The sequence below is a fragment of the Lynx canadensis genome, chromosome A2 (assembly GCF_007474595.2).
Source record: "Lynx canadensis isolate LIC74 chromosome A2, mLynCan4.pri.v2, whole genome shotgun sequence".
Taxonomy (NCBI): domain Eukaryota; kingdom Metazoa; phylum Chordata; class Mammalia; order Carnivora; family Felidae; genus Lynx; species Lynx canadensis.
The window spans coordinates 131,376,175-131,520,353 of record NC_044304.2 but is presented as its reverse complement, the minus strand read 5'-3'; the positions used below and the strand labels follow the sequence as shown (position 1 = coordinate 131,520,353).

The 144,179-nt window shown below is 37.0% G+C and overlaps 2 protein-coding genes and 1 long non-coding RNA gene across 7 annotated transcripts in view; 2 read left to right on the top strand and 1 right to left on the bottom strand.

The window, feature by feature from the left end:
- Window positions 1–59,694: 59,694 nt before the first annotated feature.
- LOC115509100 lies at window positions 59,695–117,290 on the bottom strand. The gene is made up of 3 exons (XR_003967231.1): window positions 117,226–117,290; window positions 100,030–100,164; window positions 59,695–59,751 (listed from the first exon to the last, which is right to left on the bottom strand). It is a non-coding gene; the product is annotated as an uncharacterized LOC115509100 (long non-coding RNA).
- A 63-nt stretch (window positions 117,291–117,353) lies between these two features.
- SMIM30 (small integral membrane protein 30) lies at window positions 117,354–119,257 on the top strand. Its single transcript, XM_030308265.1, has 3 exons — window positions 117,354–117,426; window positions 117,799–117,892; window positions 118,362–119,257. Exon 3 carries the CDS (start codon window positions 118,407–118,409, stop codon window positions 118,584–118,586), a length of 180 nt encoding a protein of 59 aa, XP_030164125.1. The 5' UTR covers window positions 117,354–117,426; window positions 117,799–117,892; window positions 118,362–118,406; the 3' UTR covers window positions 118,587–119,257.
- A 23,508-nt stretch (window positions 119,258–142,765) lies between these two features.
- Window positions 142,766–144,179, top strand: part of GPR85 (G protein-coupled receptor 85) — a 4,557-nt gene continuing 3,143 nt past the window's right edge. For 2 of the 5 annotated variants that reach the window (XR_003967230.1, XM_030308260.1), the window contains exons 1-2: window positions 142,766–142,897; window positions 143,035–143,176. The gene's annotated coding sequence lies outside the window, so the exon portion shown is untranslated. The other 3 variants (XM_030308263.1, XM_030308262.1, XM_032592430.1) reach the window with 3 other exon arrangements.

Here is a 144,179-nt window from a genome sequence, read left to right as displayed (position 1 = left end):
GCAATTAAATATATATTTGCACACGCATATACACAGATTTATAATATATAGATTATATATAATTCAATTCAAATATACAGGTATTATTATTTAAAAGTTCAATTCATTACTGTAAACATAAGAAACCATAATTTGTTAATACAACTTCCAGGAAAAGAGAACTTTTGAGTGTTTCAATTAAATTTATCCTTTACCATGTAGATTCAATCCCCTCTATGCATATTTAATATTTTTAATAAGAACATACACCTTGGATAAAGGATTTTGAAATCAAAAGAAATATATATACTAACACTGAAATACACACAGTAAAACCTCTTTTATAAAAGCCTCTTTAGAGAACCGAATCAGTATGCAGAGGGCAGATGTTCCTTTAATATAGCTCTGTGGTTCAGGACATCTCTAAAACCCTGGATCTATTTGTAAAAAAAAAAAAAAAAAAAAAACCGTGAAGTGTGTGTTTCCACATAATTCCCCAGTAACATGCATTTTTGTTGAGAGGAATGATGGCTTTGATGAGGTACCTAAAATCAGTAAGAGGAATCTACTCTGTTAAGGGCAGAATGTCATTCTGCAATTGCAGGTGTTACACATTATAGGATGGCATTTGACACACAGCATATCTCCCATCTCTGTGAAGACAGTTGAGCATAGTGGACTATATCTGGATTCTGACAACTTGGATTTGAGTTTCAGCTCTGCAATTTACTTGCTGAGTAAATGCAGCTTTTCAAGTTTCAGGTTTCTGGTCTATAAAGTGATGATAATAATGTGTCCTACCTATATAATAGAATTGTTAAAAAGTTTTAAATCAAACAATTATTTGTAAATTCTAATCCTCAAATAAAAGACAAGAAAAGATTCAGCATAAAAAGCAAGCTCTGCTTTGAGTAGACTGCTAGCTTCTAGGCCAACCTTCATGAACTCCTATGTAAGTAAAAAAAAAAAAAAAAAAAGATGCTCAAGCAAGATGCTGAAAAAATGTTTATGCATGATTTAAGTGAGTTTGGGGGAATAAAATTGACATGTCTGAGACTTTTGTGACAAGGAATGACACATAGATTTGTGTGCTTGGAGGTATCTTTCCCTCTTTAAAAGAAGAACTTCAGTTGAGTGAGATCCTGGTACAGTGGTGATTAACAGATAATAGTAGGAAACAAACCAAGAAGCAGGGAGAGACCAACACTCCTTCATGAATCTTCTTGGTGACATCTCCAAAAGAAACATGGACCAAAAGAAAAAGAAACATGTAGTCACTGAGAGCATCTATTTGGGAACACTCATAAGATTCTCTCTGGGGACTTCCAAAAACAGCTGAGGACATTTTAGGTGTATAATATGGAGTAGTGGTGAAGTTTATACTCTCTTATCAGGAAACATGAAGGGAGCAAGAAACCCTGCTACATCTAATATCATCACTGAAGAAACAACAATGTTATAATGCATTCTGCTCTTATTTTTCTTCTACTTCATATCATGGGTGCTTGTTTGTATGCAAAAATTCTAAATAAATTCAATTGTTTATATACTTCTGCTATTTATAGTTTAACCAATTAAATAATTACTGTATTTTCATATACAATGAAGCATATATCCCTGTGAAGATTATGCATGTTATATCTGCCTGATATGTCCTTCTTAAAAGAGTATTTCTAAAATCTCTCTTTCCCATTTCTCCCTCCCTGCCTTTCTCTCCCTTCCTCTTCCCCCCCCACCACACTTGAATAAATATTAAAAGTCTTAAAGATTGATTTTACACTTCCTAGATTAAAGAAGGATTTGTTAATTGCCATACTTTAGACAGTATCTTGTTCTACCATAGCATAAACGCCACAGGTTGAATGAGGTTTACCCCTTACTCCTTATTTTTAAAACTGATTTGTGCTTTTCTTTCAGGAAGAGATTTTATTTAACAGGATTATTATCAATGTTATAAGTACTTTTTTTCTAATGTCTGATGACAAAAGATTTCCTGTTTGTAGATACTTTTATAAGGTTTTCATCAAAACATTGTAGTATCCATGTATATAACAATCAAAAATGTTTTCAAGGACAAATGAATATGACTTGAAATCTTAGCATTGTCTTTAATACCATTTTCTCCTTCTTCCAAACTCTAATTTTTCATCAAGCATTTAGTTTTCTTCTTGATTTCTTCCCTGCCTCATCTCTGTGTGCACACAAACCACAATGCTCCACATTGCTGTGCCTCACACTTCCACTTCATCTTCCACGATTGATATCTCCCCTTTGCTCAGGGAACTGTCATGATTAAAGCAAGTTCAAGCATTATGTCTTTTATGAAGGTTTCTTGAATTTCCATCTTCACTATCAGGTAAAATTAACCACTCCTTCATCTATGCTTCTTTGTAACTGCCTGATCAGTCTTCTTCCCATGTATGGACAAAAACCTCATGAATTCCATAAAATGTCTGGTATCCAGACTGGAACATGTGCCAACCAGCAATTTGATACTTCATCAAACTCATATTGTTTAATATTTATTTTAATTTTTTTTTCAACGTTTATTTATTTTTGGGACAGAGAGAGACAGAGCGTGAACGGGGGAGGGGCAGAGAGAGAGGGAGACACAGAATCGGAAACAGGCTCCAGGCTCTGAGCCATCAGCCCAGAGCCTGACGCGGGGCTCGAACTCACGGACCGCGAGATCGTGACCTGGCTGAAGTCGGACGCTCAACCGACTGCGCCACCCAGGCGCCCCTATTTTAAAATAATAGGAAGAAATTTCCATTAATAAAACTGTATATACTTTATGTTCAAAATAATGACTTATGTCATATGCACATAACATTTTAACTCATACATAATTGGAATTGTTTAAGCCTTCTCATCACTTATAATTGAATAGCATCAGGCAACATGTTTACATGTTCAGCAAACTTCTGTATCTTCCTAATTCTTGCTTCCTTTTGTTCAATCATTTAATAACCAGATTTTAGCCAGGCATTATATTTCTTAAACTGGTATACATATAGATATATGGCTTAGACTGGCTACATATAGATATAACAAAAAGCCTTGTCTAAAATATCCTATTAAAGTTTTTGTTCTGGCTTTCTTATGTTTCATCAAAATACTTTCTAATGAGTCTATGCTTTTAATAGTTGCATGTCCAGATAACACCACCAAAGAATATAAATAATTATCAATAGGATAAATAGACACTCTTAATTTTAAATATGTAAAAAACTATATATGACATTATTTTCAAGATTCTCGATGACCATTTAGATATTCACAATAAAATATATTTCATACTTTATGTATTGTTAACTGTTTAGGTTTTTATTAAAGAAGTTTTTAGCATAAAATTCAAATGGTATAAGTTGGAAATAAAGTCATTCTAAGATAGCTAGTTCTTAAACATTGCCTTTGAGAGATGCGTTTTTCTAACTGAATTTAACCTGAAGTGTTGATAATCAACCTAACACAAATCTAACTGTAATCAGAAAGCTCCCTCTATTCTGATAAGTTTTTCACTTCACACTCCTTTGATGACCTTGGTCTGCTCCATCTCTAACATAAATCTTGCACTTAAATAACCTCGTGACCAGGTCATGAAGCTAAATGGCATACTGGAACAGGGGAGCGGGAGAGTTCAGCAAACTTGTTATCTTCCTAGTTCTTGCTTCCTTTTGTTCAATCACTTAATAACCAGATTTTAGCCAGGCAGTATATTTCTTAGACTGGTATTTTCAAACTTACTCCTATTGCTTTACTTTTCCCAATTTAAACAAAAATTAACGTAATGTTTAATAATGTTACATATTTAGTATCCATAGTCCTTCAAAATATAGATATCTCTCTCCACCTGTAAGTCCATCATTTTGATAGTTAACAGTTACAAGTCCTTAGTGGTACGGCTGGCCACACATTTGGCACAGATCCTGAAAATCCCAGAACTGATGCAATGGAAAACTACCTAAAGTTCAAAAGTACAAGTTATAGAATTCTCATATGTGCCTTAAAGCTTATCTAGTACAATTCTATAGGATATTTTGAGGGCATGTGGTGGGCAGTGTCTGTGTTGTTATGAGACTTTGACAAGGAAAAGAAGGGAGTGGTTGGAACGTACAGTTTTGGGAAAGGAGATTCTAAAATTACAAAGTATTTTTAGTCACATAGCATTTTTTGGTCACATAGCATTTCTTAAAATACCAAAATAACATTGGAGTAAGACATAAAACGTCTGTTTATTTTTAGAGATTTTTTAAATTGGTTTTAAAGTTCAGTTATTTCAGTGATCTGGTTTAGACTCAATAATTTTCATAGATCAAGAGACTAGACTAAGATCCTGACCCTCTTGAGTGATGTAAGAGTCACAAACAGAACAGCTAAGCACCTAGGCACCAAGAATTACTGAGAGATTTCTGAGGAATGAAATGCCTCTTCACCTCTCAAAAATTCTGATGAATAGTTAAAACAGATAAGATTTTACAGATTATACACTGTGGCTTGCAGAGCACATAGATTGTTGGTATACTCAGAAAACTGGAAACATGGCCAAAATTAGAACTGAGATATACTTTCTGCTATAGCATACTTTTCCAATATAAGAGTTAAAACCATATACTGTTTCAGCATTTATACTAGAGGAAGATTTTGAGGTAAAAATAATTTATTATTTCCCATTTTACAGATAACAAAATATAATCTCAATGGATGAATGCATAAACAAAATATGGTATATACACTCAATAGGATATTATTCAGCCTTAAAAAGGAAAAAATCCTGTCACATGCTACCACATGGTAAACCTTGAGGACATTACGCTAAGTGAAATAAGAAGCCAAATACTGAATGATTCCACTTATATGAAGTATCCAAACTAGTCAAATTTATATAAACAGGAAGTAGAATGGTGATTACTAGGGGCTCAGGAGATGGAGAAATGAAGACTCCACTTAACAACACTAAACTACACTTAAAAATGGTTAAGGTGGTAAATTTCATGTTTTTTGTCACATAAAAATAAATTCAACTTCAATGATATATAAAACTAGTTAGTAACTGACAGTTAAGACTTGGATTGTGATTGAAAATCTCGAATTTTTTTACCCTGGATTCCTCTGTGCCAATTATTTCTCCAACAATCTCTGTGTGGCTGACTATATTGCCTACATGATTGTAAACCTGTGTCAACCATGCATCAGCATTCCTATGCAGGACAATCAGAAATGGGCAAACGCCCTTGTAGAACAAAACCTGAGGAAGCAAAACCCCCATCTTGCCATACTTGGAACCCAACATTCCAAGGGAAAACATTAAAACTATCTTTTTTTAACAATGAAAACAAGTGAACAGTATGGTGTGATCACAAAAATAGGTCATTGGTCCACTGACTTGACCATTTCATTCCCTTTTATGATGGTTACTTTCTGTTATGGAGAAATAGCCATTGAAAGGTAATGCTTGGTAGGTACACAGCCATCTGCAGGAAATGAGGCCTGAGGACATGCTTTACTCATGTGGTGAGAAAAGTTAATTTTCACAGCCCTCCACTCAAACCAACATTTTATCTGTTGGCATGTTTACAAGGAAAGTTGGAAATCAAATAAAGGATAATTGCCCATTCTCAACAGGATGTGGCAACTTTCATCTATGATCCTTTATTTTCAGGCTTCAGCAAGGCTTCCCAAATGAGCTAAATGAGGAAGGATTCTGATGGAGGAATGATGTTAAGACCTTAGTCTGTGTTCCTCCCAGATGCCAGATTAATTGCTGTAATATAAACGCGCAGCACAATGTGTTCTCCACTGATTTCATCCACTTATCTAGGGCCTGTCTGTGATGATTTCCACTAATAGCCAAACAGTGCCCTGAATAACTCACTGAGTTGTACAAGATTGATCCAAATTTGAATAAAGCTTGTATCTGGTAAAGTTAAAAAACTATTAGGATCATTCCAATAAATGCTGATAATTTTCTCCATTAGATAGTAGAATATGCCATTGTTAAATCTTTCTTGAGTGCTTAGTAACATCACTTTTCTTACAAGGATTTGTCTTTGGGGTACACAGGTTTTCTAATAAGGGAGTAGGCATACCTTTCATGAGGACACAAGTATTGCTACATTGTGTGTTTTTGCTGTTGTTATTGTCATTACTGTTTTCTTTTAAATAATTTCTGTTTATGATATCCAACTTCCCTTGGAAATTTTGCCTCACTCCATGAGGTTGGGCTACAGGGAAACTTGTGTGGCATGCCTAAGCTACATCCAAAATCAGATTTCTTTTCCAATATTGACCAATATTGATCTTTGGATCAAGCCAGGGGGCTGAAGTTCTTTTTAAAACTGAATCTCTTCCTTTGAGAAACTCGATTCCTCAAATAAATATAACAATACTAGATCCACCCTGCCAGGCCACTGGGTACAAACACAAGAATTCTTTCAAAAGCCTTCTACATAGGGATGTAGGACCTAACTCTGGAACCATTGGGAGGCTGATGGCTTTTTAAGTCTAAGGAATCTAACAGCAGAAATTAGAATGGATCAGAAAGGGAAAAGTTTGGAGGCAGCGAGGCAACTTAGTAGGCCATAGTAATCGCTCAAGAAAATGAAGTCTTGAACTAAAATAGTGACAGTGGGAATGGAGAAGAATAGATAGAGGAAAGGGCAATCACAGAGATAAAACTGGCAGGTTGTGCCAAACTAGTGAATGTAAAATACAGAGTAGGAGGAATTTTATCAGAGTCATCTTCCTAAAGTGGAAGTAAGATCATATTCCTCATCTGCTACATCCCTGCAATAGCTTCCCAATACACTTGGAGTCTAAAAGTCTTAAAAGGCTTAATATAATCTGGCCCCAGCTCATTTATTCAACTTCACTGTTCCTCAACTTCATTGCTGTCCAATTTTTTTTTATATGAAGCTCTAACATCACTGGATTTTCTTTCCTATCTCAGTGCCTACGCACTTGCTAGTCCCTTCTGCTTGGAACTCTTCCCCTAGGCTTTTGCATGACCATCATTTTCTTTCCACTGAGATCCCAACTCAGATCTCTTTCCACCTCTTCAGAAAATTATTCACTGTTATACATCCACATCCCAATAGTCACTTTTTACATCACCAGCTTTGTCCTCTCTAGAGAACCTATGTACCTGAAACTATCTTGTTTTTGACATGATTATTGTCTGTCTCTCCATACTAGAATGTCAACTCCCTTGGGACAGGAATCCCCTTTATCACCAGTGCCTACCATGTGATAGGTTCCCAAAGAATACTTATTACTGATATACAGATATACATATAATACACATATACATATACACTTACATATGTGTAAATGTGCATGTGCATACATACCATATTTATAAATATACTTCACGGTAAAAAGTTATAACTTGATATTAAAACTATCAGACTCAGATAGCTTGTGAATTCTAAGTGTGATTCCTGTACTGAGGTAAGAAGTATTAATTTATAAGTCTAACAATATAATTGTTACATATTGAACTCTACAAGAGCTAAAAATACTTTTGATAGAGGAGAATCTGATTGGGATAAAATACTCATCTAGAAATAAATTTCTAACCCAAAGCATCTAAAAAGAAGCAAAATGAATCTCAATCTCAATTTTAGCCCAATAATTTGTAAATTAAAAATCATATTTTGGAGACATGAAAATAAGGGAGGTGGCACGTTCAAACCACCCATGACCATATTATTCTGCTGGATTATTAATAAAATTAATTTCTCTAGTAGCAGTAGTAGGTAAAATTCAGATAAAACTAATTTTTACAGAGGACCTTATTACTCCAACTAGATCTGATAGAGTCTATTTTATGAGGCAGAGGAAAGGACGTTCAGGTTCTATAGCCCAAGCCATGTTTCTTTATATACATCACAGGGCTATCAAAAGAGTTAAATGAGTTAATCATTTTTTTTTATTCTTAAAAATTTTTTTAATGTTTTTATTTATTTTTGAGACAGAGAGAAACACAGCATGAGCAGGGGAGGGGCAGAGAAAGAGGGAGACACAGAATCCAAAGCAGGTTCCAGGCTCTGAGAGGTCAGCACAGAGCCCGACGTGGGGCTCGAACTTAACTGCAAGATCATGACCTGATCTGAAGTCGGACGCTTAACTGACTGAGCCACCCAGGTGCCCCAATGAGTTAATCATTTTATATCAACTTTATACCTCATTTTCAAATCATTTTTGATTTGAAGTTTCACTGACGGTCCAACATGGATCATTCTGAGTTCCACCTATCATCAGCAAAGTTCCAGGGACCTCAATGATTACTTTGTGTTAAAAGCAGCATTGGATGTGCTGGGGACATGGGGTAATTGATCATGACTGAACAATGTGAGCGCTACACAGTACCCACATTTTCTTCCTAATTTAGAACTCAATCATTTGAAAACAATTATATTAGTTGGGGGAAAAAATGGCTCCTACTCAAAGAAAATGTATTCCATCAAAAATGGACTGGGGCGCTTGGGTGGCTCAGTCAGTTAAGTGTCCTACTCTTGATTTAAGCTCATGTCATGATCTCTCAGTCCTGAGTTTGATCCCTGCATCTGGTTCCTGCTGTCAGTGCAGAGCCTGCTTGAGATTCTCTCTCTCTCCCTCCGTTTCTCTGCCTCTCCCCTACTCTCTCTCTCTCTCTCTCTTTCTCTCTCAAAATAAAAAAAACTTAAAAAAAAAATTTTTAATGGACTCCAGACGGGGCACCTGGGTGGCTCAGTGGGTTAAGCTTCCGACTTCAGTCCAGGTAATGATCTCATGGTTCGTGAGTTTGAGCCCTGCATCAGGCTCCGTGCTTATAGTGCAGAGCCTGGAGACTGCTTCAGATTCTGTGTCTCCCTCTCTCTCTCTCTGCCCCTTCCCCGCTCACACTCTGTTGCTCTCTCTCTCTCAAAAAGAAAGTAAACATTAAAAAAATTTTTTTTTAAATGGACTCCGGGCAATAGAATAATTCCTCATCAGATCTATGGATCTCACTACTGGTTCGACACTTTCCAATGCTGCCAAAATTGGATGGGCGCGTGACAACGCCGACCAATCCTATTGCTTTTCTTTACCATGGTGCACCTCTGCCTGCAGGGCGTCTTCAATGATCTTTGACTTACCGAGGCTGTGGCAGCAATGGCATGAACATTAAGCAGAGGAATGGCACCTGTCCTCAGGGAGACTTCAATGAAAATAAGCCTCTTGAGCTCTGTTTAATGGTACTTTCTATTTCAGCTCCAGTAAACATACACTAAGACTATGAATTCTGAGAAATATAACTTACATTGAAGCAACTTGAAGATGAGGTAAATCATTCCAGTGATGTAGCATTAAGTTCAAATGAGGAAAATATACAAGGTTATTAAAGAAGTTTTTTTTTCAAAGAGTCACAGAAGTAACCACTTTGAGTATCTGATAATCATTTGAACCAAGATTCAATTCCATCATGGACTAGAAACACAGTTTCATTAAAATAATATTACAGTGATGCTTTTGTATAAAATGTTCGTTTATCACATATCAAAAGTAAAGCAGGAATGTCACAATTGTTTGCAAAAAAAAAATATTTTCTTTACAAAATCTTTGCAGAGGCTGGCATTTTATTCAAAAATGTATTATTTCAAGTCAGTCATTATAAAAGCAATTTACTCTTCAGGATAAAGAATTACAGGAATATTAAAATAACTCAATACTTCTAAAAATATTAGTGAACTATCCTCGTATGCTCATATTATCTTATATGTGAACATATGTTTACATAATTTATATAACTCACACATTTTTAGTATTATATATTTTACCTAACATTACTCATTTTCCATAGTTTTATGTAATCTTCATAATTTTAATAGCTCCATGCTATTTTATTCTTCAAGTTTTTCTTTTCATATATGTTGTCCTTTTCTAATATGGTTTTGAAATATAGATCATATTCTCTTTTGATGTTTTAGAATGAATTTAAATATTTAATATCATTCAGATTAATATAACATCTGATAGGCATTACTCATTATTTATTAACTCATAACCACATTATCAACCACAAACTTATTTTTGTTCTCTTTATTTAAATTAAAAAATTCAATTGGGGATTTTTGCATCTGAAACCCATTCCACTCCAAGCTTACTACTTTGTAGTAGGTAATAAAGTTTAGTATTTGCATAATAAATTTTTTTCTCTTATGTTCTGCTTTTGTTATAACAAATAAGTGAATCAGAAATAATTCCTTTCATTTACTAGGGCCATGTAAGTAAACATTAACTCACACATACATACACCTTTTATCATGTTATCTCTAAAATGAATGGTTGTTTTCTTTTGTAATCTTAAAACCACGTTCCGGCAACCTTCCTAATCAAAATTTTTCTTTCCCCTTCTCCACATACCCAACTACCTCAACCACACCTCAATTTCATTTTTCTTCTGGAATTCTAAGATTTCCTTTAAATAACAGCCACCAAAAAAAAAAAAAAAAAAAAGATATGTATATAGTAAGTATTCTGAAAGTTTTTAAGTCAGAGAATCTGTTTCACTAGTCCTCACCAGCTGAAGAGCTTTATTGGAATATGCTTTTTCCTTTAAAGGTTTTTTTTTCTAAAAAAATTGTTTTTAATATTTATTTTTATTTTTGAGAGAGAGAGAGAGCACAAGCTGGGTAGACGCAGAGAGAGAGGGAGACACAGAATCTGAAGCAGGCTCCAGGCTCTGAGCTGTCAGCACAGAGCCCAATGCAGGCTCAAACCCATGGACTGTGAGATCATGACCTGAGCCAAAGGTGGACGCTCAACCAATTGAGCCACCCAGGTGCCCCTTTCCTTAAAGGTTTTAAAGTTATTATTCCATTTTCACTTTTACTGATTGGTGAAGAGAAGAAATACAACATTTTCTTGACTTTGGTTCCTGTGATGGTCATTTGGTTTCTTCTGTACAAAAGCGTAAATGATGATTTTGTATTTTAAGTTTAGAGACATTTAAAGACTGCATTGCTGGTGAGATACTTATGTACTTATTTTCTTAAAGACCCATGTTTAGACAATGTCATAAACTTATCCCACCTGCTCAAAAGAAATTAACTGATGATCACAGATATCTACAAAATATGACAGGGTTTTTATTAGTAACTACCTTCACTGCATTATATATGCAAAGTTTTGGTTCTCTGTCAATGAAGGTATCTTCTCAAATACTTTGTATGGTTTGATAGTTTCTTTTATTCCCAATTTTTGCTCCATATCTTCCCAGCTTTTGTGAGATTGAGGAAATACCCTTACAACAAATACCTCTACAAGTAGAGGTCTACAGCTTTATTTCTCTTAATGAGTAATAAAGACAGACATAGAGAAACGAAGAGCATTGGGTTACATACCAAGGAGAAAAGACCCAGCTATTAAAAGGACCCATTGATTAAATCATCCACAAATGAAGAGATCAGTGGTCCAGGGTCAATGTTTTGTGTCCCAGACACATTATCATAGGCAGAAATGCCTTCTTCACTACCAATTTTGCTTCTGTTGATTTTCTCCTCCACTGGAGAAGCTAGAATAGAGGGGCTACTTTAAAGGTTGGTATGGTCAGAGGTGCCTGGGTGGCTCAGTCAGTTAAGCATCTAACTCTTGATTTCAGCTCAGAACATGATCTCACAGTTTGTGGGATTGAGCCCTGCACCCAGTTCCACATTGACAGCATGGAACCTGCTTGGGATTCTCTCCCTCTTTCTTCCCCACTCCCCTCCTCTCTCTCTCTCTCTCTCTCTCTCTCTCTGTCTCTCTCTGTCTCTCTCTGTCTCTGTCTCTCTCTAAAAATAAGTAAACTTAAAAAAAAAGGTTGGTAGGGTCATTAAAGCCATCTACAATAGCCTTAAAAACCTATATGCACATTATCTCTTTTCCTCACAAAGTCTAAGTCAAGCACAGAGAAACTCTTGAATAAGAAATTTTCAGTAGGATAAGAGATCATAGTACTGCCTACTTCTCTCATTAAACCAATTACAGGAAAAACTGAGCACAGAGGTCTGAAGAGGTAATTGAGGCATTTCTCTACAACTGAGATGAAAAATATTCAGTGTGACCTTCAATGCTCTTCTGGAAGACTTCTGAATTCCCTAAATACAAAACATATTACAATATAAATATAATGCACTTGCCCAAAGTTCCCAGAATTATAGGGGTTCAAGTAAAAACTGTAAGATTTCAGGTAGATTTCATTTTCAGTTCACCTAGTCTTCTCTAACTACCATCAAGTCTTGCAACAATAATGTGGATATGTCAAGCCAAAACATTTATTAGACCAAATCACTTAGATATGTATATTTCCCATGTACTCAGTAACAACTGAAGGTGTCGCTGAAGCAGAAAAAAAGATTTAAACATCATTCTAGTTTTGAATCCATTTTGGGGGAGAAAACTGTGATTGGACGAGAGGAGTAAAAGGAAGCTGGGGGTACCTGGACCTGAAGAAACTGGAGAGAGAAAGGAACTACCAATAAAGTTTCCAGTAAAGGAACAGGATCTTTGGCCACAAGACCCAAAGGGTGAGTGGAAGAAGCTCCGTACTTGGAGATGCTTGAGAGTGAACCACCCTAATTATTGTCTGAAAGCCACTCAGTGTCCAATAGTCCTGGATACTTGTAAGTGCCCCACCATGAAGACACAAATGCTTTGTATTAAGATGGGAGCTTGAAGAGAAAATCTTTCCCCTGTCCAAGGTAGGTAGAAGTTAATACCATTTAAGAAACTTCCTGATGGTAGAAGAAACCATGGACAAATCGCTACATTTTCAAACACATTCAAACATTTTTCATAGTTGGCACAAAAACAGACACACAGACCAATGGAATAGAATAGAAACCCCAGGGGCGCCTGGGTGGCGCAGTCGGTTAAGCGCCCGACTTCAGCCAGGTCACGATCTCGCGGTCCGTGAGTTCGAGCCCCGCGTCGGGCTCTGGGCTGATGGCTCAGAGCCTGGAGCCTGTTTCCGATTCTGTGTCTCCCTCTCTCTCTGCCCCTCCCCCGTTCATGCTCTGTCTCTCTCTGTCCCAAAAATAAATAAACATTGAAAAAAAAAAAAGAAAAAGAAACCCCAGAACTAGACCCACAAACGTATGGCCAACTCATCTTTGACAAAGCAGGAAAGAACATCCAATGGAAAAAAGACAGCCTCTTTAACAAATGGTGCTGGGAGAACTGGACAGCAACATGCAGAAGGTTGAAACTAGACCACTTTCTCACACCATTTACAAAAATAAACTCAAAATGGATAAAGGACCTAAATGTGAGACAGGAAACCATCAAAACCCTAGAGGAGAAAGCAGGAAAAGACCTCTCTGACCTCAGCCGTAGCAATCTCTTACTCGACACATCCCCAAAGGCAAGGGAATTAAAAGCAAAAGTGAATTACTGGGACCTTATGAAGATAAAAAGCTTCTGCACAGCAAAGGAAACAACCAACAAAACTAAAAGGCAACCAACGGAATGGGAAAAGATATTTGCAAATGACATATCGGACAAAGTGCTAGTATCTAAAATCTATAAAGAGCTCACCAAACTCCACACCCGAAAAACAAATAACCCAGTGAAGAAATGGGCAGAAAACATGAATAGACACTTCTCTAAAGAAGACATCCAGATGGCCAACAGGTACATGAAAAGATGTTCAGCGTCGCTCCTTATCAGGGAAATACAAATCAAAACCACACTCAGGTATCACCTCACGCCAGTCAGAGTGGCCAAAATGAACAAATCAGGAGACTATAGATGCTGGAGAGGATGTGGAGAAACGGGAACCCTCTTGCACTGTTGGTGGGAATGCAAATTGGTGCAGCCGCTCTGGAAAGCAGTGTGGAGGTTCCTCAGAAAATTAAAAATAGACCTACCCTATGACCCAGCAATAGCACTGCTAGGAATTTACCCAAGGGATACAGGAGTACTGATGCATAGGGGCACTTGTACCCCAATGTTCATAGCAGCACTCTCAACAATAGCCAAATTATGGAAAGAGCCTAAATGTCCATCAACTGATGAATGGAGAAAGAAATTGTGGTATATATACACAATGGAATACTATGTGGCAATGAGAAAAAATGAAATATGGCCTTTTGTAGCAACGTGGATGGAACTGGAGAGTGTAATGCTACGTGAAATAAGCCATACAGAGAAAGACAGATACCATATGGTTTCACTCTTATGTGGATCCTGAGAAACTTAACAGGAACCCATGGGGGAGGGGAAGGAAAAAAAAAAAAAAAAGAGGTTAGAGTGGGAGAGAGCCAAAGCATAAGAGACTATTAAAAACTGAGAACAAACTGAGGGTTGATGGGGGGTGGGAGGGAGGGGAGGGTGGGTGATGGGTATTGAGGAGGGCACCTTTTGGGATGAGCACTGGGTGTTGTATGGAAACCAATTTGTCAATAAATTTCATATATATAAAAAAAAAACATTTTTCATAGTTGAATCTTTATTGTATATATATATTTTGTGTACTTTTTAAAAAATAAACACCTTTTCTCACTATCAAAATTTCTTCCTATAGCATGCCTAGTGGCCATATAATGTTCTATTCCATCAGTTACTAAAAACTATTCCCTTATTTGGCTATTAACGAACATAAAAGCCTGAGATGAACACTTTATTTTTTTTTAACATTTATTTATTTTTGAGACAGAGAGAGACAGAGCATGAACAGGGGAGGGGCAGAGAGAGAGGGAGACACAGAATCCAAAACAGGCTCCAGGCTCTGAGCTGTCAGCACAGAGCCCGACGCGGGGCTTGAACTCACGGACCGTGAGATCATGACCTGAGCTGAAGTCGGACGCTTAACCGACCAAGCCACCCAGGCGCCCCTGAGATGAACACTTTAAAACATAAATACTGGAAGATTTCTCCAAGGTAGGTTTTGGAAATTTAATTACTGGTGAAAAAGGATGTACAACTTTATACTTGCCAAAATGTTTTCTAGAAGAGTCTTAAGAAATTCTTCTCCCATCAGGGCCTATGTGAATTACCTTATCCTATCAACATAAGCACTGAATACCAGTTTCTTTTAATATTTTTTATTAAGTCAAAATGGTATTTATAGTTTTAATTTATAATTATTCATGAGATTAAATATTTTTCATACATCCATTATATGTGTGTATATCTTTTCTGACATGTTTCTGCACAAAGAATCTCTTATTGATTTATGTGAGTATATCATATATTAAAGGATAGAAATTCTTTGCCTATTTTTTGTTATAACATTGCCCCATTTATTGTTCAAACTTTAATTTTATGACGGTTTGACATCAAAGAGTCCTTTATCCCTTGACATTTTCTCTTTTTGTTTCTTTCCATTATACTCAGAGACCAAGTAAATGCCTAAATAATTATTACCCATACAGAAATCAAATAAATAAATACCTAAATTAAATAACAGGCTTTGCTATTTTTTTCATGCTGTAACTTAATTTACCTGGATTTTTTAATGTATTAAATACTGTTGTATAACAAACCACACCAGGGTAACTCATCTCTGCTCCAAGTAGAACAGCAAGGCAGCTAAGGAGATGCACTACCAGGATCCTGTTTTCAAAGGATTGGCTACCCAGTTGTGGGTTATGCAGTCAGCAGACACCTCCAGCTGTCAGCTCCTTCAGAGTCTACCTCAGGTATAGAAAACTACTTTATGTGAGGTCACATCCTTTCCAGAACAGCTCAACCTGATGACTGAGCAAGGGAAGGACCTGAAGGTCTGGCCATTTTAGCTCTATCCTGAACAAATTTGATGGGCAAAACTCACTATAGAGTTTCACATTTCATTGGCAAAGGCTTCATCAGACCTTTACGGTAGTTTAGATTCTTCCTGTGCCCAAACCCCCCTCTCACACAGATGATGAACTCTACTAACTACCTGCAACATTAATTCTATTTTGGTGTATGCTTCCAGAAAACCTAACCAGCAGTAGGCAGCTCAACTGAGTGTGGAAGATCCTCTTTTAAGATGGCTCACTCCTGTGGCAGATAAAGTAAAGTGGCTGGTAAAAGAGAGCTCAGCTGGACCTGAGGACTGAGAGCTCTAATTTCTCTTGATGTGGTCTCTCCAAGGGCTGTTTGGGCTTCCTATGGCATGGTGGTTTGTTTTTATAAGACACAATATGAAAATGCATATTCTGTTTTTGTAAAGTACAAAGCTGAAGTATTTTTCATCACTGTATCAATTATATTGTCCAAAATCTCTATACATTTTTGGCTGCCCTATATAAAAGAGAGAATTTCTGCTTTTCAGCTTTAGAATGTATTTGATATGTATATTCCCTACGAATGATACCCATTTGATGACAAACTGAGCCCTTTGACACAATACTATAAAACTAAAGTAAAACTGTGTTTGTGGTAGTTATCTCCAGTTACATGCATAATTTTTATTTAAATTTTCACCTGTGTTAAACAATAATTTTAATGAGTTAATGGCAGAGAATGAATGTTTATTTCATATTTCATATTAAATATAAAATTTCCAAAATGGGCATATAGGTTTTTGTAATTGTCACAAATCTTTGAAATCCCCTAGCATGTGTAACTGAAATCAAATGAATATTCAGCAACACATCTACTACACACAGATTGATAGGATGGGAATACTGCTCTTAACACACTAGAGGTATTACAAGGACAAGAATGAAGTCCTTCTTCACATAGGAATGTCTCCCCAGTACAGTGACTGTCATATTATTATGATTAAAACATAAAGGATACTTTATCTGCATTGTAACCAATATTATAATTCAGAACTTGAGATCTCAGCTTATGTATGCTGTCATTATTCATGAAGAGTCTTAATGGGCACAATACCTTCAGGAATCTTTCAGGGAAGATTCATGAAATTGAAATATCAATGGAGTTTTACTTCTTTAGCTCATAACATAGTTTTCAAGTTATCTCATATAATTACATCATTTAGCATGAGGTAGACTATAACCATAAATGTTACTCACTACACTCCTTTTTAACATCTCCTGGGGAAAATACTCTGTTTTTAAAAGACACCATGTTGCTAACTAACGGTAGCTTATGCAATTCATTATGACTTTTAGATGTTTTTCGAAAAAACTCGGATCTAGCTCCTCATTATTCATTTTATATGATGTGGTTTTTGTTCTTTGAGTGTACTAGAATGTCCTTATATTTGTTTCTTGCTCATCAAGGTCTTTTAATTCTGTTCCCAGTCTCCAGGAGGCTGATGCTTCTGCCCACCACCACCCATGCATTCCATCCTACCTTATCATCAAGATGTTCTTTCATGTAAAACTTAATGAAGGTGCTGACTTACATGCAAGTCAGCCTAACAATGTCTTTGAAGTACCTGCTGGGTATACAGCACAGTACTGAAGTTAAAAGAAAATACAAAGGAAACAAAGGATATAGTTCAGCTCTTTAAAAAGACTGTACTTGAGATGAAGAAAATAACAGAAATTGAAGCATATTTTCCCAAGGCAACAACTTCATCCATTACGTCTAAGTGCAGATTCCAAGTGAAAACTGAGTATACATTAAATGCTTAGAAATTAATGGTATCATATGTGAGATCTGTCAGGGGAGGTCAAAATGCATATTACTGATGAGGGTGTTGAAACTAAGACAGGACTAATTCCTTCTTTAAAAGCTACTTATCATGCCCCGTTTCATTTTGACTCTGAACAATAAGTTGCGATCCTTTTTGTCTAAAGCCTACACAACTGTGCATCTATAAAACTGTTCTTCAAGATCCTCATGTGCTATAAAAAACATGCATATATTATATATATGTATATATAAAACTAAAGTGGATAAGTTAAGAGAAATAAAGAACTAATTGTGAAAATTTCCATACACTATCCTAATTCACTAGAATAGATTATATAATATTGATACATTCTATAACAATTAACTGTAATTTTAGGCATTTGGAATGTTAAAAAAATATCCTAACAGTGCTTGTCCTGCTGAGGTTTCTGAGATGCCTCCTCCAGCTCAGAATTCAATGATTGCATCTTCATGTGCCAAATTCTGTTAAAGATTCAATTCCTAACCTAGTAAACTCCCAGACTATACAGTTTAAATTTGGAACTGTTCTCACCTCTAAGACAGAGGCCAACCAGTTCTCACTGGATTATATGTTGTATATCAGTCTGTGAATGAAAGATTTTGTGCCCAGATAATTCTGGAAATGCTAAGTACAATATTTTTCTCTTAGAGAACTTTAGCATTTAAAGCTCTGACAAGCAACTCAGCTTTTCAAAAATGTATTTGACTCTGTTTAGCCCAGTATTTTCCAAACGTCTTCAGCCAAAGAACTCCATTTAGTATAATAACTGCTGACATCCTACAGAAACAGAGTTCCAAAGGATAGTCATAGGGAAATATTGATCTATCAAACCTCCACTTAATAAACACTTAGTAAGCATTTTCTTCATGAAGTTGGTGTTTTTTTTATCTATGCCATGGAGGCAATTAAGATGAGTTAGGCATCACCTGTGTCTTCAAGAAACTTTCAAAGAGATGAAGGAAATGGAAGATTAAAAGCTAACTGCATTCTCAAGAAGAAAAAGTTCAGTGCCATGGTAGAGGTCCAAAAGAGCATGCAGTTGGATTCCAAAGAAGGAAGTAAGTCCAATGAGATCAGAGAGAGCTTCAAAGACAATGTGGAATTATGAGGTCGGCCTCATAGGAAGATAATATTTTGCTATGTGGGAAGGTGATCCTACAAGGAGTTGATACCGCGGGGAAAAGCCAAGAGGTTTTGGAAGGGTCAAAGAACAGATGCACTGGAATGTGCATAGAAGGGAATGAAGTAAAAAGTGAAACTGAATTAAGGTCAGATTGTTTTGGCACCCAATTTTCATATTTAAGGAGCACCTACCATATAATAGTGACTTTTAGGAAAGCAATAGTTGAAATCAAGACTGACCATGTAAACATAGTAGGTCAATAATTAAATCAAGATTTACAACACATTTTGATAAGATTTTACAACAGGCAAAGACTAAAAATCCTTAAGAGCAGGGAACCTTTGTACCACACACAGTGTCAAGATATGCATCCTAGAAGAATTCATAGTTGAAAAATGGAATGCTGGGGGCACCTGGGTGGCGCAGTCGGTTAAGCGTCCGACTTCAGCCAGGTCACGATCTCGCGGTCCGTGAGTTCGAGCCCCGCATCAGGCTCTGGGCTGACGGCTCAGAGCCTGGAGCCTGTTTCCGATTCTGTGTCTCCCTCTCTCTCTGCCCCTCTCCCGTTCATGCTCTGTCTCTCTCTGTCCCAAAAATAAATAAACGTTAAAAAAAAAATTTAAAAAAAAAAAAAAAAGAAAAATGGAATGCTGAACTTTATTCTGTCAACCATGGAAAGCCATCTTAAGTTGTTTGTTTTTAAAGGGGGCAATTGGATTAGATCTCTCTTTTCAGAAGAACTCAGGGGCAATGTGAAAGACAGACTGGCAGAACAGACAGGAGGCAAAAGACCCAATTAGGAGTAAGCTATTGCATTACCTAGTAAAGTTTCTAAGGACCAAAGTTAGAGCAGGGTCAACAATTGAGAAGAGGAACAGATACATATAAAAGAAGCTCACCATGTTCTAATGACCAATTAGATGCAGAGTTACAGAAGAGAGGAAAAGAAACATTTTCCAATTTCCTATCTGTGATAATCAATTACAATTAATTTATTATTAGAAATGTATCTGATATATCAGAACAAAATATCAGTAGACATGGAATACAAAAGGTCTAAAGATGCATCAATCACTTAATTTCATTCAGAGACACATTTTTTCCCACACACACAGACATATTATTTTGTGTAAACAGTTACTATAATCCAGAAAGCCAGTCTGGTCATGATGAAGCAGAAGAAAACAATATAGTAGTTTCAATGAAATGCCCTAACAAGTTTTATTATCTCTGACCTTTTATTGAAAATCCATGAACCTCACTAGATACCTTTAGCTAAGAATATTTTCCTTTCAAATGCCATCAATTGATCACTGCCCAACAATTCCTAGGTATGTTTAATTTTGTGAGTGTCACAGCTTTGTAGAATATTTTATAATGTTTAATTTTCAGCTTCTCTATCTTCATCCAATTTTTTCTGTTAAATGTATATAAATTTAGATTCTTGTGATCTCTTACATGTACATCATTTCCTCTTTCTACTCAACTAACCATGAGCATTATTAACTCATTTAATGAATAATTTATTATGATTCACTAGAAATATAAAACCTATTTAACAACTTTATTTTGGAATCAGACTGGTTCAATTCACTTAATCACAATAGTGGTTTTAGGACATCAAGGGTCAAAAATCTGTCAAAATTAGAATTACATGAGTTAATGCTTATAAAGGCACAGCCTCTGACAAATAATAAACAGTCCTTAGGTGTTAGCTATCCTCTATTCAAGACTATACTAAGCAATTAAGCACTGCTTAAACCATCTGTGTAGGGTAGGGTTTCTTTCAACACTCAAATATCCAGGAAACCAGAGCTGGCATAGCTCATCTGAACAAAGGGGCATTCACAGCAGAGCTTGCCTAAAGCTGGTAGTTGAACTCCATGAACACAACTAAGCAACTTAGAGGGAGAGTGTCAAATGACCCTTTTTACTACCTTACCAAGACAGCAATAGAGACCTCAGGTGATATCTAATCAGAAGTCTCTTACTTCATTTAGAACATTAAGAGAGAATTCCCTCTCTTAAAAATTTTAATCATCAAGTAAGCATAATTCCTGAGTAAAGAAGGATTTCTTCTACAAATTTGGCAGGCATTACAGTTTTTCCTGTCTTACTACAGGAAGGGGCACACACAGCTTTGCAGTATCTTGCTTATGAATAATGGCCCCACTTCTATTATGACTTATGAGAAGCAAGAATTGCCATATGCCAATGCTGAAGAGCCCCTAGCCCCTTAGATTTTCTGAAAGATTTTTCTATCACATTTTTACTCCCTTGTGTCTTCCTATCAACTGGATCAAATGAATTCAGTAGTCTCTGAAAAGTCATAATCCTTCATGCAAAGTTAAATAGAAGTAAGGTGTGTGGGCTAGGCACTGTCTTCCTTGACAAGAGCTGGGAAAACAACCCACCCAGTAATCATGAAAAGGCATGAAAACCCAAAATTGTGAACAAGTGTAGATTTTCCTCAGTGGTACAGAAACCATCAATCACACATTTCACATTGGTCAAGAATGTGTATGATACATATGCCTTGTCTGTTTTTAATTTAAGCATCTCTACCTGATCTTTAATTAATTTTTTTGCCTAATGTCAAATAAGATGGAACCATTTTAGTTCAATCAAAATGACCAAGTTCACAAATTAAGGAAGATTCCAACCTATCTCACTGTCTTTCAAGTATGATAATTTGACCGTTCATAAGCTTTGTCCTCCCAAATTTATGTCCCTTTGTGAGAGGGCCTTTAAAAAGTAAACAAAGTTAGGGTCTTGGTGTTCTTGTGTGCTGGAGCCCTTATGAGTTAAGTTTCTTGACTTGTTTAATCATTCTTGGCGAACTAATTCAGTGATAGAACTCAATCTTGTTTTCCCCTCTTATATAGTTCTAAGACCATGTTTCAAATTATTTTTATGGTCATGTGTTCCAGTTTATAACTGCTGTCCTTTAAGACAGAATGACTTGTTTGACAGTTTGGCCCAATACAGTCACATGGTTTAATGAAGGTGCCTCACAGGCTGCTATGGAGGGAGAAAGAAAGAGAGGGAGAGAGGGGCAGAGGGACTGAAGGAAGGGTGGGAAGTGAGAGATGGACAGGTTCTCACCTTTTTTAGTAGTGGATTTTCAGGTAAAAATTTTTGTTGGAAAAGAAGATTCTAAGAATGAAACAGTATACAGGCCCATTTATAAGAAGAATATATTTCCTTGGCCCCTTCTAGTTCTAATGCTTGGTTATTCTGTGGTTCTGTGATACTCTCTCTAGTGTATGATTCTCAGTGTAGCATGGGAAAACACATGTTTCCAAGGTAATCTGTGTATATTTCTGTAGTCTGCTCCTTTAATCTGGGTATTTACCAACTGGTCTTTTCAGCTGATGGTTGTGTGTGTGTGTGTGTGTGTGTGTGTGTGTGTGTGTGTGTTAACATACATAAAGTATTCATATATCTATAAATATTAAGTTGTCTTTTTTATCGTGAAAGAAATATGGGTTCCTATCTGACGTCTTCACATCTTAGGGATTTGTCATTGTTCAGTTTCAATAAAGGGTAGCAGGATAACAGCGTCCCTGGAGTGATTTAAAGTGCTTTCTTAAGTAACCCTGGATATAGAGGATCCAGATATGCACATTTGAGTGGAACTAAGGTAATCAGAAAGTATTTATCCATTCTTCACTGTTGTAGCATGTTTGCCCGGAGGTGCAGAGCCATGTTCAGTCTAGTTTAGATGACAGATTTCAGCTCTCCCTGATAAAAATATTAAAGTCTTTTTAAACATTAAAAAATCCTTAATGCGTTGTTATTGGCTCTTTTCCCTTTGTTAAGAAGAAAATATATTCCCTTATTATTTTTCTTTATGGAGTGGCCTACTTACAAGTAGTAAGTTCCCCAGAGCTACAAAAGTTCAATTTGTGGGTGGATGATCAGTTTCAGCAATGTTATAAAAGGAATTCCTGTATTATATAATGAATTTTACCTAATAATCACTAAGATCCCATTTGTTTTATGATTCTATTATCCACCTTTTGTTTCTGGAAGTTCAAAAACTCCCACTTTCTCTCCATAGGTTGCATCTCTTCTCTCACTCAGATATTAAAACTCTGTAATTTTATACTTTATAGTCCTCAGTGAAGACAGAGCCTCACTCCTATTTTAACTACTTTTTTCAACTGTACTTGATTTTTACTGATTCTTTTTTTTAAGTCACCTTCTATACCGTAAGGTATAATATTAGATTTTTTCCAACATCCTTAATACTTTTTTCTTTGTTTTCTTGGATTTTTTTACCCTAATGTAATTCTATATCATGAGAACCATATGATAATGTGGGAAACCCCATGAGATGTGCTGGAAACTCTGCCAAAAAGACTGAAAGGAGTAACTTATTCTGAAAATAACTGACTAGCATAAAGGCCAAGCCCTTGTCCCAGACATGCAAAAAGTTACTTACACATCCCAACGTATTTCTCACAGCATCTGCAGGATATTATCTGGGTATATGGCTAGAGATACAAAACAATAAACAATGCTCAATATTGGATGAATGTCTTCATCCCAATTGTGAAAAATAAATTATTTCTGAACAAGTCCTCAGCCAACTGCAGAAGTACTAAAAATAGGATTCAATGGCAAACATCAAGAAGTGTGTTGAGACAACAGCTAAAAATGAAGGGCTCTCATCCTAGCTGGAAACCAAGGAAGGTAATCCAATGAAGACAGAGGCAATACAGGGAAACAGTGTGATCTGTTGGGCACAGACTACACCAGGGTCACCCCAGGTATCATGAGTATGGTCTATCCTAATTCCAACCAGGCATCCCATGCTCATCATGCATTCCCTGCCCTGGTAGAACTGACTCTGGGCACTGCTCATGTCTGAGCCTGGAATGAAAAACATCTGTGACTATAACTTTGCAAAATGTTTTTTAAAAAAAAAAAAAAAAGGATTGAAAGTCTGCCCTATAATTTCACATGTTTGCCAAAATCAGCTTTCTAAACACTCATTTTATTTTTCAGGATTTTTTTAGGCCTTCTCTCAGAATCTCTAATTCTGCCAATTCATGATTGCTTATCTGAAGGTTATGTTCCAATTTTAAATCCTTAAGCATTTCCCTGTTTGAGAAAATGAATTTAGGAATGACATCTGGACTAGTTGGCACTTCTATGTGGTCTTTGCTGCACTGAAGGAATTTACTGACAGGATTTGTGACCTGGGGCATCGATTTTTGACAAATGTTCATATGGTAAAAAAAAACTCTCATCAGCACCAAGTTCTATGCTGAAGAAGTCTCAACAAGCTTCTCTGAAAAGGCTGGCTCATTTTTTCTCCCTTTATAGTTTTCCGATTAATTATAAACTCCAACTACTAAGTTACCCATTCTCTCCTCTCTTTCCTACCCAGAGTGGAATTCTCTAAAGTTACTTCTCCAGTCTTGATATAAAAAATCATATTAATAAAGGTTTATATTCTTTTTTAACCAGACATTTCAGTAAATCTTCCATTTTTGTACAGGAATGAAACATCAGACTGTACATTGCTTATTAAATTCTTTATGTAAAAATTTATAACTATTTTCTTAAAATTATTGTTAGTATGATGTTTAACCTCTACAAGTCTCAGCTTTATGATCTGTAAAGTCAGAATTTTATAGTAGTACCTATCTCCAAGAGTTGTTGTGAGCATGAAATGAAATAATGTATGTAAAAAGGCTTAGCTGTCTATAATCTGTAGTATTACCATTACTACTGGTTCGTTTATCTCTAAAGTATGAACTAATTGGTTTCTCCTGCTATTGTCCCTCTTTCCAGATGAAGCATGAGAGTGGGTTACCAAAACAGTGTGATGCAGCTATCCTGCATAAAAAGAAAGTAGCACTTCATGGCTGATGTTGGGAGGCTCACATGCAGGGCCAAAAATCTGAGACTCTTCTTAAAGGGTCATAAACCCAGTCCTAAGTGGCACAAACTGAGAAGAGCAAACAAAAATGAGAAAGCAAGAAGGTCCAGCATCATGATGAGCTGATGGGTTTTGCTAAGCCAAGGAGAAAATATACAACGTTCTTATAGAGTCTCTGCTCACAAGTGAACATCCATCCTATATCATCCCTAACACTGAAAGATTAGAAAATTCCTAGGACTTCTTTATCATACAGAGAACAACAGTACAAACATGTATAACCTAGAATAGACAAGGCCAACTTTATGTTCTTAGCTAACCTTGACTCTTGGAGACATATACTCTTTTATCTTTAAACTTCTACTTTATTCAAGCAAAACTTGAGTTTTGAAAACTGGAGATTTCAGAAGCACTCAGCAGGCCTGAGGCTTGTTGATAGATTTCCAGATCTTGTTGAGTACTTTAAACTGCAATTAATTATAACTCACTGTTCAGAAATTGTTATAAAACACCATTTTGTAATTGAATTGTATAAACATATATCCAATTTGCATTACGTTTGTTTTTAATGGTCTATAAATACTTAAATTCCACACATTTTCAAAGGTTTTACCTAAAACCTTAGTATCAATTCATCCATACTAATGTTTATAATCTAAAAGTTGTTGTATATATACCATCTAATGGTATTTGATTGTGGTTATCCCCTACTTACCCATGACCAAACCTTAAACGTTGAAAGGTTACTTTACTAACTGGCTGGAGAATCAACATTAGAACCAGACAAAAATAGCCAGTCTTTTTCCTGAGTCCCATTTATTTTCTTTTCACGTTCAAATATTACTTATAATATGAAGAAATTTTAGGAATAAATGTAGTCAAGCAACTACCATACCATACTGTAAATGTCTATCTCTTGTCCACTGTCCCACTACCCTGTGGGATATTTGAAGTTAGACTTTTACTCCCTGGGCTTAGCATCATACCTGAAACTTAGTCATTATTCAACTAATTAATTAGTAAATTGAAAATACAGTAGGACAAAATTGCTTCTAAACTATTAAACATTTAAACATTTTGAAATTTAAAACCAATTTATAATATGAACTCTGGAATTGGCATGATATCAAATGACTTATCTTAAATTTGCGTTGCTTATATTATATACTCACATATGTAAATAGGAAAAAAAATATTTATTGGAAAATACATTTAAGGGGCGCCTGGGTGGCGCAGTCGGTTAAGCGTCCGACTTCAGCCAGGTCACGATCTCACGGTCCGGGAGTTCGAGCCCCGCGTCAGGCTCTGGGCTGATGGCTCAGAGCCTGGAGCCTGTTTCCGATTCTGTGTCTCCCTCTCTCTCTGCCCCTCCCCCGTTCATGCTCTGTCTCTCTCTGTCCCAAAAATAAATAAACGTTGAAAAAAAAAATTATAAAAAAAAAAAAGGAAAATACATTTAAAGGGAAAAGAGTTATAAATCTTTTAAACAACTCAAGAAGTTTTCATTTTTCACACCTTTCCTCCCATTTTTTTCCATAAAAAAAAAAAATCTCAAACAAGGTTAGACAGAAAGGCACAGATAATCCAAAGATAGCCTCACTATTCTCTGTACAGATAATGATAGCAAGGAAGAGAGAAGAAATAGAATCTCTCTGTTGATATACCAACCCAGTCTCAAGGATTTTTTTTAAAAAAGATATCACTAGGTAGAGAAATCAGTGCTTTTAAATTCAAAATCTGTTTTACCAGGATTGATTTAGATCAGAACAGAACTTGAAATGCCATAATATAGATTTCTAACATTTAGCACTATCTTGGCATAAAATGTGTCTTTTCACAGAGGAAACAAATAAGGGCCTTTTAAAAATTGTGTAAACAATTGTTAAGAAAACTGTCCCTGTGGGTATCTTCTGTGACTGTAAGTGGGAAAGCTGACTACAGTGTATCCACATGCTCATCAGGGCTGCCTTGATGGGGCTAGACAGAAACTTTTCCCCATGGGAAGCTGAGGAAGGCCTCTTGGGTCACTGCTCCCTGGAAGACTTACTGAGACCTCTATCACAACTACATAACAATCTTGGTCATTCCCTTTGCCCAACCTCCTTCCCTCTGTGACAGGTGCTATTCCCAGGGCCCTTCTCAGTAAACCCACTGTACACGGGTCTCCATCTCAAAGTCTGATGCAGGAATCCACCCTAGGCCACCTGGCAACCCATGTATTTCCTCCCACCGGTAATATTGTTCACTCAGCACTCTAGAAAGTAACAATTTGCCTTGTATGAGCCTGATAAGGCTCTGAAAAACTTCATTTTCTGGCATTAAAAGGCAGACATGAACAATTACCTAAGCATTTTGGCAAGAATCAACAAAAACATTTCATTAGTATTGACACTGCTGTCAGCATGTCAGGGATTTGCTTTTTAACATTTTGAAATTAAGCAACTTTGGAAAAACTTTTGAGTGTCTTTGAAGGAACTAATAAACACAGGGCAATATCATTCTCAGGAGATCACATGTAAACTTGCTGATAATAGTGTTCATCAAACTTAGGAATTACAGCAAGACAAGTTTAGAGATTCTTCCCATGGCATAAATGCTCTTTTATTTTCTGCATGGTTTATAAATGTCCTCCTGCAATGTGGCATACCATCTATAACATTAGGTAAAATGCTACACATTGGAGACTTAGTTCTCATTATGGATGCATTGCATTTACATACAAATGGAAATAATTTGGCTATGTCTTCCAGCTATTGCAGGACCCTATCAGCTCAGCACCAAATGATTATAGCATCACAGCTCTTTATCTAGACAGACTCCACAGGGTAAGATCCTCTGGAAATATTCTGGAAGGCAAAAGAACTAAAGGCTGTTTGTGGTCCCTGCGTCTTTGCCCTATGTCTTTGTTGGTTTAAAATAAAAAAAAAAAAAAAAAAAAAACAAACACTCTGGAATTATCCACTGCCTTGTGAGATGCCCCACTTATGGTTCAGCTTCCCTCTTCCCCAACCACATGACTCTACCACAGACACACTTTTACCTGTATTTATAACTTCTATGTAGCCTGTTCTTTTTTTCCCCCCATTTATCTCTTAGCTTTTAATATTATGGGACTTTGCTTTACTTAGTGGTATAATACTCTTAGATTTCATATTAACTGAGACTTTTTAATATTAAAATATCATCATATATGTAAAGGTTACCCACATTTTATTAAAATATTTTTTAATGTTTCTTTATTTTTGAAATAGAGCAAGAACACAACAGGGGTAGGGGCAGAGAGAGAGTAAGACACAGAATCTGAAGCAGGCTCCAAGCTCTGCGCTGTCAGCATAGAGCCCGACACAGGGTTCAAACTTACAAACTGCAATATCATGACCTGAGCCGAAGTCGGACAGTTAACTGACTGAGCCACCCAGGCACCCCTTATTAAAATATTTTACAAGTACATTTTCCCAATTTTCTAATTTCATCTTGCAGTTTTCTACTAACTTTAGCATTTATGTATCATTTTCAACCTCATTTAGTTTATTACGTTCTTTTCTTTTATACTTCTACTGTGTCTTACAATTTTCTTTCCTTTAATTCTCAATTTTCTTCTTAAGTGTTCTTCTTAAGTGTTAATTTTTAGTGTAAGTCCATCTTAACCTTTAACCTGGCAAATTTCCATTTGCTTTTCTGATAACCTACAAGGATTCAGACTGCAGGAGCACAAATACTGGAGGACTGGATCAATAAGAGCTGGAAGCCTCTGCTGCAACTATAGTATGACACAACAGGCCCACCCAGGCTGCCTCTGCCCCAGAATCTCTGGTCCCCCTAATCAATGGCCTTCTGAAGTCAAAGGAGGTGTTTCCAGAGACTCGTCTCTATACACTAACATTCCAGGCACCTATTCTGCTACCTTACTGGCTGAAAATGGCTGTAAGAAACAGGAGAAACACCCTATCAAAACATTTTTAAGAAAAAGGAAATAACAACTCTACAGTTCTACTTTCCCTTCAGAGTACTTAATTTAATCATAATCATATAGTTATGTGTGCCATTATTTACGTAAAAATTATATCTCTTATGTTTCTCTTCATCACTGCTGAATGCCTAACCCAAGGTTTTATGCAAAGTACAGTATCAAAAAATACTGTTTAATGTGTAAATGAACAAATGAATAAACTAAATGTCAAATATGCTAATTAGGCAGTAAATTAACTGATTATTTTCTTACCTTTGGATTTTTTTTTTTATTATTGCTGACTTTTACTTGGCACGGGGTCTTAAACCAAAATTTTGAAGTCAGTGACTATTTACATACAGTTGTAGTGCAATGGCTTAAAGAATAAATTTAAAAATAAAAATAAAAAGGAAGGAAGGAAGGAAGGAAGGAAGGAAGGAAGGAAGGAAGGAAGGAAAAAATAAATAAGGTGAATTTTGTTCTACAACTTTCTTTAAAACAATACTTTGTCCAGAATTGTATGAGCAATAAACTGAATACCTGTGCCCCCTCAAAATTTCTGTGTTGAAATATAATCTCTAGTGTGATGGTATCAAGAGGTAGGGCCTTTTGGAAGTAATTAGGTCATAAGAGTAGAGTCCTCATGAATGGGATTAGTGCTAGTGCCCTTTATAAAGGCAGCTGCAGTGAGCTCTCTAGTCCCTTTGCCATGCGAGGATACGATGAGAAGTTGGTAGTCTACAACCTAGAAAAGAGCTCTTACCAGAATCCAACCATACTGGCACCCTCGTCTCAGACTTCTGGCCTCCAGAGCTGTGAGAAATAAATCTCCTTTGTTCATAAGCCAGTCAGTCTATGGTATATTTGTTATAACTGTTCAAACTAAGACAGATTGTTGACAATGTTATCTTGGTTTGGTGTTTGCTTCTTAAGCTAAATTTGGAGTCTCTTTTTATTTCTCTTGTTATATTTTTTATCTCTGTGTTTTTATATCAAATGCTTAGACAGATAATCAGACTATTTCATAGTCCAAATGTTGGTTAATATTTTAAAATTGTTCTATTCACTTTCACATTTACCTCCTGCAAATGTACTGTTAGATAATTTGAGAATAGTATGTCATTTATCTTGACATAACTACAGATCAAACTTCTAATTAATGAAAAACAGAGAGCCTCATAATACAATGTAATTCATTTTAACTCAGAACAAATGTAGGATTTCTGCTTTTAGTACATCTTCAATTTAAACTCCTGAATGTCTCTTTATTAGGAATGAATGCCAACATGCTGTTACACAGTGTTTTTTTTTTTTACTTTAAGCCTTTATTATTAGATATAGGAGAATATTTATATTAACTCCATTTGGGGGAAATATAAATAAAGTGAGCTGCATTTTACCTTCTTGGAATCATGGTTGAATAAGATTGCAATATTTAATGAAAAAAAAGTTTCAAAAGAAACTTGCCCCACGAAGAAATGAGTGAAAAAATTTTAATGTTTGTTCATTTTTGACAGAGAGAGAGACAAAGAAAGAACATGAGAGAGGGAGGGGGAGGGGCAGAGAAAGAAGGGGACAGAGGATCCGAAGTGAGCTCTGTGCTGACAGCCCAATGCAGGGCTCAAACTCACAAACTGGAACCGTGAGATCATGACCTGAACTGAAGTCAGATGCTTAACCAACTGAGTCACCCAGGCGCCCCATGAGAGTTTCTTTTTACATGAGGTATTCAAAATAACAACCTATATATGCAAAATCCTAAGAACAGATCATTCTCAATATTTATTTTTTTTAATTGCAACATAATGCCCACAATAACTCACATTTAGTCCCTTGCTTTAGGAAGAAAGAGCTCTTAAATTTAAGATAAGCATATGGTAAAAGAAGCTCTTTATATGTTTGGAAAGCTTTGCCTCTAAAATAAAGGTTTGGGCCTGAGGTCCTACACACATTTCTTTCAATTATATTGATTACATAAACTCTGATTATACTGATCAGTGGTCACCTATTTGGTTAACTCAATAATCAATATTGGCCATCATCTAGAAAGCCCTGCGATTTCAGGGAAATGATTATATTCTGTGGATGCTGGAAGGAGATGGGGTATTCTTTTAGGAGTTTCTCAAACACAAAAAGTTCAAACAGCTCCATAGCTTTTTACAATCTCTACTTTAAGTTCTGTTTTCAAAAGCTGAAAAGCAACTTGACTTAGGTTAGAACTTTGCAATCAAATGTTTTCTGTTTGGAATAGCAACAAAAACTCTGTGTGTGGTCAGTCACAAAAATATTAGTAGCCACTATTTTCTTGCATTCTTAGTTTTCAGGGCAGGGCTTGAGGGGGAAGTGAAAAAGAAAGTGGGAGGCTAAAGAACCCAGAGGAAGATGATGGTGACAATTAGCAAGTCAATATCTACCTATATTATCATAGTAGTTATAGCATTATATAAACTACTTCTGGTCCTCATTAATTTAGAATAGGTATCTTATAACAATTTGTAGCATATATATATAATATTACATACAATTCCTAAAATATATTTTGATAAGTCAATATCTACATAATTATCAAGTCAATATCTACCCAAATTATCATAGTAGTTATAGCATTACATAACTACTTCTGGTCCTCATTAATTTAGAATAGGTATCTTATAACAAGATATATATATATATAACATATATAATGTATATATGTATATATATTATGTATGCATATTATATATGTGTATATCATATATATGTATATTATGTGTGTGTGTGTATATATATATATATGTATATATATATATATATATATGGGTTTATATATATAAAATACATAATATTACATACAATTCCTAAAATATATTTTGATAAGTAGGATATACTGTTAAAACATCAATATTTGTGCCAAAGTTAGTATCATCATAATATTATATGAAGGAATTCATACTTCCCCAAACTATCAAGTAACTGAAAAATGCAAGCTCTAACCTTATAATCCTATACAGTGTCAAAGAAAAATTGCACTGAGAGGAGTTAAACGGACAAGGAAGACTTTATTCAAGTACACTGCAATAGAGGTCAAAACTATCACAATAGAGGGAGAGATTAAAATCTACTCCTCTAAAACAAAAGTTGGGATGGTTTTTAAGCACTGGGGTGAGCTAGTGAAAAAGTACTGGAGGATGTTGTCAATGTGAGTAGGCCATCTATGTATGCTAATTGACTAAAGAAGTTAGGCTCCTATCCTCCCATAGGGGCTCTGTCTTCCTTGATGATTACTTTCAAAGGGATAGCTCCCTGAGATAGACATTTCTGAGTTCTAAAACCAGCAAGATTTTCTAGCCATTAATTTCAATAAAAAAAAAAACCTGGCAAATTAAAACCAGCAAGAGACTGGGAGAAGATTTATATCTCAAAAAACAAAATTTACAATTGTAAGTTTAAAATAAATGTTCTAAGAAAGGGAGATCAGGAGCTGGTGCGAAGAAACCTGGCCAAAGTTTAGTCAACCTGAGGGGAACATTAAAAGAGGCCATGTTGGTCAGTAGATAAAAAGAGGACTGTGGTAAAACAAGCTGCAAGGTGCAATGCCACAGGAAGCGGATGTTGGTGGAAGGCAAGGAAAATCTGTGGATACTTTATATTAAAACGATGGGGTTCCTATTGCAATTCTCTTAGCAACAACTCAGTAATTCTTTATACTGATTTCTAAAAGTGGTTCTGGTGGAACTATTGAAAGAAAGGCAGGTGAAGGTCAAACTTGACCACTTATAGGTTGTATCTGTCAGGGTTCAAACAGAGAAACAGAAAAAGATATACATTAAGGGATTTATTGCAAGAAATTGGTTTACAGGATGTGAGAGGCTGACTAGGCAACTATGAAATCTACAGAACAGACTGTTAGGGATGGCAGGCCAGAATGAGAATGAACTCAGTCTAAGGCATGAGCAGAATTTCTTCTTTCTCCAGAAAATCTCAGGTCTGTTCATAAGGCCTTTCAATTGATTGAAGCAGACCACCTTGATTATCTAGGATAATCTCCCCTACAATTGATTATGAAAGTTAATCACAGCTACAAAATACCTTCCACAACACCTAAATGACTGAATAATTGGGTACTACAGCCTAGCCAAGTTGATATAATAAGCAGATTATAAAGTCATAAGGTTGAATTCAGGCAATATCAGAAAGATGCAACCAAAAAAACATCACCAATTAAAATAAAGTAGTTGGTCATAGGGTCCAACTGGGTATATGTACTGAACTTAGAATATTTTAATCAGTTAATTTTAGAACATGAGGGCATATATGCCACATGGTTTTCATTGATCCCAGGGCTTTATTCCCTAGGGGGGAAAAAATGTGTGTGTGTGTGTGTGTGTGTGTGTGTGTGTGTGTGTGTATAAAATATTGTATATATGTTAATATTTTCTAAATAACAATTTTTAAAAATGTTTGTGCAAATCTATAAAATGTTGAGCATTTTGTTTATTTGTGCAAATCTATAGAGTAAAATGTTCAGCATTTTAGGTTCTAATCTACATCTTAAATACAAAAAACTATTTAAGTGTGATACTTAAATCAAAAGTTTGTTATAAAAATGATGATTAGCTACTAGGGCATCACAGAAGAAATGATACCCAACATTCACTTTACAACAGCAATCAAAATTACTGAACATTTTCTAAGTGAATTAAATATATATTTAAATATTTATTATCTCATAACAATAAATTACTTTAACACCATTTCTTAATCATATTGCAAATTTTTCATGAGTTTGACTAAAATTTTAATGACCATTTTCATGATTCTGTATTTTGTTTTGCATATGATTTCTGCAACCTAATTTTTAAGATTTTAAGATGTAAAAATATGATTGAATTGAGATTCTTAGTTTTATGTATTTTTTAATGTAAATAAGACTTCCTCTTCTCTCAGTCTCTATTACCTCAGTATAATCCCAAAGAATCATAAACATGTGAGTAGCACTGACACTAGTGACATGCTGTTAACAAGAAAACCACTAAGAGATGTTATTTAATCAAATGCGCTTAGCATATAAGAAGTGTTATCCTAGATCTCCTGGCCTTCACTGCCTGCTATAGCATTCTTATCTGACACATTCCAAAAATGAATATTTTATTATGAATTAGGTTTCAGTGAATACTATTTTCTCCTACTCTTGCCTAGATGTGAAAATTGTCATCTGCCATGAGCTAAGGTTAAAATAGTCACATTTCTGATAAATAGAATTGGCCCTTCTGTTAAGTGTTGCTTTCAGCAAGCTTCTTGGATTTCATATTTCATTTCTATTTTATATTCTTCAGTCCAAAGCATGGAAAACCTCCTAGATGTGTGTGAGGTATGAGGAGAAGGGTGTATAAAGCAATAATCCCACACACACACAGGCACACACACAGAATCCCACACACACTTAACAGAATAGGTTCCCGTGACTCTGGAGAAGGGTAAGGAAAAGAGTAGGTTTGCTTAAGATAGAAGCAAATAGTCACATGAAGGGGATGACAGCAATAGCTGTGAAGCTGAGGTAGCATTCATTCTGACACTCTAACTCATTGGAAAGTTGCCAGGGAAAACTAGGAATTCCATCTGAATCACTTTAAACCTCTCAGAGGAAATGTGCTATAAAAATTCAAGACAGTGTTGCCATTATTAAAGCTATTATTGCTAACATTTCTCATTATGAATACAAAGTCAGGAAGGGGGAAAAAGGCTGGTAAAGAAATCAGACAGATAATAGGGAGGAAGGCTGACAATTATCATTCACATAGGTAATGAATTTTGTAACGTCTAACCTATATAGTACAATGGATCTGTTACAATCTTTCCTAGATTGTGAGAAGTAACAATTTTTAATATAAATGTAGGTATTTAAAAGAAATTACTATCTCCAAGGCTTAAATATTAAGCCTAGGTCTCATATATGTGTGCTATACTACTGTATCAATCAGTTTGTGCTGCCATAACAGGCAACCATAGACTACATGGCTTAAACAACAGAAATTTATTTCTCACAGTTATGGAGACTGGTAAGTCCAAGATCAAGATGCCAGCAGGGCCCGTGTAATTCTGAGACATTTCCTCTTGGGTTATGGGTAGCCACCATCTCCTATGTGCTCACATGACCTTTCCTTTGTGAGTATTCAAGGAGAGAGAAAGCAAGCTCTCTAGTGTCTCTTCTTTTTTAGACGTTTACATATTTTTGAGAGAAAGAGAGAGAATGGAGGAGGGGCAAAAAGAGAGGGGGACAAGGGATCTGAAGTGGGATCTGTGCTGACAGCAGAGAGCCACATGCAGGGCTTGAACTCACGAACCATGAGACCATGACCTGGGCCCAAAGCCGGCAGTTAGCCGACTGAGTCACTCAGGCACCCCTAAAAATTAATTTTTTTTAATGAAGTATAGCTGACATACAACATCACATTACTTTCAGGTGTATAACCTAGTGATTCAACAACTCAAGTATGCTATGCTTAGAACTATAGGTACCATCTGTCACCACACAACTATTACAATACCAATGACTATATTCCCTATCCTATATCTTTCATCACATGACTTATTCATTCCATAACTGGAAGCCTGTATGTCCTATTCCCCTTTACCTCTTTTTGCCCATCTCCATCCCCCTCCTCTCTGGCAACCACCAATTTGTTCTCTGTATTTATGGGTATGTTTCTGATTTTTGTTTGTTCATTTGTTTTGTATTTTAAATTCTACATATAAGTGAAATTATATGGTATGTGTCTTTCTCCGATTTATTTCACTTAGCATAATACCCTCCAATTCTATCCACATTGTTGCAAATGTTAATATCTCATCCTTCTTTATGGCTGAGGAATATTTCAGTGTGTGTGTGTGTGTGTGTGTGTGTGTATGTGTGTGTGTGTGCGTGTATGTGTTTATACACACGTGTATACCACATCTTCTTTATCCATTCATCTATCAATGGAGACTTATGTTGCTTCCATATCTTGACTATTGTATTATAATGCTGCAATAAACATAGGAGTGCACATATCTTTTCAAATTAGTGTTTTTATTTTCTTTGGGTAAATACGCAGTAGTGGAATAACTAAAACATGTTTTATTTTTGTATTTTAAGAAACTTCTATACTGTTTCCATAGTGGTTATATTAATTTGCATTCCCACCAACAATGCATGAGGGTTCCCTTTCCTCTACATCCTCACCAAAACGTGTTACATCTTACCTTTTGGATACCAGCCAATCTGACTAGTGTGAGAGCCCACTGTGGTTTTGATTTGCATTTCTCAGATAACTAGTGATGTTGAGCATCTTTTCATGTGTCTATTGGTCATCTGTATGTCTTGTTTGGAAAAATGATTATTCAGGTCTTCTGCCCAGTTTTAGATTAGATTATTTGGGCTTTTTTGGTGTTGAGTTGTATAAGGTCTTTATATATTTTGCCTATTAATTCCTTAACAGATATATCATTTGCAAATATCTTCTCCCATGCAATAATTTGGCTTTTTGTTTTGTTGATAGTTTCCTTCACTGTGCAAAAACTTTTTTTTATTTTTCTGTAGTTCCAATACTTTATTATTGCTTTTGTTTCCTATCTCTGACAGAACATATCTAAAAAAATGTTGCAAAGGCCAATGTCAAATATATCACTTCCTATATTTTCTCCTGAAATGTTTTATACCTTCAGGTATCACATTTAACTTTGATCCATTTTGGGTTTATTTTTGTGTATGGTGTTAGAAAGTGATTCAGTTTCATTCTTTTGCAGGTAGAGGTCCAGACTATCTTTTCCCCATTACCTCCTTTGTCATATATTAACTGACCATATAATGTGGGTTTAATTCTGGGCTATCTATTGTGTTCCATTGATCAATGTGTCTATTTTTCTGCCAGTACCATACTGTTTTGATTACTACAGCTTTGTAGTATATCATGAAATCTGGGATTGCGATATTTATCAGTGTTGTTCCTCTTTCTCAAGATTGCTTTGGCTGCTGAGGGGCTTTGTGGTTTCATGCAAATTACAGGATTATTTGTTCTAGTTCTGTGAAAAAATGCTATTGATATTTTGGAAGAGATTGCACTGAATCTGTAGATTGCTTTGAGTAGTATGGACATTATAATAATATTAATTCTTCCAATCCGTAAGCATGGAATATTTTTCCATTTACCATGTCATCATCAATTTTTTTCATCAGTGTTTTATACTTTTCAGAGTAAAAAGCCTTTTACCTCATTGGTTAAGTTTTTTCCTTTGTATTTTATTCCTTTTGGTGCAACTGTAAATAGAATTGTTTTCTTAATTTATCATTCTCTACTACTTCATTATTAGCATATACAAACAGATTTCTGTATACTAGTTTTGTATCCTGCAATCTTACTGAATTCATTTATTATTTCTAATAGTTTCTGGTATCTCTTCTTATAAGGGCACTTAACCCATCAAAAAGGCCCCATATTCATAACCTGATCTAATTATTTCCCAAAGGTCACTTTTCTATCATAACACTAGGGCTTAGGGTTTTACCATATGAATCTGAGAAGGACACAAACATTCAATCCATAGTAAGTACTATATATACAGTTTCCAGGTTAAAAACATCACTTATTTGGGCGACTGGGTGGCTCAGTCGGTTGAGCATCCGACTTTCACCCAGGTCATGATCTCACAGTTCATGGGTTCGAGCCCTGCATCAGGCTTTGCACTGATGGCTCAGAGTCTGCAGCCTTCTTCAGATTCTGTGTTTCCCTCACTCTCTGCCCCTCCCTCGCTCACCCTCTGTCTCTCTCTCTCCTTCAAAAATAAACATTGGATGCTCGGAAGATAGCAGTGTAGGAGGACACTGGGCTCATCTTGTTCTGCTGATTGCTTATATTTCACCCACATCAGCCTTAATGACCCAGAAAACCACCAGAAGACTAGGAGAATGAACTCTCCAGAGCCAAGTCTAGACAAGAGGCCCACAGAAGAGGGTAGGAAAGGCAGAGAGGCAGCACATGCTACACAGACTGGCGGGAGGGAGCCAGGGCAGTGGAGGGGCAGCCCGCCGGGCAAGGCATAGCCCCCGAAGTCTGGCTTGCAAAAGCAGAGGTGCTGGACTCCAAGAGTTCTGATAGCCAGCAGGACTTAACATCTGGAACGTTAAAAGTCAACAGCTCTGCTCTCGGAGAGCTGGGAGAGTGAGAGGACACCAGGAGGGAGAATTATTGAGCCCCAGAAGGACAGAGCTCAGCAGGGGAACAAAGGCACTGGCAAGCACCATTTCCCTCTCCCATCCCCCAGCCAAAATTCCAAAAGGAGCCAATTCCCATCACCAAACTTGCTTGCACCACACAAACACCCAATGCTATGCTTCTGTGGATCCATCCCTCCAACTTGCCTGCCTCCCTCCCGGTGCTGCAGGCCACCCCCCACCCCACGATGCAGGGGACCACCAATGGCAAAGCTAGCTAAGCCTGCCCCTCCCACCCCTGTGCAGCTTGTAGATCCACCCTAGCTAATACGCCCTTGGCCAGATCGCATAGAAGCAGCAACACAAGCCTAGCAGTGTGCAAGCAGCCCAGACAGGGCGACACCACTCCACAGAGAGTCCTGCCCCTGGGAGAGTGGAAGATAAGGTACACACCAGACTGACTGTGGCCCCAGTGGTGGGCTGGGGGCAGACATCAGATCTGACTGTAGCTCGCCCACCAACACAAGTTTCTCTGGACAGCACAAGGGACGTGCCTTGCAGTTTGGAGCCACCACAGGGACTACCCAAAATGACGAAACGGAAGAACTCTCCTCAAAAGCAACTCCAGGAAGCAGCGACAGCTAAAGAATTGATTAAAAATGATTTAAGTAATATAAAGGAACAAGAATTTAGAGTAATAGTCATAAAATTAATCACTGGGCTTGAAAAAAAGCATAGAAGACAGCAGAGAATCTATTGCTACAGAGATTAAGGGACTAAAAAATAGTTATGAGGAGCTAAAAAATACTATAAATGAGGTGCAAAATAAAATGGAAGCAGCCATAGCACAGATTGAAGGGGCAGAGGAGAGAATAGGTGAATTAGAAGAAAAAATTATGGAAAAAGAGGAAACTGAGAAAAAGAGACATAAAAAAATCCAACGGTATAAGGGGAGAATTAGAGAACTAAGTGATGAAATCAAATGGAACAATATCCTTATCATAGGAATTCCAGAAGAAGAAGAGAAAGAGAAAGGGGCTGAAGGTGTACTTGAACAAATCATAGCTGAGAACTTCCCTGATCTGGGGAAGGAAAAAGGCACTGAAATCCAAGAGGCACAGAGAACTCCTTTCAGACGTAACTTGAATCAATCTTCTGCGTGACATTTCATAGTGAAATTGGCAAAATACAAGGATAAAGAGAAAATTTTGAAAGCAGCTAGGGATAAACATGCTCCAACATATAAAGGGAGACCAACAAGACTAGTGACGGATCTATCTACTGAAACTTGGCAGCACAGAAAGGAATGGCAGGAAATCTTCAATGTGATAAACAGAAAAAAATATGCAGCCGTGAATCTTTTATCCAGCAAGTCTGTCATTTAGAATAGAAGGAGAGATAAAGGTCTTCCCAAACAAACAAAAACTGAAGGAATTCATCACCACTAAACCAGCCTTACAAGAGATCCTAAGGGGGATCCTGTAAGACAAAGTACCAGAGACATGACTACAAGCATGAAACGTACAGACATCAAAGTGACTCTAAACCCATATCTTTCTATAATAACACTGAATGTAAATGGATTAAATGCGCCAACCAAAAGACATAGGGTATCAGAATGGATAAAAAAACAAGAACCATCTATTTGCTGTCTACAAGAGACTCATTTTAGACCTGAAGACACCTTCAGATTGAAAGTGAGGGGATGGAGAACTATCTATCATGCTACTGGAACTCAAAAGAAAGCTAGAGTAGCCATACTTATATCAGACAAACTAGACTTTAAATTAAAGGCTGTTACAAGAGATGAAGAAGGGCATTATATAATAATTACAGGGTCTATCCATCAGGAAGAGCTAACAATTATAAATGTCTATGCGTCAAATATGGAAGCCGCCAAACATATAAAACAATTACTCACAAACATAAGCAACCTTATTGATACGAATGTGGTAATTTCAGGGGACTTTAACAATCCACTTACAGAAATGGATAGGTCATCTAGACACACGGTCAATAAAGAAACAAGGGCCCTGAATGACACATTGGATCAGATGGCCTTGACAGATATATTTAGAACTCTGCATCCCAAAGCAACAGAATATACTTTCTTCTTGGGTGCACATGGAACATTCTCCAAGATACATCATATACTGGGTCACAAAACAGCCCTTCATAAGTATACAAGAATTGAAATTATACCATGCATACTTTCAGACCACAATGCCATGAAGCTTGAAATCAACCAAAGAAAAAGTCTGGAAAACCTCCAAAAGCATGGAGGTTAAAGAACACCCTACTAAAGAATGATTGGGTCAACAGGCAATTAGAGAAGAAATTAAAAAAATATATGGAAACAAACGAAAATGAAAATACAACAATCCAAACGCTTTGGGACGCAGCGAAGGCAGTCCTGAGAGGAAAATACATTGCAATCCAGGCCTATCTCAAGAAACAAGAAAAATCCCAAATACAAAATCTAACAGCACACCTAAAGGAAATAAAAGCAGAACAGCAAAGGCAGTCTAAACCCAGCAGAAGAAGAGAAATAATGAAGATCAGAGCAGAAATAAACAATATAGAATCTAAAAAAACTGTAGAGCAGATCAACGAAACCAAGAGTTGGTTTTTTGAAAAAATAAACAAAATTGACAAACCTCTAGCCAGGCTTCTCAAAAAGAAAAGGGAGATGACCCAAATAGATAAAATCATGAATGAAAATGGAATTATGACAACCAAAACCTCAGAGATACAAACAATTATCAGGGAATACTATCAAAAATTATATGCCCAACAAACTGGACAACCTGGAAGAAATGGACAAATTCCTAAACACCCACAGGCTTCCAAAACTCATTCAGAAGGAAATAGAAAGCTTGAAGAGACCCATAACCAGCGAAGAAATTGAATCGGTTATCAAAAATCTCCCAACAAATGAGTCCAGGACCAGATGGCTTCCCAGGGGAGTTCTACCAGACGTTTACAGCAGAGATAATACCTATCCTACTCAAGCTTTTCCAAGAAATAGAAAGGGAAGGAAAACTTCCAGACTCATTCTATGAAGCCAGTATTACTTTGATTCCTAAACCAGACAGAGACCCAGTAAAAAAAGAGAACTACAGGCCAATATCCCTGATGAATATGGATGCAAAAATTCTCAATAAGATACTAGCAAATCGAATTCAACAGCATATAAGAAGAATTATTCACCATGATCAAGTGGGATTCATTCATGGGCTAAAGGGCTGGTTCAACATTCACAAATCAATCAATGTGAACATCATATTAAAAAAAGAAAAGATGGGGCGCCTGGGTGGCGCAGTCGGTTAAGCGTCCGACTTCAGCCAGGTCACGATCTCGCGGTCCGTGAGTTCGAGCCCCGCGTCAGGCTCTGGGCTGATGGCTCAGAGCCTGGAGCCTGTTTCCGATTCTGTGTCTCCCTCTCTCTCTGCCCCTCCCCCGTTCATGCTCTGTCTCTCTCTGTCCCAAAAATAAATTAAAACGTTGAAAAAAAAAAAAATTAAAAAAAAAAAAAAAAGAAAAGAAAAGATAAGAACCATATGATCCTGTCAATCAATGCAGAAAAAGCATTTGACAAAATTCAGCATCCTTTCTTAACAAAAACCCTGAAGTATGTCGGGATAGAAGGAATATACTTAAACATCGTAAAAGCCATCTATGAGAAGCCCAAGCTAATATCATCCTCAATGGGAAAAAACTGAGAGCTTTCTCCCTGAGATCAGGAACATGACAGGGATGTCCACTCTCACCACTGTTTTTTAACACAGTGTTGGAAGTTCTAGCATCAGCAATCATAAAACAAAAGGAAATCAAAGGCATCAAATTTGGCAAAGATAAAGTCAAGTTTTCACTTTCTGCAGATGAGAGGTCCTATACATGGAAAACCCAATAGACTCCACCAAAAGTCTGCTAGAACTGATACATGAATTCAGCAAAGTTGCAGGATACAAAATCAATGTACAGAAATCAGTTGCATTCTTATACACTAATATGAAGCAACAGAAAGACAAATAAAGAAACTGATCCCATTCACAATTGCACCAAGAAGCATAAAATACCTAGGAATAAACCTAACCAAAGATGTAAAAGATCTGTATGCTGAAAACTATAGAAAGCTTATGAAGGAAATTGAAGAAGATATAAAGAAATGGAAAAACATTCCGTGCTCATGGATTGGAAGAATAAATATTGTTAAAATGTCAGTACTACCCAAAGATATCTACACATTCAATGCAATCCCAATCAAAATTGCACCAGCATTCTTCTCAAAGCTAGAACAAGAAATCCTAAAATATATATGGCACCACAAAAGACCCCCGAATAGCCAAAGTAATTTTGAAGAAGACGACGAAAGTGGGAGGCATCACAATTCCAGACTTTAGCCTCTACTACAAAGCTGTAATCATCAAGACAGCATGGTATTGGCACAAAAACAGACACATAGACCAATGGAATAAAATTGAGACTCCAGAATTGGACCCAAAAAAGTATGGCCAACTAATCTTTGACAACACAGGAAAGAATATCCAATGGAAAAAAGACAGTCTCTTTAACAAATGGTGCTGGGAGAACTGGACAGCAACATGCAGAAGGATGAAACTGGACCGCTTTCTTACACCATTCACAAACATAAACTCAAAATGGATAAAGGACCTGAATGTGAGACAGGAAACCATCAAACCCTAGAGGAGAAAGCAGGAAAAAATCTCTTTCACCTCAGCAGCAGCAATTTCTTACTTGACACATCTCCAAAGGCAAGGGAATTAAAAGGAAAAATGAACCATTGAGACCTCATGAAGATAAAAAGTTTCTGCACTGCAAAGGAAACAATCAACAAAACTAAAAGGCAACCGATGGAATGGGAAAAGATATTTGCAAATGACATATCAGACAAAGGGCTAGTATCTAAAATCTATAAAGAACTCACCAAACTACACACCTGAAAAACAAATAATCCAGTGAAGAAATGGGCAGAAAACATGAAGAGACACTTCTCTAAAGAAGACATCCAGATGGCCAACAGGCACATGAAAAGATGCTCAACGTCGCTCCTCATCAGGGAAATACGAATCAAAACCACACTCAGATATCACCTCACACCAGTCAGAGTGGCCAAAATGAATAAATCAGGAGACTATAGGTGCTGAAGAGGATGTGGAGAAAAGGGAACCCTCTGGCACTGTTGGTGGGAATGCAAACTGGTGCAGCCACTCTGGAAAACAGTGTGAAGGTTCCTCAAAAAATTAAAAATAGACCTACCCTATGACCCAGCAATAGCACTGCTAGGAATTTATCCAAGGGATACAGGAGTGCTGATGCACAGGGGCACTGGTACCCCAACATTTATAGCAGCACTTTCAACAATAGCCAAATTATGGAAAGAGCCTAAATGTCCATCAATTGATGAATGGATAAAGAAGTTATGATTTATATACAATGGAATATTACTTGGCAATGAGAAAGAATGAAATATGGCCTTTTGTAGCAACGTGGATGGAACTGGAGAGTGTTATGCTAAGTGAAATAAGTCATACCGGGGAAGACAGATACCATATGTTTTCACTCTTATGTGGATCCTGAGAAACCTAACAGAAGACCATGTGGCGGAGAAGGAAAAAAAAGAAAAAAAAGGTTAGAGAGGGAGGGAACCAAAACATAAGAGACTCTTAAAAACTGAGAAAAAACTGAGGGTTGATGGCCGGTGGGTGGGAGGGGATGGTGGATGATGGGTACTGAGGAGGGCGCCTGTTGGGATGAGCACTGGGTGTTGTATGGAAACCAATTTGACAATAAATTTCATATTAAAAAAAATAAAAAACAAAAAAAACAAAAATAAACGTTAAAAATTTTTAAAAACATCACTTATCATCAAAGAAATGCAAATCAAAATCACAAGATATCACCTCAACTCTGTCAGAATGGCTAGAATCAAAAACACATGAAACAAGTGTTGGCAAGGATATGGAAAAATGAACCCTTGTGCACTGTTAACGGGAATGTTAATTATAGCAGTCACTATGGAAACAGTATGGAGGTTCCTCAAAAAACTAAAAATAGAAATACCCTGTGATCCAACAATTCAACTAGTGGGTATTTACTCAAAACAAACAACAACATTAATTTGAAAAGATATATGCACTTTTATGTTTGTTGCAACATTATCTATAATAGCAAAGATATGAAAGCAACACAAGTGTCCAACAATAGATGAATGGATAAAGATATGGTATGTATATATACATACATATACCTACAATGGAATATTACTTGTCCATAAAAAAAGAATGAGACTTCGTCATTTGCAACAATATGCATGGACCTAGAGGGTATGATAATCAGTGAAATAAGTCAGACAGAGAAACAGAAACACCAGATGATTTCACTCATGTGGAATCTTAAAAACAAAACAAATGAACAAACAAAGAAAAAAAGAGACAAAAAAGATTCTTAAATACATAGAACAAACTGGTGGTTGCTGTGTGGGAAGGTAGGTGTGGAGGTAGGTGAAATATGTGAATGGGATTAAGAGTCCACTTATCATCATGAGCACTGAAAAATGTACAGAAGTGCTGAATCATAATGCTATACATCTTAAACTAATATAATACTAAATGCTAATTATACTCAAGAAAAATTAAAATAAAGAAAACTCTAAAAATAAAGAGAGCTTGAAAAGTGTACTTTACCCTGTGTATATATGCAAACACAGTATTTAAAAATAAAGAGACAATCCTATGTATCAGTCTACTGTACCTCACTGGAGTCACAGGATTTATTAGATACTCTTTTTATTATTAAAAAAACCTGTACATATATAAAAGAACTCAAATGTTTTATTAAAATATTTAATATTGAAGATGTATTTGAGGATACTTTAATAGCAAATAAAAATTTAGAGGGAAAAGGGGCGCCTGGGTGGCGCAGTCGGTTAAGCGTCCGACTTCAGCCAGGTCACGATCTCGCGGTCCGGGAGTTCGAGCCCCGCGTCAGGCTCTGGGCTGATGGCTCAGAGCCTGGAGCCTGTTTCCGATTCTGTGTCTCCCTCTGTCTCTGCCCCTCCCCCGTTCATGCTCTGTCTCTCTCTGTCCCAAAAATAAATAAACGTTGAAAAAAAAAATTTAGAGGAAAATAAAATATTTAAAGGGGAGGAAATAAAATATTTTATAAGTACAAATATATACATGATGACACTATGAAGACAAGGAAGACTGGGGGAAAAATCGTCACACTGGGGTAATTAAGTCACCAGGTTTAACCAGGTAAAAACCCCTGTTGAATAGCTGCCCAAACAGAGTTTATTTATCTGTTCATCAGGTCCAGTTTTTCCCAAACAATCAGATAGCAAACAAAAGAGGTATAAAGAGGATTGGAAAAAATATCACTGATAGCTGAGGACTCTGTTTTCTAGTTAACAATTTTGAAAATTTAAATCACCAACTTGCCCATTCACCTTTTTTCCCCTAACAAAACACTTTCTGGTTACAAAATTAATAAACCTACATTATCACTCATCCTCAATAAATCTCTATTTCTAGATCACTTTATATCTAAGAAGGATGTGCTTGCTCATCAAGGCACATCTTGAAGAGCCTTGTCATAAGTAGTAAGAGAGGCAATGAATCAAGTGCAAAGAGAACAGGCATTTCAATCATATGGAGCTAGATACAAATTCTACCTCAGCCACTTACTACACTGGAGATCTTGGGTAAATATATAATCTTTCTTTATTATGATAGAATACTCACAATGATTATTACTCCATTGTATTTTCTAACACCACAGAAATACAAAGGATCATGAGAGACTGCTATAGACAAGTATATGCCAACAAATTGGATAACCTAGAAGAAATTAATAAATTCCTAGAACCATACAACCTACAAAGACTGAACCAGGAAGAAACAGAAAATCTGAACAGGCCAATAATGAATATGGAGATTAAATCAATAATGAAAGACATCTCCACAAACTAAAGTGCAGTAGCAGATGGTTTCACTGGTGATTTTACTAAACATTTAACAAAGAATAATATGAATCTTTCCCAAACTCCTCTAAAAACCAAGAAGGAGAGAACACTTCTAAACTTAGTTTACAGGCTAACATTACCCTGATACCAAAGCCAAGCGGAACACTACAAAAAAAAAAAAAAAATAGTAATAAGAAAGAAATAAAGAAAGAAAAAGAAATATTGCAAACCAATATCCCTCATGAACACAAATGTAAAAATTCTCAACAAAATACCAGCAAACCAAATTCAAAGCACATTAAAAAGATCATACACCATGATCAAGTGGGATCTATTCCTGGGATGCAAGATGTTTCAACATATGCAATCAACCAATGTGATATACCACATTAACAAAATAAAAAATAATGATCTTATGATCATCTCAATAGATGCAGAAAAAGCATTTGACAAAATTGAACAACCTTTCATGATAAAGAATTCCCAAGAGTTTAAGTAAAGGCCATATATATGACAAGCCTACAGCTAATATAATACTCAATGCTAAAAAGCTGAGAGCTTTTCCAAGATCAGAAACAAGACAAGGGTGCCCACTCTAACTACTTCTATTTAGTCTAGTACTAGAAGTCCTAGCCAGGGCAATTAGAGAAGAAACAGAAATAAAGAGCATTCAAATCAGAAGACAGGGAGTAAAATTGTCTCTGCTCGCAAATGACATGCATACACACACACACAAACACACACACTAATTTATTTAAATTTATTCATGGGATTCATGAGATCAAGCCCTGCATCAGGCTCCATGCTGACAACCAAGGGTCTGTTTGGGATTCTCTCTCTCTCTCTCTCTCTCTCTCTCTCTGCCCTCCCCCAACTCATGCTCTGTAAATAAACAAACTTTAAAAAATAAATAAATACACACATACACCTCCCTAAAGACTCTACCAAAAAATGTTAAAACTAGTAAATGAATTCATTAAACTTGCAGAATAATCAACATAAAGAATCAGTTGTATTTTTGTACAAAAATAATAAACTATCCAAAAAATAAAACAATCCCATTTATAATAGCACCAAAAACAATAAAAATACTTAGGAATAAATTAAACCAAGGAGGTGAAAGATCTTTATAATGTTTTATCAACAAAACACTGATTAAAGAAGTTGAAAAGGACACAAATAATTGAAATACATCCTGTGTTCATGCACTGGAAGAATTAATATTGTCAAAATGTCCATACTATCCAAAGTGATCTACACGTTTAATGAAAAATGCCTATCAAAATTCCACTGGTATTTTTTTCACAAAAGTAAAAAATATAATACTAAAATGCATGTGGAGCCACAAAAGACCTCAAATAGCCAAAGCAATCTTGAGAAAGAAGAATAAAGCTGGGGCATCACACTTCCTCATTTCAAATTATACTACAAAGCTATGTTACCAGCATAAAAACAAATAAATAGACTAACAGAACAGAATTGAGAGCCCAGAAATAAACACACACATTATACAGTCAATCTTTGACAGAGGTGTCAAAAATACATAATGGGAAAAGGATAATCTCTTAAATAAATAATGTTAGGAAAACTGGATATCCACATGCAAAAAGAATGTAACTGAATCCCTACCTCATACCATATATAAAAACTCAAAATGGATTAGACTTACTGTAAGATCTGAAACTATTCCCTGTAAAGCATAGGAAAAAAGATCTTTGACGTTGGTCTTTGCAATGATTTATTGGCTATGACAACAAAAAATATAGGCAAAAAGACATAAATAAACACACGGGGTTACATCAAACATAAAACCTTCTACACAGCAAAGGAAACAACAAAATGAAAAGAGAATCTACAGAATGGGGGGAAATACTGGCAAATCATATATCTGATAAGGGGTTAATAACCAAACTACATAAAGAACTCATAAACCTCAACAGCAAACAAATAATCTGATTTTTTAACGTACAAAGAACCTAATAGACATTTTTCTGAAGAAGACATACAAATGGTCAACAGGCATTTGAGGCATCAATGTTACTAATCATCAAAAAAATTCAAAACAAAACCACAGTGAGAAATCACCTCACACTTGTTAGGATGGCTATTTATCAAAAAAACAAGTGTTGGTGAGGATATGGGGAGAAAGGAACTCTTGTGTACTGTTTTGTTAGTGGGAATATAAACTGGTGCAGCCATTATATAAAACAATATAGTGGGTTCTCAAAAAATTAAAAATAGAACTATCATATGATCCAGCAATCCTATTTCTGGATATTCAAGGGACATAAAATCACTATCACAAAGAGATATCTACACTCCCACACTCACTGCAGCATTATTCATAGTAACAAAGATGTGCAAACAACCTAAATGTCCACTGATAGATCAATGAATAAATAAAATGCAATATATATATGATGTATATAAAATATATGGCTGTATAAAATACACATATATACATATATTTACAATGGAATATTACTTAGCCATAAAAAAGAAAATCTTGATACTTGTGACAACATGGATGGATCTTCAGGGCATTATGATAAGTGAAATAAGTCAGATAGAGAAAGACAAATACTATATGATCTCATATGTGGAATCTTAAAAAAAAAAAATGAGATACAGAGAATAGACTGGTAGTTGCCAGAGCCAGTAGCAGGTGGGAGGTGGGTAAAATGAGTAAATAGGGTCAAAAGGTACAAACATCCAGGTATAAAATAAATAATTCATGAGATGTTACATACAGCATGGTTAGTAATACTGTACAGCATATTCAAAAGTTACTAAGAGAATGAATCTTGAAAGTTCTCATCACAAGAAAAAAGTCTTAAGTATGTGTGGTGATGGGTGTTAACTAGACTTATCATGGTCATTTTACAATATATACAAATATTTAATAATTACGTTGTACACCTCTAACTGATACATTGTTATATATCAATTATATCTGAAAAAAAAAGAGAAGTAAATCCTGTCATTTGTTACTACATGGATGAAAGTACAGAACATTATGCTAAGTGAAATAAACCAGACAGAGAAAAACAAATACTACATATGATCTCACTTATATGTGGAATCTTAAAAAAAAAAAAAAATCAACTCATAGTAACAGATAAAATAATGGGGTTGGAGGATGGGAAGAAAACGGACACAGGATACAAATTCCCTTTCCATTTCCCCCACCACTCTCTGTTGTAAACATCTCATTTTAGACATTGTGTCCTCTGGGATACCTGTATGGTCTACATGTCTGAGTTCAGTCACCCTCTTCTCTGCTTGTACTTTGTTATACTTCTCCTTCTTAACCAATTACAAGTACTTATTTATGCAACTACTTATTTATTTCTGCGTATCTCCACTAGAATGTAAACTCTATGTCTTGTTCAGCCTACTAGGCACTTAATGAATATTTGTTGATAAATAAAAAAAATTATTTCACATTTAAGGATGTCTCTTTGAAACCCTCAAAATATAGACTTTCTACCTATGCACTTAGTTTTTGCAACCTTCTCTCTCCTTTACTCTTTTGTGTAACTAGGCTATCTAATTTCTTGTTTATTATTTCATTGAATTGTCTTACTTTTTCCAATATGTCGTTTCAAAACATACTATGCTTTTTAAATCTTAACATTGACTATTAGGAGGCCAGGAAAAATTATGATAATCAATAATTTGATGATTTTCAGGGCGGTGGAACAATCACCTAGATTGTGAGTAGCAGTCCAACTCCTGTTGTTCATGACTAAAATAGCCTATCTGACCCAGGCTTCAAAAGACAGAAAATCAATCCCATGGAATTATTTTGGTGGTCAGTTCTAAAATAGATCCGTTGTTTGGACAAAGAACTGTTTGGCAATCAGTAGTCTGACAGATTTAAAATTTTAATAAAGTAACTGAAATGTTCCAGAAATACAGAACATAAAATGAAAGTTAGTCCTCATGTAACAGACTCAGGAAGATTAAGCCAGAGTAAACAAAACTAAGTAGACTAATGGCAAAAGTAGACTTCAGGACTTAATGACATTTGATTCTGTTTTCTTCCCATGACAATGTTATAGCAATAGTTAACATTAGTTCTTGTAGTGATGCAGTCTTTCCAATCTATCAAATCCATCATCTGCTCCTTTCATGTTTCTATTAACAGGTTTATATCAACACAAATTCCTCCGTGGCAGGAAACATACTTAATTTTGTCCTTCAGTCCCTAGCCATATAGGCACATAATAAACTCTCAGATAATGAAAGAATAAGACAACTCCATCAGTCAATCTCTCTTTTATCTATCTATTCCCCCATCCAACCAGGTACAGGCAAGCCTTCTTATCACAGAAGAGACACAAAAAAAAATTTACTCAGAAATCTGTTCTTAAAAGAAAACTGATCTTCCAGATAATCCTATTCACTCCATTCTCCAGCACCTATCTCTTACAACCCATGTGAACCAGTGCCCTCAACACCAGAACCACTTGCCAAATCAAGGAGCTGTTTTCATTTTCATTCACATCGAAACAAACTGGCACTTTTCTGGGTCGTTATTCCCTCGATCAAAATTTAGTTTATAATACACTAAAATTCATGTTAGATAGACAGATATTGCATTTGAGATTTAAGTTAGAAGGTTGTATACATGAAACTAATGTAACATTGTGTGTCAACTATACTCAAAACTATTTTTTTTTAATGTTTAAATGAGAGCCATGTGGGCATTTGTACAATTAGTTTTGTGTACCTACTTAAAACTCCCTATGTTAGTCTAGCAAATATTGGATGTTGTATTCAATCCTATTAAGTTCTTGGTCTTTTTGGATTTTGACATACTCACTATTATTCCCAGGTTTGTGTTATCTGCATATTTGATAGGCATGTCCTAAATGCCTGCATCAAAGTAACTGATGATAATGTTGAACAAAAATAAATTTATGTTTTATAAACTTTCAAGGATAGATGCTAGTCACCAAAGAGAAGAGGAAGAATTCATCCATATCACTGATCTAAGAAGACAGTGATTTTAAAAAAGCTTGCCTTTTCTACAGAGATATACTTTTTAACTTTAGGTTGATTAAAACTTTATTAGTCTACATTTTATAATACAATTTTTCATTATTCAATGAATTCAATATTTTTTCAATCATATCTTCAATAAAATATATCCCTCACATTTCCTTCAAAGATAGCACATGGCCATCCTGAAGAGCTGTCTGCAATCCTGAAGTTGAAGATTTCCACACCTTCTGAAACTGAGTGCTCAAAACTATCAAACTTCTTAGGGCAATCTCCCTGCGAAATCAGAGATTACCAGGAACAGGGCCCAATATGTACTAACCCAGAATATTATCAATAGTGTTTTCATGATTTTTTCCCCTCTGAACAAATATTTATTACATCCTTATTGCATACTAAGCACTGTTGGAATGTAAAATGTATATAAATATTAAAAACATGTCCACTATCTTCAAAGTTTTCTCAATGTACTTAGAAACACAGAAAGACATGTAGATAAACAAATGTAATAAATAATGTACATACAAGTATTCACATGGTACAGAAAGTGTACAAGGTGAAAAATTATCAATTGCCTCAGAAAATATCAGAAAAGGATATATAGAAACAGCAACACTTTAATCAAGTTTGAAATAATAATAGCAATAATAATACTGCCAAGATAAATGAAATATACATGCTTATCTCACTTAATCCTCTTTTGAAAGTTTTTATTTATTTTAAGAGAGGGAGAGAGAGAGCATGAGCATGGGGAAGAGGCAGAGAGAGGAAGAGAATCCTAAGCAGGCTCCACGCCCATTGCAGAGCCTGACACAGGGCTCAATCTCACAATCATGAGCTCATGGCCTGAGCTGAAACCAAGAGTCGGATGTTTAACCAATTGTGCCATCCAGGCACTCCTCACTTAATCCTAACACTATGTATGGTAGGTACTCTTATTATCCCAGCTTTGCACATTAAAAATTTAGTAACAGTACGAGCAATTAACATTAACCCGTTGCAAGTAAACAATGGAAATAAGATTTTAACCCAGGGTTTTCTGACTCCAGAGTTGACATTCTTAAGTATTGTACCATCAGTATTTCAGATGACACTTATATTCTAGGAGAGGGAAACTTAGGAAAGAAATCTAAAGAGAGAGCGTGGGGGGGGGGGGGGGGCACCTGGGTGGCTCAGTCAGTTGGGCATCTGACTTCAGCTCAGGTCATGATCTCACAGTTGGTAAGTTTGGGCCCTGTGTCAGGCTCTGTGCTTAAAGCTCAGAACCTGGAGCCTACTTCAGATTCTGTGTTTCCCTCTCTCTCTCTCTCTCCCTACCCCTCCCCAGCTTGTGCTCTCTCTAACAAATAAAAACTTTGAAATTAAAAAAAATAAAATAAAAATTAAAAAATAAAAAGAGAGAGAAACATTTAAGAAACTGCAAGAGGTTAGAAGCACCTGGGGGGCTCAGTTGGTTAAGCATCTGACTTTGGCCTAGGTCATGATCTTGCAGTTCGTGAGTTTGAGCCCCGCATCAGGCTCTCTTCTGATAGCTCAGAGCCTGAAGCCTGTTTCAGATTCTGTGCCTCCCTCTCTCTCTCTCTGCCCCTCCCCCACTCATGCTCTTCTCTCTCTCTCTCTCTCTCTCTCTCTCTCTCTCTCTCAAAAATAAACATTAAAAAAAAGAAACTACAAGAGGTTAGAATAGCTATAATAATTTCTAGAGCAAAATGAGAGCAATGAGAAATGAGACCACAGAACTGGACAGAAACTTCAACATGATAGGGTTTTTTTGCATATAATACCTTCCCCCTTTAGACTGTAGCTAATAACAATTCACCAAAAGGGGCCAATTGATTAAAGGAGATAAGAACAAAGAACTAAAGATAATGCCAGATACATGGCTTGGCTCTGATTGGATGGTAGTATCCTTCACAGAACATGAAATATAAAAAGGGAAGCAGTTTTTGCTGTGAAGAGAAGAAAGACAATGTGCCCAGTTTTGATCATACTGAATTTTAGTGTCTGTGAGATATCCAGGGGCAGTGGTTAGGAGACAGAAAATATGCAGGTTAGAATTTAGGAGACACACTGAGTTCAGGCATGGGGCTTACTCTCCAGGTTCTAGATGTGACTCACCTGCGTACAGATTCGAACTATGCAAATGGTTAAAACCATGCTTCCAAGAAGAATGTACAGCAAGAGAAGAAGAGCAAGAATAGGGATATGAAAAATAGCACTATTTAGACAAAATTAGAACAGTAATTAAAAGTCCCCTTTCATGAGCTTCACAGTCTCTGTATACCTTCTTACAATGTTATCATTGGCATGAATTTACAATTGTTGACTTCTTATTTGAATAATGTCTTATCCTCAACAAGACAAGTCCCTGGTAGCAGAGCTTTTGCTAACCATTGTATTCAAGGACCAAATCATGATGTCAGCACATAGTAGGTGTTCAATATAGAATGAACAAACCAGGCAAAGAAACAGACAAAACTCATCATAAATGTGGAAAGAGAGGAAGGAGAGAGTGCTGTCAAGGGATTCCATGAATAGAGCATAAAATAAGAAAAGAAATTAATCTGTGAAAACTGTTTGGCATCCTCACAATAACACAAGAAGGAACACTGTAACAAGGGAGCCAAAGCCCTAAAAGGCACTAAACTAGATGAAAATGAAAAAGAACTAAATAAAATAAAAGTGAGAATTAAAAGAAAACTAAAAATACAACACAAGTTCAATATTTCTATTGGGAGAAATAAATGGAAGAACAGACACTGCAAAAAACTGGAACTGAAATGTACAGGTAAACATGAGAAGTTTCATCAAAAATATAGAGGAAAAAGAAAAGCACCACATCTATGCAAATAATAGGAATTAAAAAATGTACATCTAACATAATAATTGCAGCTATTTCTTAAAATAAGCAAAACAATTAAAACCAAAGCAATATCAAAAATACAATTGATGAAACTTTTCTGAACCGAAAAAAAATGAATATATGCAAGCAGATGTGACTCACCAGATCTAAGTAAAATCAAAAGCATTCTACATAAAAATACTCCTGGCAGGGGCACCTGGGTGTGTCAGTCAGTTGAGTGTCCAACTCTCGATTTTCAGCTCAGGTCATGATCTCAGGATCATGGGATCAAGCCCTCTATCAGGCTCTGCTCTGAGCATGGAGCCCACTTGGGATTCTCTCTCTCTCTCCTTTTGTCCCTCTGCCCCTCTCCCCCCACTCATGCTCTCTCTCTCTCTACAATACAATACAATACAATACAATACAATACAATACAAATACAATACAAATACTCCTGGCAAATTCCTGTATTGCTAAATAAAAAAACCCTCTGATAATCCAGAAATGTCCTCCAAGTGGAACTGAAAAAAAAAATTTAAATAAAATGAACATAATGAAAAATACATAAATTAATGACGATAAACTGTATCTAATCTCTACAGTATCAACTAGATGTGTAGTGAGGGGAGGAGGAGAGTGTTTCAGATGGAACTTCAAAAAGTTTAATCAAATTCTGCATCTCACTCTCAGGAAATCTCACAAATCCCATTTCATTCTTGACTCTGATAACTTTAAAGAAACCCCCTCCCAAACAATTCCAAAAAGCAGAAACTACACAGTTTGATTATAATTCATGACAGCTTGGAACTTTTTTTTAACATTCAATGGAGAAAAATTATAATTGAAAATACTCTAACACTCTCCTAAACAGCCATTAGTTCAAAGCAAAACTATAATGAGAAACTATTTTAAAAATAATAAGAATGAGGCCATCATATAGAAAACCTATGACTGATTTCCAGATCTGATTTCAGACATAAGTTTAAAGGTTTAAATGTCTTTTTAATGTTAGTTATAATACTAAAAATTATAAACAACAATCAAGCAATAGTTATTATCCAAGTATTAAAAGTCATATTTTTATATATTTTTAAATGGCATAGAAAACAGTTCCAGCATAACATTATATGAAAAATGTAGTATCCAAAACTAAGTATATTACTATATGTGGTTAAATGAAAGGTGATATGCAATAATAACTCCTCTGAAAATTTGGAGAGAAATAAGAATTAAAGGAATAGAATAATAATGGCATGAACACATGTAAGAAAAGCAAAATTTGAAGACCAAATATACTTTCTATGTGTCAAACCATCTTTTAAAAATAGTTTAGATCTGACTGATATATAATTTAAATGTGTTACCCTCAATACAATTTTCTAAGTAAGCATATCAAAGTTTTAGTACTCAATGTGTTATCATTTTCTTTCCAATATGCTAAAATTAATCTATCATTATGACCAATCTTAGGAAAAATCATACATCTAATCTCTATGGAGTTGTAACATGGACAAATGATTTGATTTTCATGGACACTGCATATTCTCAAGACAAATTTTAAGAACAATAAGTAACAATGGGTAGGCCATATTAGGCCAAATCTCACTATAAGTATCTCTAAAAAAAAATCTATGTATGAGACAAAAGTGAAAGTCAATAGTAATACATGAGTAAAAAGAGAAATTGGATTTTCTAATGAAATAGAATTCTGCAGTTCATATCACTTGTGGTAGAATTCTGTAGTTCATATCACTTGTGGTAATTATCTCACTTCAACCTAGTAGAAAGCCTTTGGCAGCCCATAAATTAGATATGAAAATTAGTGCTATCATATAAAGAATCCAGAATTCACAATAATACAGGCTTTTAAAAAACACACCAAGCACTGAACACAAAGGTCAATGTCAGCTTTTATCCATATAAAGCTGAAAGCTAAATCAGTTTTATTAGAGATCTATGCCAATAGCATACTTTGTGCCTGACCAGGATTTTCCATGTTTATTTTTCTTTTCAATGGGTAACAGCATCATTATTGCTAAGCAAATAACGTATAGCAAGGCATAAACAGAATATGATTACAGAGTACAGTATTGTGAAAGTTCACAATTTGTAACCCTTTTCAGCAGTATATGTAGATTTTAGTGACCACAGCAGACAAATGTTACTTCTGAACTATTTGCATGAAACTTCACAAAGACTCAGCCTATGAAAAAAAGCTTCAGAAGCATGAATTTCTTTTCACTGGCATTATGTCTTCTTTTCCAATTATTAAAAGAAATGTCCTTAAAAGAACTCACAAGAAAAAGACCATCACCTATCCATATATAGTAGGCAGATAAAATTCACTAATACTGATTTCTTCTCCCTTCTGAGTGTGACAGGCTGAATAACCGCCAAACAAATAGCATATCTAACTGTGAATATGTGAAGTTATACAGTAAAGGGGAATTAAGGTTGCTAAGCAGCTGACCACAAAATGGAGATATTATTCTGGATTACCTGGGTGGGCCCAATATAGTCACAAGGATCCTTGTAAGCGATACAGAAAGGCAGGAAGGTCAGAGTTAGAGAAACATTTGAGGATGCTATGCTGCCAGCTTTAAAGATGGATTGGGAGCATGAGCCAAGGAATGCAAGGAGCTGAAAAGACAATGAAATAGATTAACTGCTATAGCCTACAGAGAGACTCAGTCCTACCATCATCTTGATTCTAGCTCAGTAAGACATGTGTCGGAATTCTGACCTCCAGAACTGTCAGATAGTAAATCTGTGTTGTTTGAGCCAGAGTTTATTGTAACTTGGTTACAGCAGCAATAGGAAGCAAAGTAAGGGCCACACTTAAGGAGAGAACTAATAAAAATCCTAAAGAAATTTACAGAAGTTTCCCTTCTCCTCAAACAGAAACTATGAAAAAAGAATGGGTGTTTCTTAGAGTTATGGCTATTTTGGAAAATTAATAAGTTTATAATTTTATATGAGAAATCAAGTAGTATAAAAACATTTTATTTTATTTATTTTTTTTTTATTTTTAAAAAAAATTTTTTTTTCAACGTTTATTTATTTTTGGGACAGAGAGAGACAGAGCATGAACGGGGGAGGGGCAAAGAGAGAGGGAGACACAGAATCGGAAGCAGGCTCCAGGCTCTGGGCCATCATCAGCCCAGAGCCCGACGCGGGGCTCGAACTCACGGACCGCGAGATCGTGACCTGGCTGAAGTCGGACGCTTAACCGACTGCGCCACCCAGGCGCCCCAAAAACATTTTATTTTAATTATCAGTGTATGTATTGTCAAATCCAGGGCTTATCTAAGGTTAAACTTCACATACAGAGTCACATTTATAGATAAATGGATTTCAAGTAAAATTTTGAGGTACCTTAAATAAATTGTTGCTCTGTTTTAAAAATTTACTATTTTGTAGGTTTCTATATGAAAATGTTGTCTTTACTTTCCCTCTATATTTTTGTGCCTTCTCCCATGCCTTCTCTTGTGTCCTTGCTCCCAAATTTTCACCCCAAGACTCCATGCCCATATCTTCTGAGACTTTATTTAAACCAATAAACTTCTCTCTTACAGTTTCGGACTTCCCCTTTTACTTCATACTTCCTGCTCATGTTTCCCTGATCCTGCATGCATCCCTTTGGCATCAAACATGGTTCTTAGTTTTGGTCAACCAATAAACAAACAAATTTTGACAGATTTAAAGAGAAAAAACTTATCAAAAATGTATGATCAGAGATAATACCAAGTGTTGGTGAAGATTTTGAACAACTGCAGCTCTCCTTGGAGGGGAGGTATTGGTTGGTAGAAATATTAATTGGTAAAATCACTTTGGCAAATTGTTTAGAAATATGTTTGTAGGCTATGAAGGAGAAACAACATCTAAAATCATGCGGAAAAGCTACTCCTATGAAGACACATCTGTCATTAGCCCTGGGTAGCAACAGGAGAAGCTGCAATACCACTACTAACAACTCAGTATTCTAGAAACTGTCCATGAAACAAGAGTCATTACTGCTTCTGAGGCCTGCATGTAGCTACTGCCTCTAACACCATCTCACCAATGGTCCCAGAGACTGCCCCATAAGAGACTAGCACAGGAAGGAGTTTCAGAAGTCAAGTAATCAAAAAGCAACTAAATGTTCCATATTTCTCCTACCACATCTTAAATATATTCTGCAACAATCTCAGGGTAGCCATCTTTCTACCTCAAAAATTTATTCCTCATAATCTTATGTGTCTTTGCAGAATCAATATGTACCTGTATACCAATGGCTCGCAAATTTGTGCTTCTGACCTGCCTATCATAGGCAGAATATTGGGACTTCAAGCAAGTTTCAGTGTGGGTTCTTTTTCAGATCAAATATTGCTTTCTTTGAAAAAACCAACAAGTTCCCTGGCCCCGCTCACAGATGGTCGTTCCCACACAGGTATATATATACTGACCCTCTACAGAAGCAAAATATAAAGACTTTTCCTTCACAAGATGTCTTGGCCACTCATACAAATATCTAGAGGACATGAATTTCCTTTCAATTACAGAGGTCACCTGCACTTCAGTTTTGCTGGAGACCTGAGTCATGACTAACCTGCTATCTGACTATTTTCCAAAGACTGGCTGAGACAACTAGTATTTGAGAAAAACATTCTGAAGGGTAGACAAATATTTATTCTTCAAGATTCTTTAGACTTCATCTTTATATTAAACTACCTATCCAAAGCAATGACATTCTGACTTCCTAAAGAATTGTGTTTTTCTTAATTTATTTATTTAAATTCAAGTTAGTTAACATGCAGTGATAGTATTGGTTTCAGGAGTAGAACCCAGTGATTCATCCCTTATATATAACACCCCGTGCTCATCCCAGCAAGTCAAGTGCCTTTCTAAAGAATTGTTTTTAATTAGAAAAGACTGATTTGATAACAATGACAACAACATAAGGAAATTTTTTGTTAAAATTAATAAATTTATTCCATGCCCTTATATAAAATTTCTCATGATAAAGTTTTTCTCAGAATGTCCAGGAGTAAAGGTTGTTTCTTGTGATAAAATTTATGCTCGTTACCACAACACAATGAACACTATGCAACCCATTTATTCTAATTGCCCATTTTTGTACTCAGTTGCATTTAGTGTTCCTCACCAGTTGTGGTGTTTGCATCTCCTGCTCTACCTCTATTTCTTAGTTACCATTTTTTAATTTTATCACTTAATGAAAAATATTTACTGTACTATTATAATAAGCCAGCACCCCTCTAGCTGTTAAGATACAACAGGTAAGAAATAATAGACTAAAATCCCTGCAAATGCAGAATTTACATTTTAGTACGGTGAAAGACTGAAAATAAATATGTAAGATATATATAAGATGTGGGGGTGCTATGGAGAAAAATAAAAGCAGAAAAGGATGAATGAACATATAAGAGCTGAACAAATTTTACACACAGTAGTCAACTGAAAGGTAACAACAGAAAAAAGAACAGTATGTAGGAAAGGAGAGAGCAAAAACTAGAGTGGAGAAAAACATGAGGGCCAAATCACATGAGGTCTTCTACTCTGTGGTGGGAAACCAAGGGGGTTTTGTACAGAAAAATAATATGGTAAAACTTGAGTTTTTTTTTTTTTTTCTTTAAAATTTTTTTTTTCAACGTTTATTTATTTTTGGGACAGAGAGAGACAGAGCATGAACGGGGGAGGGGCAGAGAGAGAGGGAGACACAGAATTGGAAACAGGCTCCAGGCTCCGAGCCATCAGCCCAGAGCCCGACGCGGGGCTCGAACTCACGGACCGCGAGATCGTGACCTGGCTGAAGTCGGACGCTTAACCGACTGCGCCACCCAGGCGCCCCGGTAAAACTTGAGTTTTAAAAGAACACCATATTGAAAACAATCAGTGGCACATGGAGACAGATCAATTAGATGGCCACTGCAAATCAACAGTGGCTTAGATAAAATACGAGGATATTATCAAGAGGACAGTTGAATAAAATAAAAAATAATGAATGCAAAATTTAAGGACAAGTGAGACTTGGAGAGAAGGGAAATATCAGAGAACCAGAATAGCATGAGATTTCTCTACAACACTGGATGTAAGAAGAAAATGGAGAATGACTTCAAAATTCTAGAAGAATTTTTTTAAAACTAAACCCAACCCAAAAGCAGAATAAAAGATACCTTTAATATGGTAGAACTGCCTTGCAACCCCTCTTGGAGAATGTGCTTTAGCAAAACAGGAGATCAAACCTAGAAAGTAGAAGACACGGGATTCAGGAAATGATGGGAGAATGGGAAAGAAGACGCATAGCTTCACAGCAGTGCAGCACAACAGGCCCAGAAAGCAACAAGGCCAGATTCAAGCAGGAGGAAGAAAATCTCTAAGGTCAGGTTTACAGGAAAAATACCAACTTGATAAATAGATATGATAAATGATATAACATATATGGAAAAATAAAAATACATATTTTTAAATTAGGCAAATAAAAATAAAGCAACTATTAGTGCAACTTTACTATAGTTCTTAACTCAACAAACAGTATTTACATTGTCATAATGACATAAACACGGATTACTGCTTCTACTCAAATGAATATAAGAACTGCATTAGGAGGACAGGGAAAGGGAGGTGGAAGTCCAAGGAAGTTAAACATACAAATAATAAAAAATTGTCACTGCATAACAACTAAAACGAAATCACCAAACAACAAAACAGTAAAAACATTATACAGAAAAAGATGGACATCACAGGAAGAAAGAGCTAAAAGCTGTTAACCGTGAAAACTGAAATTGGATGGAAGTAAAGGCATATACCATTTTTCATTATAATCACTTTTGGTATTATTTGATTTTTAATAAAACAATGTGCATTCATTAATTAAATAAAATTAAGTTTTTAAATTAAAAATAGTAATATCATATAGTCCAAATGTTTCACTACTGGGTATTTACCCAAATAAAATGAAAACACGAATTTGAAAAGATATACACACCCCTAGGTTTATTTACAGTGACCAAGATACAGAAGCAACTCAAGTCTCCATCGATAGAAGAATGAAAAAAGAAGATGTAGTATAGATATTGTGATAATGTGGAAGGACCCGAAGGGTATTATACTAAGTGAACTAAGTCAGAGAAAGACAAATACCATATGATTTCACTGATACATGGAATCTAAAAAAACAAAACAAAGGAATAAACGAAAAAGCAGAAACAGACCTATGAATACAGAGAATAAAATGATGGTTGCCAGAGGGGAGGAGAGTAGGGGATGGGCAAATGGGTGAAGGAGAGTGGGCGATACAAGCTTCTAGTTATGGAATAAGTCACCTGGGATAAAAGTACAGCATAGGGAATACAGTCAATGGCATTGTAATCATTGCATAGTGATACACGGTAATTACACTTGAGGTGAGCATAGCATAACATATAGACTTGTAAAATCACTATGTCGTACACCTGAAACTAATATAACATTGTGTATCAACTATACGTCAATAAAAATTAAAGTGTTTATGTGTATATACACATACAAATTCACACATATACACACTTCTAGGTAAGCTACTTAGCATAATTGTTGAATCTTGGGGTAGGGGAATACTATTATCATATATATATATATATGTATATATATACACACACACACATATATACACACTATATATATATATATGTATGTATATATGTATATATAAACATACATATATATATATATATGTATAAACTGAACAAATGGGTTTGATTCAGATTGTCCCCTGGTAGCCACCTCTCCACAAGAAAATAATAGTTTTCCTACACTAAAACCTGTAAGTTATTTTTCATCTCCATGTGAATTTTCATTACCCTAGTATGAAATATTGAAAATGAGACATTATTATAGAAATACTACATAACTTTCTCCTATCCAGCAGTGTTTAGAAATTTCAGAATGATTTTTGAAAAAAGATGTGATACTTAGGTCAGCAAACTCAGTCATCTATTGAATGCAAATGCGACTAAAAAGCCTTGCATTCTCCCTTTATGCTATGAAGGCAGACATTCAGCAAACCTCAGTAACACATCTTAATATCATCAAAAACAGACTTGGAAAATTTCTCCTTTCCTATGGGAAATTAATCCCCTCCAAAGAGATCCTGTGGGTTTTAACATGGTGGTTAGAACAGCACAGGTAAGAGTAACAGGAAATCTAAAAACAACAACAATAACAAATAGCAACAATAAACTGACTTATACAATGAGAAAATGTATTAGTTCACATACATAAAGGTCTAAAGACTGACAAGGGTCAGGATAAACTAAACATAAATTACTCCAACCTGTTGTGTTGCGATGCTCTTATATCCACCTGCCTTCCTGACCCAGCTTCATCCTCAGGATGGTAGCAAGACTGTGGCACCAGTTCTAATTCTCACATCTCCAAAGACAGAGAAAGGGCAACACTTCTACAACTGTACCAGAAGCACCAGGAAAAAGCATTCAGATGCCTTGTCATTTTACTAATCATGTGTTTTTGATGCTTTGCCATCTGACACAATGCTGACCTTGGAGGGTACCAGCTAATTCCTGAAGATAGCAGAAGACTGGCCTGCAAGTACTTTTTACATACAAACCAACCAATCCTAACCCCTACCCTCAATCACCTCTTTTACTGAGCTCTTCCATTCAAGGCCATTATTCCCCTGCCCTAATCACCCCAGGGCTGCTACAGGACGACTAAGGATAGACCCTAATGCCCTAGCACCCACTAAAATTATTCAAACTGGCCAATCCTAAACCTGCTTATACTGCCTTGTCTGTTCCTCCATATGGAAATCACAATAAAGGATCTTGCTCACATTTTCCCCCTCATTCCCTCTGCCTGACCAAACCTGGTGCTTTCCCCATGTGGTCCCCCATGGCAGTGTGTGCCCCCTCCTCTTGGTATCTGTAAAATAAACTATCTTTTCAACAATCTGTTGGCCTCACCACACATGAATAATAATTTAAATCTACATTTTTTTAAAGGTCATTATTTCTGCCTTAGTTGCTGAAATTAGACCACATACCTCCTCCTGAACCAATCCTTAGCAAAGAGTACAGAATTACACATAGACATGAGTGTTCTAAAACTGTGTGAAAGAGCACTCCTGAGTAAACCCAAAAGGGTACTACAATATATTTCATATTTTTGATAGCAATATAGGGATACTCAACATCTGCAGGACACCACATAAACTGTTAGCTCAAGGTAATTCACTAGTTCAACATTACATCCCATTACATTCTTTTCAGTGATGTCATATCTTTGAGAAGCTGGGTTCTTAGCAGTTACTGTTGTAAGAAAAACAAGTATGGCATGAAAATCAATACAGCTGAGGTAATGAAGGTGGTGATATATAATCTGATTCCAGGTTGAAGAAGCTGTGCTTGGAGCTGTGAGGTATTTTTTTCTGCCTAGAGACATTATGATAAAATTACTTAGATACTAAGGGCCCTGGGAATCAAGAAATTTGGGAGTCTCTAACTTAGACAAACAAGACCCAAGTTTGGTTGGGGTGAAGTCAACTTCCCCTCAGGAGCATGGGCTTCATGGAGCACATCCAAAGAAAATTGTAGTTCTGTCAAGGAGGAAGAAATAAGTGTCTACAACAGTGTTCTCCTTATGGAATTACTATTATTTCTCTTCAAATTATCAGGTCTGTTTCCTCACCTAAATTGTTATGTTGAAAGAAAGGAAGGAAGGAAGGAAGGAAGGAAGGAAGGAAGGAAGGAAGGAAGGAAGGAAGGAAGGAAGGAAGGAAGGAAGGAAAGAAAAAGAAAGAAACCAAAACACTTTATCCTTATAGTTTAGGTTGCTTAAAACAGTCTGAAACTTTTCTAGAAGTCAAAAAAATTTCAGTTATGTTTTATTACATGCCAATTATATGCAGATACATTATATTACCTCTAATGTCAACAATAATCCTAAGAAGTATATATTGCCACCATTTTACAGATAAGTAAAAACAGCCAAGTAAGATTAAAGTCATTTAGCTAGTAAATGTTGGGGCAAGTCTTCCTGGTTCCAAATACTATGTGATGCCTTCCCATCTTAATTAGTACATTTTTGAAGCACTAGTTCACTTTTTTGCTTCAGATTTTACCAATTCCTCTGTGAATGCCCTCCCCCTTTATCCTATGTGACCCCAAACTCTTCTGATTGGTTCTCACTTTAAGCCTGTTTTATACTGTCACCTTTAATGTTCTATTCAAAATACCCCCATACCTATTTTTATGGTCCTCTTTCTACTCCATCCCCCAAATTAAGATTTTCCTTAAAATTCATCCCCACTTTCTTTTTCATTTCTGTGTTTGTAATTCTCAAATCTCTAACTTCTGTCCTACTATATTCCATACTTCTAACCGAACATTTCCATTTGGATGTCACACTTTTACACAGAATCGACATGTCTACACTGATCCCATCGCCTTCCTTCCAAAACCTGCACTTGTCCTCAGTCTCCCTTTTTATGATCACATTTATCCCAGACATCTATGCTTGAAACCTCAAAACTAGAGTCAATATTCCCTTGCCTCTCACCCTCCCCAAGTTCATCCTCACTATGAATCCATCAAGCTTCCCCTTAGAATCAACTTCTCCTTTATTCTTCTTTATAGTTTTTATTTATCTTAACAATTTTATTGTTAACATCATTATGAATTATGGATTATTTAATTTATAATTGACTAAATATTTCCTTTATTTTCTCACTTACTAAAAGAAAACAGGTTAATGCTTAGTACCTACTTCTAGGGTTCATAACAATAGGGTATAATGGTGCCATGACTCTCAAAATAGGTAATAATGCTATATTGGCATGAACTATAATGAAGAACAGTTTAATTTCCTTATAAAGTAAAACTTTCATATAGAGGTATATAGATATAGAAATAGAGATGGTACTCAATAATATGTTAAAAGAATGACAGAATTAATTTAAAATAGTTCCCTTGGGGTGCTTGGGTGGTTCAGTCATTTAAGCTTCTGACTCTTGATTTTAGCTCAGGTCATGATCTCACGGTTCAATGAGTTCAAGCTCTGCATCAGGGTCTGTACTGACAGTGCAGATTCTGTTTGGGATTCTCTCTCCCTCTCTCTCTGCCCCACCCTTGCTTACACTCTCTCTCTCTCTCTCTCATTCTCTCTCTCAAAATAAATAAATAAATAAATAAATAAACAAACAAACAAAAACTAAAATAAACTGGTTCCCTTGTTTTCTTTAAAGGACCTTCAACTATTTGAATTATTACATTGTATTATTGTTCTCTGCTTTCCTCCCCAATATTATTTTAATAAATATTATTGCAATGTTTGAAGTGTGATTTTAAATCATTTATAGAAAAAATTTAGTGAGTCTACTTCTGTTTAATTGATAGTTAACTTTTGTCAGATTAGTTTTCTGCATTATATTTCCATTTTTGAACTGTCAGCATTTTAACATTCCCCCAGTAATTAAATATCTATTGGATTACTGCCTTACAAAAATATGTATTTATTTTTCTTACCTCACATTTACTACTCATTAGGAAAATGGATGCTGTATATGATACTGTATATGATCTAATCTAGAAATTAGAGTAGATCATTTGCTTTTTACAAATCTACCACAATGCACCTCATTCTGGTTATGGCTAAGTAGTATTTCCCTCAACTCTGTCATTAACCAGAGGTGCAAAATTAGATAATATACAACTTCAGAGGGCCTAGGCCTCTTGAATTATAAAATGAGTGTACTTTTTAATCCTAATGACATTTTTGGAATGAAGGCGCTGGAGGAGAGCTCTCTTTCAAGCTCTAACAAAGTCTTAATTAAATGAAATAAAATTTAATGTCACTTTATTAATGACATATGATCCATAATTTAAAACTCTAATATAAAGAGATAGTCTTTTGAAGAAACCAGGTATCATCAGACTTTCTCTTTAACATTACCTGTGCCCTTTTAAATGCCTTCAAATTTTGACTTCCAAGACTAACATGGTTCTTTTAGGATTCTTCTGTACTGATCAGATAATTATATTTTGGCTTTTTCAGAGTATAAAGACAATGGACTTTGAGGTCAAAAAGACCATGTTTTTAATCCTATCCTTTCCATTTAGCAAGGTGCTAATGAATTAGCCTCTATGAACCTCACTTTCTTCATATATAAAAATGAGAATAATATCTACTTTCAAGGGTTTTTATAATTAGATAAAAAACAAACAAACAAACAACTCATGACACAGGAAGGCACCTAGCTCTTCTGGGTACTCAGTAGACATGTCATAAGTATAACACACCTGAACAGATTACTGGCACAAAATGTGAAATGAGGTTACGACATGGAGCTTTTGTAAAGGCCACAAAAAGAGAATAAAGCCAAAGTTATACAATTCACCTTTGTCTGTTATTATCTATCCATTGCAATTAGTTAATAATTTGCTGAGTGCCTTATGTGTGCAAGACTAGGTGCTAGTGCTAAAACTCCAAAGATAATATATAAAGAAGAAAAAAAGTAGTTGTAAGAAAAAATGCATGAGAATAAAATTATAAGAAAATGTAGTAAGAAATTCTTATTCTGGATACTTCATTACACTGACCAGATATTTTGGCCTTATGTGGTCATTTTTCTATTCAAAAATCACCTAATCACACCTCAAGACTTATGTGTACATTGTACAGACTTCTGGTTTTCAAACTGAGGTCCTAAAAGTCAGTATTACTCTAAGAAACTACAAAAAGGATAAGCAGGTAGGAATCTGGTTCCTCACTCCTCACTCCATCCCACTGCAACCAAAGCAGTCCCAATTTTATCATTTTTATATAATAGGGTTCAATAGCTTGTTGACAGAAAAGGTTGTCCAGAGAAAACAAATAAAGCTTGAAAGTCACTGATAAGAATAATTATTTCACTAAAGCAAAATACTCGAGTTAAAATATCATATAATGGTGCACATGTAATTTTTGAATTTTAACAAGAGTATAGTGAGAAGATCTCTCTGCACAAGTAACATTTGCTCTAAGACGTGCAGAATGAATGAAAAGAAATAACTATTTAAGAACTCAGGGAACAGCACTCCAGATGGAAGGAATAAACAGTACAGAAGCTCTGAGTCAATAAAAGGTAGAAAATAGTTTCATGGAGAAAATAGGCACCCAGTCTGGCTAAAGCATTATAGGTCAAGAGGACAGTGGGACAAAACCATGCTGGAGAATGAGGTAGGTTTGAAATCAGGCAGGACCTTGTCAGCTACTGTAAAGATTTGGAATTTTTTCTACAATGAGAAATCACTGAAAGACAAACAGGGAAGTCTTTTCAAAAAATTACTGTGGCTTCTAAATGATAATGGATTAGAACGGAAGAGAAGGAAGGAAAAAAAAAGAAACAAGGTTAGAGTACTGGTATAGTTAAAAGGGGAGAACATGGCATCTTGGATTAGGGTGATAGTAATGGAATTGCAGGTATATATTTTGAAGGTAAAATCTTCACAAAAATTTTGATTAATTTTGGTTAATCCAATTTTGGCAATGGATATGGTGGGTCAGGAAAGGGAGGAATCAAAGATAATTCATCTAACTTTGTGAACAATGAGTAGGGTGTCATTTACTGAGATGGTGAAGACTGGAGGGGAGACAAGTACAGGGTGGGAAATCAAGAGTTCTGGTTTGGCTATATCAAGTATGAGATGCCTGTTTGACAACCCAGTAGATCAAGTAGATAACTAGATATTGTAATAATAACATTTAAGAATTATTGGGTACTTCTTCTACATATGAGGTACTATTCTAAGTGCTTTGTATATGTCATTTACATTATGATTTACCCGTCAATACTTAAGAAGTACTATTAATATTATCCTTATAATAAAATAAAGATTTATTTTGTAAATAAGAAACTCAGAAGCAGAGATGCAGAGAAAGTAAGTAACTGGATCAAACAATGGGTATATGGTAGAGCTGAAAACCAAACCCAGATGGTCAGGCTCCAGAGCCCATCATTTTAACTTCTACCCTCTATGGCTTACATGACTGAGGCCCAGGAGAGTAGTCCCAGTTGTAAATAGATATTTATGAATTCTTTATTAATGTATAAACTTTTTCATTCATTCAACATGTACTTATTGAACACCTGCTATGTACCAAGCTCTGTTCTAACGAATAAAACAGATGTTCAGATCATATATTCAGATCAGAAGGCTCGTAATACATCAAATGGTGATATGTATTACAAAGAAAACTAAAACTGTATAAGGAATATAGGAGTACCTGGAGCTTATATAGCATGACCAGGAACAGGCTCTCTGAAAAGGTGACATTTGGGCAGAGAGATGAAGGAAGTGTAGGTGTGAGTCATGCATATATCTGATCGGAAGAAGCGTCACAGACAGAGAGAACAGTTAAGTGCAAAGGCTCTAGGGCAGAATTTAAAAAGAATACAGAGAATGAGACTGGACCTGGTGAGTGAACTTGTTCTCTTAAGCAGAGATGACCTAAAGCACATAGAACCAAAACTTGAAAAAAAGCTGTTTTCCCACCATTGTTTGACCGTGTGTCCCTCCAAAGAGAGAAATGCCAATCCAGAGTCCATGTCCCCCAGATATAGATGTAAGAGAGCCAAGGAGACATGGGAAGCATTCTCCATTGTACCTCTCCATGGCTGATGGGGCAGCTGTTGGTAAGAGGAACTGGGAGTGTAGTTTCCAAATCGGAATTACTACAAACCTGTGGGAGAGGAAAAGCATCTAAAGAGAGAAAAAATAAATGGCCACAGATACTTTGAACAACTCATGCCTAATTTTCTGGAAGGAATAAACAAGAGAATCCATGCCCATCTGTGTTCTGTTTTCAATTCTTTTCAAAGTTCTACTTTCTAGTACTATGATCTAATGAGGGCCCTAAAACTTGTTCTATCTCTTTAAGGGGGAAGAAACAGTTTGGGAGCTGGGAGTTTGGAGACAAGTGGAGAGTATAATAGAAAAGAGCCACAGGCTCCCCCTAGAGGTATGCATGCCCCAGTTTGCCTAACCAGTTTTCTGCCTTGTTCTATAATGACTCAGTATTGGTCTTAAAAATATTCTTAGAACTAGAAATATGCCACACTCCCTCCATTGTTTTCCCTTTCCACCTGACCAAGATTAAACTTTCCCCTACAATCCAGCTCTGAAACCATGCCTTGCTCACTTCAAGATTTGCCGGCAAATTTCTTGGATGCCAACTGCCTGCCTGCCCTGACATGCGAGATTACTGATCTTGAATTATCTCTCACTGCACGTTCTCACTGATCACTGTGTTAGACTCTCCAGAAATGACTGTTTGCCTACTTGTTGCCAGAGATTCCAGATATCATTTTTGCCTCATAGGCTGGATTTCCTCCCAGCACCTGCAACTCTTTTTGTACCCCAACACCTGCTCCACTCCAATTGTTGGATCTAATTTCAGATTTCTGTTCCTCCTATACAACACCATCCTGTGGCAGTGGATGAGCACTAACTGGCCATATCCTAATCTGCATCTATCTCTATTCTTGGAATTGATTTGAATATGTTATTTACCATTAATGAAAACAGTATAAAGCAACTATTACTTTAAATTGTGAGACCCTGGAAAGCAACGTTATGTTCTAATTGTCTTTAATCTGCAGGACCTAGCCCACCACCTGGGATATAGCAGATGCTCAGTAAACATCTTTGGATGAACAAAACAAATGGATGACATTTCCAGGCATGTACAGACTAAGCTAAATGTCATGGGAATAATAGCACAATCCTGACTATCTGACTTTATTTTTGAAGTAATTAATATTAGACCAGTGATTTTTCCAAATTTTAATCCATCAATCTAACTTACTAAAGGCTTTTGCTACTGCCCTTTCTCAAGAAAAAGCAAGAATGGTCAACGTACAATTTAGAGGTTCAAGGGCTTATATGGTCCTTGAGAGAAGAGAATTTATTTTTTTAATTTTTTTTTTACGTTTATTTATTTTTGAGACAGGGAGAGACAGAGCAGGAACAGGGGAGGGTCAGAGAGAGAGGGAGACACAGAACCTGAAACAGGCTCCAGGCTCCGAGCTGTCAGCACAGAGCCCGACGCAGGGCTCGAACTCACGGACCGCGAGATCATGACCTGAGCCAAAGTCGGACGCTTAACCGACTGAGCCACCCAGGCACCCCAAGAGAAGAGAATTTAAAGGAATGAGGCTCCAGGCACCTGGGTGGCTCAGTCGGTTAGGTGTCCGACTTCGGCTCGGGTCATGATCTCACGGCTGGTGAGTTCGAGCCCCGCGTCAGGCTCTGTACTGACAACTCAGAGCCTGGAGCCTGTTTCAGATTCTGTGTCTCCTTCTCTCTCTGACCCTCCCCCACTCATGCTCTGTCTCTTGATAAGCAATAAATGTTAAAAAAAAAAAAATTAAAGGAATGAGACTCACATAGCTTTGAGTAAACAGAAAACTAGTTGCAAATGATGTACAGTATGATTCCATTTTTGTGATAAAAAGAAACTAACAAGCTTGTGCTGGTTTGTGCTTAGAAGAAGTCTAGAAGGATACTGATGAACCATTAAGGAAGACTCCCTTTGAAAAATGAGACTGTGGCATGACAGGGTAGGAACAGGGCTATCTGCATTGTTTCATTTTTATAAATGACTATTATTTTACATTTTTTTTTTATAAAATTTTTTTTTCAACGTTTATTTATTTTTGGGACAGAGACAGACAGAGCATGAACGGGGGAGGGGCAGAGAGAGAGGGAGACACAGAATCGGAAACAGGCTCCAGGCTCTGAGCCATCAGCCCAGAGCCCGACGCGGGGCTCGAACTCACGGACCGCGAGATCGTGACCTGGCTGAAGTCGGACGCTTAACCGACTGCGCCACCCAGGCGCCCCTACATTTTTTAAACATTCTAACCATTCTTTTCTTCTCTACCAACAGAGAAGAAAAAATTTTTAATTTGATAAGAAACTGAAACCACATGCTAAAAAGTACGTCTCATAATCCTCAGGCTATACATCTCTGCACTGATGTACACATGTAAAGTCTCTGGGCTCAAGTGCCATGCTTTGAGAATTGTGAAGAGTTTATTGCTGCCTCGTTTGCACTTTGAGAAAGTTGTATGGCATTTCTCAACATGATCACTACAAATTGACTAACAACACTACCACAAACCTCCTTGGGGTGGAGTGAGGGGAGAGGGATACAACATAGCACACAGCCAGGTAAGAATATGGAGAGAAAAGAACATCTGAAAACATTCCTGAAACAGTGGTATCCTGTATAAGCATTAATTTATTCACAAATGCTAGGCTATATTTAACCATGAAAATTAAGAAATGAACAACTCAGGGCACCTGAGTGGCTCCGTTGGTTGAGTGTCTGACTTTGCCTTGGGTTATGATCTCGCAGTTTGTGAGTTGGAGCCCCATGTAGGGCTCTGTGCTGACAGCTCAGAGCCTGGAACCTGCTTCAGATTCTGTGTCTCTCTCTCTTTCTGCCTCTCCCCAACTCCGTCTCTCTCTCTCTCTCTCTCTCTCAAAAATAAACATTAAAAAAAAAAAGAAATGAACAACTCATGAACTTAAAATTGTGTGAGAAGAACCCATTTCCATATAGGAACAAATATGCACAAATAATAGAATTGTCTTTAAATCTTCATAATTTTCCTCTTGTCTGTTATTTTAAGCTTTCCTACAGACATTTTCAGACAAACAGATCTCTGTTGTATAGAAATCTAAAGGAAATGTGGCTGTCCTTTGAATCTTAACACTTACTTTAATTTAATTAAGAATTCTTTGTCTTCATTACATTGTAGATAGATTTTTTTCAGTCCTAACCAATTTGTGGTATGGTGTTCATGTCTTGATCTACATTTGTCTTGGTATTTTGACTGAGAAACAAGTGATTAAGCCAAGAAAACTCTAGAAATCAAAAAGAATGGAGTTAAAATCTCGACAGGGTATCTTTTAGCTGTGTATTTCAAACAATGAATGTATTCAAGTCTCAGTTTCCTTGATTGTTATATACTTAATAGTAGTGCCTACTTAATTGGGTTGCTATGTGGATTCCCTGAGAGAATACAGGTAAAGGGCCTGGTATGCAGGAAATGTTTACTGCTAATATAACTACTCCCCTCAACTAGAGAATATAACTTTTGTATATGTTTATTTCTTTGGAGAGAGAGAGTGAGCAGGGAAGGGCAAAGAGAGGAGAGGGAGAGAGAATCCCAAGCAGGCTCTGCACTGTCCGTGCAGGGCCCAATGCAGGGCTTGAACCCACGAACCGTGAGATTATGACTTGAGACACAATCAAGGGTCAGATGTTTAACCAGCTGAGCCACCCAGGCACCCCAAGATAATGTAATTACCTAATGTTCATTAGTTCACACAGGGATATTATATTGGTTAGTCTTCATCTTAAATAAGTAATGCAAAACATATTATACAAAAATAAGAGTTTTTTTTTTAAAAGAAAAACTTTAGCTAATTGTTTGAATGCTTTAAAATACCAGAAAGAAAGAAAGAAAGAAAGAAAGAAAGAAAGAAAGAAAGAAAGAAGCCTAGAAATACTTGCTTCTTAAAGTTTAAATGTTGGCAAGAGATACATAGATGAATCACTGTCTCTAAAGAGGCAATAATATACCTCCCCTTTCATTTTGACTGATTTACTATGATCCAGGCTTCTGAGATATCTACTCCTTCCCAGCAGGCCCCCAAATCTGTTCTCAGTGGATCTAAATTAGAAAGAAACAAATAAGACAGGCAAATGTAAACAAAATTAGATGACAGGGTTAATTTCCATTTCCCAAGCCTGGAAATAGTCAGCTGCCTTGTTCACATTCTCCTCCACAGGCAGCTATGTCCTCAAGAATGGGAGAGAAATTAGTTTCCCTCCAGCAGTTGGCCCAGCTGCACTCCCCAGGATCTGCTGTTTCACTGTTCCTGAGGTATGGAGTGAAATGTTATACCCTACAATGGGAGCCACAGCCAAAAATTTCATCACCCAATTTGATGTTACCAAAGATTCGATAAGTGGGACACAAAAGACCCCAGCAACCTTATCCTTTTGAAGCATACTTGAGGAATTTATACACAAACACATTTCTTATTTGTGGAATTCTCCTTTTAAGATTATAACAAGACGGCTTTTGTGAAGTATTTTTTTAGGCTGCTAGATATTTTTGTCTAGAAGTAATCACCTGTAAGACCTTAAGGTGGGCAAATTTATAAATTTCTTCCTTTAGCATCTTAAAAAAAAGTCACGTGTTCTTTTTTCAAATTCCATAAATTGACAGGCACATTGTTAAGTTAAATAACATCAGCCTTAATAATGTGCTTGTCAACCATAGGATTATTATTCTACATTTTACTTTCTTCCTGAGAGCATCATGAGTGATCAGTACAATATATCTGGTGTCCAGAAGTTTACTATCTTCCAGGATTTTCTTGGATATTCTATACAAATTATTATAAAAATAGTAATAGTGGCTAACATTTATTTTGAAATTACTGAATGTCAAATACTATTATAAGCGCTTTATATAAATTAGCTTATTTAATCTTCATAACAACCCTACCACGTAGGGACCATTATCATTCCCATTTTACAAAGGAGAGAACTAGGCATAGAGAGTTTTAATAACTTCCCACAGTTACCCAGCTGGTAATTGGGGAAGCCTGAATTCAAAACCCAGAATCCTGGTTCTAGAGGCTGCACTCCTAAATTCTAGGCCATGCTACCTAGCTATCCACAAACAAGTCGCATGTGTGATCAGACCAGGGTCTGAGGAAGGTGAGCCGTATAGTGTTGGTATTTGGTACATCACAAGCTCTGCTAACCTCCAGTTCCACATGACTCAGTCCCAAAAATGAGCAAAGAAGAAAATAAAAGTGCATTTCAATGATGTCTACTTAAAAACTCTAACATTTTCTGAATAGTATATGGTTTTGCCATTTTGATTCACATATCTACCTTCTAAGAATATAGCAGTCAGACAAGCATTCATTTTTTAAAAACTATTCTGGGGGCGCCTGGGTGGCGCAGTCGGTTAAGCGTCCGACTTCAGCCAGGTCACGATCTCGCGGTCCGGGAGTTTGAGCCCCGCGTCGGGCTCTGGGCTGATGGCTCGGAGCCTGGAGCCTGTTTCCCATTCTGTGTCTCCCTCTCTCTCTGCCCCTCCCCCGTTCATGCTCTGTCTCTCTCTGTCCCAAAAATAAATAAACGTTGGGAAAAAAAAAAAAAAATTATTCTGAATTTTGTAAAAGTCCAAGATACAACACTTTATCCAACATATTTTGAAACCATAAAAATAGCATTAATATTTAAGATCAATTATTCTGATTCATACTAATGCTCGGAGACCTTAGGCTCAGCATACACTCTTCTCAACATATCAGGGAATCTCCAAATCCTTGGAATCTTCCAAATCAGAGGTTGCTCACATGCACACCCACAGGTTCCAGACAGGTAGGTTTAATATATAAATTCTGTGAAGTATAATATAATCAGGAGTGGGGGAACCTGTGATCAACTGGAGAGTAAACACCCTTCTCAGAACATTCAAATTCAATTTTTTTTAAATATTGTGTCAGTTACATAAAATATGATGGAGACTATATTCTGCTCTAAATGGAAGAGCATAGCAATGTGCCTCCTGACCTGTCCAATCTTGTCAATACATCCGAAATGATGTACTTTTTCATTGTAACCATTTGTTTATTAGTTATAAATTCCCCCAATGTAAGTTTCCTGAAGGTAGGGGCACAGTCTCTCTCTTTCATCCTCACATTCATTTAATCTTCAAAAAATAGTCTCTGAGCTCCTAATAAATACTATTATTCTAGAAGCTGGGGACCAACAGTGAACAAAGCAGGCATACTCTCTGTACTCATGCCCTGATGATCTTATTTTAGTAGGGAGATAGAGAATAAATTAATAAATAAGTAAGGAAAATTAGAATATGTTCAATGGTGATAAGAAATATAGAATATAAAGTAAATAGGGCAGAGGATTGTCTTGTGGGAGTGAGGGTTGGTATTTATAAACAATAGCAGAGAAGACCTCACCAAGAAGGTGACTTGTGACTAAAGACATAAAAGAAATGGAGAGTAATACATGTATATATCTGGAGAAGAGCTTTCTAGACCAAAGGAACAATGAGCACATATGTCCTCAAGTAGGAAAGTGCTTTGCCTAACTGACAGCAAATAGGCCAGGGTGGCTAAAGTGGAGGAAGCAAGGTGAAGAATGAGAATGCATAGAGAAAAGTAAGAGAAAAGGGTGCCATTCATTTAGGTATTATGATGATTTTGGTTTCTTCTCTTAATGAGATGGGAAGCCATTGGAGGAGGTACATGATCTGGCTTATGTTTTAATATCACTCTGGCTATTATGCTGAGAAGGAAGGTAAAGGTATAGACCAAGGGGACCAATTAGTTAGGAGGGCACGGCCATAATGAAATGTGAAAAAAAGGATGATGGAATGGACCAGGGTAGTATCAGATGAGATGGCAAAAGGCTATGAGATTCTCAATATGTATTTTTTAATATATTTTAAATGTGGAACCAATGGGATTTGCTGATGGACTGGATTTAAGGTGTGAAAAATGGAGAGGAGTCAAGATTTTTGGCCTGAGAAACTGGAAAAAAGAAGTTGTTAATTTACTGAGACAGAGAAGACTATGGGAAGAATAGGTTTGTGGTGGGAAGGAAAGGAAGAATCAAAGCTCAACCCTGCACAAAATTCACAATGCTATTAGGTGCCCACTGGGGATATCTAGAAGCAATTGAAAATTTATGACTCTGAACTTCAGAGAAGAGGTCTTAACTGGAGATATCAATTTAAGATTGTTCAGAGCATAGGTGGTATTGAAAAACACAACATAGGAGGGACCCCTGGGTGGCACAGTTGGCTAAGGGTCCAACTTCAGCCCAGGTCATGATCTCTTCGCTTGAGTAAGTTCCAGCTCCACGTCGGGCTCTGTGCTCACAGCTCAGAGCCTAGAGCCTGCTTTGGATTCTGTGTCTCCCTCTCTCACTCTGCTCCTCCCCCGCTCATGCTCGCTCGCTCACGCTCTCTCTCTCTCTCTCTCTCTCTCTCTCTCTGTCTCGGATAAATAAACATTAAAACACACACACACACACACACACACACACACACACACACACACACACACAATAGGTTAGAATTACCAAGAATATTATTGTAGAAGGAAGACAGGTCCAAAGACTCAGAACTTGCCAAGGTTTAGATGTCTGGGAGATAAGGAGAAACCAACAGATAAAACTGAGAGGGTTAAAGTAAGTATAGTACCATGGAGATGCACCACCCAAATTTTCCTTCAAGGAAAGACTTGTTTCCCAGTTTAAGAAAGTACAGGCAACAGACAGCCACAGCTATCAGATACTTTAGGATTAGCTCAGCAGCAATGACCACCTTGGCCAAAAGCATGTCCTTCTCTGACAAGCCTACTTGAGAAAACAATATCTTCTTTATTGAAAGCCTATTTTGGAAATTTTTCCTTAAACAGTCCTATACTTAGTAACATTGAAGGACCATCAGATGAAGAGATTTAAATAATAACCCATAATCAAATTCAGCTCTCTTCCTTTTATGAATTGTAATATCTTTAAATAGCTCTTTAATTCCAGTAAGCTTTACATTTTATATTTAATTAGTAACTATAAGTACTTCCCTAAATATTTGGGAGGTTCTATCACTTCCCCGGTCATGCAATTATAGCAACAGAAGCAAAAATGCAGATAGGAAAACTTCAAATACTTTATTTTACCCAATTGCAATTATTTGCTAATTCGTCTATATTTCTGATACACAGTCAAAAACTATGCATCTTTGTATCTATGGTATCTAAGCATGTGCTAGTTCTTGGTTTCTACTCAATAAACCCTTGATTGATTGACTGATTGACTAATTAATGTGTCCTTACAGAGCAACTGAGAAGAAAAAGAAAAAGAATTTTAATTTTACTTTCTTCTCCTTCTTTATAATAGAATGCTAATAAAGAATGAAATGGCAGAAAAATTAAAAAAGAGGGGCAGGAAGCATCAAGATAATATATAGTTAATTAATGGTTGATTATAAGATTATCTCTTTCACATTTTCTCACTTACATATAATCCTAAAGTGATGCATGGTCAAATAATTTGTGAAACAGAGCACAGTATACCACCAGTATGTGCACCATCCACCAGAATTTAATCACAACTGTTGGAATGTTTCCTTCACTTTTGAAAAATTTTGTTTCACATCTATAACTTCACACATTTTTATATTAATTGAAGTTATGTATTTCTAATTGATCTTTTCTACTCTTCACATTTTTTATAATTTAAAATGCATTAGTTGCCATGGAAACAATGTCATCAAGTAAGAGCAAACCTTGGTGATATCCACACATGAAATATGAAATCAATTAATAAAATGGCTGTGCAATTTATAATGGTTATTTAGAATGGGTTACCTGATCTAATGTGAAATAAATATTATATGGGGGAGAGGGAGGGTATAGCCACCTACCAGAGTTTTTTCTTCTAAAATCTCAGGTGAGTTCAATCATCATACCTTTGTAATATATAAGCTTATTTTGGTTTTCTTGTTTTGTTTTTTCAATTTGTTTTATTTACTGGATGGGGGGGAGAGGGAGGGAGAAAACACATGCAAGCAGAGAGAAGGGATAGAAGGCAAGAGAGAAAGAATCTTAAGCAGGCTCCATGCTCAGTGTGGAGCCTGACCCGAGGCTCAATCTCACAACCCTGGGATCATGACCTGAGCTGAAATCAAGAGCTGGAAGTGCAACCAAGTGAGGCACCAAGGCACACCTATAATCTTATTTTGGATACATTTTGCCACATGAATCATCTCAGAGATGGTCCATAGTCTCAGTTAACTTCAGAAAAAAGGGAAAATGAAATTAAGCAATCCAAAGACCATGTAGAGCTCCTCTGTTCCAGGATCTTTGTCTCCTTCTAACCGTGCCCTACACTGAAGTTATTTTCTCCATCTGATGACTCCTTTGCAGATGCATCTCACTCAGCTCAGTAGAAGCCACAGGTAGATAACTACTCAGGTGATAAGACTTTAAGGCATCAGGAAGATCTCTATATAAAAATATTGTCTCTCACCCCATGGTCTCTTGTGCATGAAATTCTACCATTTACTTCCATTTTTTTGAGCACCATCTTCCCTAGAAGATCCCTCTTAACCCAACAGATCTGAACTGCAGAAATCTGAAAGCAGAACACATCCCAGAGATCCTTATAGAGATGAGTAAACTTGAACCTCTAAATGAGGAAATATTTTTGCTAATATCAAAATCAAGTAAAGAGCTGAGCTAAAGGAGAATCCCTGTCTCCTAGCATGATAATAACCCTGGAGCCCTGGAAGCCTGAAAAAGGAGTGTGCAGAGAGGAGAAATGAGTGAAAGTAATTTATTTGCAAAGTGATTCCAGTGAATAGGGGTGAGGAACGAGGTAGAGTAGGAAAGAAAAGAAAGTCAATATAATAACCCTTAGTGAATGGTTTGATATGGAATACCACAGAGCAGTGAGAAAGAACCAGGCACTAGCCTCCAATATAGGTGAACCCCACCAGCATAATATTGAGTTTCGTAAGAAGTCAGACTCAGATCAGGATATGTATCTATATAAAATTCAAAAACAGAAGGAGCACAAGCTAACCTTCCGAGGTGCTCAGAATATATCTTGAACTCGGTGATGGCTACACAGATATATACATACATAAAATTCATAAAGCTATATGCTTAAGATTTGTGAAGCTTGAATAGAGACTTCTCCAAACAAGGCATCCAGATGGCCAATCGACATATGAAAAAATGCTCAACATCACTCATTATCAGGGAAATACAAATCAAAACCACAATGAGATACCACCTCACACCTGTCAGAATGGCTAACAGTAACAACTCAGGCAACAACAGATATTGGCGAGGATGCAGAGAAAGAGGATCTCTATTGCATTGTTGGTGGGAATGCAAGCTGGTGCAGCCACTCTGGAAAACAGTATGGAGGTTCCTCAAAAAATTAAAAATAGAACTACCCTACAACCCAGCAATGGCCCTACTAGGTATTTGTCCAAGGGATACAGGTGTGTTGTTTCAAAGGGACACATGCACTCCAATGTTTATAGCAGCACTATCAACAACAGCCAAATAATGGAAAGAGCCCAAGTGTCCATCGATGGATGAAGGGATAAAGAAGATGTGGTATACATATACAACGGAATATTACTCGGCAATCAAAATGAATGAAATCTTGCCATTTGCAACCATGTGGATGGAATTAGAGGGTATTATGCTAAGCAAAATTAGTCAGAGAAAGACAAATATCATATGACTTCACTCATATGAGGACTTTATGACACAGAACAGATGAACACTAGGGAAGGGAAGCAAAAATAATATAAAAACAGGGAGGGGGACAAAAACATAAGAAACTCTTCAATATGGAGAATAAACAGAGGGTTAATGGAGGGGTTGTGAGAGGGGGGATGGGCTAAATGGGTGGGGGCATTAAGCAATATACTCCTAAAATCATTGTTGCACTATATGCTAACTTGGATATAAATTAAAAATAAAATAAAAAAAAACAGATTTGTGAAGCTTTATGTCAAGTGTGCTTCAATTTTTTTTAAAGAGAGAGAAAGAGACCATGAGCAGGGGAGAGGGCAGAGGGAGAGAGAAAGAATTTTAAGCAGACTCCACACTCAGCATGGAGCCCGACACGGGGCTCAATCTTACGACTGGGAGATCATAACCTGAGCCAAAATCAAGATTTGGATACTTAACCAACTGAACCATCTAGGCACCACTGCTTTAATTTTTCTAGGTCTTTTTTAAAAAGAATGCTTTATTGGGTTGACCAACACTGTTATTTCATTGTGTTATTTAGAATGAACCTTAAAAGTGCTCACCTGAGGGGAGCCTGAGTGGCTCAGTCAGTTAAGTGTCCAACTCTTGGTTTCGACCCAGATCATCATCATCTCATTCATGAGATCGAGCCCTGTGTCAGGCTCTGCGTTATCAGCCCAGAGATTTTACTTGAGATTTTCTCTCTCCCTCTCTCTCTGCCCCTTCCCCCACTCACTCTCACTCTCTCTCTAAATAAATAAATAAACATCTTTTTTTAAAAAGTGCTTACCTGAGGAATGAGAGGGAGAAATATTTACCCATCACACCCCAGTGCACATCAACTGAGGTTTACCTGATAGGTATTAATTTCCCCATACCTGGATGAGTGCCAAGTGGCACCCCCAGGTGTCTACACTGTGGACTCAGAAAAGCCCAAGACAGAAAACAAGAAATGGACAGCTCATGTTTGAGATGGGGTACTGGCAACACCAGATATGGAAGTGTGCTAGCAACTGTTCTCCATGGCTATGGCAGTCAGAGGTAAAGCTGAGGAAGATGTGAAACAACAATCAAGATATGTCCGATCCACACAGACTTCCCACACATGCCAGGGACATGGTACTATAGGTGAAGCATAAACGACAAATCCTGGTGGGTGTAAAAAGGGTAACCTTAGGGGCGCCTGGGTGGCGCAGTCGGTTAAGCATCCGACTTCAGCCAGGTCACGATCTCACGGTCCGTGGGTTCGAGCCCCGTGTCGGGCTCTGGGCTGATGGCTCAGAGCCTGGAGCCTGTTTCCGATTCTGTGTCTCCCTCTCTCTCTGCCCCTCCCCCGTTCATGCTCTGTCTCTCTCTGTCCCAAAAATAAATAAACGTTGAAAAAAAAAAAATTTAAAAAAAAAAAAAAGGGTAACCTTAGTGAAAACAATGGACAAATGATAAGAAAACATGATTATATCTCAAATAAAATATATCCCACTTGGTCTTGTGATGCTTTTTTTTTAATTTTTTCATGTTTATTTTTGAGAGAAAGAGAGACAGAGTGTGAGTGGGGAAGAGAGAGAGGGAGACACAGAATGAGAAGCAGGCTCCAGGCTCTGAGTTGTCAACACAGAGCTGACGCAGGGCTCAGACTCACAAACCGTGAGATCATGACCTAGGCCAAAGTTGGATGCTTAACTGACTGAGCCACCCAGGCACCCCGGTCTTGTGATGCTTTAAATTCATTGATCCCCATAGGGAAAAGCACTGTGTATGTATGGGAAAGAGAGAGAGGCGGAAGGGGTAGTATTGCATTCTTCACAGCCTTCCCTTTTCACAATGAGGCACTAACTAGTAGGTCCAAAATTAGAGCAAGATCAATATCAGTGGAGATAAATTGACCAATGAAAAGATGCCTTTAATGACAGAGTAAGAGAGCTGAGAAAGAGTTTTAGACTAATGTCGGGATTTCCCAATAATCAAATACGCTGCAGTGCAGGCACTAAAACTTCATTAACTACTAATAAAAGTTCCCTTTTGTAGCAAGTAACTTTGAGCACTTTGTAACTTTCTTTAGAGTAGGGGGAAGGACTGAGAAATGTGTTCCTTAGCAATAAAATTAAGTACATTTATATAAATTAGTCTCTCCAAGGGATCCCAATTATATCACTGCCTTGACTCTCTAGCAGGACTCAGCTGCTAGAATAACACCTTAAATCTGCTATAGCAAAACTTACCACAAGCAGAAAAAAATAAGAGGCTGTGTGAATCACACAAACCTATGTTATGGATACTGTTCTTGCCTGACTGTAACCAACCTCTATTCATCCCTTCCTCCTTTCTGTCAGGTAGCCCTCTTCCACAAACAGCACACATAATTCAGTCCTGATATGACTCTTATATAGCTTAAACCAAAGAGAACATTCCATTTTCCTAGGCTCTATTATTAGTTCAGTGTGTCATTCGAACATGGTACACCAGCATTTCCTCTTCTTCCTTCGAATGTTTTTCTGGGTGATTAGAAAACCAGAAACTGAGGGGTACCTAGGTGGCTCAGTCGGCTGAGCATCTGATTTTGGCTCAGGTCATGATCTCACGGTTCATGAGTTCAAGCCCCAGTTGGGTTCTGTGCTGACAGCTCAGAGCCTGGAACCTGCTTCAGATTCTGTGTCTCCCTCTCTTTCTGCCCCTCCCCCGCTCACTCATGCATGCGTGCTCTCTTGCTCTCTCTCTCTCTCAAAAATAAATAAAAACATCAAAAAAATTTCTTTTTAATTTAGAAAAGCAGAAACTGTGGTCATCATCTTGTTTACAACCTGAGGATGCACCATAAATATAGAGGAAAGGAGAGTGAAGAGAACATGAGCTGAGGCAATGATGAAGCCCAAAATACCTCTCGACTTGTAATATGGGGCCAACAATTGTCTGTGTTCTTTAAGAGAACTCGCTCTGTGTTTTATGTTGTTGCTGACTCATGTATTTTGCTTTGTTTTGTTTCTGTTTTTAATAACTTTGACCCTTCATCAAATGAAGACTGGATGAGTCAAATACCAACTGCTTCCATGAAATACAAGCAGGACACCCTGGCATTTCCATTCACTAATGAGGTTTATCATCATTTTCTGTAATTTTTGGAGTTAGATGGGATATTTCCAAATTAATTAGAATAAAATACATTTATTTTCAGATAACCGACTTGCTTACCTATTCCTGTTTTGTGCAAATATTGTTATAAATTCCAGTTCCAGTAAGGGGCCGCTGAACCTACCCAAATTCATCCAAAACAGCTCTGAGGTTCTTATCTGCGGCAATATCTTGGCCTAGAATTTCATCTGAGCTAAGAGACTAGACAGTAAAGGAAGTTGCATTATTCTGTTTTTCATTTGTTTTTAAACAATCTGAGTAACTAAACACATATAAGCATGATTCTGGGTAATGATTGAGTTTAATGTAAAAGGGAATTTTGTTTCTCCTCTTTATTGCAAAGCTTTTCACTTAGGAATTTTTTTAAATGCTGTTAAACTAAAGTAGAACAAACACCAAAAAGCCTCTTACCACCAAATCCTTATTATAAGTGTGTGTATAATACATATACATGTTCATATATATATGTATATGCAGTTATATGTATTGAAATTATTTTTAACTGGACATTAATTATCTGTTTAAAGGATTTTACAAAACCACTAGCTTTAAAAAAAAACTGCATTTCACATATTTTTAGTATGAATCAGCTCTGGTTTTCCATTGTCTTTCTCTGTGTCCTTAAATCTCTAATTGTGCATTGATGTTTTGGTAGAAAAGCAAGTTTTCTTGATGTCTTCAGGAACTCACAAGTCCCTCCTTCACTTTGTATGTCTCTCTGTGCTATGCTTTTACCTGTTCTTCTATGGTAATTTAGAAAGAGGATATTCTAAAGTTGATTTTTAGCAATAAAGTTTTGCTTTATCAATGGCCTGCTTTTGCTTTACTTTAAAACAACTCAAGGGGCGCCTGGGTGGCGCAGTCGGTTAAGCGTCCGACTTCAGCCAGGTCACGATCTCGCGGTCCGTGAGTTCGAGCCCCGTGTCGGGCTCTGGGCTGATGGCTCAGAGCCTGGAGCCTGGTTTCCGATTCTGTGTCTCCCTCTCTCTCTGCCCCTCCCCCGTTCCTGCTCTGTCTCTCTCTGTCCCAAAAAATAAATAAACGTTGAAAAAAAAAAAATTTAAAAAAAAGAAAAAAAAACAACTCAATACAACATTATCTATTTTACAGATTTCTAAAAAGCTATTTTGTGTTGTTGTAAGTATGAGTCATGTGAAGTAAGTATGTGAAGAAAAATTAAGATGCTGAAATAAGTGAACATATTGGTCATTTCTTCTGCTTCTAACCAAATGTATAAAATTGGTAAGTGTGACTGATAAACTAGATTGACTTTAAAATAAACAATAATTTCACTTTAGAGCTCAGCTTAGAAGGATATCCCTTCTGGCTTCTCAGAGAGAATACAAGTGATAATTATAGTTCGAATAGACTAGGTTATGCTACATTAACAAGTAATTTCAGCCACTGAAATCTCAGTGGCTTAAAAAAAATCACAGCTTATTTTTTGCTCACACTATATGTCCATAGTAGCTCACCTAGGTCTGCTCTTCATTGTCCTCAGGAGTCTGACTAATGGAGCAGCCACTGTTTCGAATGCTGTTAATCACTTTGGCAAAGGGAACAGAATGTGGCAAATTACCCAGTGGCTCTCCACCTAGAAGGTTTTGTTCACATTTTAAGGACCAAAGCAAATCTCCTGACCACTCCAAGAAGACAAGGAAATGTAATCCCAAAATGCCCTGCAGGAGAAACCAAAAATAACTGGCAATAGCATTAATGACTACCACACCACCACACATAAATTCCTTCATTTTCCTGCTACAAATCTATAAACTTTCTTCTCCAGCCATCTTCTCATCCTTCCCTACCATAATAGAAGTCCTTCCTCTTAACAAGGTTTACCCTTCCTCATCTGCCCCTATCATCTCAGGACCCAGCTCTATGGATTATACCCTCTCTCCTATATCTTCAACTGCTTGTGTTCTACCTCCTCCCATTAGAATTTATATTTGCTTTTTCTAATTTAAAACATAATAATTCACCCTTCTCATTTCTTTTTCTCCCAACCATCACTCTGCCTCACTCCTCTCACAGTCATGTTTTTTAAAAGGGATGCATACCTTCCTACAGCCATTTCCTCAACTCCTAGTCACACCTCAACCTGCTAGATCTGATTCGACATTCACCACTCTATTGAAACCACTTTTACTAAAGTCACTAATGACTTCCTTGTTGCAAAACCTCAAGTGCACATTCTAGTTCTCATATTACTCAAATCTTGGCAGGAACATCCACTCCCTCCTACTCCTGAAAATGCTTTCTTGATTTGACTTTGTAATACTACTTTCTTGACTTCCTTCCTACATCTCCAAGGGATTCTGTCTCAGTCATTCTGAATGAACCTCATTCTCCACCTGTTCTTGGGCTCTTGCTCTTACCCAACATTAGTCTCATCAACATGGGTGATACCATCCATTCCCATTTCAGTTATCATCTATAGGCTGAGGACACCCAAATCTGGCCACAAAGTACTGATACAATTTCAGTTATCCTGCCTACAACACTACCCTTTCAGTGCTTGCCTCTGTTCATACAGCAAATATTATCTAATTTCCAGACATATCAGATCTGATTCATAAGAAACCAGTCAACTTTGAAGCCAAGAATGAAAAAATAAAAACTAAAATATAATCTTTTATTAGCACTTATCTAAATAATAACCTATCTGGTATGTTTGTTTAATATCTCTTTTTCCCTGGGCTATCAGATAGTGATAATGGCCCCTCTCTCTCTAGGGCCTGACACAGTGGGTGCTCAATAAACAGTTGCTAACTATTGCTGAAATTCCAACTGGTACTTCTCACCTAAGTATCACCCTTTTCAAACATCCTTTCTGGATAGTCTGGTATACATATGCAGGTGTATCAGAGTGCAGGGCCTACTAAAAATTGTCCTATCTTATTACACAGAACAATATGCTGCTATTCAAATAAAAAAAAAAGATAAGCCACAATTATTAATCTGAATAGACTAGGCTGCACTGCAATAACAATCAATCCTAAAATATCAGTGGCTCAAAAAAAATCAGGTTTATATTTTTTCAGGCTACATCTCTACTGATGCCTTCCACCAACAGAAGCTGCAAGACAAGTGTTATATACTGAATTATGTCCTTCAAAATTTGTATGTTGAAGCCCTTAATATAACTAAATTTGAAGATAGGGCCTTTAAAGAGGTAACTAAGGCAAAATGAGGTCAGAAGGGCAAAGTCCTAATCCAATAGGATTTGTGTCCTTATAAGAAGAGGAAGAGATACTAGGGGTATATGTGCACAGAGGAAAGGTCATGTCACGGCAAAAAAGCCACTTGTAATTGAAAAAGAGGGGCATCAGGAGAAATCAAACCTACTAGCACACCGAGTTTGGCCTTCTAATCTCCAGAACTATAAGAAAATAAATTTCTGCTATTTAAGCTGCCCAGTCTGTGCTATTTTTAAATAACAGCCCTAACAAACTGATATGAGCAGTAAAAATTAAAAATTCACTGGTGCCACTAATCCTATTCATGCTAGAAGCTGCCCTGCTCCTCTGAAGTTCCAAGGATCAACACAAGGAGCAATTTTCATCCATTGTCATTGACAAGAATGTGATGAAGGACATGGTAGATGATCTCGCTTTCCAGATGAGACCCAAGACCTTCCCAATAGTCACTCTACCCATTAAGACCACTCTTCTCCTGGGGATAGTACTGAAAATGCCTGAGGGAGCAATTCGATAGAAGGCAAACAAGACCTAGCAACAGGACATAAGCAGATCTTAACTTGAGAGGGAGAGAATTGCCCTGGAGGATCTAAATATTCCTCCCCTTAAGAAGAATTTTTTGAAATACTCCATTTCCTCACTAATAGGAATAATAAAAGTGTTTGGCCCTTGGTCATAGTCCACTCCATCCCTCTCCTGCCCTACCTTTTTTTTTTTTTTTTTTTTTAACCTTCTTCTTCTGGGCTTCCTCATGCTTCTCCTGACTGCACAGGCTCTACACTGAGACATGCTCCACCGGTGTCACCCGGGGAAACCTTATCTGTCTCACTGATCCCTTTCAGCTCTAGATTAATGAGTTAGTTTTTCTACACTAGACTTAGCAAATCACACCTCCAATTCTGGGCCAAAAATTGAATGCTGTCTCTTAAAAATAGTAAGTTATCATATGTTACTATATACTCTGTCACTGCATTTGTACCATTCATTCTGCATATTCTTATATAAGGCATAAATATTACCTTAATTATGCTACAAAATAGAACAATACTATTGATACATTGTCCTTATAAGGTCATCTACATTGAACATCAAAAAGCAAATGCTCTGGGGGCGCCTGGGTAGCTTGGTCGGTTAAGCGTCCAACTTCGGCTCAGGTCATGATCTCACGGTCCGTGAGTTCGAGCCCCGCGTCGGGCTCTGTGCTGACAGCTCAGAGCCTGGGGCCTCTTTTGGATTCTGTGTGTCCCTCTCTTTCTGACCCTCCCCCGTTCATGCTCTGTCTCTCTCTGTCTCAAAAATAAAAATAAACGTTAAAAAAAAAAAAAAAAGCAAATGCTCTGACAGATCATTTTTTTGAATCCTGTGATAAAATAGCAATGATTTTATTATCACTAATAAAAAAAAACAGAAATATGCAGTTATGATTTCCTTTCCTTGGAAAGACAGAAGAATCTCAATCTAAATTCTATCTATGTGAGCCCAGACATAAGGAATGTGACCAACAGCAGTTATCATGAAGGCTCTTTCAAATCAGCTCCCATCTGGTTCTGGTGAAGTCTCTGGTTTACTCAGAAGGTACTATTGCCTCCCAAAACAGACTCAGGAAACTCCTGGACCAAAGAAGATATAGTTTGATGGAACAACAGCTCTGGGGGTGGGATACTGGGGGAAGCACCAAGCTTCTCTGATAAAATACTTGATTTATTATCAAGCTATTGTTGACACATCTCTACTCTTTGAAAGTTATCCTAGAACTGCCTCTAATCCCGGTGCCTGCTGCTCCCTTACCTATTTTGCTTCCTATTTGTCTTCTCATTTTGTCTCATAACAACATTATTGATTGTCGCATTCTCTAGCCCATTTCCTTTTTTGAACTTTCTGTCCCTAAGAGATTGTCTAGGGTGTCCTCTTTGTCTCACAAGTGGTTCAGGTAGAGTTCAATGACTCACATGAATCTACCTGTCTCTGAAATCATTGCCAATGCTATCTTTCCATAAATTCCTCACCATAGTGTCTTGGGTAACAGCTGTTAATCCCCATAACTGTGGGGCAGGAGAGAAAAAGGATGCTTTATTATGACTGACTTTACTTTGGTGCTTTTCTTTCTATCCCTGGCACTCTACTCTGTGAAAAAGTGGTTTCAGACATCCTTCCCCTCTTCCTAACCAGGACAACAGTTTCGGGCTCACATCCTATCCCAACTATCTCAGCCATGACCACACACTACCTACCAGCAATGTCCCACTCCTTCTGCCAAGAAACTCAGCCGCTTCTGCCGTGAGTTATGTCAGTAAAATTAACATGAATCGTGTTTCCTTTTCAACTTTGCTTACATCAGTGACTTTCCATTTCTCTAAACTCTCTTGCACTTAAACCCATGTTGTAATGTTGTAAGCCATTAAAGCAAAAGAAAACAAACAAAATAGCTTCAGGGTACTGCTTCTTAAAAGCCTCAAGAATGAGGTCAAAACCAGAGTTTTGAGAGTGGCTCTTTGGAGGGGATCTGCGGTGGCTCTTATCTTGAAGCACATACAAATTGTCACCCCACCTCAGAAAGAAGCATCACATAATAGCTCCTCTCTGCAGCCGCCTCTCTCAGTTGTTGCCTCCCCTGCAATGCTGCCTGCCACCTTGCTTCTGCACGACCTTGGAGGAGGTCTCTGCCCCTTCCCTCAGAGGCACCCATTTCAGGTTGCCATCTCACAGTGACTGAGGTTTTCAGCTGTCACTCATTCACTCCGTGCATCCAGGAGTGTGATTACAATGCAGTTCTCTCTGTGAATAAATAATGTCGATCTGCCAGTTTCTGAATTTGCCCTGTGGAGGTCAGTCCCAGAAAAACTTTTTGCTCTCTCTACAAAGCTTCTTTACTCAGACTTGTGCAAATAGCTACTACTTATTATCCCTCTTAGTAAAGGAAGGAAGGAGGAAAATAAAGAAAAAACTATTACATACATGGATCTGAACACATATATTGATATCTGAAGCCAAGAAGTATGCTACGTGTTCGCACATGCATTTTTATTTTTGCAGAAAATAGGTCTGATTTGAGCACTGTTCTGAATCCAAAATCCATATTCTTCTGAATATATCATGCAGCTAGGCATCATATAGAGCTGATGTCTGTCCCTTTAAGAAATGGGAGGAAGAAAAATATGGGATGAGCGGCCACTGGGCTAAAAAGAATTGTGTGTGACAATTCTATGGTTATCCCAGTTTCCCACTAACTTTGCTTCAACAAGTCTCTTGTTCATTTATCTTTTGCCTATATAGTATGATCTGAGGGACCAAAAAACGTCTCTTCCACCTTTTGATGCCAATGCCTGAAACTTTAGCCTCACTCCCCTCCATTCTACTTGGATAAAGGATCTGTAGTCATCAAGAATTCCCACGTAAAATAAAATGTTACATCAATACTGGGTTATATTCGCCAATAGTCAACAGTCACCTGCTTAACTGCTTAACTGATGACTTAACTGAATGTGTATGTTTTACTATTTGATACAGTGAACCTCAGTAATAGGGGACTCACTACATAGCTTACTTTTTGTGAGGAGGAAGAAAAAGAAAAGATGGAGGAAGTGAAAAATCTAAAGCCCAAGGCACTAAAGAGGTATGAGCAGCTTGGAGAAAACGGTCAAGGGCAAGCACAACCCAATTACCGTCAAGGTGGGAGAAGGTGGTAGAAAGAGAAAAATAGAAGGGTACCAAACTCCATTTTACCCCAAAGGACAACCCCACCCAAACTGATTGGGGGAGAGGAGCTAGAACAACTAGCAAAAGGGAAGAGAAACTGGGCACAACAGCCTCCTGACCGTACCTCTATTACAGAACACATACCATTCTCTGTTGAAATTGTCCATTTATTTGCCTGCACCAACCTTTAGATCATGGGTTTTAGAAGACAGGAGCTCTGTGTCTGTTTCATTTGTGTAGGATCAGAGCCTCGTACACTGCCTGGCATGCAGCAGAGGTTCAATGCATGTTCAGAGGATGAACGAATGAAATCAGTTTCCCTTCTTCCCTATTTCTCACACATAAAATCTTTGCGGTGAAGAACCAGATATACTTCATATGTGATGGAACTTCAGTTGTGTGTTCAGGATTCTTAGAGGTTCTAGGACTCTTTGATAAATATAAACTGTGTCATTTATAGAAAAGCAAATATTTTTCCCTAGAAATGTGATAATGTCCAACATCTAACAAATACTGTTTTGGTGATAATTATTATTATTTGTAATCAGCATTTTACTAATTTTAGGGGTCTTTATTTATGGTTAAGCATGCTTCCTTACATATTCTATTTTTATATAAATCATTTAAATAAAACTCTGTCCTGACATCTACTACATTATACTTTAATATACATAACACAGATGTAGATGAAATATAGCTAATGATTCCAAAAGAGTTCCTCTAGACATGCTATATATTTTAAATTTAATTTCCTTCTTATGTACCAGGGGAAAATGTATGAGTTTTTTTCCCATGCATCTCTCTTTCCTCATTATCAAAGTGTTCACACGGAATTATTTTTAAAAGGCAGCATTTAGTATTCAATCAAATAATAAGGAGAACGTGTTCCTTCCCAGTGGTTTAATAATAATTCTTGCATCACCAACCCTGAATATTCATGTTATGGAAATGTGTCCTACTTCTATAGATTTCATCACTGTCAGCTGGTGCCACAGCAGAACACAGGAACAGTTAGTCAGTCTAAATACATTCAGGATTTCAGCAATTACCAAAATGTCTTCCCTGACTTACTATCAATAATTCAACTTTTGAGGAATATAATACTGAGACACAGGAGGCTAACCAATAAATATTCTGCTATTCTTCAGAAAACAGCAATCTAACTGCACAAAATTGTGATATCACTTGACTCAAGTCTTACTTCAGCTATATCTGTATGACATAAAGATGACTGAGCAATTCAGTGGGGGAAATAAATCAATCAGGACAGTTGTTTTGGGTTTTTTTGTCTTTAGGTAAAGTGACTTATAGCATATTTATTTTCCCCCATTTTGCTGTTAGAACACAGCTTGTCAATGATCTGATATTCGTCATCCTCATTCCTCAAAACATACATTAACCAGACTTTACCCTCAATTCTGTTGGCAGTATGATCTTGGGCTAGTCACTTACTCTCTCTAGGATTTAGTTTACTCATCTGTAAAATGTCAAAGTTGGATTGGGTTGGGGTCAACAAACTTGTTCCATAAACAAATAATAACTATTTTAGGCTTTGTGGGACATACAGTCTCTGTTACAACTATTTAACCCTGCCATTTCAATGCAAAAGCAGCCACAGATAATATGTAAATGTATGAGCATTTCTGTGTTCCAATAAAATATTAATTATAAAAGCAGGCAGGCAGCAAAACAAGGTTTGGCTTTGTACAGTGGCTTGCCAATTCCTTTCAGGTCTTTTTCAAATCCATGATTCTACATGTTAGATACATATAAGGCCCCTTAACACAAGGGGGAATGAACTCATCTAGTCCCTCAGTGACTTAGAATTAAGGAGCCTAGAAATTCTCTGCTACAGAAAAATTCCTTTGAAAAAATCAAGTAGCCCTAAGTAAACCCAATTGATTAACAGATGGACAAAGATTCCTCAATTCTGGCTAGTCAGCACACCTTTTATTGGTACCCCAGGATACAGACTCTATGAAATCCAGGCCAAGTCTCCAGGATGTTTCTTGATGAGGAGAGAATATGCTTACAAAAATGACAGGATTTCACTCCAGGTTTTGTTGCTTTTGACTGCACTGAAGGAACTAATCAGCAGTAAAACAAGTATTAGGTCACACTATAGTTTCAAACTTAGAGGAAAAAAAGAGAACCATTTTTGAATCTCTATAGAGCACCTATTTCACTGAGTAGCCCAGGTGGGGAAAAGTCTCAGAAGTCAAGGTCATAAATTAATCCCTTGTGAATGTCTGTCTATGAAGGTCTGTAGCTTCATCCTATTCCACCACTATGAAACAACACACACACGCAAAGGACACAGCTTGACATTGCTTGTCTGTGGAAACCTAGTAGATAAACTCTATGCTGAAAGATGATTCTGTCATATTCAAATAAGTTTAAAATGTTTATAGGAGTATGATAACTGCCCAAGAAACATATCCACAACAATCACAATGATCAAGAATCCCAGAATAATAAAAGAAAGGACAGAGTCCATTTGGTTTACAGCAGGGTTTCTCAATCTTGGCACTACTGATATTTGGACTGGATGATTCTTTGCTGCAGGGGGAAAGACGGCCTTTGCATTGTAGGATGCAGAGGGTATAGATGGAGTAAGAGTAACTCCTTTTCCCTTCCCTCAGTCATAACAAACAAAAATGTATCCATACACTGATAGATGTCCTGGGCTGGGGGAGGAGAAGGCAAAATCACACCTAGTTGAGAATCTGGGATTACAGAAATGTAAGATATTGAATTTGCCATAAATCATCATCCATGCTATAGGAGTCAAGTAGTACCCCAGACCAAAACTGATATTCACAAATATTTTATTACAATGACTTCCCAGGTCCTTTCTGACTATGTATCTCAGAATACCCAGACAACAATGAAGTGGAGGGGACATTATCTGGAGAAAGAGCACGACTCTCTTTGTCCTTTGTCCTTAGCATTATCTAACCCTTGCCCAGTGGCAGTGTTTCCATTTCTAAATTTTACTCACATGGAAATCAGACCCAACTCACTATGTATCCTGCTTAACTCTTAGATTATTGTTCATGATTGCTTGCTCCAGTTACCGGTAAAAAGACCTACAGAGCCTTAGGCCATAATTCAATGGCCTAGCATGGAGAGCCTGTATGAATCTGGGTTCTTAAATCCCTAATCTCAAACTTTGTCCCAGGACCTGCATCTCTTTTAATTCCTGCACTATCTGGCTTCCATAGTCTTCTTAGGCAATACTGCCTATACTCTAGACCTCACTTCTGGGTCCCTACTACCTGCTACACACTTCCCAGCTACCACAAACTATTTGTTGAGACTTCACGGGGTCATTTCCTGCTAACATCTCTTTTCTGTCCTTGTGGGTAGAATCTTGTGGTTCTACTCTATTTCTGTGTTCCAATTATCTCTGTTCTGTGGGGTTTCACTGTTGGGTTCTGGCCATAAAATCAAATCATTTATGTCAATGGAATAATAATCATAGAGGAAAGAGGGGAGAAGCAGTTGTGTAGTTACTTCAAAGGCATGCCACCTTGAAAAGCTTCTTGGTATAACTTGACAACCAGAACTCTGATTATTAAAAGAAAAATCATCACAAGATATACTGTTATAGATATGAGGCCTTCCAACATCCTAAGTCATGCAGAAGTTTCTACTGGTCTCTAATATTATAAGTAAAGAGAATAAAATCATATAAAGTCAGTAAGGTAAAATGAGCTATGAATGGTTCTTCTCTGCATGGAAAATAAAAATAGTAGAGGGGCACCGGAGCACCTCAGTTGGCTGAGTGTCTGACTCTTGATTTCAGCTCAGGTCATGATCCCAGGGTGTTGGGATCGAGCCCTGTGTTGGGCTCCATGTTGCTTAAGAGTCTCTCTCTCTCTCTCTCTCTCTCTCTCTCTCTCTCTCTCTGCCCCTCTCCCCAATTCATGCTCCCTCACTCTCTTAAAAATAAAAAAATAAAGAGATAATAACAAATGGAAACAAAATACAAGATATTAATTTTAAGTCTTACACAAAATCATATTTGACTTCAATATGAAGGGCAATAATATTCATTCATGTTCAATTACAAATGTAGGTATGTATATTAATGCACCCTTGCTTCAACAGTCACATGTCTAGGAAGAGTTTACTCTTCATAGTGATAAAGATCACTAAGAATGGTTTAAACACAAAAATCATTTTTAGTTCACCTCTGAGGTGAGATTAAGGACAAAGTCTGCTTTCTTGCCTTGTGCTGCATACAATAAGGACCAATCAAAAATATCTGAATTATAAACATCCTAGACAGTGCAGCCATAACCATAGACATGTAGAAACCAAAAGCTGGCAAAGAGAATAGCATGGGCCAGGATCCCAGGGGGTAGGGGGCTGGAGTGGGAGCAGAGACAGAGGGGGCTCACCCAGCTGAATGCCGAGAGTATGCAAGGTTGGCTGCTAATTAAATCCTAATGACAGAGGTACTTTCCCAATGCTCAGTGGAGGTTACTTCCACAGAGGCATCTAGGATGGAATCCAGCAGTAGGTAGAGACGATGGCAATGCTACGGTTCAAGGAAAATCCACCTGGTTGGAAGCACATCCCTAGCCAATAGCTCAAAGGGTGTAGATAGTGAAAGGAATAAGAAATGTGAGATTGACAAGTTCTAGAATGGCCGTCATGCCTCAGTCAAATATCATGGGTTCCAAATCAAGTCTTGATGGGAATAGAAGTACAAATCACCAATAAGGTCAGAAATCCAGGAAGTCAGTTTCTAGAATCCATTCACTGTAAAGAATGAAGCTCTAGTTGAGTCTTATTCATTCACTCATTTATCCAATCCTTTGCTCACTAAATGCATACTAATAACATCTACAAAACAATGCTAGACACTGTTACTAGCCCTATGGATTCAATGGGGAAAAATAAGCATGGTCCTTGTCCTTACTCAAGAAGAGCTTTGCTAGAAGTGTTTGGAGCTTAAGTAATTGTAAATATATAGGTTAAAAAAAGTTTATCAAGATAAGGCAGTAAGTGCTAGCAAGATTAAGCTGCCTGTGCCTTTGAAAGAAATATGCTCCAGGCCACAGACAGCCAAATTGGTAGCAAGAAAAGAAATGTGGTCCCACTACCTTATACGTAACAAACGGAGGGGCGCCTAGGTGGCTCGTCGGTTAAGCATCCGACTATTGGTTTCAGCGCAGGTCATGGTCTCACTGTTCTTGAGTTCAAGCCCCACATTGGGATCTGTGCTGACAGCACGTAGCCTTCTTGGGATTCTCTTTCTCCCTCTTTCTCTGCTCCTCCCCTGCTCATGCACATTCTCTCTCTCTCTCTCTCTCTCACTCTCTCACTCTCTCTCTCTCTCTCTCTCTCTCCCAAAATAAATAAATAGGGGCGCCTGGGTGGCTCAGTCAGTTAAGCGGCCGACTTCGGCTCAGGTCATGATCTCGCGGTCCGTGAGTTTGAGCCCTGTGTCGGGCTCTGTGCTGACAGCTCAGAGCCTGGAGCCTGTTTCAGATTCTGTGTCTCCCTCTCTCTGACCCTCCCCTGTTCATGCTCTGTCTCTCCCTGTCTCAAAAATAAATTTAAAAAAGTTAAAAAATAAATAAATAAATAAATAAATAAATAAACTTAAAAAATTTTTTAATTAAATAAAAAATAAATGGAGGCCATGATTATGATGATGATGATGATGATGGTTATGTAATTGTTTCAGGCTCTGACCAAAAGATTGAAATCATATTAGTTATTTAAACACAAAGAAATTAATAAAAAGAGTTGTTAATTTGGTAAAAATTACAAATTAGGCACTAAAAAGATAAAAAAAAGAACTCTAGGGTATCATAAATACAGTAACTGTAAAACATAGCTGCCATCCCTAACTTTGCAGCAACAAAGAAAATTTGGAATTATAAACAGTCAGAAGCCTGGAGGAGAGACTTCATAGTGCTGAAACTCACACTTCTGAGGAGGTGGGGATATTCAGAAGGGTGGGGAACCTGAGCTCAGAAGGAGGAGAAGTCTTAAAGGTCTGGGCCTTTAAGAGGGGGAGGGGTGCTGGGGTCTCTAAGGACTGGCTCTATGGCCATTAGGGAAAAGCTATGAACAGGACTCAAACTGCTGATAGTGGAGCTCACTGCTGCTGCAGGGGTGAAGAAGTGTTGCTGAGGTGTTATTCATGGGAAAAGAAGGCCAACAGAAAGTAAATAGGAAGAAAAACAAAAACAACAGCAAAGAGGAAGGAGCATGTTCCATCCACCTCCTCCTGCTTGCAATCTCTCTCTAGCACCCCCCACTGTCAGAGCTTAACCAACTGACAAATCAGAAACATGACTTGTAGACACCCAGCCCAGTATCAAAAAGCAAAATATGGAACAGTGGGTTTAAAGCTGAGAGATGATAGTTTAATAACCAGTCCAACCAAGGCCAAGTTCTTTATGTTTTTGAGACACAGTTTGTCAAATTAGGACACTAATGTCTACCACAAGAAGATGTCTTAAGAATTAGACAAATGTATATAAAGCACTTTACACAGTGCTTGACAAAATCCATTATTTCACAATTAATGGTTTCCACTCCTGATTCATCCTCCCAAGTACATCTGCCACCCCCTTAAACAACGACTCTGTAGAACTCCATGTGTGGCCTCATCTATTGCCAGAATATGTCTCAGCAGGAAAAATCTATTTATAAGACCTCAACCAACAGGGAGCTCTTCTAAGTTGGGGACCATATTTGGCTCTTATATTTTCATTTCCATTCCTCCCTGTCATTCTGGAAATCTGGCAAAAAAAAAAAAAAAAAAAACAAAATCACCTACATATTTCCTTGCCCTTGCCACCATCAATTCAATAGATCAGCTTTCCATTAAGATATATTCAAATTCCTTCAGTATACTTCAAGAAAAGTTCTAGAAAGATTTCAAACTTGATTCAACACACTTTACTCTAAAGAACAGTATTCACTATCTTGTGTCCTGAAAGAATCGCATGCCCAAAAAGCAAACACAGGAACCCACTACCATTTTTCTAATGTTTTCAATCCCGCGGCAGCATTCCAGACAACAGAGACCTTAAGACTAGGAAGGAGAGTTATTAAGGGTAGAGTTGATGCTTTATGGCACATTTTAGAAACAAAAGTCACCATGTCCATGAATGGCCTAAAAACTAACTCCTACATAAAAGAAAAATACAGCTCTTTTGCTATCTTCCTAAAACCATGGGTTCTTAATAGTTCATTCCCTTCCTGATCCAAGGCTCATGTGGTTCTATCTTTATTAATTATAAGACCTTAGGATATTTTCTTCAACCTCTAAGCCTCATTTAATAAAATAGCATTCTTGACATTATCTCATAAGTTTGTTGTAGGAATTAGATAAAACAATACATGTTCGAGGCAAGACAGGAAACAAGGAATAGTTGTTTACTGGGTACACAGTTTTAGTTTTGCAAGATGAAAGAGTTCTGGAAATCTCTTGGACAGCAATGTAAACATATGAACTGTGCATGTAAAATGGTTACAATGGTAAATTTTATGTTCTGTGCTTTTTACCACAATTTTTAAAACTGTTTATTAAATTAATGTATGACTAAAAAGTTCCTATCACATGCATAGGTGCACACACACACACAGAGAATAAACATTCATCACTCATCACAATGCCTGGCACATCATAAGCATTCAAATATCTATAAGGTTCTGTCTCTTTCCCCTTTGAGCCTTCCAACAATCTCCTGACTTCAACTTCACCTGCATGAATTTCTAATTTCTCCCCCTCTGAACACTGTATAGGCTTATTTACATTCCATCCAGTGCTGTTCCTTAACATTTCAGGGTGGGCATGCTTTATCTTGCCAAGTAGATTGTCAGTTCCTGCAGAAAAGGAACCATCTTTTATATTTCTTCTATGTTCCCCTCCATGTCCAATTTAATCTTTGCATTAACTGTTGAATGAGGGTCTACTTAAAATGAGATGGACTCTCCTAGAGCCAAAACATTCAAGTTACCCCTGCCTGCTCTTGGGCTTCCACTCATCATTATCAATCCACATCTATTTATCTATCTGTTAGCTTATATTAGGATAAGTGGGGAAAAGTAATGAACAGGGAAGATAGAAAGAAAATAAAAAGATATATAAGACATGATTGTTGCCCTCAAAAGTCTTTTTATCTATTTTCACAAAGAAAACATAATGATATTGGTAAAACTGCAAGGAAAAATGCTAAATGTCCACTGAGTGTTAACAGACAATACGGGAATTCAGCAAGCCATGGAGACTCCAGGGGAAATTCAATAGGAGATTAAGTTTTTGAAAAACTTAAGTACTAAAGTATATATTCTTCAGAGTTAAGATGATTCTCCAAGGGGTAAAAAGTATATCTGCCTACTAACTCTAAATCTGAGATAAAATTATTATATATTTTCAGGAAAATAATAATAACAACAATTTCCATGCACTCCAGTAGTGTCCAACAGACATACTATCACTAATCCTAAAAGCAAGGGGTGCATCATCCCTATTTATACGTAAGGAAATAGTGTGAAAAAAATTAAGTTACCTGCTAGTTGATGTAGAGATAGTAAGTATTGTATTTGAACATATCTGTCTGATGCCAAAGCATGAATTCTTCCCACTATGCAACTCATTCATTCATCAAACATTTATTGAGAATTTACTCTGAAAAAGCATTACGCTAAAGATATTAAATTAAAGAAAACATGATTTCTTCCTTCAAGAGACTCACTGTTTGGTGAGAAGGAAGTTACATAAAGAGACCACACAAAATGTGCTGAGTCCAAGAACAGAGATACACAAAATGTTATGGAGCATGTAGGAAGGAAACCTAACCCATCCTGGGAAATCCTAAAAGGTTTCTTAGAGGAGTAGAATTCTTTAAGTCTTAAGGAATAAAATAAACAATAGCTTACATTTATGTACTTACTAGGCAGATACTATTATTATTCCTGATTTACAGATGAGACAATTAAAGCACAGAAGGGTGAGCAACTTTTCCAGGCTTCAAGAGTTTATAAATAGGTGGTAGAACCAGGATATGAATCTGTTCTCTCTTAATCTCTATAATTTGCTGCACACGAATAAGAGTTTGCCAGAAAAGTGAAGAGAAAAAGAGCAAGAAACTGCACTGTATGGAACAATATATAAAGCACAATATGGCTAGAGCAGAAAATCACGAGAGGAAATTAGAGAATTATGGGCCAGGTCACAAAAGATCTTGTGTAACATTCTAAGGATCTCATAATTTATCCTATAAACTACGGAGGGATATTAAAAATTTGTACGTTAATAAATGATTATGTCAGCTATTTGAAGGATGGATGTGAGTTAAGACTAATGGGAAATGGGTTGTTGTTGGTGCTGTTATTGTGGTAAAAAAGAAAAAAAAACACATTAGATAAATTTACCCTCCTAACAATTTTTAAGTGTACAGTACGATAAAGAGACAGTTTTAATATTCAGCAAAGATGAGAACCTAAACTTGGGTGGAGAGAGTAAGATGGAAAACTTGGAAATAATACATGTCTAGATGGCAGAAGGGGCAAAACTTGGTGATGAACTAGATATGCCTATCTCCCTACCCATCAGACTTGCCTGTTTTAAATAATCTGTCCAAGAAAACAGAAAGCATAAATATATACATGTGTCATTATGGAATTGGCTAGGCATGGTGCTAGGCACAGGAGCATTAAGAATGAGTAAGACACACTTCCCATCCCAGACGGACCTATATTCTGGAGTGGAGGTGGAGGAGAAGGACGAGTGCAATAAAGGATTATGTGGTTATAAAAGAAATAGGTACAACATTTATTAGGGATCCAAGGCTGGAGTGGTTAGCCCTAACCAGGGGATATCAGAGAAGGGCTGAAGGAGGATATGCCTCAAATTGAATCTGAAAAGACACTTTCCAGTGGATCACGTATTTGAGGTGAATGTTTCTCCAGTGGCAATGTGGCAAGAATACAGCAGAATAAATAGTTTCAAAGTGAAGTAGGTGAGGAGGGACAAGATAAATACGTGGACCCTGAAGGCATCAAAAGCAGAACAGGAATTTATTGGCTGCTAGTTCCTCCATTAAAACACCTAAGCACAAGAAGGCAATTGAGGTCACAGAAGAATGAAAGTAGGAGACAAGATAGTGATCTACAATAAAACTATAAGAAGTGCTGTGGTTTTATAGCACTATCTGTGGCCACGTGATCACACTCCATCTAGCCCCACCTGAGGTACAGAACTGATGCTCATTATGCTTGGCGGAGTGTATTAGTATATTAGAAGTCTATTAGTTCTACCCTAGACTCTAGCATTTCCTATAATGATATCCTGTAGGATATCATCTTGAGATTCACAGTTAGGGGTCTGTGCATCAGGCACTTCCTACTGCTCTTCTAAAGGATTTTAAATTACCTCATAATATCTTATGTTTGGAAGCCTCACTGCCTCAGTCACAAATATTGATATTTGTAAGCGAAAGTACATTTTTTTAACCGACGTGTTTACATAGACATTATTTTTCCTAAATGTAATGCCTAATGTCTAAAGGACAATATCATTTATAAATACAAACTCTCAGACTTGAAGAAGAACACCTTTGTTTAACCTGTTTAATATGTAACATCTACATATTACTAACACTTCTACATTCAAGAATCTTCCTGGAAATGGTTATTTATCTCTTTCCAAAGTCAAATTTCTACTGCTGTCCCTAAGAATCAATTTAAGAAAAAGGGAAATCCGTTACTAAAACTGATCACAGACTTTCTAGCTCATTAAATGTACTGTCTTCAATACAGCAGCAGAGGCTATAAATCTAGTTCTTTGTGAATAATCTCAATATTCCTTATAATGAGGCTTAAAAGTGTTTTTTATTAAGAAAAATAAAATTATTTAGTGGAAAAAATATTTAATAAAGTTATTTTAATTAGATGTACACATTAATCATGAAATTTTACAGGATAATTATAATGATATTTCTCTACTTATTATGATGAAACTTGTGAGAATGGTTAGAACATAAACAGATAAGAGAGAATATGCAAGTCAGTATTATTTGGGGTAATTTTAAAATGATTTAATAAAGACTGCATCTCCTAGGATAAAATAATTCATTACATGAAGGTGACTTACTTGGAATTGGGAATCAAAAACTCTTAACTTTCACGATCAGCCATGATCCATCCAATCCCCACATCCAGAAGTACCAAATCTGTGATCACAGGCCAGACTGAAAATAGATGGCCAGAACTTTCACATATTTAATACCTGCAATAAAATAAACTGGAGTTACGACATCAGAAGACAGTGGGCTAAGGGCTAACGCAAGTCCTGCCTTTTCACACCTGATAGCATGTTTATTCATCCCATTGTACCTCTCCTATTGCCCAGAGGGAAAATAAAGTGTCTGAAGTTTCAATTGGGAAAAGATGACTCACCCTGAAACTTTTTGAGTAGCTTATTAGGGTTTACAATGCTTGTGGACTGCTACTTGTGTTTTATGTGTGGGGGCTGTGGTCAGGATGAAATGAGGCAAAAGTCTGAAAAAACAGAAAATAAGTGGTTCTATAGCAGTCATATATTGAAATGACAATGTATGTATCATAAACCTTTACACAGACATTTTAGCATATGGTACACAGGTTCTAAGTAATGTATATGCAAAAGAAAAGGCCTCTAGTACCATTTGACTAGCTTCAACACTGGAAAAATACAAATTAATGATCTCATAAATGTTTCAAAACTGAAAACACTCCTTTCTCCCCAACAAAGGAAAGAAACAATTTCTGGTAATAAATTCTACCAGATATTTTAGTGGTGGTGCTATTTCTATTGCTTTTAAAGATGTTTTTTTAATTGTCTTACAGATATCCTTAATCATACAAAAAGAAATCAGAAACTCCCACTTGTCATAGAAAACCGTCAAAATAGGCAATACTATTTCCACTGCTAAAAGTATTTGAAATATATACCAGCATACCCGACATGTCAACTGTTTCCTACAATGTCTTCTCACCAAACTGAGGTGTTTTCACAAAACAACAGCATTCAAGACAAACAGAAGTAGAACTGCTGTGGCAGTAGAGCATTATCTATGGAGGAGCTCCCTCTCTGTGTCATGCAGGCTGATCCTTACTGGTAGCAATGATAACACTAATATAATGGCCATACTTATTAATGTTATTTAAGTACCTCCAACTGACATCTAATGAAATAAGGTGCTTTTTTCTTATAAATTCTAATTAGGTCCCCTTACTTCTTTCCTTTCTCTCTCACACTTTCCCTTACTCCAGCTCTCCATCTTGTCTTTTCTTTTGCCCAATAGTAAAAAATGGATGCAAATATGTCTACATGTACTTCAATCTCTACCTCAGGCTGCATTAGAATACCAATGGATCTTAAACAGAATAAACCTGTCACCTCTCCAACCCACCTACCAGGAAGAAAAAAAAAAAAAATCCATTTCTTCTCTATGTGCCTGCATCAAAAATTTAGGCAGGTCACCTTTCTTGTTATCCTCCCACATCCAGTAACTTGCCAAAACCCAACATTCTTGCTAAAAGCCTCTCAAATCTGTTCATTCCCCACCCATCTCCCTGTGTCTGCACAATCTGGGGCCCCACAGTTTCTTCTTTGTCTCTTCAGTGGTCCTCATGCCTTCACTCTGGGCCCCTCCAACTGCTTTCCACATTGCAGCTAGTTACCAATGTAAAATGCAAATCTGGTCAAGGTACTACTCTGCTGGAGACACTTCAATGGCTCCCCATGTTCTTAGGATAAAAAGTCTTGTGTGCTCATAATACATGTTTTTATAATCACACCTCTGTTTATGTCTTAACCTCCTTTCTCCTTAATGATTCTTACAAAAATAGCCTGTGTTTTAGCCATCATGAACTACAGACAAGTTCTGAGACCTTTGCACCCATTGCCCCTCTTAATTAGAAAACGCTCCCTGTCATATCCCTGCCTTTAACATAACTGATTTTGAATCAATTTAAAGGACTCATCTCAGATGTTAGTTCCTCCAGGACACCTTCTCTCCTACCCACTTGATGTTCCCATAGAAACTGATTATCACCAAAATGGGTGTTCACGTTTACCTTCCCCAAAGGTTAGTATTTGTTGCAAAAAAAAATGAAAAAATTCAAGCCATTTTGCTGCACAACTGGTTTGACTATAGTATGTGTATATGCAGATCCAAGATAATTAACAATGTATGAAGCTGCTCAGCTTTGCATCCCACATTCAAATATTTGGACATACATACACCCAGACCATTTTAACTCTATGCCATTAAGGGTTGAGATGGACCTTATCAAGGTCTATAAATATAAAAATACATGGGTTTATATTTCTAGAAAACCAAGTCTTGAGTTTGCTAGATCTAATTTTATTAATATAAAAGTCAACCTTTATTGTTCCAGAATCATCTCAGTGACACATAATTGTCTGAAAGCTGATCAACTGCTTCCTTCTCAGAACAGTTAGGTGGGCACCTGGGTGGCTCAGTCGGTTAAGCAACCAACTTCAGCTCAGGTTATGATGTCAGGATTCATGAGTTCGAGCCCCATGTCGGGCTCTGTGCTGACAGCTCAGAGCCTGGAACCTGCTTCAGATTCTGTGTCTCCCTCTCTCTCTCTCTTCCCCTCCCCTGCTCATGCTTTGTCTGTCTCTCTCAAAAGTAAACATTAAAAAAATAATTTTTTTTAAAGAAACAGTTAGGAACTGTCTGGTTAACGGAGGGTAGAGAATCATCCAGCTCTAACACTCTTAATGTTATCCACATCTAAACAAGTGTGATAACTAGAAGCAAACTCAGTCAAAAGAAATATCACTTTCTCAATGATTAACATGAAACCAGCTATCTAACAAAAAAATATTTTCAAGCTTAAAAATAAGCTTTATTTTAGAACAAAAAAATTAGAACCCATTTGAGGTGACTCAAAACTTAGAAATTCATAATGTTAAAACTTAATTCTGTGATAAGCAATTGGCATCAAGATAAAGTATTTTTCCAATTTACAACAACCTCTTGGATAAGAAATCTAAAGTTCAACTCTCAAATACAATATTTAAGCTTTGGTTTTGAGTGTGATACATGGGGAAGGGGGTAATGTGTGAATATTCTGTGCTTGCCCTGATGGTTCATAGGTAACAGGTCTGGTAAGCAAAGTTTTAATTAATCTTGCCAGTAGAAGAAGCCATAATCCACAAAGACTCACCCTCCCTGCCAAGCTGCTATTCTGTATTTTGTATGGCTGAGCACAGAATACTGTGCTACCTTATTAAGTGTAGTTGCTAGTGGATATTCCACCCAGACTCCCTCCTTCCCTCAACTGTCAGATATACCATCTGTTGACAGTTCACAGTCGTGTCTCTTGGCCACAAGGAACTACCTGACTTAAGGTTAAGGCCCCTCCCAGGGGAAAACCAACAGTCAAGGACCAATTCATACAGAGGAACAAAGGCTCCCCTGCTTCAATTTGGAACAACTCTGAAGGGACATCCCAGCTCCAGAGCTCCCTACAGATTCCACTGATGTTGCACTATATGCCAGCTTCTCCCTCTTCCCAATCCTCTTTCTCATTTCCTTTCAGGTGCATTTCGGGAGACCAGTTCTCAAAAAAACTTTTACATGCAACTCTTCATCTCAGAATCTATTTCCAATGCAACCTAATCTAAGACTCTTCGATACTTGTGTAATGCAAATACAGCAGTATACAGTAGTTTTGCTGACTTCATCATAACTTTGCCTTGGTCTTCCATTAGAGATATGAATCTATTAATTGAGGCAGAGGCAAGATCTGGAACTTAATCTATCCTAACTGATTCCAGTTGCCTTTTAATTGGCTGCATTTATTAAATCATGACATTCATTTTACAATCCTTTGAGTGATTAGTATTATATTCAGTCCATAGTTTTTGTTAGGAACTTTGAAGTTTAATTAAGCTAAAACTGGGTAGTACCATATGTTTATGCACTTAACCCGACATACAAACACTAAAATAAACTGTTGTATGCTGAAAATGACCTCATAAATATGGGCACTATGGTTGGCTCCCACTCTTCCCTAGAATCGCCAGGGGACTCTTCAAAGCACATGACTGTTTGACATGTGGGCACTACAGGGCACCAGTGTAAAAACACATGGTAAATTTCAGTAAATTTGTATTTATTATCTAGGGGGAAATAATTATAGAAAGAATTTGAATATTTTGTTGTCAATTCTCAAGCAATCCAGGGAGAAAATCTCTGACCTAAACAACAGATTCCAAGGAATTGCTTAGAAAATACAATACCACAAGTTTAACCAGTATCTTTTTTTCAGGTTTTGCTTCCCTGAGTAGCTAAGTATCTAGGCAGTATAATAAACAGTGTCAACATGTTTCCAGTTCTATACACTGCACATATTTTGCTACCCACATACCCAAAGCCAAACAGACTTTTATGTTCAGAGTTTAACGTATTAACTCACTCAGAAATTAAATGAAAATAGTTAATTTCCCAGAAAAGCACAGTATGAAACTTAGAACAATAATAAATATGAAAACTTACTTTGGTCTAAGACTTAATCACCCAGAAATGTACAGTACAATGACTTCATATTCACAAATTTGTTAAGATCATTACAACTGATGGCAGGAAGCATTTTGTAGGTATTCCATAACAAATTCATTTTAAGGACACATCACAAAAGCTTGACTAAGTTTATATACTGATCCTCAGACTATAAACTTTTGTTAGTCTAAATAAAATATACAGAACCATTTTTCATCTGTTCACTTCAGCCTACATGATAGTTTATGAAATAGTACAAGTTACACAGGCTGATAATAAAATATGAACAATATAAACAATATATCATATATATTTATTTATAAATATTAAAAAGTTATTAAAAAGGTTTCCTTTTCAGAAATAGAAAAAAAGTATATTATTTCCTTCCAATTTGAATGAAAGAAAGAAAGAAATACTAAGGAGAATTCTTTCAGAAAGATAAATAAATAGCAGTGCCCCAAAGACTTGAAATGAACCCTTATAATAAGCACCAGACTACTAGCATAAGACTTTGGGGTTGTGAAAGGAGGAGATAAGAGAATCAGAAAATGTCAGGTTCAGAGAAAACCTTTAAGGACATCTACTAAGCCAATCATCCTTGTGAAGTCTGATTCCTCTCTACAACATCATGCCAAGTAATCATTAAGCTAACCTATTCTGATCAAGAGTTCACTGCTCACCAACACAGCCAATTCCCTCTTAGAACATTAGAAAGCTTTTCCTTATATTGTGCTAAAACATGCTTCTGTATCACTCTCATCCACTGGCCAACCTGAACAAGTCCAGTTATTTTTTTTTTGTATGTCTCCTATGGAATGAATCACCAAAAATACTGGTTAGTCTCGCTGAGTCTTCTCATTTACATCCATAGTCTTTCAACTATGCTCTTCAACTAACAATTCTAGTCTTAACAGAGTCCTGGTTAATATCCAGTTTGTTACTGTTTCTTGAAAAGCAGAGAACCCATAAAAACACCATCTTGCGAGGTATGGCCCAAACTGGAAAGAGCAAAGCAGAACTTACGTTTCCCATTCTAGGTACTACATAGGTATTCCTGTAACCCAAGATTATACTCGCTGTTCTCATTGCTATGTCACACATGTTGATTCAAACTGGGCTTTATGTAGATTAAAGTATAAAATCTTAGTTGTTAGCTTACTCAATATATGTTTACAGAATGCTGCTACACAAATACCATATTATTAGGGGCAGTAAAAGAAATCAGTGAGATATAACTGAAACACCGAAAACCCTGGGCCCAAGTCCCAGTTTACCCAACTATAGCTGTGTGGCAAGAACACCTGTTAGACCTACTCAGTTTTCATAATAGAATAACTATCTTGCTTGCTGGTCTCAGTTCTAAAGCATATGGATGGGCCTTTTGCCAGCAATTTAGAATACCAGCACTCCAGGTTATCTAGCTCCCTTCCAAATACCTACTGAGAGAAGAAATGTTTAGGAAAAACAGGTCCAAGACCTTACATACTCAATCCTTGGTTAATGTTGAATCACAAGAAAGCTATATATTAGGAACCCACCACATACCTTTCTAATCACCTTCAGTAAGTTGCATTTAATTGTTTGTCCTAATCTTTAACAGAAGAATGTTGTAAGAAGTAACCACGTTACTTATGTTTTAAACTGCATGGGAATGTTTTAAAACTGAGGATATTGCCCATTTTATTATTCAGAGTCCCTTTCACTCTTGGTTTTCTCTGAGGAATGGGATGCTTCTACATTCTGAAGGTAGAAATCATCAGAATAGTTTTATACATTTTTAAAAATAAGTTTCAGATAAAGATCAGTCTATGAGAAATAATGAGGAAAAATGCCATTTTATATATGCACAAATGGCAAGAAATATTTGTATTTTCTGTTTCATCAATAACTGAAAAAGGGATCCATAAGAGTAAGACAGGTAATTCTAACTGGGTCTTATTAAATATTTATTGTTAATTAAGTTAAAGATCATTATTCAATTGCCCTTATGTTTCCTCTTCCCAAATAATCAGCCTCCGTAACATTTTCCCCAATGAAAAAGGTTCTAAGATCAGGTAAACCTAAGAACTACCTTGAGAATTTGTTTTAGAAATTTGCATTTTTAAATAAACTACCTATGTAATTGGGAAGTGCACCACAGAACACATGTTGAGAATACTCTTCCAGGACCAATTTTTGGATCACTTTAATTAACTCTGCCACTCACCCTCAGGCTCTCTGCTGTCTCTCTAGATCCCTTTTAAAGCCTGGTGACCAAAGAAAGGTAGGTAGAGTACTCTCACCAAGGGTCCTCCTACTAAAGCACAGCAGATAAAAGGAATAGGTCTTTGCTCTTATGTAGCATACTACATTCTAGCATTGATAGGTATGCTTACAAAAGCAGTGCTTCAATTATGACTATCAGATTGAGGTCAACTAATTTTGACTATCCTGAGAAATGAGAGCTTAAAATGCATGAAAACAGGCCCAAATCACAATCAAACTAAACTGTGAAAAGCACTTATAGGTCTTTTTCCTCAATTGAACCAGTTGCAATCATTTTTTAAAATAACTTATTCTACTTTTAAAATAAAGAATTTTCCTTTGAAGGAAAAATCTGCCAACCTCCTTGAGTAAAATCTTCTTCCAGAAAGTAAGATCACTTTGTCATAATTTTTATGAAGAACTTTAATTCTAATAATACCACTTTCAGAATATCTACAGACAAGTAGCCTGTTGGCATAATGGGCTCATGGAATAGATTTATAAACAATCAAAATATTACAGGCAAGAGTAAAGAAACTTTATTGTTGCTCTCCAGCTCACCATTTCACAGACAAATAAATCATTCCATGACACAGCGACTGATGTTATACCATCAAGTTCTGTACCCGGACCATCTATATGATTTAGCAATAGAAATAGATTTAAAAACTATAAGTGACCAATCACAATATGTCAACTGAAAATTCACAGTAAATGTCTACATTAAAGGTTCAGGTACCCATTCAAGTTTCCAAGCTGACTTTACAGTCATCACTTCCCAGCTATTGCTTACTCTGAAAACTCTAGCCCTATATATTCTATCATGTATAAATTGACTCTAGATAAACGGCATTATCAAATGAACAAGTTGAAATATTCAAAGCAGAAACTCAGGGACTGAAAAATAAGTGATTTACTCAGAAAATTACTCAGATATAAATTTTATAAGTCTTTAGATTCAAGGGAAATCAAGCTAAGACCAAGTGGAGTATGATTCATTCTCCTATGTCATTTGCATTTGCTATCTGCTATTTTTTAATTTTATAAATTTCATGCTGTTTCCATGGTTACCAGCTCTTAATCATAGTGAACACCTGGTCTATACAGAGGAGTTAATATTTCCCTATGAACTGCACATACTAAATTGTTAATAATCTCTATACTTTGACAGTGACTAGTTTAAGTTTCTGACCTATAAGCAAAGATTTTCAAATGGTTCTTTTGATTTTCTTTTCTTTCTTTTTGAATTTTATATATTATATGGACTTCAGTGGTTTTGTGAGAGTTGAGATTTGCCAACACATCACAATCTATATTCTCTGACATGTAGTATCTATACCTAGAAGTAGATATGTTTCTCATCCTGGTCAGACATACTCTATTTAAAAGAAGTTTTTTTGTACATATTCATTAAATCTAAGCCAAAATCAGTTGACAAATGAGGCAAATACTGGTACTCACTCATTCGCCAAACTAGGGCGTGGAGAACAGTACACAAATACCTATAACTCCTCAGTGACTCACCATGGATAGGTTTCCTAAGCAACACTAGAGCACCTTATTTCACAGAAAATTAAAATGGCATTTGATCCTGTGGACATTTCCATATAAAAGCATATGGGTTTGTACATCAACTAGACTTTAATTAGAAATTTTTTTAAAGCATATGTTCAATGATTAATAGTAAAGACTTTGTCAGATTTCCTAGGTTCATATCCTGACCCTACCATTCAGTAGTTATGTAACCTTGAATAAATAATTTAACTATGTCTCAGTTTCCTCATCTGTGACAGGGGATAATATAGTATCGGCTTCAGAGAATTATTTTAAGGAGCAAAATATTTCACTATTTTAAGAAATTAGATAATTTGTACAAATTCACAGAATAAGTAAGTGGAAAGATAAATTTGGAGCCATCCAATGGCCTCTCCTAAGACAATGCTCTTACTCAGTCCATTAGGATGAATAAAGTGCAATATAAAGAAATAATCTCACAACTTTTCAAAACTACAAAATTTGTCCCATCTAAGAATTCTTAATCTGCTCCTGGAAACCCGGCAGTGTAGGTAAAATTTGAATCTGTCAGTACCTGTGGGTGGGGTACCTCTACTTCCCTGGACATCACAGATGTGTGTGTATAATTGATTCCCACTGATTACTGAGGTTCATTGGTGGAAGTGAGTGACACATCCATAATGGGCTCTAGATGGTGCATGGAACAATGGCATTTGCAGCTTGCCCATACACCTCTGTAAAATCCTGGCACCAGACAGTTTAGCCTCAGCAGATGTTTTTTCTGCAGCAGCTGACCGGCTCTGTAAGGTCCAGTTTATCTCATCCTGTTAACCTAATGATTAATTAGCTCTAATGTAATGATATCACTGATAAATGTCCTATTATGGATGTAAAATACTGACCAGCTCTGGGTTGGTCTTTTTTAATTATGAAGCTCCAATAAAATGCCTCTATTACTTGGCTTAACTCAATTACTAGTAAGAAAATCTCAGTTTTTATGAATTCCCCGACACACATACCAATGACCGCAAAATCCTGATGTCAACTGATCCTCCTGCTTCTGATGGATCCCAGAAGTGCCTTCCTTCAGGGCCTACCAATGACTCACTTCCAATAGTTATAAAATAAGCAGAACCACTTCTCCATTCTTCTCTGAAACCATTTCTTGGTAACTACTGACTTGGTAAATTTTCCCCTCCACCACTCTATTTTAGTAAAGGATGGTATAGGCTTAGGTTCTCTTGAATTGAGAGACTAAATTCTGAATCTGATAACCCTAGATACTTAATGCTAAGGAGGAACTATACAGAAGTCTGAAGAAGCATTCAGACAGCTTGAGAGAGAAAATGGAATGTGGCAATGCTTCAGAAGAATTGTGGTTCATGTTGCTTCCAAATATGTTCACAGGGAGAACTTGTTGCTGGCAGATGCTGGGCACAGAAGAAGCTGCTCATCTCTCTAGCACTGCTAAGGAAATGATGGGTCTCTTTTAGAAGAAGGACTACATATGTATAACATGGCAGTTATTGTCCCAATCTATGATCTAGACAGAATATCTAAGTCTGAGTTACAGCTAGATAAATATAGTTCATTAAGATGGTTTTTAGGCATGTTAAAAATCAAAAAGGACGTTGGAGTCAAAGGAGTTGAAGATATTATTATATTTATTATATTCCAAAAATTAATCCCTGCCTCTACATCACTTATTACTAGTAATCCCTGGGCTTACATTTCAAATTACAGTGTCCCTCATAAACTAATGAAAACCATTTTTACAACCCTTGACTTATAAGTCAAAGACAAACTTTAAAAAGGAACAAACATGATTTTTTGTAAGCTATTTGACAAAATAGAGCTCTTTCATCTGTGGACTAGAAGCAAATGAATTCTAAGCAGGAGTTACAAGGAGAATATTTGTCCTCTTCAGACAGTCGACCTTACTGAAGCCAAGGAAGTAAGGTAAAACATCTTGGTACCATGTTCAACCACTGTGTGAAGTTCCGTTTCTCAGGCATAATATATAAGTCTTTCTGTCTGTCCTACAAGATCTGCAATTAATTATCCCATAACAATCTATCAAAAGTCATACATTCCTCTGAGCCCAGCGTCTCAATTATTATAATTCCCTTTTAGCAAAGCTTATAATGCTGCCTTTTACTTTGCTGTAATTTATGAGAAAAGCAGTACAGAATTACAGATTAGCTACTGTAATTGGAAACAGAATTCAAAACGAATTAAGAGTGTTTGCTTCTTTGTTTGTTGCATTTTGTTAAGGCTACCCTAGAGATCATTCCAGCCAAATGATTTCTTAAGGCTATTCGCCCATATCGAGACCCTCTTAAACATAATTTTAAAACTTCCGAAACTCAATATGATGAATTAATGATACAACACCACCTAGGTGGATAATATGTTTTAAACATAAACATAATCCCCAATGGGTATGAAATAGTTCAATAGAAAATGCCATCAGGGCAATAATTGGAGGTTTTTTTGAAACAACTACCACAGATTTAAAGTAGTAGGGGAATGTGTCTAATCAGTCCTCAATCCAAAACCTAGGGGGCCTAAAATGTGTCTGCATCCAAAGTTTCCACAGCCAACTTTTATTTATTATGTGCATCTGCAGAATAGCACATTCACAATAGAGAGAAAACCACATCCTAGAGACCTCATATTTCATGGATGTAATTAACAGAAACTAGTAAGAAATTAAATAGTTAATATTCATTGAGGGCTTACTACATGCCAGCTACTAATTCCAGGAATTAATTTATTTAATCTTCGTACAATACATATCAAGTAGTTACTATTATACCCAATTTTATGAATAAATAAGCTAGTAAGCAGCAGAGGTAGGATTCTAACCAAGCAGTCTGACCCCAGAGACCTTAACTCTTAACCACTAATCAGAGATATATAAATACAATTAAAGGAGGAATTGAGAAGTACTGATGTCTGGTCCGTTTTTCAGTCACTTTAAAAACATTTCATTTAATCCTCACACAACATATTTTGTGAAAGAAAACTGAGTCTCAGAGAGATTAAATAAATCCAAAATCCCAAATCCACAAAGCCACCAAGGGAAAAACTAGTATGCCTTGTACTATAGCATATTATCTCTCTGCAACTTTAAGACTAAACTGAGTGGCAGATATAAAGGCAGAAATCTCACTTCAATCTACATATCAGTGCTGTCGTAAGAAAGTGACCACTGGAGCCTATCTGGCAGACAGTTGGCTGGAAAAAGAAAAGAGTCTGTAAATAACCCAAAACATAAAACCAGCACACTTAGAGGAAGAAGTTCTAAATCATTAAGACACTGCGGTGCTAGTGTGTCTGTATATATGTTTGTGTGTGTGTGTGCGTGTGTATACACATAGACACGTGTGTGTGAACTCTTTGTTGTTTTATTTCATTCTGCTCTCAACTGCACCTTTCATTTCGTTCATGAAACCTGGAATGGTTCTCAACTAGGAACAGTATCCATAACAAAAGAGTATTTGGCAATGTGTAAGGGCAGCTGGTTGTCCTGGTGCCTGGGTGATTCTATTGACATCTAATGGAAATGGGCTAGAGATGCTAAAGATCCTGAAATATTGTGTCTGCACAACAAAGCACTGTCCCACCAAAAATGCCAATACCATTCATCCAACATTAAGAAGTATTTAAAGGAAACATTTCAAGTATTGGGAAGGAAAAAATACACGATTCAGGTAGACTTAATCAACATTTGTTGTCAAGATCCTGATGCTCCTAGTGGACAGAGGAAGTAAGTAGGGGCCATTACAGACAGGTTCTTGAACAAAGTTGTTCCTGTTTTAGATGCTACTATATCTTATATATACATAAATGTAAATTCTTGTTAATAGTATCATGGAGGAAATACATAAGACTAAATTTTGAATGAAGACTCAAAGTAATCTCAGTCTAGATAATCAAGTATCTTCATACTTTAGCCCAAATGCAGATTTCCTACTTACAAGGTAGTTTCTACCATGAACAGTATAAAGGCAAGTAAATATTAATCATATTACAGTCTTATACTAGCATCATTTATTCATTCACAAAATATCTCCTAATTATCTATCATGCTAGACACTGCTGTAGAAGCTGGGAACTCAGTAGTAAATAATAGGACAGAAATATTTCCTGCCCTTCATGGAATTTTCACTTTCCTGTACTTGTTTACTTACTACATATATAAACAAATACATACATAATATAATTTCAGTTAGTGATAGGCACTATGAGGAAAAAATTAGGCAGGAAACTGGACAGATTGGAATGGAAGAGATAGCTTTTGTGATGTGCTCAGGGAAGAGGGTGACATTTGAGCAGAAACTTGAACGACACTGAGAAAACAGCCATTAAAAAGTCGGTGGGAATTACTATTTAACATGGTACTGGAAGTCTTAGCCTCAGCATTCAGACAACAAAAAAGAAATAAAACACATCCAAATCAGCAAGGAAGAAGTCAAACTTTCACTATTTGCAGACAACATAATACTCTATGTAGAAAACCCAAAATCCTCTGCCAAATAATTACTAGAACTAATACATGAATTCGGCAAAGTCGCAGGATATAAATAAACGTGCATAAATCTGTTGCATTTTATACACCAGTAACGAAACAGCAGAAGAAATCAAGGAATCGATCCCATTTGCAACTGCACCAAAAACAAGAAACCTAAGAATAAACCTAACTAAAGAGGTAAAAGATCTGTACTCTGAAAACTATATAACACTTATGAAAGTAATTGAAGAAGACACAAAGAAATGGAAAGGCATTCCATTCTCATGGACTGGAAGAACATTGTTAAAATGTCTATACTACCCAAAGCAATCTACACATTTAATGCAATCCCCATCAAAATACCAACAGCATTTTTCACAGAGCTAAAACAAACAATCCTAAAATTTGTGTGGGAACCGCAAAAGACCCTGAAGAGCTAAAGCAATTCTGAAAAAGAAAAACAAAACTGGAAGCATCACGATTCCAGCTTTCAACCCGTATCACATGTCTGTAGTCATAAGGACAATATAGTACTGGCACAAAAACAGGCACACAGATCAGTAGAACAGAATAGAAAACCCAGAAATGGACTCACAACTATATGGTCAACTAATCTCTGACAAAGCAGGAAAGAATATCCAATGGAAAAAGATGGTCTCTTCAACAAATGGTGCTGGGAAAACTGAACAGCAACATGCAAAAGAATGAAACTGGACTATTTTCTTATAAGTTCAAAATGGATTAAAGATCTAAATGTGAGACCTGAAACCACAAAAATTCTAGAAAAGAGCACAGGCAATAATTTCTCTGACATCAGTCATAGCAACTTTTTTGTAGATATGTCTCCTGAGGCAAGAGAAACAAAAGCAAAAATAAACTATTGGGACTACATTTAAATAAAAAGCTTTTGGGGGCACCTAGGTGGCTCAGTAGGTTAAGCATCTGACTCTTGATTTCGGCTCAGGTCATGGTCTCACAGTGTGTGGTTTCAAGCCCCGCTTCAGATTCTGTGCTGACAGCGCAGGGCCTGCACAGGATTTCTCTCTTTCCCTCTTTCTCTGCCCCTCCCTCCACTCACACTCTATCTCTCTCTAAAGATAAATAAATAAACACTTAAAATAAATAAATAAATAGCTTCTGTACAGCAAAGAAAACAATCAACAAAACTAAAAGGCAACCTATGGAATGGAAGAAGACATTAGCAAGTTATATATCTGATAAAGGGTTAGTAGCCAAAACCTATGAAGAACTTATCAAACTCAACACTCAAAAAGCAAATAATCCAGTGAAGAAATGGGCAGAAGACACGAACAGACACTTTTCCAAAGAAGACATCTAGATGGCTAACGGACACATGAAAAGATGCTCAACATCACTCATCATCAAGGAGATTCCAATCAAAACCATGATGAGATACCACCTCACACCTTTCAGAAGAGCTAGAATTAAAAGAAACAACAGGTATTGGCAAGGATGCAGAAAAAGAGGAACCCTCTTACACTGCTAGTGAGAATGCAAACTGGTGCAGATACTCCATAGAATAGTATGGAGGCTCCTCACAAAACTAAAAATAGAACTACCATATGATCCAGCAATTGCACTACTAGGTATTTACCCAAAGGATACAAAAATACAGATTGGAAAGGGTACATGCACCCTGATGTTTATAGCAGCGTTATCTACAATAGCCAAATTATGTAAAGAGCCCAAATGTCTATCATCTGATAAATGGATAAAGAAGATATGGTATATACATACGGTGGAATATTACTTAGCCATCAAAAAGAATGAAACCTTGCCATTTGCAGTGAGGTGTATGGAGCTAGACCATATTATGTTATGTGAATCAATATATAAGTCAATCAGAGAAAGACAAATACCATACGATTTCACTAGTCTGTGGAATTTAAGAAACAAAACAGATGAACATATGGGAAAGGGGAAAAAAGAGGAAAAAGGGAAACAAACCACAAGAGACCCCTAATGACAGAGAACTAAAGGGTTATAGAGGGCAGTGGGTGGGGGATGGGCTAGATGGGTGATGGGTATAAAAGAGGTCCCTTGTTATGATGAGCACTGGGTATTGTATGTAAGTGATGAATCACTGAATTGTACTCCTGAAACCAATATTGCACTGTATGTTAACTAAATAAAAAGTAAAAAGAAAAAAAGAAACAAAGAAAATGCCCGTGAGAAAAATATTACTGGCAGAGACAACAGCAAGGGCAAATTCAATAGGAAACAACAAAGATGGCATATTTAAGAAAGAGCAAACAGATGAATGTGATTGAAATGGAATAAGCATGGGTGAGTGGTGGACTGACATCAGAAATGCAGAAAGAGGCAGAATGCACAGGGTTTTGTGAGCCTTGATAAAGAGTTTGCACTTCAGCTTAATGTGTTGGAACTGGAGAGTTTTAAGCAAAGGAATAAATTGATTTTTGTTTTTAATCACTAGAGTAGTAAGAAAAAACTGAGAACTAGAATACCATACGACTTTGATACTAGGATTGGAAAAAGGTCACAAAAGCATATATAGCAATTCGGGTGTTAAACTGCCTGCCTGGGGTGGGTGAATGGTTAGGGGAATTTAACCAACTTTATTTAAAACTATTTGGGGGCACCTGGGTGGCTCAGTCAGTTGAGTATTTCACATCTGCTCAGGTCACAATCTTACCGTAGGTGAGTTCAAGGCCCTCATCGGGCTGGCTGTTATAAGTATGGAGCCTGCTTTGGATCTTCTCTCTCTCTCTCTCTCTCTCTCTCTGTCTCTCTCTCTCTCTGCCCCTCCCCCACTCATGCTCTCACTGTCAAAAATAAATAAAAACATTTATTTAAAAATTAATTAATTAGGGGTGCCAGTGTGGCTGAGTCAGTTGAGCATCCACCTTTGGCTCAGGTCATGATCTCACAGCTCGTGGGTTCCAGCCCCACGTCGGGTTCTGTGCTGACAGCTCAGAGTCCGGAGCCTGCTTCAGATTCTGTGTGTGTGTCTCTCTCTCTGCCCCTAACCCACTTGCATTCTGTCTCTGTCTCTCTCAAAAATAAACATTAAAAAAAATTTTTTTTAAGTAATTAATTAATTAAAACTACTTAGGCCCAAAACACTGCTGCACAAACTTCTGCCACTCTTTTTCAGATGATTCAGGTCATTAAGTGACCTCTTAATATTTTAAAGAAAAAGCATTTTACCATCCACAGACTCTTGAAACTTAAAACCAAACCATTATCTTCAATGTTGACACATCTAGAAACAAGCCTGCAATAACACTAACTTTAAAATAGTCTGCTGACTTTAGGTAACTTTAACAGACATAAAAGGAAAAATATCCCCAAAATGTTCACACTAGAAAGCAAGAGAATACCTTGTAATATATTTCAAATATACTTGGTTCGAAAGGTACAATACTAAAAGTTCAAAGCAAATGAGGCAAAGACAAAACTGTACTAAAACAATCAAGTTTAGAGAAGCAATGCTACCAATATTACTGTGTAGTTATCCTCAAACTTCTACTACTCAAGGGGACTTGGTTTGGTTTATTTGGCACTTCTTGGTCTCATGAAACCTTGTTGGCACATGTATCTATTCAAATAATTATGATTAGCCCACTTCACTGCTGGGTTTGTGTTAGGAGACAGGAATATAAAGTTTTGCTGTAAGTTTAGAGAGATTGGTAACATTTATGAAAGAGCATAAGATGCAATACAAGATCACGTGCTAATTACGGGCACCGAGCTGAATGTACCTGCTACACCGGAGAGACTGACTTTCAGAAAGCGGAGTGACTTCATCCCTAACACACATCATTAATAACTTACTATGTGACGGTGCCAAATAAATAGCCGAATCAGCAAATCAGAGTTCAGAAAACTGGATGACTAGAAAGTTTCATTTAAGGACTTCACAGGTACTAGCACTCAAAGAGTATCTTTCAGAAAGGATTGACTTACATATGGAAACAATTCACTTACGGTTTAGAAGTAATAATTTCGTATATTTTCATAAATGTTTGGGGGCAGCTAGGGTGGGTATCATAAAAACATAATTGAAAAGAATTATTAACATTCTTGAACTAATGGGGAAACTCAATCCTAGAACCTTCATAAACAATAGGTATCTTCCTATAAACCCTTTTTATTTTCCTAAACTTTTTTTTTTCCCTGCAAACGGTTTTAACATTTCCCAAAATGTCTAATTAAACGTGTTTTCCCCTCTTGATTAAAAAGAATTAACAAAACGTCATAAGGTACATTTGGAAGATGGTGACAGGGGATTCCCTGCTTCAAAATGTTGGAAGCCGCTAGTTTAAAAGCGCCCGAAACAGATGACTCGGCTCGGGTGCTATTTTCCCGCTGTTGTGTCTCCATTTCAGTCTAAGAAAAGACATAACCATGTGTGTGTCTCGAAACCTTAGATAGGGTAAAAACCACCTACTGTCATTTCTTTATCACATTTTTGAGAGAGCATTTGTACAAACCCACTAAACCACTTTACCAGTAAAACTCTGCGCCCTGTGAGGAACACCCGCAGGGGAGCTCCTCCTGGTCTCCGGTAGCGCGTGCTCGTCACTCCCTCAGCCAGTTACCGAGGAGCGCGCCGGCGCATCCTGGGAGACGTCGGCAGCGGGGATTGTGGGAAGTGTAGTTTGGAGACCCCGCCCTCCTCGCCATTCCTGTAATGGCTGCTTCCCGGAAGGTAACGTAGGAGCTCGTCTCCAAAGGATACTTAGGGTTGCCTCAGTGTATTTGTAAAACAAGGATATTTGCACCTCTCCGGGACAAAGCAGGGGTTCTTTTTAAAATCTTAATATCAAATCCTGGCACAAACTTGCTCTGGGTTCGGTTTATTTTTAGCTTTTCCTGTGCCGGCGAACTGACCCAAGTTTAAGTCTAGTTCCCCTGCCTGAACAAACTGTTTCCTCTAGTTATTATCCATTCCTCTCTCTTCCGAACGACTTCCTCCTTCTGCACTGTGGCTGTATCTTTAAAAAATGATGATGATGATGATAATGATGATGATAATGATGGTGATGATTAATTCTTAAATCCTACCCTTTTCTGATACTAGGCTCTGTCACGTGGAACCTCTTAGCCTCAGCATCCGGAACTCCAGGAAGGGAGTATTTCGAATCAGATAGAATTATACATAAATACTTTCTTTGGTAAGTGTTACTAATCCCCACAACTTCACAGACTTACATATTGCGTGACTTTTGCCAGATTTGTCTGCATTTCCTGGGTGGGAGAAATCCTAAGAAAATGTAATTTTTACTCAACATTTACTCAAAATACTAGGATATTTAAGTTTCCGAGTGTCTGGTGTGTTTTCTGTTTGTTCTTAATTATGTTCTGTTCAAGTTGCTTAGTTGATTTACACGAGGTTGGCATGATAGCATGTGGAAACATTGCTGGAGTCAAGGAATTAGCATTGAAAGGGGGGATTAGCCTCAAATGACCTTCTTTAAACTGTTTTATAAACTTACCGGGTTTTTTTCTACCTTTAAAATGGGGAAATGGGTCTGAAATTTAAATTTAAAAGGTTATATGGATTGTTATTTATGTATTCATGCTGTCATTTGAAAAGGTGGAAAATTTTAATGATTCCTTTTTGTTTCCATGTTTGATTTCTAGAAACTTTCTGCCCTCAAGATCGAGATACCTGAAAATCCCAACATCATGGCTTCAGTTTCAGCACAGTTGTTCTTGGTCCTCATTTCACTGCTTTTGGTGCTGCCTGTTGTTGAAGCAGTAGAAGCTGGAGATGCAGTCGCTCTCTTGTTAGGTGTGGCTCTCAGCATTACAGGCATTTGTGCTTGTTTGGGGGTATATGCACGAAAGAGAAATGGACAAATGTGATTTTGACGGGCCTTCTGAATCAGACCTTGCCCAGAAAACCATTGTGAATTATTGAGGTTAAAAACTGATCTTTAGTGTCTGAAAGTTCCCAAGAAATAGGGTATTTTCACATTTTTAATTGTCTCCCTGTAAATGGAAGCAAACTGATATATGTTAAATGGGAAAAAAAAGTTTCCTTCACAACAAATAATGCACTGAAAAAAAGCAGTCTAAAAGTCCTATATGTTAGTTAGAAAGAGGCTCAAAGAAGTCAGATGACCGAAATTTACATATTATTTCAAAGTTTTGGAATTCTCAAAGTGCATGAGATAGTAAGAAGGAAACCCTTACCCAGAATCCTAAGAAATTGCCACTGCCTCCTGCATCACTGAGGAGACTTTTCTCCATATTTTTATTAGATTTTTGTTTTGTTATCTCCCAAGTTAGTATTGTAGTTAGGTATCAAATACATCCAGAAATTAAAATTTTTATTTCTTTGGTTGGGGGGAAGAGGTAAGAAAAATGTACTCAGTGTATCTAATGTTAAAATGGAGAAAATATTTAATGTAAAAAAATACTTTATATGGACATTTAAATGGAGAAGAGATTTAATGTTAAAAACCTTTATATTAACTGAATAACATCTCTATAGTGAGAAGTACTATATTAAATACAAACCCATTATGTTGTAAGTTAATGTGTGATATTCATTTCTGTTTATTTCAGGCTGTCTTTACTTTCTGTGGACTTTTATGTCAGCTACGTGACTTCCTTTAAGTGATCACACTAGCTTGTAGAGAATACTATCAATCATAAGTGAGAAATGGGCAGTATCAAGGTAGAAGTGCCTGTTAGAGACTCCACAGATACAAAAGGAAAATGTAATGGCCTATATTGGTTTATACACTAACCAGATGAAGCATACCCTCTCTGATCATACTACTCAAAGTGTCCTCAAAGTAACAATATCACCTAGGGACTTGGTAGAAATGCTGAGTCTCAGGCCCCATTCAGACCAATTGGATCAGAATGTGCATTTGTTTCAAGAGCCTAGAATAATTTGTATGCATATTCAAGTTTAAGAAGACTACTCTAACCTGCTTGAGCTCAAGAATCACCTGAAGGACTTGATAAAACTTTCAGATTCCCAAATCCTCCTAGTTGCATTGTAATTTGAGGCTGGAACCTGGAGTTCTCTGTTTAACAAAGGCCCTTGGTGATTCTTTTGATTCTGTAGATAGAGCCAATTCGGAATAATCTGAGTGAATCAAACTACTTTAGGGTCCTGAAAGCAGGTAATCAAGTTTTTACTAAAATAATGTATTATCCAATTTCTAGTTCTCCAGGTGACATTGGGAGCCTGAATTTTGATTGAAAACAGGCTGTAGCAACCTAAAACCCTCTTTATAGTGTGTTCCTGCAGATGAACTCACCTAACTTGCATGAGGGATTGGGTAGAAGATACAAGGAGTGAGGGAAAGCCATTCTATAAAGACAGAAACTGAATGGATCTGTGTTTGTCGTAGCTGTTTTATTTTTTCACAAAGGAATGCACTAACGTTTTTTGTTTTGGTAAATTGGCAGTTACACATTGTGTAATTAATAGAACTTCAACATAAATTGTAAAACAGTTTGCCCTATGTCATAAACCAGCACATTGGTACCGGTGTAGAGATGCTGCTGCTGCTGCTTTGTCTGAACTTTTCCATTGGCATTGGGAGAAATCAAACTTAAAGTACATTTGAAATTACAGTGCATTAGCCATTTAATCACCTCCAGGTACTATTTTTAAAACGATCAAAATAAGACTGCAGGCAAATATTCTTTAATGAACATGTATTTCCAGAAGTGCCTAGAAGGAATTAGGAAACCATTTTCTTAGTGTTCCCTTAAAAAATAGAGAATTATGAGGTAGCATTCAGGAATTTTGATGGATATACTGAAGAGTACCTTCTCTATTTTTAGCTGCTTTTCTACCTAGGTTGGGTTATATGGGTTAGCCTGAAAAGAACGGAAACTTATAATGGCTCTTAACTTTTTTGGGCCACCAACTCCATCGAGGATCTGATAAAAACTGGTCCTTTGCTTGGAAAAATGCACATACATGCTGGCATTTTTAGATTAATTTCAAGTAGTTCACAGAGCTGAAGCCCATCCAGAACTTACAAATTAAAAATATGTGCTTGATGGGTTTTTTTGTTTGTTTGTTGTTTTTTGAGGTTCTTTCAAATTCTGCAATTTCTTGATTTGCTCTGATGGATAATAACTGCTGTGGAGCAGTTATAAGAAGAATGGGATTAATATATGTCCCCCAAGTGCCAGCATGATTTATAGATGTCTAGTAAATGCTCTGTGCATGTTAGTTCAGATAAGTTCAGTTACCAAGGCAGAAGACTAAGTTGAAATCAACAAGAAGTGCTGGTAGCCCACCCATTTCTCTAATGCCAAACATCAGTGCATTTCTTGCATCTCTTCTTTCTGGCTGCTTTCAAGAGTTTTTTTTCTCTGTTCATAGATTTCAGAAGGTTGACGATGTGTCTTAGCATGAATACGTTTGGGTTTGTCCTGTTTGGGGTTGGCTCAGCTTCTTGAACCTATGGGTTTATGTCATTTCCCAAATGTAGATAATTTTCAGCCATTATTTTTACAAACAGTATTTCAGCCCCATGTACTTTATCTCCTTGACTCCAGCGACTCCAGTCACCCAGTAGTTAGATCTTCTGCTGCAGTCTCACTTGCCCTATAGCTTTTTTTCTTTTCAGTCTTTTTTCTCTGTTTAGACTGGGTAATTTCTAGCGTTCTATCCTCAAGTTCACAGATTGTGCTCATGTATTTTTTTAGTTCTAAGTTTTCCATTTAGTTTTCTTTGTAGCTTGTAATTCTTTGCTGAGACTTGCTATTTTTTTCATTTGTTTCAAGCATGTTTGTAATTGTTCTTTGGACTTTTACGATGGCTGCTTCAAAATCCTTATCAAGTAATGCTAACATATGTGTCATTTCAGTATTGGCATTTGTTGATTGTCTTTTCCCTTCAAACTGAGATCTTCCTTGGAATGATGAGCGATTTTCCATTAATACCTGGACAATTTAGGTATGGTATTAAAAAGACTGGGTCATCTTTGAAGGTTGTATTTTAGCAGGTCTTCTCTGACCATGCTGCCTCAGAGCAGGGGACGTTGTTGCCTCAGTACTGCCACATAGAGGTAGAAGTCCAGGGACACCTCATTACTGCTCCTCTTGTGCCCTCCCCTGACCCGGAATGTGGGGTGCCATGTGGCTACTGGGTGGGAGTGAAAAGTCCAAACTTCCTCTGTGGTCTCCGCTGTCTCATGGCCATGTCTGAGCCCATTGACATTTCTGGGTTGCCAGCTTCAGAGTACCTAGTAAACTATGAGGAAAAAGAAAATCCAGAGAATTCACCACTAGGTCTGGCTCTGGTCCTGAGGTCTGCCTTCTTTCTACCTTTCAGAATCTTCTTATGTTTGTCTGTTACACATAATGTCCAGGGTTTTTAGCTGTACTTAGTGTAAGAAATAGGAAAAAAGGATGTCTACTACATCTTCCTGTAAGCAGAGGTCTCCTCAGTGCATATTTAAGAGTGAATTTTCTGGAGAGAGAAATGTCAGGTAAAGAATTGATTCAAGGTATTTCATTTAACAGACCTTTGTCCTGTGATCCACATCTGCCCTTCCCTCTTCACCCATCCAGCATATTATTTATTTTTGTCTTTACTCAATAAGCTCAATTAGAGAGTATGATGACAATCAAGAATGTAGGAGTACAGGGGCGCCTGGGTGGCGCAGTCGGTTAAGCGTCCGACTTCAGCCAGGTCACGATCTCGCGGTCCGGGAGTTCGAGCCCCGCGTCAGGCTCTGGGCTGATGGCTCAGAGCCTGGAGCCTGTTTCCGATTCTGTGTCTCCCTCTGTCTCTGCCCCTCCCCCGTTCATGCTCTGTCTCTCTCTGTCCCAAAAATAAATAAAAACGTTGAAAAAAAAAAAAAAAAAAAGAATGCAGGAGTACAGTTGAAGTTTGAAAAAAGTGATCTGTATCTATATTTTGTCTCAGCAATAAGAATGTGAGGGCAGCTTCTTGAAAAACTGATGCGATACCAAATGTACCAACTGAAGGAACCAGGTAGGCCCAGGAAATCTCAAAAGCTAAACATCACATGCACTTTTACCCTCTTAGGTTTTCTAAGCTCTGCAGAAGCTTGTCAAATGCCATTTCCAAATTTGGATGTAGGAAAGATGATGTAGCTATATAGCCTGAAGCACATAATAAAGGGAGAACTCTGAATACAAACCATCTCCCTTGCAAAGACTCAAATATTCTTTTTGGTGGTATCACAATATGCATGAAGAGCCTAAGCTCTGAAGTCCAACAGACATAGATAACCAGGCTCCATTACTTAAAATTTGATGTTGAGCAAGTCACTTTTAAATTTCTGTCTCCCTCTTTGTTAAATGGCGATAATAACACTTTCTACCTCATAGATAGATGAGGAATACGTGAAGTAATAAATGCAAAAGACTTGACATGCTTGAGGTTATTATTATTGGTATTTGGAGATATTTTCTAGACATGGAAGGAATTAACTACTCAGTAAGCATCAATTTTGTATTTATATGTTAAAAGAGTTCTCTTTAGAAAGTTACATAAGCAAATCCCCTATTAAACGGGGATTTTGACCTTTTCGCTGAGTGTTGTCTTTATCATAATTGACTTCGACCATTATAGGCTTACAAACTGATGAAACTCAAAGACACCCGTGAAGAAAATTTGGCTTCCCTAAAGCTTCCCCAAATTTTGAAGAGAAAGAAAGAAAAAAAAATTGATTCTGTTTTAGTAATTCCTAACGTGTTGACCATGGGTCTTTACTAATTGACACAAAAGCTTAGCAGTAACTGCTTGGTCATTTAAGAAGATTCAAGGACTTTTGGTTTTGCTTGTTCAGGAAAATAGATCTGGTCTATATTCCATCAGGAAAAGAACTCTGATAAATCTCATCTCCTTAGAAGTCATAAAGATAAAAGCAACATAGAATGTGTTCAATGTTTCCTATGGTAGGGAATAGAGCTGAAGCCCTGACTGAGACTTACTAATTCTAGACAGGATTTTTATTCTTAGGTGAGAACAGGGCCAAATCAATAAGTATGTGTATAAAATGGCATATTTAAAATTTTTCTAATTTTTAATAATTTAATTTTTCTAAATAATTTATGTGATTAAATAATAGACATCTAGCATCTAAATGCAAAAGACAGAAGACCAGAAAATCACAGAAGACATCTAGCATATAAATGCAAAATAAATAATAGACATCTAGCATCTAAATGCAAAAGACAGAAGACCACAAAAATGTGATTGCTGCAAAATACTAAAATGTGGTTTAATTTCTCATTGATTTATAATATCGCAGCTATGATACCCCTCTCACATATTTCCACTGAATCTATTATATATGGGTGATCAAAATTTTGAAAATATTAGTTGGCACTTGATAATTTGAAATGAAATTATGAAATTTTATATACAAGAGGGTTCATTATTTTTAAAGGACTAATCATGCAGCACTTTGTTAAACACTGGGATTATAAATACCATATTTCTCAATATTAATCAAGATAATTATGCCCTGGATAAATGTGCATAAATCACTTAACAAAAGAATGTAAAAGCAGGCATGATCACCAAGAACAGAAACTATACCATAGTCTATTTCAGATGATTTGTCAGACCAGCCCTTTTCATTTTTCCACAAAAAATTACCAGAGCATTTCGATAGCAACATAAAACAATTCTGTGGGTCCTATAATGACATATGCCTGCTTCCACTCATTTAATCAACATTTTTCAAGACATCATCACTGCAATTTAGAGACAAAAAAAGTTAACTACCAGGCAATTGACCTTGAGCCCATGATTTAACCTAGACAGTTTCTTCATCTGTAACATTATTTGTGCAAACTCTAAAAAGGTTTCCTAGTGGTAGAATTCTGTAGCTCCATAAAGAGTTTTACTAATTTCAAAACTAATAAAGTGGAATGTGTTAAAAATATTGTAATTACCCATTTTAAGTCAGCAGCATGAGGAGCTGATTTTCCCTTTGAACTCCACTAAAAACCATAGTCTAGTCATTTGGTACAGTTTTGGATGTCAATTGAGTGAAGCGGGGGCAGCTCATTTTCTGTACTGAACAAGTATGATTAGAGATTGTCTCAAGAAGGAAGAAGAAAAACAACCGTAGCCCTGCCACTCCCACTCACAGCAAAAAGCCCACACGCTAATTGATGTCGGCCTGGCAGTATCCAGAAACAAGCAACCTTGCAGTTTCGTGTGCTCAGTCTTTTCTGGCACTACTGATGGGACTCCGCTAACAGCCACCATCATCCCAGTGGCCAAGACGGACAGTTGAGAGGATGCTGAGCACCTCCCTCTCCCTCACACTCCACCTCCAAGCCATGTCTAGGTCTTATGGAATCATCTCCAAGTTGTGCCTGGGATTCACTCACTTCTCTCCATCCTCATGGCTCCTACCCAAGTTCAGACCACCATCACACAGGCAGCCCAGCTGGTCTTTTGACCTCCCACTGTAACCCTCTGCGATCTCTTATAAACACAACTAGAACCCCAATTTCTCCGTCACCTACCTTACACTGTAGCTTTCAGCTGTATTGTTTTTCACTTCCTAGAAAGCATCATGTGTGTTCCCTCTCTCTCTCTCTCTTTCTCATTTTCCATACTTCCTCTACTTTATAGATCTACATGTTACTTCCTCTGCCTGGTGTAGTTTTCCCAAGTTCACCTGCCTCATTCCTACCTTCCTAGGTTTGAACAGCACTTCTTTAGGACCTCTTCCCTAACCCTTCCTGTCTGAAATACATATTCTACTGTGTGCTCACACAGCATTCTTTACATCCCTTATCAATAAGGCAGTCTGTATTTGAATCTCTGTTTGCTTATTTTTATCTCAACCAACTTCAGCCCCATCTCGGTATTCTAAGCTCTTGAGGTCAGAGACTGAATTACTATTATATTCCTGGATTTTAGCACAATGCCTGGCATATAGAAATTACTGCTCACTCAATCTTTTATAGAATGAATATGTGATACAGAGTTAATGTAGCAAAGGGACACCCCAGCCCAGAATACACAGTGGATCTTAGCATCCCTTCACTAACCCTATATGTGCCCTTACTGTACTCAGTACAGCTATACCAACCTTTCAGATTTATATGGGCTAGGTCTGAAATTCAATGCAAGATTTTATCATTTTCTTGGACATCTAATAATTATAGAATATGATTTTAATAAGTATTAACATGTATTCTAGTTAGCTGATTTGAATGATTATATACACTATTTATAAAAGCTTGCATTGTGCATGCATATTTAATGCTTTGTTATTTAGAAATGATCTACCATTCTGAAACACAGGATGATCCTCTCCTTCATCTCCTTCTCATTCTCTTACTCATGCTATACTCCAGTAACACCAGACTGCCTGAAATCAAATGCCTTGCCATACCTCCGTGTTCATCTTTCATTTGCTTTATAAAGAAGCCTTTCCCCAAGAAAGCCATTCCCCAAAGAAGTTAATGATATCTATCCTCCAGAATCCACAGTGTATTGTTTATACCTGTAGTAATGTATTTCATGCAACCTTGTTTTATAGTTATTTAGATACTTATTATCCCTTTTATACCACTACCCCTACTACCCTTTCCCTTCCATCCACCTATCCTCCATCACCTATATCTTAATCTTAAAATCAAGATTGTGTCTTTTAATTAGTGCAAGTACTCACACACCCTGTCCATGCTGTTAGATGTTTCAGTGGATACTTGTTTCTGTATTTGTGGATTGAATTCAGTTCCTAAAAACTCCAGAAGAACACATCAATATAGTAGCATTGAATAAACAGGTCTATATGCTGACAGAGATATAATATTGAAGATAATATTATTGCTTTTTTTTAACGTTTTTATTTATTTTTGAGACAGAGCATGAACAGGGGAGGGGCAGAGAGAGAGGGAGACACAGAATCCAAAGCAGTCTCCAGGCTCTGAGCTGTCAGCACAGAGCCTGATGTGGGGCTCAAACTCCCGGACAATGAGATCATGACCTGAACTGAAGTCGGACGCTTAACCTGCTGAGCCACCCAGGCACCCCTATCATTGCTTTTTAATAACACTATCAGTATGGAGTTTTCCTTTTTTTTTTTTTAATGTTTATTCATTTTTGAGAGAGAGAGAGGCAGAGAGAGAGGGAGACAGAGGATCTGAAGCAGGCTTCACACTGTCAGCACAGAGCCCATCACAGGGATGGAACTCAAACCATGAGATAACTACCTGAGCCAAAGTCAGATGCTTAACCGACTGAGCCACCTGCCTCGAACTCTATCTTTCAGAAAGCAGTTGGCAATTCATATTTACTCTAAATGTCATCCATTGAAAAACATCCAATGTGAAGCAAGCACAAGACAGTTGTCAAACACTGTAGTACTTAGATGACGCTATAGATGATATCAGGTGACAGGTGATGTTAGATGACATGTGATGTCAAAGCCTGCATTTCATTCAGGTGAAAAAGCTTAATCAGAAAAAAATTTAAGAAGAGGAGAAAAGATACCTGGAGCCCCAAGTCCTTCTACGTTTCCAAAGAAAACTCTCAAATAAAGAGCTCCAAATAGCGTCCCACTTCTGATCCTTAGTCATGGCAAGTGGACTGTCACAAAGCCACTCCATAATTCCACCCTGCTGTTCTGCTGGATCTTTCACTCAGGTCCTATGACTTTCCACTTCTGAAGAGTAAATCAATTCAGTACCAAGTGTGACTAAAGTACAAAGAAGCAACAAAAATCATCTTTTTTAATATCCACTTGTTAATCCAAATATTTGGGCCTCTGTAAAATAGTTCTCTTAGGAAAATGTGGACCTAATTTTATTTTTGCTGCCATTTTTCAAAGCACATTTGGTATTCATAGTTGGCCCATGACTTGCTCCTTCAAATAGCCCCAGTGAAGAGAAGACTTCATCATTGAACTTTTGGTTTTAGAAATGAATCAGAAGTAAATCACAGCTGAGCCCTGTGTATGAATAAGCAAGGTGACCAGAAATAGAAAAAACAACCACTTGGTGAGCTAATTCTCAAATTGTATGAGAGCTCTGTGCTCTTGCATTTTACAGATGAAGACACAAAAGCTTGACCTAGGAAGGTCAAGTTACTTGGAAAGTAGTTATTCAGTTTGATAAAATGAATGACAAGTGACTTCAAAGTAAAAAATTTTTTCTGCAACTTATAAACCAAATTATTGGGTTATTACACAATGTAATGTACCACTTTTTTGACTAAAGAAATTATGAATAGCATTAAATAATGATATAGCATGATAACAAAATGACCCATACTTCACCTGCCCTCAAAGTAGAAAACTACTGTCACTTTTTTTGCAGGTCACCTTCCACAGGCATACATTTAAGAGAACTAGAATAAATCATACATACCATTTTTCCAGTTTTTTTGTTTAACCTTTAAGTATTTCATGTATATTTTAACAACCAAATAATATTCCATCCCATGTACTTGTCATCACTTATTCAAAATCAAAATCTATTCCTTTAGGGGCGCTTGGGTGGCTCAATCAGTTGAGCATCCGACTTTGACTCAGGTCATGATCTTGTGATCCATGAGTTTGAGCCCCGTGTCGGGCCCTGTGCTGTCAGCACAGAGCCTGGAGCCTGCTTCGGATTCTGTGTCACCCTCTCTCTCTGCCCCTCCCCCGCTCACACTCTGTCCCCCCCCCCCCTCTCTCAAACATAAATAAACATCAAAAAAGATTTTTTTTCACCTATTCCTTTAATAATGCTGGACCTATCAGTGGTTTCCAACATCTTGCCGTTATTGGTAACACCAGACTGTAATAAGCAAAATAAGTCATTCTTAACAAGTGCCAAATAGACATTCATGTCCTTTGAACCTATGGTTCCAACTTAGAAATTAAATTTTAAATATTAATTTTCATATTATAATTTGGCAGACATAAATGTGTACACAAACATATTTATAAAGTATCTGTTGTCCTGAACCTCTAAAGAAGCCATGTTTTCCAAACTGGAGGGTAATTAAGGTTACTATGCAGTAACCTACTAGAAATGCTAGAGGTCTAGGATTATTAAAGGCTTTGAAATCTAGGTGTAGAAAGGAAGGTTTCTATCCAGGGAAAGAAGATGACAAATCTCTTTTAGAGAAAAGGCTCAGAGTCACTGTACACCTTCATGGTAAGTAATCGATAAATGGGAGCATATGAAGTGAAAGTAAAAATCATCATATGTTCTTGAGTATTCATTTTCAAAATTATTCTTATGGTTTTCATAATTGAAAGTAAGCATTACTTGTCCAATGACCCCTACACTTATTATTATTAGTGATCAGTAATAATGATAGTTATCGAGAAATCTTATTAATTTAATTGTTGTTACAATAATAAGCACCAAACCACACAGTGAAGTGTTTCTTTCCTCAGTGCTGTTGCTACATGACAGAAGTATATGAAGAAGTTTATGAAAACACAGCTCAGAAAGGCTGTGTGATACAGTGAAAAGAACACTCAACAAAGAGTCAGAGGTAAGGATCCTAGTTCTGGCTACACAGCAAACAGGTTATAGGGCCCTGGGCAAATCACTTACAAATTCACCTGAGCCTCATTTTCTCAATCTGTAAAGGAAAACACAAATGAGTAGGGGGGTGCCTGGGTGGCTCAGTCGGTTAAGTGTCCAACTTTGGCTCAGGTCATGATCTCATGGTCCGTGAGTTTGATCCCCACGTTGGGCTCCGTGCTGCCAGCTCAGAGCCTGGAGCCTGTTTCAGATTCTGTGTCTCCCTCTCTCTCCGACCCTCCCCCATTCATGCTCTGCCTCAAAAATAAATAAACGTTAAAAAAAATTTAAAAAAAAACACACAAAAACAAATGAGTAGAAATGGTCTACTGAACACACCTATTCCACTTACAGGCATTTCAAACAAGAATTCCTCTTTGATGAAGGATGTGCAAGGTAAAGTAAGCCTTGGCAAGCAGGGTACCCAGAAGTGGCACCAGCCTTGAATAGACAGAAGTAGGCCCTTGACAGATGACATTACTTAAGGAAAGACAGCAAGAAACACCCAAAACCAAAATGCCTACGGGCTATACTCTCTTCAGTATTTTTGTGATATCTGCAATTCCACTGTTAATGGTGCCTCTTCTAGGTCTTGAAGACTTCCTCTGTTGAATGTTAATATGACTTGCTGTCTGCCCCTTAAACTAAAAAGAAGAACCTCAAAATGGGAGTCCAAATTGGGATTAGACTATTGAGATTGGGACTAGGAAGAGGACGATGGATAAAATTTCCTGGGGAAGAGGACAAGGGTGGTCAATGCTCCCAAATACATAGACAGTTAAACTGTATGACTGAGGTTTGGATCTGCTTAAAAGAATGTCTAATTTTTTGCCTTACAGTCCATTAAATTAATCATGTCAACCTAACAGCAACAGTCTTAAAGCAGAAAATTTGTCTTTTTATTTTGTATTATTCTTGAACAACCAAGATAAAGCATATAACACAATACACATTCAATACACATTTCTAGGTTGACTTAAGGACTCTGTCCACAAACAAACAAACAAACAAACAAACAAAAATCCAAATGGTTTAAATGACAAAATGAAGTATTTTATAGGAAAAAATATAATCTACTTTGGTAGCCTGACAAAAACCAAGTAGAATCAAATTAAATTCCAATTAGTAGCATCACCATAAAAATATGAAATCAAAGCAAGAGAAGAGCACTGCATGATTTTATACTATGATGGCTGTTTCCAATTTGTATGCTTTATTTTTCTATATAATATTGGCATAAAATTGTCAGTGTAGTGGTTTAAGTGAATGGCAGCATCCTATCCCAAAGAAGAGGTTCCCCTCCCACCTTGAGCTTGACAAGAGAACCTACACCTCAGTGTACTCAAATGACAGGGCTTAAAAAATAAAAGAAGGCAGGAAGGAAGAAAGGGAGGAAGAAAGGAAAAAAAATATTCTATTTAAGGGAATCCATTTTAAAGACCTTTTAGTACAATGAAGAATTGTATGGGTAAAATGAATTTTCACTTATATTTCTATTTTTAATAAAAGCAAGAAATAAAAGATACAAGCTTGGTCCAATTGGGAGCCTATTGCATTGGTTTTAGGAAGAGATGTTAATTGTTTTGTCAAGGGAGACATAGGGAAGGGCTGAGAATGGCTGGATCATTTTCCTCCTACCTCTCTGCTATTCCTTTACCATCTTCTTAACTGGTTTCTCTTGCTCTTCTGATATCTTAATGTTCATTCATTCTTCAAGTTTCAGATGTTGGCCTTCTCTTCATACTCTTTCTTAGAGAATTCCTCTGTCTCCACACTACTTCTGCCTGTTTTGGCCCCACGGTTTCCACTATGAGCAGACAACCGCCATGTGACTTCTCATGTTCCAATTCAAGACCAACTAGCACTTATAAATGATGTCATGTGAATGGCTGTCACCTCATGTTCATTTGGTAAAATTAAACTCCTCCTCCTCTCAAAACTGAATGCCTTGTCTGATTTCTCCTGTGTGTGTGTGTGTGTGTGTGTGTGTCCAACAATCCACTTGCCAGCCAAGCCTGAATTTGTTCTGTTCGCATAACCAGGCAATAATTTTGGCCTACCTTGGTTCTTTCTTATCACAGTTCTTTCTACTGACTGTTCTATCACTCTAGTACTCACGCCTGGACTTATTTTTCATAAATTCAAACATTTTCGAATTGCAAGTCTCTGGCTTCATCAGCCTGTCAGGGAGAAAAAAAAAATGGGAGTGGGGATATGAAATAAATCAGTATTTTTCAGCTGTATTAATTAGGCCCCTACACTCCGCAGGGTGGCCTTCACAGCTGCCGAATCAAACAATAAAAGACCAACAGAGTATGGCTCCAGTCCCCAGACCCACTTTTCCCACAGTAGCTCCATCACTGTCTGTTCCATGTATGAATTTCAAGTATGATCTCTTCTGAAAAACACTTGTAACATTACCTTAAGAAAAATAAGTTTGAAAGCCAGTTAGGTGACATTTTTAAGATCCTCAACTCTAAAGTTCAAATCCTATGGAATCTGTTAATGTAATTATTAATATAGTATTAAAGAAACTCCTAGTTTAGGCTCCTACTTATCTTTAGATCAATTCTGGCTCTGGTAACCTGAAGAATTTGAATGCATTTAGGATAAAAACATAGAAATTATTCTGGGTTTCCTAGCAGTCAACAGGAGAATGTAGTAAGCCGAAAAGAGCCCACAGCATCTGTGATAAAGCAGGGGAACGCCTTGGGGTGCCTGGGTGGCTGAGTCCATTAAGTGTCTGACTTCAGATCAGGTCATGATCTCACAGTTTATGAGTTCAAGCCCTGCATGGGGCTCTCTGCTGACGTCTCAGAGCTCAGAGCCTAGAGCCTGCTTTGGATTCTGTGTCTCCCTCTTTCTCTGCCCTGCCCCACTTGTGCTCTCTCTGTCTCTTTCTCTCTCTCTCTCTCTCTCTCAAAAATAAATAAACATTAAAAAATTGTTAAAAATTTTAAAAAAGAAAAGTAGGGGAATGTCCCTAAAACAATACTTTCTGAAGTCCTTAGGATCCCAGCCTTCTTCCCAGACTGAAGCACATTATGATGATATGCTTTTGAGCCCATCTGTATTTCATCTGTACATAAAAAGAGGGAGTTTGCAGGCTCCTATGTCTTTGCAGATTCAAACTTTTTGGCTTTTTCTGTTTTATGCCCCCTTTGCAACAGTAAATAAACAAATAGTGTTTAACATGTGCTTCCCTGGAGAATGAAACCAGCTGGCCTGGCCGTCAAGGTGTGGGAGATGAGACGCAGTACAATGGATTCTGTTATTTCAGTTTGGAGACCAGCTGCTGAGACGACCATGCAGGAGGGGTGCCTCAGAGTCACACTTTACACACAAAGCAGCAGAGTCTTTATCCCAGCTTCAAGTCTTGGCAATTGATTTTTCTCTTCAAGTCTGCTCACCAACTTGGCGTTTAAGCACCTGATTAACTTCAAGCATGAGGATTCACTTCTCCAGACTTATTATTCTTATCTCTATACAAAGGATTTAGGCCTAATGGCTCAGACCTGGTTTGAGCCCTGAAAGTGTGGCTAGTCTGAATTGAGATACCAAAATACACACTGGATTTGGAAGACTTAGTGAGAAAAAATATATATATCTCCTTAATATTTTTGTATTGATTATGTGTTGACTTACGTTTTGGATATTATTTTAGATACACTGGTTTAAATTAAATGTATTGTTAAAATTAGTTTTACTTGTTTCTTTTTATTTTTATATTTTGGCTACTGGAAAATTTTAAATTACATATGTGGCTCACATTAGATACCTATGAAGAGACTGGTTTAGACTCTAAAGGCACTGTGGTATACTGAGAGTGCCTAAGACCTACTGGCAAAAAAAAAAAAAAATTGAAATCAAGTTTCTGATTTTACCACTTCCTGAGGTAAGTCACTCAAGAACAAATCCCAACTTTTCCATTGACCTCAGACAAGTTATTAGATCTCTCTGTGCCTCAAGTTTCTTTCATCAGTAAAATGAATCCTAATACCTACCTTACGATGTTTTATAGAAATCAAATAAGTTAATAAATGCGAAGAACAATACCTGTAACATTATAAGCACCATATAACTATTAGTTACTCATATCTCTAAACTTGTTTTTTTATTACCTTAAGAGAAGGATACATACTTCACAGAATGAAATTAGAATCTGCTCTAATCGTGTATTTAAAATTAATTTAGGGGCTCCTGGGTGGCTCAATCGGTTGGGTGTCCGACTTAGGCTAAGGTCATGATCTCACAGCTCATGAGTTCGAGCCCCATGTCAGGCTCTGTGCTGACAGCTCAGAGCCTGGAGCCTGCTTTGAATTCTGTGTCTCCCTTTCTCTCTGCCCCAACGCACTAACATTCTGTCTCTGTCTCTCTCAAAAATAAATAAACATTAAAAAAAATTTTTTTAATAAAATTACTTTATAAATCATAAAAACTGGGTAAATATTAGTAACTGCTCAGCTCTAAAAGTCATTAAATCTATGCACGCCTGATAGTGATGACACAGTTTCAGTTCTCCAGGGTAAATATGAGTTCAACATTCATACCCCTTCATCCTAAATTGTCAGTAGGTTGGCCTACTGTGCATATTTTTGTATCTTATTAAGACTATGCTGAGAATGACCTTTTAGTAAAACATCAGAAGAGCTCAGGACTGATGCCAACTTTATTCTCAAAGTCATGTTTACACACATATATCAGGGCATTTAACTTGCTCTCTCAATAATTTTGATACTGCAGAGTTTTTAAGTTGACATGAGACTTTCCAGAATATACTTGTACTTCAGAAGTATTTGAGGGTTCCTGTGTGGCTCAGTTGGTTAAGTGACCAATTCTTGATTTTGGCTCAGGTCATGATCTCCTGGTTTGTGAGTTCAAGCCCCATGTCGGGCTCTGCGCTGATTCAAGGAGCCTGCCTGGGGTTCTCTCTCTCCCCCTCTCTCTGTCCCTTCCCCTACTTGCTCTCTCGCGCGCTCTCTCTCTCTCTCTCTCAAAATAAACAAAAACATTTGCTTAAAAAAAGAGGTATTTGAACATATTGCAAGAAAAGATTTCAGGCACGATATATGGCACAACTCCTGAGGATAAGGAAGAGATTATTTTTTTTAATTTCTTTTCAAAATACCATGCATACTTGGAGACTTATTGGAATAATAGATGTAAAAGAAAAAGCATTTAACTCTTAGGATGATTTTTTTCAATGAAAACATTTTTTTTCATTTATTTTACTAATAGTTACTAAGTGTCTATTATGTGCTGGGCACTGTTCTAGGTACCAGGGACATAAAGATAATCAACATAGACAGAAATTTTGCCTTCATGAGGGTATGCGGTAACAAAATTATTGAGAAAGCAAGTTAAATATCAAACATATGTGTAAATATAACAAAGTTAGATGGTTATATTGGTATGCATCAATCCTGAGCTTTTTTACTTTTTACTAAAACATCATTTTGAACTTAGTCTGCAAGTAGAATCAAAAATTCAGTCCATCTCTTCACTAAGTATTGGTGTCTGTATGATCTTCTGCAGTAATAAGACTCATCATGAAACCCCAGCAAGAATCTCACCTATTCAATGCCAGATGGCAGAAAAGCAAACCGTTTATAGAGCAGATTACAAGTAGGCTATATACAAAAGTGCTGTCTCCACATGATTCCTAGGCTTTCAACCAAGTGCCAAGGATTTATGTGCTTAATTCCCATTAGAATTTATGAGAATTAATAGAGCATGAATGGGAAAAAAAAGATCCTTAACTGAAAAGTAAAATCTTGAAGATCCTCAAGATAAAAGTTCAAATTTTGCACATATTTTTGATAAGAGTCTTTTGAAGTTAAATTTTAGAACTGTTTAGATTATAAGTGGGGGACAGATTAGGCATGTGCTGATTTGGCTTAACGGAGGTGCAATATTGGAAAGGTGCAGTGGAAAACATTCCCTGGGCTGGGATTCTACAGGCCAACTAGGTTTTAGTCTCTAGCTCAAGAACTTATAAACTTTCTGGGTGCAGAAAGGCCAATGTACATGAACGTGTTTTGTATAATGCTAAGCAGAAAATACTCCAGAGCCTGTATCCAGGACATATCTGAATGAGTAAATACCTAATTGATGGAGAATTTTTAATTTCATGTGATAGAGTTGTTGTTTTTAATTAACTGACTAGATTTACTGTGAAAGAAATGAAAGAAACCCATGATTCCCTTGAAAGAAACCTGCTTAAAAAAACAAAAACAAAAACAAAAAACAAAACAAAACAAAACAAAACAAAAACTGGAGCTTAAAAAGAGCCATGGTTGTCAAGGGATTTAATATCAGCCAGACAAAATGACAGCAGTCCTGCCCTTGTATACCGGCAACGTGATAGTAACTAAAGCAGACACTACACTAGCTAATGCCACCAGAAATTGCTACATTAAGAATTCTCACAGGAAAACAAATTATTTCCCTGGAGGCTTACTACTGGTCTTCATCCCTCCAGCTTATTTAAGACAACTGCTTGCCCAAACAATCAGCAACTACTTCTCAAAATGTTAGAATCATACCTCTTTTCTACAGTTTTAATTGGGATTAGATGATATGAAATCCATAGTCAAAAATATTTCAAGTATTAGAATTCTTGGCATAGAAACACTTCCACATCCACCTCTTAAGCCTGTTCACCAGCCCAACTCTATGCAGCACAGTAACATTCCAAGAGATGATGGGTAATAGCCAGAAGTACAAATTATAGAGTTTGTAGACGTAAGGTATGTTGTATTTTGAGTCTTTATAAACAAGGCTCATATGTGTCATAATACATGCATACAACAGTATTCCTTATACTCCATGGAAATGCTTAATGATCCCTCAACAATACCCACGCCAGAAAACAACTGCTGTAAATCACATACCAACTGCCAATACAAAACTCCATAATTCTAGATCAGGTAAAGGAGAAAGGCAATCCTGACCAGGTTCTTCTACACAGTGAAATTGTGTACACCCAGCCCTAGTCATCACTGCCTTCTGAAAATGAGCTACCGTCCTGTTTCAAGTTGTTGGAATCATTGTCCTATGTCCTCCTTGTTCCAGAGATTACAAACTCTATCATCAGCTCTGGCCTTTGTTCAAGCTAAGAGGACTTAAAGAGTGATTTGGCTCATAGCTTTTTTATTGTATTCAATTAGTAAGATGAATCAGCACTATTTGATACAAGAACTTCTTATATTCAGCTCTAATTTATGCTTGGTAAAGAAGGGAAAGAAATATCCTCTAAAAAGAAGACAAAAAGCAAGGAATATAATCCAGATTTTTACCTAAGAGTAACATCATCCTTGTGAAGTCTTTTTCCAAGTAGCTAACTGGCCAGTTTCTATTTGAACCCCTTTCCTGTTTGTCCTATAGATAATTGTGGATAGCCCATAGGCAAAACTAGAGCAGAGGGTATTCATCATTTAAGATTTTCTTTTTTATATTATTGAGCTTTTTTACTTCTGTACTGATAAATGAGTTTCAATTTTGTTTTCAGCATATACCACCCTTTTGGCTATTAAAAAACTAATTATCAGAAGTCCTAAGCCAGATAAAAGCTGCAGATATTATGTCACATACCTGAGCACCAGGTTAGGGACTCAAAGCATAAAATATCTGCCCTCGGCTTACAATCTGCATGGGAGTCATTAAGTTACTAGAAACTGGTCTGAAATTACTGAATAGTAAGCCAAATAAGGAATCATGTAAATTCTAATGTAATAAAGCTAAGAAGCAAACAAAATTCCCACAAATCCAGAGTAAATCCTTGGCCAAGAAAACTTTCTGCCCATAACATAAATACTTATCCCAAGCTTATTAAATTAAGAAAAAAATAAGAGTTCACTTGGAGCCTGTGTCATTGTTTTTTATTTCATTTTCTTTTATATCCTCCTCATAGTGCCCAACACGCACACTTTATGTGGTAGATTTATAATCACACATTCAAACAAAAATGTGTGGAGTGCCCTCTCTGTGCCCGGTTCTGGTTGGGCACCAGGGAGGAACAGGGCAAACAAAATAAGACAACGTCTGTATTCTCGTAGGGTTCATATTCCAGCTGAGACTAAGAGTTTGCTAGGTGACTGAAATAATGCTGCCCCAGAACTTATTCTTAAATCCTTTTTCATGTAAAATCAGGCAGATAATATCACACTTTTACTCTTAACAAGTGCTAACCAAGTTTAACTAGTAACCATGTTTTTGAGATATGGGAATTTTTTTTGTCTTTTGAAGGATTACTCTGTAAAGAGAAAATTATGAAGTTTAAAGAATTAGGAGAAATGAAAGTAGAAGAGCTAACCAGAAAATCAGAATGCAGGACTGGACAGTTAATATGGGAAGCTCTTAAATTAGAATTTAAATTAACATTCTTTACTTTCAGCCATGTTTTAATTATGCCCATTTGTCAAAAAGCTAAACACCACAAAAGCTTAAATAACCATAATCTGCTCATATTATCATATAACTGGTGCTCATAATAATTGTCTTAATGCACTGTAAGACTGAAGTAACCTCTGAATAATCAAAGAAAAAATGTCCTATATGTCCTGAGTTTTTAAAATTATATTGCATTTTTATTCCGTGAAAATTTACAATCCACGTAAAATATGTATGACTCTCCATTAACCTGAATATTAAATTAAATTTTCCATTCCTTAATCATTTTACCAACACTTACTTTGCTTTCCCATCTCTTCCCAATACATATTCACACACGCAATCATACACACACTCATACACACAAACACACACACACACACACACACACACACACACACCACCCACTCTCAAGCCACACCCACACAGGTCACTTTGCTTTTTTCATGGTTAAGACTGACTTCATTTAAAAAAAATAAAGGTAAAAGGTAATGAGATTCTTTCAAATATTTTAATAGACCAAGGCTTTTGATAAAAGCACTGAAGTTTTACCAGACATTAGTAGGGAAACTTGCATTTGCTGTGTTCATTCACAGTATCATATTTAAATAATGTATAATAGAAGAGTTTTAAAGACTTCTAGAAGAAGAAGGCATGCTATACTTACTTAAATAACTATCACTTGGTTCTTAAAACATCAAGGGAATTCATTAAAATCTTTATCATCAAGATACTGCTGTCATTAATAGCAAAATATTTCTTAGCCTGACTTTATAAATCTTTAAGTCTGCACCCCTCACTTATTAATCCCTTGAGTCTATGACACTGATGTTCCTCCTTCTCAGTTTTTCTGTTTCTGATTCTTCCATGTACTTTCCTGTTTCTTAAATGCAGGCATTCCCTTCATTTTTCAGTTTTCCGAGAGGAAGGAGAATGGGCATATGGGTTGTTTTGTTTGTTTGTTTGTTTTTGGTTTCTTGTTTTTTTGATCTATTTACCTCAACCTTCTCTCTCAACAATATATTCCTTGGCAATGTCGCCCAACACTTACCCTAGCTCTACCATCATCTCTGGGTACTTCCTAAATTTGGACTCTTCACTTCCAACCACATATATGACAACAATACTTGAATGTTCCACCAGCATTTCACATTCAATATGTCTAAAATTAGCTCAGAATCTTCCCTACCAAACCAAAGCTCTCTTTTTTAACTTATGCTCTCCCAGTTAATGGTGTCTCCTCCCAGCTCCCCAAGCTCCAGACCTTAGATTACTTTGCAATCTCCTTTGCTTCCCTTTATTTAATCACTTGATATATATATATATATATATATATATATATATATATATATATGGCTTCTACTTCCTCTTAACAATCAGATCCACCCCTTTGTTTCTGTTCATCCCACACCCTCCGCTTGTACCATCAGGCTTTCCCTACATTGATGCAATTACCTGCACACAGGTCCTATCTTTTGATTTTTCATTTCTTGCAAGATCTAGCACTATGACTCCTACAGAGTAGAACCTCAACAAATATTTGTTAAAAGAATTCAATAAAGGAATACATTTTCAGAAAGAAGGGAATGGTCAGCATAAAGGTCAGAGAAGGTAAATCACTAGATTTTTAAAAGCCTGGATCTTAAATTAAAGAGAAGGTCTTAGAGATGCTAGCCTTAGAATTAAAAATGAATTATATTAACACTTTGAAACCTGTTTTGTGACAGAGTAGAGAGAAAAATCTAACAAATGAACTTTTTAGCATTTTGGAAAGGAACATGCCAGATTCTTAATCTTTATAAAACTCATTAAAATTCTGAAGAAATCTCACTGTTGGAGGTGTTCACCATTACAGTGATTCCTAACTCCCAAGGCATGATTTTTAAAATCTGGTGGCAGTTTTGGGGTCTAGAGTATTCTTTCACGATGTTGTTCCCCAAGTAGGTGGAGCACAGAGCCCTTGAAACCCTGTTACTTAGATGTCTCTATGAAAAAGGTCAATTTTTGCCACAGACTAGGAGGTGAAACCCATTATCAAAAGTAAATACATAATCTCCCTTTCTGTTGGTCACTTTTTCCAGGTTAGTGAATTTTTTAAATAAGTTCTTAGAAAATGTTTTTATGTAAGTCCCTAATGGGAGCCTTTCTTATCAAAATAACTTCCAGAACATTTATAAAAAGTCTCTTTTTCATGCATAGTTTTAGATTTTGGTATGAATTGAGAGTACCAGAGATTCATGTTTTTGAAGTTTTAAAGAAAAGCTTTCAGTGGGAAGGGCAGCACTTTAAATGAATGATTAAAAAATCTTTTCTTAGAACATTTTATCCTAGCCTAACTTCTCTGCATTTGTCAAGGATTGGTTACTCCCTGACACACTTTTTTACATAAACAATGCGTGGAACAAAAATACCATATTTGCCCATCATGAGATGTGCATCACTTGGAAAGATCTGATGTGTCTGTCTAATTTTGAGAAGATAATCGGTGCTTTAAATAAAATTGGGTGTATTTATTATAAGAACCAAATTAAGCAAATTACATTGGTCTTCCTAATGCACTGATCAATTAGAGTTAATGTAAGATGCCAAGAACTTGAAAACCTTTAGACTCCTTCAAACCCAGGTGTATAATATTTCACTGTGGTTTGTTCTGTCCCTTTACTCCTAACGTTACAATTTTTCTAGGTTTGGTGATGTAAGAAACGAAAACAAAATTAGCTAAGAACAAGTAAGGTTATAATCTGACCCATTTGAAGCAACAGCTTTACATTTAAGAATTTATAGATGATATGAAATTTTGTCAGCTGTTAAATACATTTTTAAAAATTCCTATTGATTGAAGATGCAGACTTCCATGTTTTCTCCAGTGGAGTTAATGAACTGAATGAAAAATATCTCATTAATATCTTGAGCCCCCTTGTGAGGCAAGAAAATGACACTCTCATCTAACAGCTGGAAAAGCTGAAGAATTAGTGGATGAAACTGCTCTCAATTGCAAAGGAAAATAATAGTTCTAATACCATACCCTGAGATGTAGATATGAAAGAATATTGCATACACACATACTCCCTCTCTTATTTTTAAGGAATCAATACCTGCATCTTAAAGTCTGAAGATAGTTAAACCCTTGGATCTTGGCCCTATACCTTTTGGCAGAGTAAATTATTGCCTCATGGCCTGGCAGTGCAGTTGCCCTTTTAATTTACTTTTAAATAGCTTTTCCCTAATCCATAACTAAGATCTGGCCAATCATGAATCTTCAGTAAACTTTTTTAAAATATCTTATTCTAAAGATATTTTAACTGTAAAATTTCAGGAAATAATAACTCTTTGCAAGGTACATTGAGACACTAATCGGGAAGTAAAACAGAACAAATTTGCTTTGATTTGTAGTTTCACAAAAATGAATTTGACATTTCACTTAAAATTTGCAAACCATCATATAGTTTTGTACTTTTCTGAATTTATTTGTTTTGCAAAAAAGTGGAATGTTTCACTTGAATGGAAATGCCCTTAAGTTACTTCCAGTATTGCTGTAGGATTGATTTTTCTAGGTTAAGGGAATGCAAAAGTTAGGTGTTTTATATTCCCTCTTTTTTTTTATCTTTTTAAACAAATCATTATCTTTTTTCCTTAAATGGGTTTAGGACATCCCCAAACAAATCAGGAAAATGTAACATCATTTCACTATTACCAACATAGGGCTTTGTGTAATGACTGTGACACCATGACAGTGAAGTATTCATTTTTAAGCTTTAAACAGAGAAGGCTTTACCTCAGTGTGTCCAATAGAAATACAATATGTAAATTAACCCATATTATCTGTATGCTGATTGGCTTGAGTTCCCCCGAATGTCACAATCTCACCACCCAGCAATGAGGTATTTTACTGCTGTCTGGAGATCAAATTATTACTGTAGAGAAGGTCTTTATTTTTCTGTTTCATTAACAGATTATTATAAAGCAATAAGCAAGCGGGAGGAGAAGCAGACGTTTCACACTGGGAATTGATGAAAGCATATCTGTTCGTTTTTTGGAGGTGGGGAGTTGTTTAAAATCTTATAACACCCCCACAAACAAAACTCTTCGGAAATGGTAAAATAAGGAAATGCATGATTCCAGAGACATCCCTAAGCACTCAGTTGTCAGGCTATGTGGTGCCTTGTGATACCATCGGACCTTTTGGATGGGTGTAAGTTTTATGAATTCGTTATATTCCTAGTATTTTTCTTCTGTAAAAACAAAGGGGGAGGGAAAGGAAACTCACACACACAACTGCTTTGACATTACCAATGTATTGGTCAGCAGTACTTGCAAGAAAGAAAAAGAAAGGCTGTTGCTTGGTGGGGTGGAATGCAAGGAATAGTCACTTAAAATTTTTGTAAACCTGATTCTATCATCATATTCGTTATGGTAAAATGCATGTAAATCATTTTGCAGTTGTCCTCTGAACTCAGCTTCTCCCTACTTAACACATATTTGCGTGCATTTGAGAATAGAGGATGACTAACAAAGACAGGGCTGCCCCTAACCTGCTTTCTTCCCTCCTTCCCCATTGACAAGATTTTTCTTGACTGCGCTTTTAAAAATATATATATTTAATTTCTATTTTTTCTTTCTTTCTTTCTTTCTTTCTTTCTTTTTTTCTCCCAGCTAACCTGCAAATGCAAAGGTCAGCTGAGGAAATCATTAAAGAGGAATTCTAAAAGAAGCTTCCAAAGCGTTGGACCACCCTAAAAGAGAAAGGAAGGAAATGTTCGGGGAAGGCTAGGGTTCCGGGTAGCTGAAGAAGGGGGCGAGCGCCCCCGACACCGTGGCTTCTTCCCGTCGCTGCCCTAAGGGAACAGGGTGGGCCTGAGGTCCTGAACAAGCCTTTCCAAGCCCCCACTTCAAATGTGGGGAGGGAAAAGTTCAGAAGCAGCCACAAGGGGACAAAAGCCTCATTTTGCCAGTTCAACAGGACAGGACATCCAATAAACAGGGCCAGCTCTGGAAACGGGTCGAGGCTCCCGTTAGCTCCACAGAGCCCGAAGCAGCCCCTGCCGCCGCCCTCGCCGCCCTCGCCGCCCTCGCCGCCGCCGCCGCCGCCGCGGCCCCTGCGTTACTGGGGGAGACGGTGCCGCTGCGACAGGGGAGGACGCGGCTGGAGCTCAAGGAGGCTCCAGCGCGCAGGCGCCGCCGAGCCCTGCCTGGATGCTCAGTCAAGGCACTAAGGCAAAAAAAAAATCAGCAATTTATAGAAAGAAGAAGCTATAGTCTGTCGGGATATCCAACACCAACAGGTAGGAGGATATACTCTCGGTTAAGTTTGGGGGGAGGGGGGCGCACAGTGTTGATGAAACTGCAGGTTCACCGGCACCGAGCCCTCCCTGAGGTTTTTTGTTTTTTGTTTTTTTGACAATAAACTGCATAATGGAAGTACATTCAGACAATGCATCTTCAGTAGGGCTTATTGAGAGCTCCATTTCTGGAAAGCGTTGCAAGACTGAGGAATATCAGACTGCGAATCACCGGGAACAGTTCCCTTGCAGCACAGAAGCAATCTCTCTCCCCATCTTCGCGTATGTAATGCATGTCTCTCTCCCCCTCCCCCTCCTCCACCCCACATTATAAATCCAGGGGTGGCGGATTTCAGGTTTCGTAATGTTGCATGATGTGATCGGTATTTACCCGGGGATGTACCGGTGGGGAAATTAAAATCATCGAACGCAGTTTTGCCTGGGCTTCCATCAGCATATTCCGGGCTAGTGAGAAGTGGCAAAGGGAACATGCTTCTTGGGAATAACAGAGGAAGCCGATTTTCCTGGTGTGGCTCTCAGGCACCTAGGAAACAATGTGCATTTTGTTTGAAAATGAAGCCACTTGCGATTTGCCACAAAGATTATCGGTGTAAATAGGAAAGGCTTAATTGCCCAAGAAATACAGGTTCATGTTAAATTCATTTGAATCCAGGCAGCCAAGGTTTACAAATGGAAGTGCATTATTCCTCTGGGTGTGTTTCCCTGGCCAATATTTACATTAACCATTTTTAATAATCATGTGGGTTTAAAAGAGAAAAGATTTACCAAAAATGGGGGGTAGGGTGTGGAGGAAAAGACAAAAGATTAAATCACATCAAATCCTGGATAAGTTCCTGTTAATTTCGAAATCTAGTGTTGAAATTATGCTTTAAGATGAATCAACAAATACTCTTACAATGTGCAGCATGAATAGTGGCACTTGAGTTAAAAGACATATTTTGCAAGGGCTCTTTGGATCCATATCAGCAGAAAAGCTGCCTGTAAAACACTGACAGATACTAACAGAACTCAAATAAATGTAGGTATTCTCATCTCTGTCTCCTATTAGCAATCTTGTAGATTCCATTGCAACATTAGTGATTAATTCCTGGACTGGCATATTTTATGATTGTGGAACATTTTATTCCTTCTGTCTTAAAGGTACCCAATCAAATTTATGTTCTCCAAAATGGGGACATTTTTAAATTCATCTAGTTCAGAAAACTGAACCAGCCAATTCTCTGAAATCTCAAGCAAAAATAGTTACTAAAGCAAATAATATTAT

Coding starts and splice junctions, on each gene's coding strand:
- SMIM30 (XM_030308265.1), top strand. CDS start 118,407: ATGGCTTCAGTTTCAGCACAGTTGTTCTTGGTCCTCATTTCACTGCTT.